General features: G+C 47.1%; 7 protein-coding genes, 1 non-coding gene and 1 pseudogene across 8 annotated transcripts; 6 read left to right on the top strand and 3 right to left on the bottom strand.

The window, feature by feature from the left end:
- Nucleotides 1-18,340: 18,340 nt before the first annotated feature.
- LOC135272297 (protein S100-A7-like) lies at nt 18,341-21,472 on the bottom strand. The gene is made up of 3 exons (XM_064370683.1): nt 21,297-21,472; nt 19,486-19,642; nt 18,341-18,566 (listed from the first exon to the last, which is right to left on the bottom strand). Exons 1-3 carry the CDS (start codon nt 21,317-21,319, stop codon nt 18,402-18,404), a joined length of 345 nt encoding a protein of 114 aa, XP_064226753.1. The 5' UTR covers nt 21,320-21,472; the 3' UTR covers nt 18,341-18,401.
- A 9,081-nt stretch (nt 21,473-30,553) lies between these two features.
- Nucleotides 30,554-33,232, top strand: LOC105707342 (protein S100-A15A). Its single transcript, XM_012438292.2, has 2 exons — nt 30,554-30,703; nt 33,056-33,232. Exons 1-2 carry the CDS (start codon nt 30,554-30,556, stop codon nt 33,230-33,232), a joined length of 327 nt encoding a protein of 108 aa, XP_012293715.1.
- A 5,938-nt stretch (nt 33,233-39,170) lies between these two features.
- On the top strand, nt 39,171-40,265 carry S100A8 (S100 calcium binding protein A8). Its single transcript, XM_012438309.2, has 3 exons — nt 39,171-39,277; nt 39,752-39,914; nt 40,066-40,265. The coding sequence occupies exons 2-3, from the start codon at nt 39,774-39,776 to the stop codon at nt 40,192-40,194; spliced, it is 270 nt and encodes an 89-aa protein (XP_012293732.1). The 5' UTR covers nt 39,171-39,277; nt 39,752-39,773; the 3' UTR covers nt 40,195-40,265.
- Nucleotides 40,266-42,445: 2,180 nt separating this feature from the next.
- On the top strand, nt 42,446-55,978 carry S100A12 (S100 calcium binding protein A12). The gene is given in 5 exon segments (XM_012438294.3): nt 42,446-42,767; nt 43,122-43,276; nt 55,135-55,292; nt 55,768-55,805; nt 55,807-55,978. Coding segments are annotated over 3 exon segments (276 nt in total). The 5' UTR covers nt 42,446-42,767; nt 43,122-43,276; nt 55,135-55,154; the 3' UTR covers nt 55,907-55,978.
- LOC105707341 (lysosomal-associated transmembrane protein 4B-like) lies at nt 46,634-50,198 on the top strand (annotated as a pseudogene).
- Nucleotides 55,979-68,511: 12,533 nt separating the features above from the next.
- Nucleotides 68,512-71,660, bottom strand: S100A9 (S100 calcium binding protein A9). The gene is made up of 3 exons (XM_012438310.2): nt 71,561-71,660; nt 71,018-71,179; nt 68,512-68,848 (listed from the first exon to the last, which is right to left on the bottom strand). Exons 2-3 carry the CDS (start codon nt 71,153-71,155, stop codon nt 68,627-68,629), a joined length of 360 nt encoding a protein of 119 aa, XP_012293733.2. The 5' UTR covers nt 71,156-71,179; nt 71,561-71,660; the 3' UTR covers nt 68,512-68,626.
- Nucleotides 71,661-81,683: 10,023 nt separating this feature from the next.
- PGLYRP4 (peptidoglycan recognition protein 4) lies at nt 81,684-99,352 on the top strand. The gene is made up of 8 exons (XM_012438298.2): nt 81,684-81,732; nt 83,135-83,227; nt 83,946-84,156; nt 86,134-86,252; nt 87,556-87,708; nt 88,738-88,936; nt 92,190-92,308; nt 99,174-99,352. Exons 1-8 carry the CDS (start codon nt 81,684-81,686, stop codon nt 99,350-99,352), a joined length of 1,122 nt encoding a protein of 373 aa, XP_012293721.1.
- Nucleotides 98,395-98,498, bottom strand: LOC135272350 (U6 spliceosomal RNA). The gene has a single exon (XR_010340511.1). It is a non-coding gene; the product is annotated as a U6 spliceosomal RNA (small nuclear RNA).
- A 3,293-nt stretch (nt 99,353-102,645) lies between the features above and the next one.
- On the top strand, nt 102,646-128,973 carry PGLYRP3 (peptidoglycan recognition protein 3). Its single transcript, XM_012438297.2, has 8 exons — nt 102,646-102,736; nt 115,738-115,833; nt 119,080-119,281; nt 121,536-121,654; nt 122,568-122,720; nt 123,960-124,158; nt 128,016-128,134; nt 128,795-128,973. Exons 1-8 carry the CDS (start codon nt 102,646-102,648, stop codon nt 128,971-128,973), a joined length of 1,158 nt encoding a protein of 385 aa, XP_012293720.2.
- Nucleotides 128,974-140,756: the final 11,783 nt, after the last annotated feature.

Below are 140,756 nucleotides of genomic sequence, written 5' to 3'. Positions count from 1 at the left end.
AGAGCAGTGCAAAATCTAAAAACTTCCAGTCCTGCAGGCAGGCTGTGCAGCTTAGGAGAGAACCCCAGAATCTGGACCCCAGAATCTGGAACTAGGCCAAAAAGAATAATGCAAATGACCGCATAGCTTGCTGGGGTTGCTGGACTTTCAAGTCTATCACTAGAGTTCAGAAGGCAACTGACCACCCCTGATGAAGGCCTGCCCCCCTTTATTTGTCCAGTTCATATTTCACCTTACAGTATTCCCCCCAGTTGACAATGGCGCATAAAGATTAGGATGGAGTTTGTGGACAAATACTTCTTCATCCTCTTGTCTAGGATTAGAAATCACCTTCTCAAGGAAGCCTTGTCTAATGTGCCTGAGAATATTTCACACTCTCCATGCTGATGCCAATGCAGGACTCACCGTATCTATTAGGATATTCTGTTTACATGCCCATGTCATCCCAGAGAAGTGATCACAGGGCAGGGACCACATGTCGGCCATACAGTTCCTAGTTAAGATCCAAAATCCTGAGATATTGCTGATGTGCTGTGGCAGATTGTCAAGAGAACTGTGTCATTCCAAACGCACCAGAGTGGCTTATACAACAGAAGCAGCTGGATATAAAGAGGAGAGGGGGCCAGGCCATCTCCACAACCACAGCCCAGAGCTTCAGTCACCAGATAGAAAGTGGATTTCATTTCATCCAGTATTCCTTCAAAAGAGTTTCAAAGAATAGGGTGGAGGCAATGTGTCATTCTGTTTTGGAAGGAAGTCATTTTAGAGCCAGGCCTAAGGGCACAGGTGCTAGTGTCATATTGATCAGAATTCAACCTTTGTTCTAACACACACTACAACAAGAATTTGTTTGATTTATAGTGATTTGTAGCTACTGTACGTTATGTGAGTATTAAAGAGAAAGAATAATTGACAACTCTATGCCCACACTCACATGACAGCTGATGTGAAAGAGATTCTGGAATTCCAAACGGTCCCAATAATTTCTGATATCAAAAGACTCCAATAACTTCTTTTTTTTTTTTTTTTTCAGACCAAGTCTCACTCTACCACCCAGGCTAGAGGGCAGCGGAGCGATTTTGGCTGTCTGCAACTTTTGCCTCCAGGGTTTAAGCCATTCTCTTGCCTCAGACTCTCGAGTAGCTGGGATTACAGACATGTGCCACCATGCCCAGCTAATTTTTGTATTTTTAGTAGAGACGGCGTTTCATCATGTTGGCTAGGCTGGTCCAATAACTTGAGCGTATTTCATAAACATACCCGGAATGCTGTGAGCTGTTCGTGGTGCTGAATTCAGTGCGACGTCACTCCTGGCTCCCTTTGCTTTCTTCTAACCGACATTTCTTCAACCTTCTCTACAGGAATCTCTTATTTTCCCCCACATGCAGGTGGTTTTTGAGTAGCCTCCTGAAGGGTGATCTCAACTTTCCAGGAAGTAAATAGGGCAAAAGGAACAATGTGAAGAGGAGCAAAAACTCATAAAAAAGCATGTGCTTGACAATCAGTTTGTTTCCAGATTGTCACTATAACCACGCCTTGATAGCTGACTCATACCTGTCCCCTTATGGATCTGTGACATAGTTTCTTTGGTATTTCTGCCCAGGAAAGGGGTTGATGTATCATAGAGAATATATATATTTAACTAAGTGTGAGATAATATCTTATTGTTTTTATATGTTGCATTTTACAAGAGTTCTGACCAGCACCAGATAAGCTTCGGTGCCCTCCTTTATTTGGCTTCAATATTATTGGATTAAAGAATTACTGCTTCTCACTAGGAGCATCAATTATTTACCACTTTTTAAATTTCATATTAAAACTCAATTTCTAGTAGAGTCTGGTTTCTTAGGTTCATCTATCTATTTAAGTATCTTTTATCTTTATTTTTCTTTAACATGTTTTAAACTAAATTAAAGCAGTTTATTTGAACAAACTAGCTTCTTAGGAAATTACATAGAAGAGCATGAATGCCTTTGTTTCATGCAATCCAACAATAACTTTAAAGAAATTCACAGTGTAACTCCCACTAATATATTGCTCTCTGTACAGTTAGCATTAAAACATCTGAGCTGCACTTACTCTGTAATGTGCTGCCATGGTATTTCACCTATCCACTCTGCCATGGATACCTTCCCCACCCGCTTAATGCCTCCCACTTCTTACCACCACAAACAATACTATGAGGAACATCATTATATATATTTACTTATGTATCTCTGTGAATTTTTTTGGAATATACATATATATATTTACACACTCCAAAAAAAATACTATATATATATATACACTCCAAAGTGTATATATATACTCCAAAGTGTGTGTGTGTGTGTATATATATATATATACACACACACACACTTTGGAGTATATATATACACTTTGGAGTGTATATATATAGTATATATATATATTTTATATATATATATACACAAAATATATATATATAAGTAATATATATTTATAAATAGATTCTATTTTTTGGAAGTATATATAGTTATATATAGTTATATATATAGTTATATATATATTCTTTAAAAAATTTTTGCATTTTTGCTGTAAATGGAAGCAGAGAATTGAGAAGATCACAGAAGAGAGTGAAGTCAAAATAATTCTTTTTTTTTTAATTTATTGTTTTCACATTAAAAAAAGCCTTGAAGTCAAAATAATTCTTTAAGATCAGAGAAATAACAGTATATTTGCATAGAATGAAAAGACCAGTTAAGAGAAAAAATGATGGTGCATAAGTAAAAGGGGAGAATTTCTGTAGTGGGTGTTTGAAAAAAGCAAGGAGAATGGGACGTAGTGAAAGAGAACGGATGGACCTCTGCTGGGAGCATAAAATGTTCATGGTAGCGGGGGTAAGGCAAAGTGTATGGCCACTGATTTTGATAAGAGGGTAGATGGGGTAATCAAAATGCACAAATACTCTCTTATTTGTATCGAATGTGCAGTTGGATTAGTGGTCATGAATTTGAAGTGCGACCAGTCAACAAGGTAAGCATATTTTTCTCCAGACTTGTTTATCTGCAGAGCTGTAGGCGGAGTTGAATTTACCCAGTGTTAGCAATGACCATTCACGTCTGATAAATAAGAAAAAGACACCCAGACATACACTTTTGATAGTAGACAACCCCACATATGAAGCAATCTGCTTTAAAAAACCTGAACCCCGAATATGCTTAAGGCTCTAGATCTCCCGAGTTACAAAGGGAAGAGAGAGGCTGAGGAGTCTGTTAATTGACACCACATGGATGCAATCAGGAAATCCAGACTGTAGGAAATTTTACAGGACAAATGACACTGTTTCTATAACAATAATAACAAAATGAAAGGAGAAAAAGAAGAAATTGAGAGTGAAGCTGTACATTTAAAAAGTCTTGGCTGGGTGCAGTGGTTCACGCCTGTAATTCAGCACTTTGGGAGGCCAAAGTGGGCAGATCACTGGAGGCCAGGAGTTTGAGACCAGCCTGGGCAACATGATGAAAATTCATTTCTACTAAAAATACAAAAATTAGCCAGGTGTGGTGGTGCATCCCTGTAATCTCAGCTAGCAGGAGGCCGAGTCATGAGAATTACTTGAACTTGGGAGGTGGAGGTTATAGTGAACTGAGATTGTGCCACTGCATTCCAGCCTGGATGACAGAGCAAGACTCCATCTTACAAAGAAAAAAAAATAGTCTTCAGAGCAGTATCAATCAGATATACTGTATGTAACTTATTTTGTCTCTGGTCAAGTAAACTTAAAAAAAATCCATCACAACTGGAAAAATGTGAAAACTGACTGGACATTTGATTAAATAGTATTAATTATTTTTAGATATGATAGTAATATTGTGATTATGAGTTTCTTAGGTTGCCCTTGTCTTTTAGAAATACAATTTGAAATGAAATTATATGAAGTTTGGAATTTTCCCAACAAAAATGAAGGATAGGAGTTGGTGGTACTCTAAGTGGAACAAGACTGGTCATGTATTGACCATCATCAAAGTGGGTAATGAATACATAAGAGGTTATCACACTGTTTTCTCTATTGTTAATGTGTCTGAAAAATTACTTCATAATTTTAACAGTTTTAAAAGGACGAAATAAAGACATTTTCAGATATACAAAACCTGAGATGACTTACCCCCCACCATACTCTTACTAAAGAAACCTCAAAAGCAAGTACAATACTACAAGAAAAAAGGAAAACTACCCCAAGGCACAAAGAAAGATAAATAATGGAAATGACAAACAAGTAAGTATCCTAATTAAATATTTGTGTACATCAAAAATAATAATTCCTCACTCTGCACATTGGCTCACACCTCTAATCCTAGCGCTTTGGGGGGCCAAGATGGAAGGATCCTTTGAACCCAGAACTTCGAGACTAACCAGGGCAACATAGTGAGATGCTCATCTCTACAAAAAATGAAACATTAGCCAGGCATGGTAACACACACCTGGAATCCCAGCTATTTAAGAGGCTGGGTTAGAAGGATTATTTGAGCTAGGGTGCTAGATGATGCAGTGAGTCATGACCCTGCCATGGCACTCCAGCCTGAGCAACAGAACTAGACCCTGTCTCAAATAATAATAATCATTCCTAAACAAGGGACATAATTTTTAAAGAGAGTTAAAAGGCTGAAAAAAATGGCATATAAGCAGGAAGGGAAGTCTCTGAATTTAAAGTGAATTATTTACATTGTTCGGGTGGAGAGTAGACATAATGATTAACTCTATTGTAGTTTATATTGCAACCAAGTTAAAATTTCAAAAGTAGTCACAAAAATTGTGCGTTTGTGTGTGTGTGTGTGTGTGTGTATGTCCAAATCTATAAAAGAGGGGGGGAAAAAACCACATAAAAAAGGAAAAGTATGGCTCACCCTTGTAATCTCAGCACTTTGGGAGGCTGAGGTGAGTGGGTCACTTGAGATCAGGAGTTCAAGACCAGCCTGGCCAATATGGTGAAACCTTGCCTCTACTAAAAATATAAAAATTAGCCGGGTATGGTGGCAGGAACCTGTAATTCTAGCTACTCGGGAGGCTGAGGCAGGAGAATCTCTTGAACCCAGGAAGGGGAGGTTACAGTGAGCTGAGATCATGCCACTGCACTCCAGCCTGGGTGACAGAGTAAGACTGTCTCAAAAACACAACACAACACATCACAACAAAACAAAAATGAAGAAGCTAATCAAGAATCAACTGTGTTGCCAACATGCATGACCAAAGAGAAAGAGGAAAATAACACAACAACCAGAGCAAGGGACCAGTTTATTGACTTTTGGTGTCTGCTAAGCTGGGGCCTGGGTGGAGACCCATGGGGCTGGGCTGGGCTGAGAGGGGACTGGGTCATCCATACTCCTCAGTACAGGGCTTCTGGCCGTGACTGATGGTGTAATTCCATAGCAACTACAGCAACATTGGAGAGAAACCCAGAAAAATCGATCTTCTCATCATGATTCCTGTCCTCCTTAAGCAACTTTTCTAGGAAATCCAGGCTCTTTTTTTCCTGTGAGGAGAGGACATCACACAAAAGGAAGGTTACAACCTGGGGCTGGACTGGAGGGTGAGAAGGGGATGGCAGAGGCTAAGATGGGATATGTAGGGGGTGAGGTAGGGATCGTAAAAGCCAGTGGGGTTGGGACAGCAGTGATGAATGGGATGGGGAGCACTGACCCTGGGCTTCTTAACTGGTGACTCTGGGCTCAAATGAGAGCATGCAAAGGAGATCCAAAAATTCTGAGGCCGGGTCTGCCTGTGCCCCCTTGAAATGCCTGCTATTCATTCTACCCGGGCCAAAATCCTTTGGACCCCAGTCTCAAAACTACCTCCACTCCTCGTCATTCCATCAAAATACACCAATTCTGAATCCCCTCCTTGTCGGAGCTCACTCTCTGTGATTTGATCTGTTGTGTTCTTTGTGCCAGTGAGTTCAGCATGTGCAAATGGTTTAATGGGGAAGTTAGATGTTACAGTGAGTGGGAATCAAAAACTCTCCAGGGTTTTAGGGCTGCCTCGTTTCACTTGGCATTTTGATTCTGTGGTGTCACTGCTGCTCCCAGGGGTACATGAAAAGAAGCTTCCAGAAAGAGCAACTGTACCCAAAGAGTTGAATCCAAAGGGGGAAATTTTTTTTGCAGACAGAAGAGAGATACTTTAAGCCAGGAGACCTCCTCCTGACCCACGGGTCACATAGCCTGCTGACTAATAACAATTGCTAACATCGCTATCCCTCTTCCCATCTCACAAAGCGTCGCATATGTTTTACCTCATCTAAACGTGGGTTACAAACCCTGGGAAATAAGTGAAATTGTCCCCATTTTTATATCTGAGGTAACTAAGGCTCTGTGAGTTGGTGTTTATATATTTGTAACAATGAGATGAGTAAACAGCAGAGGTTGTGCAGGAAATCAGGTCTTCTCACCCCATCCTGGACTCTGTCTACTACACCCCTTCCATTCAGGGGTAGAGGTAGAGGCGCAGGTGGCTGGAGAGAGGTGGGAGATGCTTGCCAGCCTGCCACGTCGGTGCCTGTCCATGAGCTGGGTTCTCAGGCCAGTCAGGGCCATGGGTGCCATTCACTCCTGCTCCCACTCCCACCCAGCCGCTGGGTCCCTGCTCACACAGGCCGACAGGAAGGTGGGGAAATGCATGAACTTTGACAGCCAGATCTGCCCATGGCATCTGAATCTTGGGTGTATTTGGACATAGCAAGCCCATAAGCGTCTCCCGCTTCCGTGTCCAGCAAGCTGCAGAAAAGGGCGCTGGTCGCCAGTGCGTGAGACTGTGGGGAACAGGGGCAAGAAAACAGGACAGGCAGGGAACGGAGTGAGGGCTGAGGCTGCAGGGAAGGTGAGAGGAAGCACTGAGATGGAGCAGAAGGAATCTGGCATTCCTTCAGTCCAGGTGAAATCCAGAGGAGGGAATACATGTTTGAGGAGAGTGAGGGGATGTCGTGGAAACTGTAAGGCCCAGGGTGGGATGTATGGGCAGAGGGAGGAGGGGTCGGGCATGAGGAGTGGAAGAATGAAGTGGTAGCACCTGAGAGGCCCTGAATTTGAGGTGCTGGGGAAAGTAGGAGTTCACCTATGGAACTATTGCCTCTGAAATCAGCAGTGAGACAACCCCAGCAAAACATTGCCATGAAGAAAGGCACTATCACACCCTCGCTTTCCTAGAGCTCGGGGTTCTCAGATAAAATATAAATAACCTGGATGGTGCCCCATCCATGTGGAGCTGCTGACAGGTCAGCAATCAATAGCCCAGGGGAGGCCTGAGCCACCCCCCACCATGTGTCTTCTGGACCTCTGGGCTCAAGTCCTCTCATGATGCTCCAGCAGGCACTGGAGGGCTCTGCTAATCCTTCTGTGTTTGTACCATCCCTGTGCTCCCAACCCTGGGCCCAGCGCTGGGAGCAAGGGGAAATTAAGGGACTGGTACAAACATGCAGGGATTCACTTTGGGCCTCTCTGGTGCCCCAGAGCATCTTGAAGAGACCTGAGCCCAGGAAGCCAGGAAATGGACAAACCACTCAGTAGAATGAAGGACTGCAGCAGACAGAGGCAGCATTGAGAATCCTGGACTTGGCTCTGGCCTCAGTGGTCTACAGAGACATTCTTTGCAGTAGCTTGTTTGTGAAGCTCCCTGGTATCACGAGGCCACCAAAAGTCAGAACACAAAGGATATAGATTATCTAGTCCAGCCCCTTACTGCCCAAAAGAAGATGCTGAGGCCTGGAGGGAGAGAAGGAATGACTTCCCCGCAGGCTGCACAGGCCATTCGGGGACAAGCTGGAACTTGAACCCAGGCATCCTGACTCCCAGCCCAGGGGCTTCCTCCTGACATGAGCAGGAAGCAAGCAGGCTGGGGCACTGTGCCTTAAACCTAGAAGAAGCACAGGGCACACAGGGACTCAGCAGACCCCGCAGAGGAGGCCCAGAGGAAGGTAAATGGGAGGAGTGTTGGGTGGAGGGCAGTGCCTTTGATGGCGCTCAGATCTGGGCTGGGACCAGGACTGGGTGCCTGGGGCTTATTCTATCAGCTGCCTGGACATGACGCTGGTCCTGGTGGGGACTCATATCTGACACTGCCCTGGGGCTCAGTTGTGCCCGCCCAGTGAGGCCCCAGCAGAATCCTCTTGCCTTTCTAAGTCCTGTGGGGCTGGAATAGCAGGTGATGACAGAGGGCAGGTGAGAGGGCTGCTGTGCCCCCAGGGCATAGAGCATTTGGGGATTTGCAGGTGGAATCCACGTCCCTGATTATGAATCCAGTGAGTCATTCGAGGAGCTTTCATTACCTGTCAGGAATGTAAAAGTGGCTGTCTTTAGTGACAGGTTACCACATGCCATGCATTCTGCTAAGAGCTCTGCATGAATTTTCTCATTTCTCAGGAGAATCCTATGTGATGGATATTTTTATCTCTTTACAGATGTGAACAGAGAGCTTAGCCAGATTTGCCAAGAGTACACTCCTAGAAAGTGGCAAAGCCAGGATTTGAACCCAAGTCCTACTGACTTGGAAGCCCAGCTTTTAGCTGTCTGTGGAAATCCAGGGTCTGTGCTGTGTCAGTCTTGGCTGAGCGTGGGGTTACCTGACCTGCAGGAGCCACTGTACAGTGCAGTGCACAGCAGAGGAACCAGGGCTCTGACCTGGACATGGCCCAGGGACTTTCCCCAGGCTGTTCTGTGAGCTCCAGGCCCCAAGTGACAGGTAGGAAGTCTCTGTGTTCCCCAGAGCACACTCCTGCTGGCCACAGTGGCCTCCAGGTCACTCCAGAAGGGACAGTTGCTGAGGAAGCCCCTGTGCTTTCTGAGGAAAACCACTTTTATTAGAGACATCTTGCTGATCCTCCCAGGGCTCCCAGGACACCCAGGGAGACAGCTGAGCTTTTTATCTCATTTTACAGTTGAGAAAAAAGGGTCATTGGCAGGTGGCTTGCACAAAGTCACAGAGCTGGGAAGGGCAGACCTGGGGCCATGTCACGGAACTCTCACTCCAGTGAGCACCCGTGCTGCATGACCTCAGAGCCACACCAGGTCCCCAGACACACTAAGACAGCCCATTCCCCACAGAAACCTCAGGGGCAGGGACAAGTCATGCCAACTCACTGGGCTTACCGTTGGCTTACTATGTCATGCAATTGATTCCCCACTGGGAGAAGGGAGCCTGGATTACTCAGTGGGCACCGACCCGGTACTCTGGTGCTCCTCGCAGCTGCTTCTCATGCCTTCCTTGAATACGACCTGCTCGTGGAGCCTTTCATATTGCCCCTGCACTGCTCCTCATGCTCCCAGGGTCTGTCAGGAGTACCAGTGGCCTTGCTGACGTCAGGGCTCCCTGTCTCTGCTGCTCTCTCGATTGCCCCTCAACACATGCATGCAGACACACACACACACACACACACACACACACACACACAGGAACATCTGCATCTGCACAAACACACGCACGGGCACTGCACACATGTGCACCTGAGCCTTGCCATTGTATCCGCCGCATGACTTCCCATCCACCCTCCTCCAGCTGGGCCCTCTTTCTACAGAGTCTTCAAATGACTTTATTCCAAGATTTTTTTTTTTTTTTTTGAGACAGAGTCTCACTCTGTTGCTTAGACTGGCGTGCAGTGGTGCTCCCTCGGCTCACTGCAACCTCCGCCTCCTGGGTTCAAGCAATTCTCCTGCCTCAGCCTCCTGAGTAGCTGGGATTACAGGTGCATGCCACCATGTCCGGCCTGGCTAATTTTTGTATTTTAGTAGAGATGGGGTTTTACCATGGCCAGGATGATCTCGATCTCCTAACCTCATAATCCGCCCGCCTCAGCCTCCCAAAGTGCTGGGATTACAGGCATGAGCCTCCGCACCCGGTATGTTATTCAAAGATATTTTCTACAGACAACATTATCTGCAGGAGTCAGAGAAGCTTGGGGAAGGGGCGACGGTGAGGCCATGGCTCTGAATCACCTCCGAAGCCCTCCGGTTAAAAGCATGGATTCCGGACACCTGTGTCGTACAACTTATTATCTCCGTGTGTCAGTGTCCTCATCAGTAAAAGGGGTGACAAGGATAGTAGATTCTTCCTAGGTTGTTGTGAAAATTGAAGGACTTGGGAGGGGAACCAGCAAGTGGTGTTTGCTAAATATGCTTAGTATTATTATCCTGTCTATGTTCAAGCAGGGCAGGTGCGGGAGGGAGTACCTGGAAGATGGTTCCATCCCGAGCAGAAAGGGCAGAACCCCCTTGCCTGTCTCAGAAATGCTGTGTTTTCTACCATCACCTGAAGGTCCCACAATGAAACTGTGTGCAGAAGACAGATCTAAGGATTAGCCAGCCTCGCGAGTGCTACCTACCCAGGTGTGGCTCCCTTCAGTTAGTACAGAGAGCTGAGCCCTTACCTGAGTCATGAGCACAAATGCTTGCCCCACTGGTGGGGTTGGTTCCAGCCTGACCTCTGCAGGGAGTCTGTCTAAGACGGTGGTTTGCAAAGTGTGCCGTGAGGACCCGCTTGGAAGAACATGTGATGAGACAGAGCAACTGGGGCTCAGGCACCGGCCCAGGAGTTAGGAGCACTGAATTCTAGTCTGGGTGGCCACGGGCGAGGCCTTTACCGCCTTCTGTAGAGTTGTCTCATCTACTGAAGGATGAAAAGAACTCACTGCACAGAATTCTTTTACGATTCACAAGAGACAATGGGGACAATGGTAATATGTAAATATAAAGAGATGGCAGTTTTGTTTTTGTTGGGTTTTTTGTAAGCAACAGTGATTTTCTTTTATTTTTAAATTTAATTTTATTTTCTTTTTAAGTTCCAGGATACATGTGTAGGATGTGCAGGTTTGCTATACAGGTAAACATGTGCCATGGTGGTTTGCTGCACCTATCAACCCTTCACCTAGGTATTAAGCCCCATGTGCATTAACTATGTATCCTGATGCTCTTCCTCCCCTGGCCCCAGGGACGGGTCCCAGTGTGCGGTGTTCCCCTCCCTGTGCCCATGTGTCCAGCTCCCACTTATAAGTGAGAACATGCATGGTGTTTGGGTTTCTCTTCCTGTGTTAGTTTGCTGGTGATAATGGCTTCTGGAGATGGCAGTTTTGAGAGATTTAGGGGTGATGGGGTTAACTGGAGCCAGGTCAGGTGGGGCACTGAGTTAAAACTAGCAAGAGAGAGCCGGACAAGGAGGTGGCAGGTGCATAGAAATGAGAATCGGGCAACTTGCTCCTAACAAACCATGTGATCAGGAGCAGGCACACCCCAGGGCTCTCTTTCTTCATCCATAAAATCATGTGAAATCCTGCGTCATGAGGGAGTGTTCCCGTATCAGCTGCGAGCCCCCCGCTACCATAATATTGCACTCCCCTTGATCCAGCACCCTCAGGGTCCCTTCTGAGACATACTCTCCTGGTTCCTCCTGTGTCCTCTAAGGGCAGGGGTTGGCCATAGGAGATGCTGATACTGAATTAAGTACCCTGGCTTAAATGAGGGTGACAGGGTCCTACTGCAGTAGAGGCAGGTGACAGCACTTAACCGGTAGAAGCAAGGTGGTGTCACAACATACCGAAGATTAGGCTGGCTCTGGGGAAGTGTGCCCCACAGGGATCTCTGGGGTTGGTTAAAGAGCATGGTGCTTCTAGAAACAAGATATATGGGCATCTGCATCACAAGGAATTCAGCCTTGCCCACAGAGAGGTCTGGCCTCTGCCCTGGGCTTCTGGAGGTCATCTCTGAGCCCTGGGAATATCGTGCCTGAGAAGAGTGTCCTTGTTTTCCTGGAGATTAGAACCACTCCAGAAAGCCTAACAATGTGATTGATGGTGGAGGCTTTGAGTCACGTGTTATCAGCTCAACTTCTGGAGGGCTGGAGACTGAGGTCAGTCACACGGACAGTGCACCAAACGGTCCTCATAAAAACTCTGCTCACCAAAACTCAGATAAGCTTCCCTGGTTGGCAAAGTCACAGGCTGTTGCCAGGAGCAGCGCTGCCCTGACTCCAGGAGAAGAGGATGACTGGATGCTCCTGCTTGGAGCTTTCCTGGGCTCTGTCCCATGTGTCTCTTTCTTCTATGTCACATTCTATATCCTCTCCCTGTAATCAACCACAACCACGAGTATAACCACGTTCAGTGAGTGCTGCAAGTTCTTCTGGGAAATTATCAAAGCACAGCGTACTGCTAGAGACCCCTGAACTTGTAATTGGTGTCAACAGTGAGGGCTGTCTTGTGGACTGTGCTTCCTCTAACTCTAAAACAGCCAACAGGGTACAGCTTAATATGATCAATAAAAATAAACCAAGAATGGATGAGCAGAAGGCTGAGATCAGCCACCAGATAGAAAAGTTCTATCCCCCGTCCACTCTCTACACCTGAGCCAGTTCTCAGACCCTGAACCCATCAATGGAAAGAGAAGCCGGGTCCCCATAAAGACAGACCTTGTCATACCACAGCAAGTGCATATAATGCAATTTCCTCAGCCATTTCCTCTGCTTGATCGTTTAGGCTCCTTTTGCAAGGACTGCAATTGTCCCCAAAAAGGCATAACTTCACAGGAAGGGTAACTGATTCTGATTACCATGTAGGACTGCTTTTACATAATAGGGTAGGGAGAATATTTCTGGACTCAGGTAGTCCCCTGGGTATCAATTGTTATTCCTACACACAGTTTTAACTGTAAATGGGTAAGTACAACAACCAAGGCCTGATAAGGGAATAGGAACCAGGAGCACGCATCCCTCAGGGATGAGAGTCTGCATCACTCCACCAGGCTACCTAGACTAGCGGAGGTGCCAGCCACCGGGAGGGAAATCTATAATAAATGGCAAAGCAGGGGGAGGATGTGCATCAGTTGTGACCTTAAAAACAACTGCAGCAGTAAGGCCTATAGTAGCCCCCAACTCTTCTCTTGTAAAATTATCCAGAAATCAAAACCAGCTGGAATTGGAGAAGCAATAACTGGAGGGCATGAATTTGATGTGAGAACCATATGGATCTGAGTGGGCACAAGGTGTGGACAGCAGCAGATGCTGTGATGCGCCGCCCACATTCCTGATGCTGTGATGCCCACCCACATTCCTGTTATCTGATCCATGTGGCCGTCACCAGCTTCTGTCCGTGTTGGCCACTCTAACAGGGCATGACGGTACCCTTCACCTAAGAGCAGCCCCTGCTCCAGAGGAGCCTCCAGGCCCGGAAATACCTAAAAGGCTCTGCCTCTCCCTGGCGGTGGCCTGTAGCCAGTGCCAAATGGTGCAGGGGTGGCGGGGCGTGGTGGCTCACGCCTGTAATCCCAGCACTATGGAAGGCCGAGGCGGGGGGATCACAAGGTCAGGAGTTCAAGACCGGCCTGGCCAAGGTGAAACTCGGTCTCTACTAATAATACAAAAATTAGCTGGGCGTGGTAGTGGGCACCTATAATCCTAGCTGCTTGGGAGGCTGAGGCAGAGAACTGCTTGAACGTGGGAGGCGGAGGTTGCAGTGAGCTGAGATCGCTGTGAGATTCTGACTTACAGTCAGAGCTGTTCCTGTTACAGTTGACTTCAGTCAGAAATCCAGGCCAGAAACTGGCCCTGAGCACAGAGAATTGGTTTTCTGTTTTCCAAACTTCCACACGGTGGCGCCACCGAGCACCCACTTCGTCGTCCTGGTTGAGGGAGAAGGTTCCACGTGCTGGGCCGTCCTTGCCGGTTCCCGCCCTTCTTTAGGCTGTGTGTCCCACGTCGGGCAGAAATCTTGCAGCTTTTTGAAAAAGAAACCTTCACCAAAAGCTTCTGAAGGCCAGAGGCCTTTTCTTATTTCATTTGCGTTCTCTCTCTCCATAGGTCTACCAGAGAGCGCTGCACACAATTGTATATTGGGGATGAAATTGTTATTGGAATTGGTAGAAATAGGAACAAATTAAAACAATTAAATTTTAGTAATGGGGAATTAAGTAAATCTTGATTCACATATACATGGAATCCCCGTGATGATACGAAATGGACATTTGGTCTTTGTCCCCATTCCTGACACTGAGAGTCTGAAACCCTTGGAATTTCCTGAATGACAGGGGTGAGGGAGCTCTTTTGCTATTCATAACAAGCTCCTCCAGCCACACTGAGTTTGTGCTAATGAGGTGACTCTTGGTGGACCCCTAGATAGCTGCAGGATGGGGCTGGTTGCCAGAGGAACCAACCATGTGATTAGAGGGCTGGAGCTCTCAGGCCCACGCTGGGCCTCCAGAAACGGCTGCAGCTGAGGGAGGCCTTCACTCACCAGTGGCCAATTATTTAATCAGCCACGCCCAAATAACGTGACTGCCACAGAAACCACAAACGAAGGGCTCAGAGAGCTGTTGGGCGGGTGAGCTCATGGGGTGCAGGGAGGGTGGGCACCTGGAGTGGGCCTGGGAGCTCCATGCTGCCCCCATATGTGGCCCTGTGTGTCTCTTCCACGTGGCTTTCCCTGAGTTGTATTATTTGTAATAAACCAGTAATCATGAGTAAAGTGCCTTCTTGACTCCTGTGAACTACTGTAGCAGATTATGTAACCTGAAGAGGAGGTTTGTGGGAACCTCCAGTTTATAGCCAATCAGTCAGAGTATGGGAGGGCAGGTGCTGAGACTGGCATCGGAAGTGGGCACAGTGTTGTGGGGCTGAGCCTTCACCTTGTGGGGTCTGTGCTAACTCTGGGTAGTCAGGCTCAGAACTGAATTGTAGGATACGCTGTCTCTACCGAAAATACAAAAATTAGCTGGGTGTGGTGGCACATGTCTGTAATCCCAGCTACTCGGGAGGCTGAGGCAAGAGAATGGCTTGAACCCTGGAGGCAAAAGTTGTAGTCAGCCAAAATCGCTTCGCTGCCCTCTAGCCTGGGTGGTAGAGTGACACTTGGTCTGAAAAAAAAAGTTACTGGAATCTTTTGATATCAGAAATTCTTGGGACCATTTGGAATTCCAGAATCCCTTTCACATCAGCTGTCACGTGAGTGTGGGCATAGAGTTGTCAATTATTCTTTCTCTTTAATACCCACATAATATACAGTAGCTACAAATCACTCTAAATCAAACAAATTCTTGCTCTAGTGTGTGTTAGAACAAAGGTTGAATTCTGATCAATATGACACTAGCACCTGTGCCCTTAGGCCTTGCTCTAAAATGACCTCCTTCCAAAACAGAATGACACATTGCCTCCACCCTATTCTTTGAAACTCTTTTGAAGGAATACTGGATGAAGTGAAATCCACTTTCTATCTGGTGACTGAAGCTCTGGGCTGTGGTTGTGGAGATGGCCTGGCCCCCTATCCTCTTTATATCCAGCTGCTTCTGTTGTATAAGCCACCCTGGTGGGTTTGGAATGACACAGTTCTCTTAACAATCTGCCACAGCACATCAGCAATATCTCAGGATTTTGGATCTTAACTAGGAACTGTATGGCCGACATGTGGTCCCTGCCCTGTGATCACTTCTCTGGGATGACACGGGCATGTAAACAGAATATCCTCATAGATGTGGTGAGTCCTGCATTGGCATCAGCATGGAGAGTGTGAAATATTCTCAGGCACATTAGACAAGGCTTCCTTGAGAAGGTGATTTCTAATCCTAGACAAGAAGATGAAGAAGTATTTGTCCACAAACTCCATCCTAATCTTTATGCGCCATTGTCAACTGGAGGGAATACTGTAAGGTGAAATATGAACTGGACAAATAAAGGGGGGCAGGCCTTCCTCAGGGGTGGTCAGTTGCCTTCTGGACTCTAGCCATAGACTTGAAAGTCCAGCAACCCCACCACGGGAGACTCTTCTTTTGGGAGATCAGCATGTGAGGCCTGAAGCAAGCTACTCAGTCATCTGCATTATTCTTTTTGGCCTAGTTCCAGATTCTGGGGTCCTCTCTTATGCTGCACAGCCTGCCTCCAGGACTGGAAGTTTTTAGATTTTGCACTGCTGTAGCCGGGCGCAGTGGCTCACCCCTGTAATCCCAGCACTTTGGGAGGCCGAGGCGGGCGGATCACGAGGTCAAGAGATCAAGACAATCCTGGTCAACTTGGTGAAACCCCGTCTCTACTAAAAACATTAGCTGGGCATGGTGGCGCGTGCCTGTAATCCCAGCTACTCAGGAGGCTGAGGCAGGAGAATTGCCTGAACCCAGGAGGCGGAGGTTGCGATGAGCCGAGATCGCGCCATTGCACTCCAGCCTGGGTAACAAGAGCGAAACTCCGTCTCAAAAAAAAAAAAAAATTTGTACTGCTGTTTACATGAGGTACTATTGACCAGAATTTGCACAAATGCATTTTATAATAAAAAATGATATAGAGCACAATTATGAGCTGAGATCCAGTACTGCTATGTGCTGGGAAACCAGGAGATCTGAAGTAACAGTGTTTTCCCTCCACGATTCCAATTCTGGATGGAAAGACATCAGGGAATCTGAGGTGATGTAGCCACTGTGGCAGGAGTGGGGTCAGGGTGAAGGAGGTGCAAATGAGGCAGAGATCATTTCTTTGGGGTGAAGGGATGGTGGTTCACCCTCTAAATGTCTAAGAGGAGTTGACATTAAAGCTCAGCCTTGAAATGTAATGTAATGAGACAGATGAAGTATTCAAAGGCATTTCAGGCAGAGGCAGCAGTTTGCAAGGTTGGTACTGAGGCGTGAGATACTGAGTTATATTGATGGGGGTGTGTTGTGCGTATTTGGAATAACAGCAGCTGGTGAACAGGAGGGATTGAGAGAGTGCTGGGCACAGAGGACGTCAGGCACCGGCCCTTGGGACTCTGGCATGATGATTCCTAGGAGTGACCAGCAGTCCTGATGTAGGAGAGAGGAGGAAAATGGGGGAACATGGTTCTGGGCTGGAGATCGACAGGGAAGGTGTGGCCCAAGGAAAGTGAGCAACAGAACTAAGAGAGGAAAGAGAGCGATTCTGGGGTGGATGACGGGGCAGGCTGCACGGAGAAGGCAGCAGGGGGCTGGGAAGAGAAAATGAAAGCCCAGGGACTGCAGGTCTCTGTGAGTTCCCAGAACAGGTGGAATGAAAATGAGAAAGGGAGAGAAGGAGAGAGAAGAAAACTCACGATCTGACATTGGGATTTGGGGGTGAAAACTGCAGATAAGCCCTGAATGCTGACGAGGTGCAGAATATGCTCAGGAAGGAATGTTCCTGATGAGGAGAGGAGATGGTGGTCTGTGAATAGAGGTGTGAGTGTGGACAGGACCAGTCATTCACAAGAACAGATAGCTCATCCTACACACTTGTGCTGGTGGGATGGAAAGAGAATTTTTGAGATAGTTGCCTGATTCCTTTAAGAAGAATGTTTTCCTGACTGGGAGGTTAATAGGAGACTGACCAGGGGGTACGAGTGATATGGACAGATGATGTGAGCCTCAAGGAGGAATAGTAACAGCAGCTGCACAGGTCGTGGCCTGGAAGTGACACTGGGGACAGGTGAACGTTGGCCCTGTGTTGCGGCCTGCATGGAGAGACCCACCAGGGCTCTGCTAGGACAGCCCTGTGTCCTGCTCGTTTCTGCATCCTCAGTCCGTAGCATAGTGCCTGACCTGGAGTAGACGACCAGTAACAAACTGCTCCATCACCGCAGATAGAGATGCTGCGATTTCTCATCACAGCCAGCATGAGCTCTGTGTATCAGTCCTTAGGGCATTTCCATGGTGCTGCCTTATTCAGGCCAGATTGCTTACCTGGACTCCTGGACTACCTTGAGCTCCTCAAAACCTGAAATGTTCAATCATTCCCAGGAGTCAGATCCTGGCATTTAACCAAACAACATTGAGGACAGCTTAGGAGCAGGGTGACTCCCTCTCACTTCCACAGGGTCACCCACATAGGCACACACACAAGCACACAGCAAAGGGACAAGGACACAGCCCCAGGAGCCCAGGCCACAGGACAAGGGGGCCCATCCTCAGGGCACTGCTGAGCCTCCCATTCACAACCACAGTGGCCCTCAGCCTGATACCCTCCAGGAGACCCTATGTGAGTGGTTTCTGTTTCCCCAGGCCCTGGAGAACAGCTAGGGTAGGAGCGGGCGGGCAGGAGCACACTGAGAGATGCCAGCTCCTTCTCACTGCAGTATCTGAACACATCTGAATGACCCTGGTCCTTGCCTTGACAAGGAGGAGCATTGCTGTGACCTGGCGGAGGCTTTCCTCTGACTTCCACCTGGAACCTGCCGTGGTGGCTGCATCTAGGGAGAGGGGCGGAGGCGGACAGCAGGACCTGTGTGAGAGGCAGCTCAGCTCTGCTGGAAGCCACTGGAGGGACATGACTCCTGGGTGACCCACTGGGCAGGAGTGGGGGGATTCTCCAATAAACCTGACCTGGAATTGGTAGTTTTGACAATGTCATCACCAAAGAGAAGGAAATCAGGCAAATGTTGGTGGCGGGACACACTTTATTGTTTCTGGGGTCTCTGGAGGCCCCTGACTGGGGCTGGATCAGTGGCTTCCCCCGGAACAGGGCTCCGCTCCGTGGCTCTGCTTGTGGTAGTCAACGGCTATGTCTCCCAGAAGGGACAGATACTCAGAAAAATCAATCTTCTTGTCCCCATTCTTGTCCTTTTTCTCAAAGGCATTGGCCAGGTAATTTGTGCCCTTTTTGTCCTGTGGAGAAAAAAACATACAAACAAGAAAAATTCAATCACAGACAAGTTTTGGGGCTGGGAGGGGAGAGGAGGAGGCAGAGACAGAGACACGTGCCTAGATCTGCACAGGCGGGGTGGTGGGGCTGATAGCACAGGGCAAGTGGCTGAGGTTGGGATGAGGATGTGAGTGTTATCACTAGAGTTCCCTAGGGAGACTTCTTGACACAAACCTCAGGGTGGGAGGCAAGTCCTGTCCCGACGCGCTCTGTTAAGTGATCTTGGCAAGGGGAGTCTCCTGCCTCAGCCTCACTCTCACCTGTCCCCAGCCTTTAAGGGCACTGCGTACCTTAGGTCTACCCCAGGCGCTCAGAATAGGCCCTCACACTTTGTTCTCTTTCTCTGATCTCCTCTCCTTTCTTCTCTTTTTCCACCCAAACTCATCTTTGTGGGTTTCCTGTTCTTGGTCATCTAGACCCTTAGGTACCTAGTAGCCCACAGTATTTTTCAGATTTGCTAATGAGTTTTGTTTATTGCAAAAAGAGGTATTGATTTCAGCTAGCAATGCAACTTCTAGTGCTTTCCTGTCAATGGCAGGGATGTTGACGTGGGGCCTTCGGGAAGCAGGACCTGAGCATGTGAGTTTCAGTCTCACAGAGAGAGGGTCAGTGAGCGCTGGGAGGGGACCGTGCACTGCCCGCAAGATGCACTTAGCCGACTGTCTAATAACATCCTTTACATCTGTATAACCCTTGACCATTGTCATACTTGTTCGCCTATCATCCTTAGATCCCCATGTGATCCAAGCAATAAAGCCCTATTTGCAAACGAGAAATTTTTGAATCAGAGGATGAGGGTGACCTGTCCAAGGTCACACAGCAGAATGTATCCTCGGCCATGCCAGGGCCCAACCAGCATTCAGAAGCTAGACCCCGACTCACACAGGCACTGAGGAAGTTGGGGAAGTTCTCCTTCATCATCGTCAGCAGGCTCGGCTTGTCAATCTTGTCGTCACGCCCGGTGTATTTGTGAAACATGTTGATCATGCCCACTATGGACTTCTCAGCTGGAGTGCTGCTCATCTTTGCTTTCAAAAGGCTTCAGAAAACAGAGACAATCATTTCTTTCCCTTCATTAGAATTAAGGTCTCTATGTGAAGGTGTTGAAAGGACGGCTGAGGAGTGAGTAAAATAGGGCTAGGCGGGAGCAGAAGGAACTCGACTTTTTTAATGCGATGAGGTAATTTGCTCAAACATGAGAGGGTGGAGCCAAGTCTGAGACCTGCCCCATCGTGGCCGGGGCCAAGAGGAGATGTCGCTGGACGGCAGAAGTCCAGCTGTGGGCAGTGCTTTGGAGAGCGAGAAGCAGGAAGAGACGGGGGCCAACAACACGTGGAAGAACTGAACCCTGAGCTGGGACCCCCAGCCACAGCCGGCACATGGCAGACCCCACTCCTCAAACAGCACCAAATCCATCTCCTCCAGCTTCACAGTCGGGGTGAGCGTCATAGGGGCAGGACAAAGGCCTTTGAACTGGTCTCTGACCCTCCTGGGCTGCTTCAGGAACAAGACACTGTGGGCCCCACCTTGACTCAAGTGCGAGCCCTGCCTGACACGGTGTGTGTGGGCTCCAGGTGCACATGTGAGCATGGACGTGAGTGTGAGCCAGAAACACAGCCCTGTCCTGAGCACAGGGGCCCTTCCTGCATTCCCTTGGGAGTGAGAAACAGGCATGGCCTCTGTTACATGGAACAGAAATAACTTCCTGGTTCTTAAGCTGCCGAATGGGATGGGAGTGAGGTGGGGGTCCCTTCATGTCTGCTCTTGGGAATTATCTGCACCCTCCGAATCACCAAGGCTTGACTCTTTAAATAAAAAGGTCTGACTTCCCAAAGCAGATAGTCTGGGCTGTCCTGCACCCCAAGCCTGAAACATAGGACAGTGCAGCTCTCACTTCCCACACTTTCCAAAGAAGCAGAAAATGACCTTGGCTAACGCGTGTAGCATCTGACAATAAACCCCCATCACCTCCCAACACAGGAGAAAGCTCTGTGCTGGCGATTTACTAAAAGGAGCCGCCCAAAGCTTTTTGAATCTGAGGCCAAGGCAAGGGGCCGTAGGAGCAATGGGCAGGGCTGGTCCAGCCACCTGGTTCTACAGAGGAGCGCTCTCGGGCTCCAGTGAAGGTCACACATCCCGGCTGGTGGCAGAGCTGGCCTAGACCCTGGATCCTGAGTCTTCATCCACACCCTTCCCCCTCCTGCAGGCAGCACAGCAGGCCAAACACTGGGCTCTGCTAGAAAAGGCAAAGGGGTAGGTGACACTTACCAGAGCTGGGACGTGACACCAGGGGAAAGATGAGTGAGATGTGTGCGTGTGGACGAAGAGCAGTCCCTTTATAAGGCTCAGCCTGGCTCTTCCCAGGGGCTGGCAGGCCCGGGGCCACCTCTGTCATCTGTTTCTTGCCCCACATCAGGTGGGTGGGACACACCCAGCAGGCTGTGCTCAGGATTTCTGGCCAGAGTCCCAGGTCACCAGGTCCCACACCACCCCAGAGACCTCACCTTGATTTGGGGGTAAGGCGGCCGGTGCATGTGTGGTAGCGGGACAGCAGGTGGAGGAAAAGAGCACTGGGACTCTGGACCCAAAGAGGATGGAGTTTCAGACTCCAGAGCAGCGTGGTCTGTTTGCTCCGTCTCCTGGTCCTTCCACACAATTGCTGTGACAGCCTGTTCTACGACCCCTTCACTTACTGCGCGGTTTCATGTCCAGACATCAGGATCCCTGCTGCGCCTGCATCCTCCTCAGTCCTCTTAGTCCTATGAGGCAGGCGCTGCAATCCCTATTTTTGGAAAGAAGTTGAGATGTTTCCAAGTTTACTCAGCTAGTGAACACAGCAAATCACCACAGGAGCACAGAAAAGCCTGAATCAAATCCTTACTCTTATCCCCTCTACTCTGTCGTGGGTCGCATCAGGGCCTGCCCTGTGGGAACTCAAAGTCCAGGGAGGGAAGCAGGGTCACCTCATTGTCAATCATTGGTCAGCCCCTCATTGATCATCGAAGCCCTGGATCCAGGTGCGGGGACTGGGGTCAGGGGTCTCCCTCTCTAGGCTGAGTGGTGGAGTGACCCCAGTGGAATAAGCCTGGAGGCAGGGAGTGGGAAAATTTCCTTCCTGCCCCAAGGCGGTAACTTCCCAGAAAGTCTTCAATGTTTTTCTTCCCCTATGCAAAACAGCCTGTGTAGGAGTTGGGAGTTGTGCCCTTGGCCATGATGTGCCCTAACCTGCTGTGGAAACGCTGACCCAGGTAGGGGCTACAAGGTTGGGAAGGCACGGCAGTCCCCGGGGCATGGTGAGGAAAGGGAGAAGATGAATCACTGAAATGGACTCTTTTTCTGCTACCCCCTTCCAGTGTTCCTTGTAGGCTGCAATAGAGTTCCGCGTTCATTTAGTGCCAACCCCTTAAGCACTCTGGGGCTCCATGGAGCTGATGTGATATCTTCCTCGGTGGGGCTTATTTTCTCCACCCGTCATATCCCTTCAACTTCCTTCTCCATCAGTCCTCATGTAACCAGGGGCACCTGTTTCTCCCTCTCCCACTTCTCCATATAATGCTGATATTATGTTAGTGGAAAAAGATACACACACACACACACACACACGGAATACTCAACCATAAAAAGGAATGAAATGACGCGTTTGCAGCAACATGGATGGAACTGGAAGCCATGATCTTAAGTGAAATTACTCAGAAACACAAAGTCTAATACTACGGCCCTCACTTATAAGTGGGAGCTACATCATATGTACAGATGGAGGTAGAGAGTAGAATCACAGCCACTGGAGACTGTGAAGGGCGGGCAGTCAGGAGGTGGGTGAAGGATGAGACATTTTTCGTGGTATAATGCACGCTATTTAGGATGGGCTGCATTAAAAGCTCGGACTTCACCACCGTGCAATCTATTTATGTACATTTGTTTGCGGGTTTTTGTGTAGACATAAGTTTTCAATTCCTTTGGGTAAATCCTGAGGAGCGTGATTTCTGGATCCTATGGTAAGAGTATGTTTGGTTTTTTAAGAAAGCACCAAAGTGTCTTCCAAAGTGGCTGTACTGTTCTGTGTCCCCGCAGGTAATGAATGGGAGTTCCTGCTGCTCCACGTCCCTCTTCAGCATTTTGCGTTGTCAGTGTTCCGCGTTTTGGCCATTCTCATGAGTGTGCACCGGCATCGCACTGTTGTTTTAACCTGCGTTTCCTTGAGGACACTGACGTGGAGCATCTTCTGATATGCTGATTTGCCACCTGCCGTATCGTCTCTGATGAGAGGTCTGTTAAGTTCTTTGGCCCGTTTTCTCATTGGTTGGTTTGTGTCTTATTGTGAAGTTTAAAGAGTCCTTTGTATGTTTTGGATAACACTCCTTTGTCTGATATGTCTTTTGTAAGCATTTTCTCCCAGTCTGTGGCTTGTCTTTTCATTCTCTTGACGATATTTTTCACGAAGCAGAAATTTTTAGTTTTAAAGAAGTCCAGCATACGAATTCTTTCTTTCATGGACTATGCCTTGGTGTTGCATCTAAAAAGTCATCACCAAAACCAAGATGATCAAGTTTCCTCTTATGCTACCATCGAGGCGTTTTGTAACACTGTGTTTTGCATTTAGGTCTGTGATTCATTCTGAGTTATGTATCATCACCACATAGGGAAAAAAAAGGAACAGAAGTAAAGCAATACAAGAAAACAAAGAATTCTAAGAAAAGGAATTAAACGGAAAAGAAGAATAGTTCTTATTGATTAGTGTGCCAGTCCCCAAGATGCAACAGTCTTATCCTTTTTTTCTATTTTCTTTCTTTGTTTCTTTTTTTTGAGACAGTGTTTTGCTCTTGTTGCCCAGGCTAGAGTGCAATGGTGTCATCTCAGCTCACTGCAACCTCCTCGTGAGTTCAAGCTATTCTTCTCCCTCAGCCTCTCGAGTAGCTGGGATTACAGGCACATGCCACCTGTTTTTTGTATTTTTAGTAGAGATGGGGTTTCATCGTGTTGGCCAGGCTGGTCTTGATCTCCTGATCTCTGGTGATACACCTACCTTGGCCTCCCAAAGTGCTGGGATTACAGGTGTGAACCACCGCACTGGCAATAGTCTTATCCTTATACACACAAGAACATACTTTTGAATTATATAAAGCAAACATTGAGAGAAATACATGGAAACTGACAAGCTTATAATCACTTGTCAGGTTTTGGCAGAGTCTGCCCAGGACTCAATAGGATAGTCAGATAACAAAACACCAGGAATGGTGCAGAGCAGGGCGGGCAGTTGCTGCCACAGCCCAGAAGCAGCCCCAGACATAAGGGCACGTGGATGACGATGGCTGTGTCCAATAAACATTTATCTGCAGAGATGGGTGGCCAGCTGGATTTGGCTTGAAGACCATAATTTGCTGATTCTTGATATAAAATATTTGAAGGACACACTTAAGTTTCTTTATACATGCATGCATTCATAAATTTGTGCCCGACCACAGAGAATATACATGAATTTCAAACGTATTTGAGACATCCAAAAAACTGATCATTTGTTCTTGCCAAAAAAATCTTAGCAAATTTGCTTTAACAGGGGTCTTATCTTTTGCACCTGCTGATCACGGTGAACCCTGTGAGCCCTTCCCCTGTGTCATGTCTGGAACAAACACTCCATAAACCCACCCCGCCCCATCACACATCCAGCCTCCCAGCAGCTGCTGATCCCGGGGAGAGCTCACAACAGGCTGGCCGTGAACAGGAATCTGCCTGGTTGATATGTTCATCTCCTCCATGTTTTGGGGGAGCTCCCCTCTCCCCAGTCTGAGGTAGAGGCAACTCACTCCTGGGTCTCTAGAAAATCTCAAGTTGCTGGGGAAGAGAACAGAAAGCCATTTGTTCTCTTTGCTGTATTTTATCCGTTCATTTGTGTTTTGAGTGCCGACTGTGCTCCTGATGAGCAGATGTGGGGGTGTCAGGGAGATGGAGTGGATGTGGACGGTGCTTTGAGCCATGCTCCGGCCCCAGGAGAGAGCTCCACTAAGCCACTGTGTGGTGAGAGAGTGGGGTGGACAGAGCCCGGGAGCCCCCAGCTCCCCAGGCAGTTCAGTGGTCACTTTCTCTGTGAAGCCTTCTCCAGGCAGAGCCACCACCCCCACATCCCTGCACATCTTGGTGACAGCCCTGGTCGCACATGTGCTAAGTTTGTTGCCACCTGCCCTTGGCCGTGTGCCCCCAGCCTCCAGTGCAGAGAACTCTGTAAACGTTGGCTGAACTAGCAAGTGAGGCAGGTGTCTTCGGAAAGGTTCAGATAAAGTGTGTGGGAATTTGGAAGAGGAGAAATCACTTTTCAGGTGGGGGAAGCAGGGGAAGCTTTGACAGGGCGTCCTTTTAATAGGAGGTGGAGCACTGCCAGGAGCAGAGGGGAGGACAGAGAGAGACACAGGAATGTTCCAAGATAGTCAGCTCTTCTGTTTGGGGCCCTTCTGGGTGGTGTTGGCCGGCTGCATTCCTGGACTCAAGTGGCAGTTGGGAGAGGGGGATAGAGAGACAGAGAGAGAGAGTTCCACAGCATTCACAAGAGATTATTAGGACTCAGTTCTGCTGTCAGCCATCCACATTGGAGGATGAGAACACCCAGCTGCAGTCTAGAGCCTGTGGTCCAAGGGAAGGCAAGGGTTAAAGAAAGATGCAGAGAGAATCGGAGGCTCTACAGCAACGCAGGTGTTATGTCTGGCACAAGACCTGAGGAGGTGGGGGACCAGCTTGATGCCAGAGCCCCCTGCCGCTTACAGGCTGGGGTAATTTCTAGGCCTGGGTGGGGGTCTGGGTGGGATGGCTTGCTGCCTGGGAGGATATTGATAAGCTGTTTATGTGATCAGGTGGTTTGGACCTTTTTATGGTGGGACGTGATAGGCTGTTTCTTGGACCTTTGCCTGGCAGGTATGGTAAGGATGTTCCTGTGCCTTGCAGTCAGGAGGTTAGGGACATTTCTCACGGCCAGATTTTCCATGGAATGTTTTGCCGTGACCAAGGTCTGTGAAGTGGCAGGGGGCTTATAAAATGATGGGCTAACACCCACCATCCTGTCTAGAATGGGTTTGCTGGAAGGATTGACTGTCAATTCTGTTATTCTGATAAAGGGGGTTGCTTTCTCAGAGGCCACATACACAGACAGTGCTGGGAAGTGACCCATGAATATCCTGAGAAATGTACCTGTTCAGCCAGATTTCAAGTTGGCAGTGATCATTCAGTCAGAAACTCAGGTGAAAACTGGCCCTGAGAGGAGAGAATTGTTTTTCTGTTTCCCAAACGTCCACACGGTGGCGCCACCGCGCACACACCTCGCCGTTGACAGGCGGGAGATGGTTCCACGTGCTGGGCCGTCCTGCCGGTTCCCGCCCTTCTTTGGGCTGTGTGTCCCACGTCGGGCAGAAATCTTGCAGCTTTTTGAAAATAAGATCTTCACCAAAAGCTTCTGAAGGGCAGAGTCTTTTCTTACTTCATTTGCATTCTTCTCTCTCTTCAAGGCCTACCAGAGAGCGCTGCACAAAATCATATATTGGGGATGAAATTGTTAATGGAGTTGGTAGAAACAGGAAAAAAATTAAAACAATTAAATTTTAGTAATGAGGAATTAAGTAAATCTTGATTCACATATACATGGAATCCCCGTGATGATACGAAATGGACATTTGGTCTTTGTCCCTGTTCCTGACACTGAGAGTCTGAAACCCTTGAAATTTCCTGAATGACAAGGGTGAGAAGGCGTCTTTTGCTATTCATAACAAGCTCCTCCAGCCACACTGAGTTTGTGCTAATGAGGTGACTCTTGGTGGACTCCTAGATAGCTGCAGGATGGGGCTGGTTTTCAGAGGAACCAACCATGTGATTAGAGGGCTGGAGCCTTCAACCCCATGCTGGGACCCCAGAGAGCAGCTGCAGGAGGCCTTCACTCACCAGTGGCCAATTATTTAATCAGCCATGCCTAAATAACGTGACTGCCACAGAAACCACAAAGGATGCGACTCAGAGCGCTGTCGGGTGGGTGAGCGTGGGGTGCAGGGAGGGTGGGCACCTGGAGTGGGCCTGGGAGCTCCATGCTGCCCCACTGCTCTCTTAGTCAGAAATTGAGTATTATCCTTCTTGAGGTCTTTCCAATCCTTGAGGCGTCTAAAATCCTGGGTACGGGCAGCAGCGTGGGTGGGAGTGCTTCAGGGCCAATTTCGGGTAACCTCCTTTCTCAATTTCACCAGAAAGCGCTACTCTGCCGCTGTAGTGGCTTCTGTATGTCACAGGGCATTGCTTTCAGTAACTGGTCTGCACACCGGAAAGACATGAAGGCCATGTTTGTCACGATCACAGTCTTGCCCTGGCCACGGGTGGTGGGGTTGTGACATAGGAGACGCATGTTTGGCACCATATTGGTGGTTCTTTTCTAAGTATAGTACCTGAAGTTTTGGCTAGATGTCTGTCTCCACCTACAGACTGTGAGTTGCTGGAAGGCAGAATGTTATTCAATTCATGTCTGTCCCCTTTCTCCACAGCACCCAGCACAGGTGCACCTAGTACCTAACCCATGGCAAAATTCTGATAAACATTAAGGAAGAGTTGACATTAAAGTGTATAAATGAAAGTAATTTAATGTTTAAGAGTAATGGATTCATAAGACAAAATTTTATACATGCAGACAGATGATCGCTATGTACTCACTAAAAATCAGGCTAGCATTCATGAAGCATGTGAGCTGTCCACAGCGTAACATTGAGTGAAACGTGCAGCTACAGCACAGCTGTGCACCCCTGGGTATTGGCATGGTGTAGGGGGGTGAACAAAAGCTAGGGTGAAGAGGAGCGCAGTCTGCCCCACCATCCCCAGCCATAGGTCAGAAATGAAGTTTATTCTCAACAACAAGCTATTAACCAGCAATTGTCCAAGGGTGAACCATATGGGTATACCAAGTTTGTTCATTAGATGGCTTTAAGGTTTTGCTTTTATGTTTGTTTCTTGGTTATAGATACTGCAGTGGTGGACATTTTCCTGATGATTTTTTTTTCTAACATCTGCTTAGTTAATTGTTTTAGGATAAATTGCCAGGGGAACGATGGCTGAACCAAATAATTCAATACAGTTGTTTTGTGGCTCTAGCTTGGCAAGGCTGATAAATTCAAGCCATGTTTTTAGTTTAGAAACATAAAAGTGTACCGATAAACCACTTGTTTGCTGGGGAAGTCACTATGTTAAGTCAATGAAGGCTCACCCAGCAAACTGGAAAAGGTGTTGGCTTCAGTATCTATCTATGATTTTCTTTCTAACCTTCAAACCTTCAGGGATGCATAGATGGGAGTCTCTGGTTTAATGACCTATCGTTTGGCGCCCCCTTCTGGAAGACTCAGTCATCAGCCCATGCGGGCCCTCCCAAGGGAGCTGTGTGGGGTGAAATGGGGCCAAGGAGAAGGGGCTGGCTGGGAGAAGTCTTGTGTTGGGGTGAGATGGCAGACGGGACCCCACCTGTCACTCAAGGGCCCAGGTACCATCTGTAGGGATGTGGAGCCTACAGGCCTGGCCCCCTCAGAGTAGGGTCACTTTTACATTGCAGTCGGTGATTTGCTGATAAACAGTTTGGTTCTACCACTGTTCTTTCACCTCCATCCATCACCCAAATGATTTAAAAAATCCTCTATTAGCTTCCTTCCTTGTTCGTGTGTGGCATCTTGCCCTGGCCCCGGTGGTAGGGGTTGTGAGGTGGGCGATGCATGTTTGGCACCAAGTTTCTGGTGCTTTTCTAAGTACAGTAGCTTGGAGTTTTGGCTAGGTGTCTGTCTCCACCTGCAGACTATAAGCTGGATGGGACAAAGTCACAACTGTAGCTTGGCATGGGGTCTTCAGATCTTGTCTCCCTCCTGCCTCTCCAGCCTTGCTCCTTCTAACTTCTCATGGTGCACCCTGGGGACTCCATCCCCTGAGCAGGTCGTGCTGTTCCCACCCCCAGGCCTTTGCCTGTGCCATGTCCTCTGTCTGGACCTCCTGGCCCTCCAGTCCTCCTTGCAACTCAAAATGTCTCTTCAAGTCCCAGCTGAACTATCACCTCCCTACGGAAGTCTCCCTCAACTCCCCAGGTGGAAGGAGTTCCTTCCTGCGTGCCCGGAGCACCCATCTGTGTCACTCAGTTGGCTTGCATGTGCCTCGTGACAGTGTGTGACTGTCCCCTCGCACGTCCCCACCCTGTGAGCTGGCCCTGCGTCTCATGCGTATTGCCTAGCAGAAGGCCTGGCACACTGTAGGTACTCAGGAGTATTTATTGAATGAATGAAGGAATGAATGTGCTTCATGACAGTGGAATTTGGGGGTTCGCTAATTGAGGGAGGACATCCCAGGGAGATGTAGTTAAGTGTGTGTCTGACCCCACCCAAGCCCTGGAGCTGGGAGGACAAGCTCTGAGGGAAGGAGACAGATAATGGGACCTTTTGTGATTCTTAGATGCTTCAGATCCTGATCTGAGGGAAGTGGGCCCCTAAAACATTAATCTTAGGAAGTTAAGTGTTGTGATGTCATCTCAGGAATGCAATTATAAGGCTCCGTCCTGCTGCAGAAGGACATGTGGAGCGACAAACACTGGCTGCCAGAATTGGAGGTGCTGAGGATGGGTGGGGTGTGGGGCTTGGTGGTGGGTTCCCAGCTCCCACAGCTGCCTCTTGCCTGAGCGCTGGGGTATCTCTGGGATCAACTACAGGCTGGATCTGCGGATTCGGAACCTCACCCCAACAGTGACAGGTCAGTGCCTCTTCCAAGAGAGTTGTGGGAGTGGGTGTCTGTGTTGGGTCTGTGCAGGTTCTGAAGAGCAGAGGTGGACAGCTTCCCTGTTTTGGAGAACATGCACAGTGTGGATGGGCATCTCAACAGCACAACCGTGACCCAAGAGGGGGTTAGGACCGGAGCCGAAAGCACGCCTTTGGGCTTGTTACCAAAGACGCGGGTTTGAACGCAGCCTCAGGTGGAGCAGTTGTGTGATCTTGGGGAAATTATTTATCCTCTCTGAGTTTCAATTCCCCCTTAGGAAAATGGGAGTGACAGTGCCTGCCTCCTATGACCCTTGTGGGGGTTACGTGGGATATGGGATAATTTGCATAAAGTGCTCACTGGGTTCCTGGCTGGCTCCATGAGCCGTGGAAGCAGCATTGTCCCGACTCCTATCTGGAGAGTCCAGGGAGCACAGGTGACCTAACAGGGTGATCTCCTCAGGATCTCCATAGGAGGTGAGGAGTGGGGGGTCACAGGCATCAGAGCACTCAGAGAGGCTGCACAGAGGCTCCAGGAGGGCCACGGGATGTGAGGGCTGAAGGATGGTGCTGATGGCATGGGGACTTCCTCTGGAGAGGCTGGCACAGTGCGGTGTTGGCAGGAGCAAAGGCAGGATCCATGCGCTGTCTATAGATTTGACTGGGAAGGAGGACAGCGGCTCAAGAGCAGGGCGGGGTTTTCTGCGTAGGGCGGTTGTTCTGTTTGTTGCACAAGACAGTTTATGATAGTGCGGATTCTGCCTTTTCAAGGGTCTAAAAGTGTTTCTATTGGAAAACAGCCCAAACCCTGTCTTGCCTGAGTCTTTAGTTTCTCCTCATTCTTGACTGCAGGCAACTGCTGAACTGGGGTAGGCTGGAGGGAGGAGGAGGCAGCTCCTGTGCCCAGGAGGCCCTCAGTCCCAGAGGATGGACAGAGCCCTGTCCTGAGACTTTCCAGGAAAGCTTCCTGCAGGCAGTGACTTTGAGTCACGTTTTCAAGGGGTCACATGGAGTATACGGACCCCGGGGGCCTGAGACTGGGTGCGGGAATGTGGGCAGATACAAGAGGGCGGAAGGTTCTTGGAGGAGGCACCATTTGCTGTGGACCGGCTGACAAGGCGCTGCTCTCTCTTCCCAGACTCTCCACTGTCCCCGGCGGCTGCACCCCTGCACCTCCAGTTCTGCCCCCTGCCTGGGGCCAGTGCCCAGCCGTCATGACAGACACCCCAGTGGAGGAATCTCTCTTCCAGATCATCCACTGCTTCCACCAGTATGCGGCCCGGCAAGGCGATGTGGAGACCCTGTCCCTGCAGGAGCTGCAGGCCCTGCTCACGGACAATGTGCCCCGCTTCATGGACAGCTTGGTGCGCGGGGTCTGGGATCAGGGTGGGGGTTCAAGCAGGGCCAGGGCACCGGTACAAGGTGGGTTCTGGGGTGGCAAGTGAGTGTCGAAAGCGAATAGTGAGGGTATTACAGAGGGCACTGTCTCCTATGAGAATTTTTTTTTTTTTTGAGATGGAATCTGACTCTGTCTCCCAGGCTGGAGTGCAGTGGTGCGATCTCCATTCACTGCAACCTCCGCTTCCCAAGTTCAAGTGATTCTCCTGCCTCAGCCTCCCGAGTAGCTGGGATTACAGATGCCCACCATCACGCCCGGCTAATTTCTGTATTTTTAGTAGAGATGGGGTTTTACCATGTTGACCAGGCTGGTTTCCAACTCCTGGCCCCAAGCAGTCCACTTCGGCCTCCCAAAGTGCTGGGATTACAGGTGTGGGCCACTGCGCCTGGCCCTGAGAATCTTTAATTCAGGAGACGGCGGGATCTGCGGCCACAGAGGGGTGTTCCCAGCACAGCTGTGTTTCTTGTCCTTCCCTGTCCCCGAACTCTCTGCCTGGCCTCTCTCCAGCCCAAACTTAGCAGATTCCTGAAACTCAGTCCTAACCACAAACCTGTGGATGCCTCTGCCCCTCACCCGTGCCACCCAGCCAGCCCTTTGAGCTCAGCCCCTTCTCCTGGGCTGCACAAGCCTGGCCCTCCTGCCCCCATGCCTGGAGGGAGGATGGCGGGGGCTGCTGTGGCCCCCCTAACCAGGGTGGAATAGGGTGGGGTGGGGGTAGGAAACATGACCTCCCCTTCTACCTCCTGTCCCCAGAGCCTCTCAGACCTGGACAGGCCCAGGACCCAAATCCAGGCTTAGACAGCTCCTCAGGCCCTGCCCATCTTCTTTTGTCATCAGACCCAGACCCATGATTACTGGGCTCCTTGGGGACTACAAGGCCTGCAGAGGTGTCTGTGGGGTGCTGCTCTTTATCCATGCCCCGGGGTCTCGGGACTGTCATCTCCAGAGGACTTCTGGTCCATCCTGACTCAAGGCCACTCCATCCGGGAAGACTCTCCTTCGGTCACTTCCCATCTCCCCTGCCTAATGTTGGGAAGCGCCAGAGGAGACAGCCTCGCCTCTAGAGAGGGACGGAGCGAGGGGGCAGTGATTGTGGGTGGTCCTGTTTCCAGGAAGCCTAGTCATTTCTAGGGCAAACTGTGCCGGGACGGCCTGGACCCTGCACTCATGGGGCTCACAGCCCCACCGGGGGCACGGAACCCTTGGAGACAGAACCTGGGCACAGAGGGCAGCCCTGGGGAAGGTGGGCTGAGGTGAGAGAATCCCGGAGAGCCTGCCCCAGGCGGGAACCCTCCAGCTCCTCTCTGGGTAACCAGCTTTGTGGAGCAGTTAAGATCACAGGAACAGGTGGCAGGGGTGTGCCCTGAGGGGAGAGAGGCTGCAAAGCTGCCCACAGCTGCTTTCCCCAAGTGCTTTCTAAGGTTTCACACTGGGCTCCTCATGCCCACCAGCCAAATCTTGCTGAAAGCTGCCTCACCCGCCCCGCCCAGTGCTCACGATGCCCGCCTTGTCTCTCCCCGCTCTGTCCCCGTGCTGTGCTCTGGCCCTGACTTTCTTCCTGCTCTTCCTTCTGCCTCAAATGCCTCTTTCCCCTCCTCTACCGTCCCCACTTCTCAGCCCTCAGGGCCATCGCTGGGCCACCTGCCTCGGAACAATCTGGACAACTCCCAGGCTCCCGGCTTTGTCCTTTCCCTCGTTCTGCGCTCTATGGGGGCCCAGCGCCCAGGCGGTCAGAGGTTTGCGTGCTGGGCATCTGCCTGGGAATTGCTTCTGATGCGGGCGGATGCACAGGCATGCAAACCTCTGACCCCCTGGGCACAGCCCTGCAGCAGTGCTGGGGATGCGGACTCGAGGGCCAGGTCGACTCTGCTCTTGGAGAGCTCCTGGTGTGGAGGAAGGCACTGCCCTGCCTTGAGGAAGCCCTGGCTGGGTTGTTCCTCCAGAGGAGTCTGCAGACCAGCGCAGTGAAGAGAGGTGTGAACAGCGGCTGGCGGTGGATGCGAAGTGCGTCTGGGGTGCCAGTGCTGCCTGGGGACTGCAGGCAGTTAACCATCAACGGTACCCAGTTTACCGCCTTTGTCTGCACGCATGCAGCTAGCTCCAGGCTCGGTTACGGGGACACCCGCTGTGCCCCTGTCTCTTGAGCCTAACTTTGCAGCATTTGGTGTCCTAGTCACTGACTATTGGAGTGAGGAGTCATTTCCTGTAAACCCCTGCAGGCGGGGCCACAGTGACATCCCCTCCCAGTGGACGGTGGGGAGCCTGGCAGGTGGGCTGCGTGCCGGGGTGGGTGGTTGACCCTCTGCTCACTCCTCAGGGCCGGAAGGAGCCGTACTACGTCACAGAGCTGTTCCGGGCGGCAGACAAGAACAAGGACGACCAGCTCTGCTTCGACGAGTTCCTCTATGTCTTGGGCAAGCTGGTAAAGGACTACCAGCTGCAGTACCGCCGGCGGCTGTGCGCCCGCCACTGCGCCCAGCGCGGCCTCTACTAGAGGGCTCAGGCAGCCTCCTGCCCACCGGAGCCCGACCCGGGAGGAGGCGTGACCTGGCTATCGGCAGCCGAATGGGCGACCCAGCTCTGTGTGTCTGTGTGCGTCTCTTTGTGTGTGCACATGTGGGTACGTGTCTGTGGAAAGGACACAGTGTGAGAGAGAATAAACAATTTCATACATATTTCCAAGGACGTGTCAGCACTTGGTTCTAGGCTTCACCTGCAGTTCGGAAAAAGAAGGTTTGGCCCCAACCTGGGAAAGATCTGTTTTAGGTGGATGAAACAGCCCTTGTCTCCAGGGAGCCCCTGTCTGAGGGGGAGACACAGCTCCTATCTCCACAAAGCCCATCTGAGGTGGGAGACACAACTCCTAGCTCCATGGAGCCCCTGTCTGACGGGGGAGACACAGCTCCTATCTCCAGGCAACCCCTGTCTAAGGGGGAGACACAGCTCCTATCTTCAGGGAGCCCCTGTCTAAGGGGGGAGACACAGGTCCCATCTCCAGGGAGCCCCTGTCTGAGGGGGAGACACAGCTCCTATCTCCAGGCAACCCCTGTCTAAGGGGGAGACACAGCTCCTATCTTCAGGGAGCCCCTGTCTAAGGGGGGAGACACAGGTCCCATCTCCAGGGAGCCCCTGTCTGAGGGGGAGACACAGCTCCTATCTCCAGGCAACCCCTGTCTAAGGGGGAGACACAGCTCCTATCTTCAGGGAGCCCCTGTCTAAGGGGGGAGACACAGCTCCTATCTCCAGGCAACCCCTGTCTAAGGGGGAGACACAGCTCCTATCTCCAAGCAACCCCTGTCTAAGGGGGAGACACAGCTCCTATCTTCAGGGAGCCCCTGTCTAAGGGGGGAGACACAGCTCCTATCTCCAGGGAGCCCCTGTCTGAAGGGGGAGACACAGCTCCTATCTCCAAGCAACCCCTGTCTAAGGGGGAGACACAGCTCCTATCTTCAGGGAGCCCCTGTCTAAGGGGGGAGACACAGCTCCTATCTCCAGGGAGCCCCTGTCTGAAGGGGGAGACACAGGTCCCATCTCCAGGGAACTCCTGTCTGAAGGGGGAGACACAGCTTCTATCTCCAGGGAGCCTCTGTCTGAGGGGGGAGACACAGCTCCTATCTCCAGGGAGCCCCTGTCTGAAGGGGGAGACACAGGTCCCATCTCCAGGGAACTCCTGTCTGAAGGGGGAGACACAGCTCCTATCTCCAGGGAAGACCTGTCTGAGGTGGGAGACACAGCTCCTATCTTCAGGGAGCCCCTGTCTGAGCAGGGAGACACAACTCCTAGCTCCATGGAGCCCCTGTCTGATGGGGGAGACACAGCTCCTATCTCCACAAAGCCCCTGTCTGAGGGTGGAGGCACAGCTTGTATCTCCAGGGAGCCCCTGTCTGAGGGGGGAGACACAGCTTATTCCTCTAGGGAGTTTATATCTGATAGGGGAGGCAGTCCCCACCTGCAGTGCTCCGTCTGAGAAGGAAGTGTCTCCTCTCTTGCGGAGATAGGGAGGCCTCGCCCGTGGTCACTCACTCACCCACCACACAGTGGTAGCATTGGGGGTAGGAGTGAACTAACATGCCCCTCCCAATGGCATCCCTGCTCTAAAAGAAAGCCTCAAGAATCAGTGAGCAAGGCAGGGGCTGAGCCTGGGAAGAGATCAGGATCAGGAGGCAGGTGCATTTCTAGCAGAGGGAACAACAGTAGAAATTTATAAGGTATATCTGGGAGCAACAGAAAGTTTGCTTGGAAATTAGCGTTCATGGAGAAAACAGTAGGAAGTCAGCTTGAATGGGTGGGTCAGGACCAGAGTCTGGAAGTCCCTGAGAACTGAGCACTGGAATTTGGACTTTATCCTTTTGGTAAGGGATCCTGAGTGGTTAAGTGTGGGGAAGGGGCGAGGGCCCTGGGACCAGCTCTGTGTTTTAGGAAACTGGTGCTGGGGGCTTGGGGTGGAGGGAGACAGTCAGACCTGCGCAGCCTGGCCGGAGGCTCTGAAGAGCAGGTTAAACAGCTGCGTGGGGACGGAAGGGAGGGAGCAGGCGTCAGAACAGGCAGAAGGTGAAAGGCCAGACCTGGGTGCAGACTGCGGGAGAGGAGCATCCGGAATGAGGTGGAGGTTTCAGGCGCTGGTGACCGGCATGGGACCTCGATGTTGGGGTGGGAGTCAGTCTGCAGGGAAGGCTGTGTGCTGGGTTTGCGCATGCTGAGTCAGACGCTGACAGGAGCTGAGCTAACAATCCAGCCTGGAAGAACCACAGACACCTGTCACGGGAAGAACAATGAGTGGAGCGTTGGTGACAGTCAACCAGGAAGACTTTCTGGAGGAGAGAAGGGTTGGGTCTGTTTTTTTCCTACAACACGATGATGGATGTGAGAGTTACTCTGACTCAGGGCTACTCATGACCCCTTGATCTGAGTCCCCCGTGTCCCTGATCCCACCCACCTGAGAGCTGCCCCGCCCTTGCTCTGTTTCTTTTTCCTCCTCCTCTCCCTGGGACCCCAGGAATCTAATGCAGAAGCCCTTGGGGAGGGTCTCCTCTGCCTTCAGGATCTGCCAGAGCCCACTTCAGTGGGCTGTGTTTTCTCAGGGTTGGTCTGGGAACCAGTGTCCTGAGCTTACTGAGACAGAAGCCATGGATTTTGAAAGAGTGATGGGAGGTGACCCATCACCTGTGCACGGGACTGCAGGGTAACTTAAGAAACTCCGTCTGTTTCTCTCCCCACCTGGGCCTTTGCGCCAAACATGGTGGGTGGTCCCTGGAGCTGAGCTGGAGACCTTTTTATCATCAGTCCGGCTCTGGGGCAGGATTCTCCCCCACTGCTCCTGGCCTGGCCTGCTGTCCCTCCCACACTTGCCATCAGCTTAGTTTGCCTTTCCAGACCCAGCTGGGCCCTCCCCTCCTCTGGAGACGTCTGCATCCCATTCTGTGACAGCCTGCTTTTTGCCAGCTAAAACTAACTCTCTCCTTCTCAGACTAAAAGCTGTTCAGGCTTCATGTTAGCTTCTTGAGCCAGACAGACTCCATCTTAGCTTCTTCATATTAGTTATTTTCCCACCATTCAGTATGTAACTGTAGTAGGTAGCTGGGGCGGGCTGACACTGGGCACCTGCAGGAACGCATTTGTTAAGAGGCCGAGTTAAGTGATACCAGCAGAGCCTGGGAACGCAGGTGCTGTCGAGCGCCCAGAGCCCCCATACCTGTAAGTTGTATGTCTTTCATGACAGCTTTACCCCTGGCACCTGGCATTGTTTTATTTCCCATGTACCAGTTTATCTTTTAACTCTTTGCTTACTCTGCTTTTGTGAAAAATTTGCTTCAGCTAAGTTCCCCCTCCCCTTCAAAACTAGGGTATAAAAGACCACCTAACTTTTTCTTAGGGGCCGAGAGAATTTTGGGCGTTGGCCACCTCTCGGTCTCCGGCATAATAAAGGGCTCATAATTCAATCTCAGTGTGGCGCGTTCCTTGACTCCCTCGGATACAACAGTTCCCCTCTGCATTCTCTCCTGCGGAGGGGCAGCTTCTGCAGCGCTGCGTTTGTTTTGCCCTCTCCACTGAGACAGGACCTCAGTGTCCCCATAAACGCTCAGCAGGTGTTTGGGGAAGAAACGAATTCAGGACTGGGGCCTGTGGGGCTGGAACGGACAACCTAGATCTGTGCTCCTTCCCGCAGGGCGGTGACTATGTCTAGAGGCATGAAGACCATCGCCTAGGTTACTCAGGCCACTTCCTCCAGGCCCAGGGGAGGAACGCCTGTCTCAGCTGAGAAGGGCTGCGCTCCACAGGCATCGAGCATGAAGCAGGGGCACCCAGCCAGAGCCCTCCCTGCCCCTCTCCTGCCCCCTTCTGGGGGTTTCTTCACCAGCTCTGCCTGCTCTGTCCTCATTTCCTTGGCCTCAGGGATGGGCCTGTCAGGTCTGTTGGGACACATGTAGGGAATGAGCCCTTTCCTGTAAACACGAGCTGGTTCCGTTCCCTCTGGGTTGCCCCACGTCCGCCAGGCTGCTCACAGCCTCTGCCTTTCCCCCGCTGTGCTTACTCAAGTCCTGAGACCTTTTTGCTGCAAGGTCTGCCTCCTGCTGTCCCCAAAACACCCAACACTGTCTGTCCAGGGGTGCTGTTTCTGGGGAGGGGGTGACATTTCACGATCTTGCGGTCAGCCTGCACACGGTGTGGGGAGAAGGTCACCACTCAGGACTTTCTCACTGGACCTGGGGAAGGACCTGGAGTCACTCCCTGCACCTCAGTTTTCCCCTCTGTCAAATAAGGATAATTATTCTTGTATTGTTCACATCACAAGGTTGCTGGGAATATCAAATGAGTCAGTGGATGCAAAATACTTTGCAAATATGATGTGCTGCTTTGAGGCAGGTGCTGCTATGCCAGGTCACCCAGGATAGTACATGGTGAATGACAGGTACTAACTAAGGGCGGATCCTTGGTTGAAAACTTGTCATGTCAGAAATGGCATTGTTTTCCTAGACAGAGTTTGATTCACCTTTTGTCAAGGAAGTTAGGCTGCATTTGGTTAATGAATTTACACTCTGCCTTCTTCTAGAAATGATTTAAGTTGGCTGAGTAAGATAAAGAGAATTTCTGCCTCGGATAAGGGAAAGGCCAAACTGAATTTTGTATTCATTTATCCCCTCCATAAGTATTAATTGAACACTTACTAGGTGCCAGGTCCTAGGGTTGTGAAAAGAAATAGGATTTCTTTTCTAAATTGTCTCCTAGTCCCAAAGAAAAGAAAGACAATAAACAAATGAATCGTAACATAGCAGGGCCAATGCCGTGATGGGTTAAGGATTTGGCTAGCACGGAGGAGAAAAGAATGAACTCCGCATTGATGGCGTAAGGTCAGGGGGATCAGGGATGGACTTGGAGCAGATGGTGGTCCTGAGCTGGATGAGGAAGGATCAGGGGGACATTATGGGGACTAAAGGCATTACAGGCAGGAACAGGAAGTAAATGCTGTCACATCACATCATGAGTCACTCAATCATTTAATGCGTGGAATTACTATGTCTCTCTGTGAGGCTCAGTTTCCTCATCTGTACAATGGGCATTATAATAGTACATACATCATTGGATTAGTGTGATAATTAAATGGAGCAATGCAAATAAAGCACTTAGAGTAGTTCCCGGCACATGGGAAATGCCCAGTGAGTGTTAACTAGTATTTTGTCATGATTTGTTCTGATCGGTGATTGTGGCTGCTGTTATTGTGTGTCCTGGGCGCTGTGCTGGGTCCCCAAGGGTTCACATCCAGAGAGAGCTGCATTCATTTTGGAGGGCGAAAGGCTCCCTGCTGTGTTTATGCAATGGCTCAGGCCCTTGTGCGGTGTGGGGGGACCCCAAGCAGCTTCCACCTCCCAGGGCACGGTGCATCCCCAGCTTCACAGAACAGGAGAGCTGTGGAGGAGTGTGGGCAGCAGGGTAGGAATGGATATATAGCCCTTGGCAACAACACAGGTCCCCACAAAGCATCCACCCCCTCACCCAAAACAACAACAACAACAGTTTTGGTTTTTAATAATGAGAACAATAGTTTTCAGTACTAAAAACCAGCAACCAGGGCAAGTGTTCTCAACCCTTTTGCTGTTTTGGACCCTTTCAAATTCTGATGGAAGCCATGGAGGAATGTTCTCATTGAGCGCATGCACTCAAAATGATGCATTCAATTTCAATTCAATTTCAGGGATGTATAGCCTGACCATCAATGCAGGGGATTGGTGATCCCAAGAGTGGAGAGAGCATAGGAGCTGCCCAGAAAAAGAGCCCCCCTTCCTGCTTTTTCCTTCGGGGCACAATTGCCCAGCAAATGCCTTCCTCTTTCCACTTCTCCTACCTCCCCACCCTAAATTTTCATTCTGCACAGTGATTGCCACATTCACCTGGTTGAGAAACCAGAGACTGTAGCAACGCCGGCAGGGAGCAGCTGTCTCTGATGGCCTGAAGCTGTGGGCGCTGGCCGGCCTCACCCCTATAAAAGGAAGCTGCCGCTCAGCCCTGCATGTCTGTTGTAAGCTGTCTTTCAGAAGACCTGGTAAGTGGGGCTGTCTGGGTTGGCCCTGCACTTTGGGCTTCTCTTGGGGAGGGTCAGGGAAGTGGAGCAGCCTTCCTGAGAGAGGAGAGAGAAAGCTCAGGGAGGTCTGGAGCAAAGATACTCCTGGCGGTGGGGAGTGAGGCAAGGATAAGGAAGAAGAGCGTCCTCCAGCACCTTCCAGTGGTCAAGGGCACATGTCTCCTAGGCTGGACCTTTGTTGGGCAGAGGGTGGGGTGGTAAGGAAAGGCCCGTGTGTGTGCACATGGCTCTGTGTGGACAGACCCTTCCCCCTTCCACACCTGCATGCCTGTTATCCACCCTTCCCATCACAGCCATAGCCATCTGCCAGTTGGGTTATTTGGAGAGTGCAGGCCCAGGACAAGGCCATCGCTTGGGGCATGAACCCTCTGAGTTCTGCTCTGGGCAGATGCATACTCCCTGCCACAGGATTCCCCAGAGGGTTCTGTCTTTCAGGTGAGGCAAGTCTGTGGGCACCATGCTGACCGATCTGGAGAAAGCCTTGAACTCCCTCATCGACGTCTACCACAAGTACTCCCTGATAAAGGGGAATTACCATGCCATCTACAGGGATGACCTGAAGAAATTGCTAGAGACCGAGTGTCCTCAGTATATAAAAGTGAGGAGGGGCTGGGTGTGGTGGGGGCTCTCTGCCTGGTCCTGGGGGTGCCCTGGGCCAGTGGTCCTCCCTGCTGCCCTTGGTAGATGGCCCTGCCTTGGCTCTTTCTGAGATCTTTAAACTCTGGCTTCTTCCTCCTCAATCTTGACAGAAAAAGAGTGCAGAAGCCTGGTTCAAAGAGTTGGACGTCAACAGCGATAATGCCATTAACTTCCAGGAGTTCCTCATACTGGTGATAAAGGTGGGCGTGCAAGCCCACAAAGAAAGCCACAAAGAGTAGCTGAGTTACTGGGCCCAGGGGCTGGGCCCCTGACATGTACCTGCAGAATAATAAAGTCATCAATACCTCAAGCCTCTCTTGCTCATGCTTTTGTGGGATGAGGTTTCTCAGGGTGGAGGGAGGGTTGGAAAACTCAAAGGAAGAAAAATAAACCTATGTTATCTGCTCCCCCCAATAACAAGCCTTTCCTGCTTTACCCCTCATCTGGCTTCTGTCCCACACTCCCTTCCGGCCCCACTCTCTTGAGCCATGGATTTGAGGCTTAAGGATTCTAAAAAGTCCGTGACACTGTAGCTGATGATTTTATTAGTAGTTCTGAAATGGGTTGGGGATTTAGAAACAGGGTGGTATAAGAAAAACTCATACTGTTCTCTAAGCTAAATTTTAGTTTCCAGCTAAATGTCTTAGATGTGGCTCTTGGAAAATTAGGGTGATAGCTACATAGAAGTGTGTGTGTGTGTGTGTGTGTGTGTGTGAGAGAGAGAGAGAGAGAGAGAGAGGGAGAGGCCGATTCTGTGTGTGGTGTGATGTAGGTGGACAACGTTTAGAGTCTACATTAATATGATAGTTCCCACACCTGGCCCCACCCCTATAGTTTGTCCTTGGGGATTTTGAAAATTTTTCCTCCTTCTCTACTCCCAACCTCCCAACTCAATTAAATAATAAAGGAATGGGCAAATAGGAAAATAAATTAGTAAAACTTAAGTCAAAGAATAGGTTATTCAAATGTTGCCCTGTGGGATTCTATGCTTTGGTGACCAGAGAATTATCTTAAAAAAAACTTCCCAAGGGCCTGGTAGAAGGGGAAGGCCAGAAGATGAATGGTTCTTCTCTGAGATGGGGATTAAAAGGAAGAAGAAAACGAAGGGGCACCTTTTGACAAGAACATAACCCCAAACTGGATGTACATGCTGTGCTGTGGGGAATTTTCTGCTGTCCTCGCTTAGGTGCTGGGGCAATGGTGTTAGTGATGCCTAAAAGGGTAGGAAGCTGTCACCGGAATCACTAAACCAGAGTTCTTAACTTGTCTGTCTATACATCTCTGAAATTGGATTGAAGTTGATTGCGTCATTTTGAGGGCACGCACTAAGTGAGAACATTCCTTCACAGCTTCTATCAGAATCTCAAAAAGGCCCAAACACCTCAAAAAGGTTAAGAACACTTGTCCTGTTTACTGGTTTTTAGTAACAAAGGGCTAAGTATTTCTGTCTCTCTCTCTCTTTTGACACAGGGTCTTGCTCTGTTACCTGGACTAGAGTACCATGGCATGGTCATGGCTCACTGCAGCCTCGAATACCTGGACTCAAGCAGTCCTCCCACCTCAGCCTCTTTAGTAGCTGAGACTACAGGCATAAGACACTGCACTTGGCTAATTTTTATTTTTATTTTTTTGGTAGAGATTGGGACATGCTATGTTACCCAGGCTAGTCTCAAACTCCCGGACTCAAGCGATCCTCCTACCTTGGTCTCCTAAAGTGCTGAGATTACAGCTGTGATCCCCACCACATCTGGCCAAAAGGTGGAGTATTTTTATGGCTATTGTTGTTTTGGGTGGGTGGGTGGATGCTTTGTGGGGACATATGTTGTTGCCAAGGGCTAAATCAATTCCTATCCTGCTGCCCACACTCCTCCACAGCCCTCTTGCTCTGTGAAGCTGGGGATACGCCCTGGCATGGAGGATAGAGGCTGCTTGGTGTCCCTCTGCACTGCACAAGGGTCCCAGCCATCGCCTAAACACAGTCTACAGTGGCTGAACAAAAGACCATTTTTCAATGGAAAAGATTTTCCTGTTTATTTCACCACTTCGGAACTAGAACAATTTGGTTGGGTACAGAACCCAGCCCATTTTCTGCCCTCCTGCCTGGAGAATTCAGTGTAAATACAAATGGGCTGTAGAGGTGAGAAAAGACTACCAACACGTATGGTGGTGTATGGTGGGTTGTGCATGTGTGTGCATGTGTGAGTGTGTGTGTGTGCACGTGTCAGGGTGGGAGTGCAACCTATTACAGCGCTTTTGATTCCCCTTGAAAGTGCACTGTTGGAGTTGCTGTCAATTGCTTCTTTGTGAGGAGAGTTACTCAACACAGCAGGGAGACTTCCACCCTCGCTGGGATAATTATTGTGCCTGGAACCCCAGGATCATGGGCTGAGAGAGGAAGCTAACTCTGGGGTAGTGGAGGGGAGGGGTTATTTGGAGAAGCTAGACATGCTTTATGCCTAAGAGAAGAGGAGGTGACCAATTTCCTAGGATTTCAGGAGGAGCGAACCCTTTTCCCACCCTCTAGCAAAATGCCACTCGATTAACTGGCTTCCAGTGCCAAAGATTACATACTTCAGGTCACTGGACTTTTTCCTGTAGTAGACCTTAATCATATAAAGTGCAGATGAACAGGAAAAGGTAACAGTTTAAGCCCTTATTCACCAATGTTTTAAATACCGACCAATTTTATTTGTTATCAGCTAACATATTAGTGAAAATGTTTGGCAGCCAGCTGAACATTACCTGGAAACCATCATTCTCAGCAAACTGACACAAGAACAGAAAATCAAACACCACATGTTTTCACTCATAGGTGGGTATTGAACAATGAGAACACATGGACACAGGGAGGGGAGCACTATACACTGGGGTCTGCTGGGGGGGAGTGGGGGAGACAGAGGGGGGTGGGGAGTTGGGGAGGGATAGCATGGGGAGAAATGCCAGATATAGGTGAAGGGGAGGAAGGCAGCAAATCACACTGCCACGTATGCACCTATGCAACAACCTTGCATGATTTTCACATGTACCCCAAAACCTAAAATGCAATTAAAAAAAAAAAAAAGACTGGGATCTAAGATGGGTTGGGAAAATCTAGTCAGCAGAATATGGCGATGGGCTTCTGTGGGGCAAGGAGGAAGACCTAGGCATTAAATTGCTTTCTTTTCAGTTTTGCTGAAGGATATCTATCCATCCCTCCAAGCCAGTGCTTCTACTCAAGTTAGGAGTGTGGAACACACTCCGCATTGCAGAAACGGAGATTATGCAGCTCTGAGAGGCACTGCAGTGATGTTGCTGTAATTTTCTCCAACACGTAGTCCAAAGGTGAGCAGCTGGACCAAATGTGGCCTAGGCAAAAAAGGTGGGAAACGTTCCAGGGTTTACCAAGCCACATTTCAGATCAACTTAATATTTAGGGGATCTCATGGGAGAAAAGACAGTAACAGGAGTATGCAAAAGGAGTGAGCACCCCGATTCTGCCTCTCGGCTATCCACATTGGTGATGGTGGTGGTGATATGTGTGTGTGTGTGTGTGTCAAGGTGGTGGGGGGCAACCTATCCCAGTGCCTTTGATTCCCCTTGAAAGTGCACTGTTGGACTTGCTGTCAATGCATTCTTTTGGGGACAGTTACTATTCTCAGTTGTCTGCCTTTACTTGGGAGTCCAATAAGTCTGCTTTTTTGAGCCCACCAGAAGTGGGAGGTGGCTCAGCCCTTTGGAGTTTCTCCGTAAGTGATGGGCACTGGTTGTGAAGAATTGGGTCAACAGTTGATTCTTGAGTGCACAGCTGGGCAGGGTAGGTGGCCCAGCTGGCACTGGCCATCTGGAGAAGAGGAAAAGTGAGAGAGGCAGGCCTTGGAAGCTTCGCAGATGACGCAGGCTTGGAGACGATGATTTACAAACAAGACTGTGCCCATTACTGAAACCACTGACTGGGCAGAATCAGACAGGACCTGTGGCCCAGAGCAAGGGGATTTTGTTTCTTGTTTCCCCAGCTACAAAAGAAGAACAAGGGAGTGGGAAGTTTAGAAATAAGTAGTTTAGCAGGAAATCTCATGCAACATTTGAGCCCACAAAGGAGAGCTTGGCTCACCAATTGAAGCAGATCCGGCCACTAAGATTTCTGGGTCCTGTAAGGATGACCTGTCTGAAATCTTGCTTCTCCTTCCAAGTTCTTCGCCCAAGGGTCCTGTGTTCCTAGTGGTTGTGACAAAAGTCTTGAAGGGCACGGAGAGGATCTGGACTTGGGCAATCAGTCTACAGTGGCTGAGAAAAAGAGCTTATTCCAATGGGAAAGATTTTTCTGTTGATCCCTCCACTTGGGAACCAGAACAATTTTGACTGAGTCCAGAACCCAGCCCATTTTATGCCCTCCTGCCTGCGGGAATTCAGTCTAAATTCAAGTGGGCTTAAGAGGGGAGGGAAAGCTGCCAACACTTACTGGGCTCCAGCTGTGTGTCAGTGTGAAAGAAAAAAAAAATCATCTAAAACCTGGAAAAAGGCAAAATGGTGATTGCTTATATTTTGACCTCACGCTAGAGTCTGTTGAATAAAAGCAGGTCCTCACTATTAGTCCTCATCTGACACTTAGGAGAAAAGTGTCAGCAAAGTAAGTTTAATAGCAATTCATAACAGATGAAGGACAGTTTGCCTCTGCTAGATAGGTCAATATGGCTTTAGACGCTGGTCAAAATGCTAAACCCAAAACTGTTCGGGTTTTTGTCACCCTATGAAAGGTCAAAAGACTTGTATCTAGTCTTGTGTCTAAATTAAGAATCTTAGGCATTACTTTATAACAGTCTTTTATATTCTTAATATCCTTCAAACCAGTTCAAAAGTGGAGTTTCACTGTAAGTGATGGGCACTGGTTGTGAAGACACAGGCCCATAATTTTTTGTTAATGATTTTGCTTTTTAGCTCAAGACATGGTGGTAACTTATTCCCCATAACAACCCTATGAGAGAGGTAATTACTATTTCCATTTTGTAGCTGAGTAGACTCAGAAACTTGACAAAGCTTATGAATCTGGCAAGTGGCAGAGGTAGAATCAGATCTCTGCTGTCTCCAGGCAAGAGACCCTGATTAAAACATGAAGGTGGCCGGGCGCGGTGGCTCACGCCTGTAATCCCAGCACTTTGGGATGCCGAGGCGGGTGGATCACGAGGTCAAGAGATCGAGACCATCCCGGTCAACATGGTGAAACCCCGTCCCTACTAAAAATACAAAAAAATTAGCTGGGCATGGTGGCACGTGCCTGTAATCCCAGCTACTCAGGAGGCTGAGGCAGGAGAATTGCCTGAACCCAGGAGGCGGAGGTTGTGGTGAGCCGAGATCTCGCCATTGCACTCCAGCCTGGGTAACAAGAGCAAAACTCCGTCTCAAAAAAAAAAAAACCATGAAGGTGCTTCTTTTAGCCATTTTCCACCCTGGGTGTGGATGGGCCAGCCCTTCCTTGTCTGCCTGCCTGGGCTCTTTCTCCTCAGCCCCTGTAGGGTCTCTGCTGTCCAGAGGGAGAAGTAAGGAGAGCAGGTACCAGATGAGCTTTCCTCTGGGGCCACTCTCCCCTGCCCAGGACTGTACCTGGCACGCCTCAGGGCCTGAAGGACTGGTAGTTCTTTCCTGGTGTGAGCAATCATCTGGGAAGGATAATTTCCCGACATAGAGAGGAAGAGGATTGACGTTTTGATTGTCCTAAGCTCTTAGGGGCTGTCCCAGTAACAATTCCGTCCTCTTCACGGGGTGGAGGAGCTTTCCTTCCAGTCTTAGGAGATTTGTAAATTCCCCTGTGATCTAAAACGTTGCTGAATCAGCCACCCATGTACTCAGAGCATTTCCACGCTGAAATAGTTCATCTGTGGCCTATCTCCAGTTTGACTGGGGTCCCAACAACCATTGGTAGTTCTGATTGGAGAGTGATGGCCTCGGTGCAGGTTACCTAGAAAATAGACATACAATCAGACAGATTTTAAACATCATCAGTGGTGTGGGAAGGTAGGCACATCATGCAATTTACTTTGCCACCTAACTCATAGCTAAATCAGACATGGGCTTCGTACCTTTGAACTAGAGACTTTCACAATGACAGCTCCCTGACTGAAGTTACATGTGCTCCCCTGGCTAATATATTTCTTTGGGGGGTATACTGTAGAATACCTGTTATCATCAGATAGAGCATGCTGTTTTGGAATTTGGGGTCCTCAAGTGTTTGTGCAAAATGACACTCTGAGCTGGAAGGGCTTCTGACATTGCAGGGTTGCCTGAGATACTCTGCCAGGAAGGCATTCTGACAGCTGATTCCATCTTGCTGCCTGTGTCCTCCTACCTGGCATAGGTGTACACGCCCTGGGAAAAATGGTACCCAACTTGTCATTGACTATGTCAGTGATAAGTAATGCTACCACCTGGGCTATTTAGGACCAATGAGACCCACTGAACTTGTTAGCCGAGCTGGTGATGAACACCTGAACAGCCCCTGATCATCTGTTGGCAGAGCAGAGTGGCCTTTGGTTGTTGCCAGCACCTCCTGCTGTGCCCAAGTAAACACCTCAGGTATTGTACAGACACAGGGGAAGGGATCCAGAGGCAGACCCAGCACATTGGTTTCAAACAGTGAGACCATCTGAAGAATCCTTCTTTGGCCTCTTTGTAAAAAAATTTTTTAATTTTAGATTCAGGGTATACATGTGCAGGTTTGTTATATGGGTACATTGCATGATGACGAGGCTTGGGCTCCTAATGATCTCATTGGCCAAATAGTGAGCATAGAACCTGTTAGGTAGCTTTTCAACCCTGGTGCCCTTCCTGCGCTCCCTCCTTTTGGAATCCCCAGTGTCTACCGCTCCCATCTTTATGTCTGTGTCTACTCAGGGTTTAGCTGTCATTTATAAGTGAGAACTTCTGGTATTTGGTTTTCTGTTTCTACTTAATTCACTTAGCATAACGGCCTCCAGCTGCATCAATGTTGCTGCAGAGGACATAATTGTGTTCTTTTTTATAGCTGTGTAGTATTGACATATATGACATATATGTATTACATTTTTCTTTATCCAATCCACCATTGATAGGTACCTGGGTGGATTCCATGTCTTTGCTATTGTGAATAGTGCTTTGATAAACACATGAGTGCAGATGTCTTTTCCTTTGTGTATATACTCAGTAATGGGATTGATGGGTTGAATGGCAATTCTATTTTTAGTTCTTTGAGAAATCTCCAAACTGCTAAACTAATTTGCATTTCTACAAACAGTGTATAATCATTCCCTTTTCTCTACAACCTTGCCAACATCTGTTATTTTTTGACTTTTAAATAATAGTCATCCTGACTGGTGTGAGATGATATTTGATTGTGGTTTTGATTCACATCTCTCTGATGATTAGTTTTTTCATATGTTTGTTGGCTACTTGTGTTTCTTTTTTGGAGAAATGTCTGTTCATGTCCTTTGCCCTCTTTCTAACGGGGTTATTTGTTTTCTTTTTGTTAAGTTGTTGGCATTTCCTGTAGATTCTGGATATTAGCCCTTTGTCAAATGCATAGTTTGTGAATATTTTCTCCCATTCTGTAGATCGTCTGTTAACTCTGTTATTAGTTCCTTTCACTGTGTGGAAGCTTTTTAGTTTAATTAGGTCCTATATCGACTTTCATTTGTGTTGTATTGCTTTTGAGGACTTAATCATAAATTTTTTGCCTAGAACATGTCTAGAAGAGTAGTTCCAAGGTTTTTCCCAAGATTTTAGTAGTTTAAAGTCTTACATTTAAGTCTTTAACCCATCTTGAGTTAATTGTTGTATATGGTGAGAAGTGGGGGTCCAGTTTTTTCATTCTTCTGCATATGGTTAGTCAGTTTCCCCAGCACCATTAATTGAATAGGGTTTCCTTTCCCTGTTGTTTATTTTTGCCAACTTTGTTCAAGGTCAGTTGGTTGTAGGTATGTGGCTTTATTTCAGTGGTTTCTATAGTTTTGTAGTTCTCCTTGTAGAGGTCTTTCACCTCGCTGGTTAGATGTTTTCTTAGGTTTTTAATTTTTTTTTTGTGGCTATCGTGAATGGAATTGCATCTTTGATTTGGTTCTCAGCTTGAATATTATTGGTATATAGAAATGCTACTGATTTTTGTATGTTTATTTTGCTTTCTGAGACTTTGCTAAAGTTGTTTATCAGGTCTAGGAGTCTTTTGGCAGAATCCTTAGAGTTTTCTGGACATAGAATCATATTGTCAGTGAAGAGAGGTCATTCGACTTCCTCTTTTCCAATTTGGGTGCATTTTGTCTCTTTCTCATGCCTAATTGCTCTGGCCAGGACTTTTAGAACTATGTTGAATAGGAATAGTGAGAGTAGATATCCTTGTTTTGTTCCAGTTCTTAGGCAGAATGCACTCAACTTATGCTTATTCAGCATGATGTCAACTGTGGGTTTGTCATAGATGGCTCTTATTATTTTGAGGTATATTCCTTTGATGCCTAGTTTATTGAGAGCTTTTATCATGAAGAAAAGTTCAATTTTTATGGAATGCCTTTTTTTGCATCAATTGAGATGATCGTATAGTTTTTGTTTTTAATTCTGTTTATGGGGTGAATCACATGTATTTATTTGCATATGTTGAACCATCCTTGCATCCCAGGAATGAAGCCCACTTAATTGGGAAATTAACTTTTTGACATGCTGCTGTATTTGATTTTCTAGTATTTTGTTGAAGATTTTTATGTCTGTGTCCATCAGGGATATTGGTCTGTAGTTTTCTTTTTTTTGTTGGGCCTTTGCCAGATTTTGGTGTCATGATGATGCTGGTTTCACAGAATGAGTTAGGGAGGAGTTCCTTCTCAATTTTTTGCAATAATTTCTTTAGGATTGCTACCAGCTCTTCTTTGTAGATCTAGTAGAATTTGGCTGTGGATCCATCTGATACGGGGTTTTTTTTTTGTTGATGTTGTCGTTAGGTGTTTGATTACTGATTCAATTTCATTACTTGTTATTGGTCTGTTCAGAAATTCTATTTCTTCTTGACTCAATCTTGGGAGGTTGTGTGTTTTCAGGAATGTATTCATTTCCTCTAGATTTGCTAGTTTGTATGCATACAGATGTTCATATCTCTGAGGATCTCTTGTAATTCTGTGGAATCAGTGGTAACGTCACCGTTGTCATTTCTGATTGTGCTTATTTTGATCTCTTAATCTAGCTAAATGGTCTATCAATCTCGTTTATCCTTTCAAAAGAGCAAGTTTTCCTTTCACTGATCCTTTGTATGGCTTTTTGGGTCTCAATTCATTTAGTTACACTCTTATTTTAGTTACTTCATTTCTTCTGCTACCTTTGGGTTTAGTTTGTTCTTTTTTTTCTAATTCCTTTAGCTGTGAGGCTAGGTTGTTAATTTGAGATCTTTCTATTAATATCTTCTTGATATAGGCATTTGGCGTTATAAAATTCCCTCTTGGGGGAATCAGAGAGCGAGTCCTGCGGGCGCACTGGCGGGCGGGCCTGGAGCCGCAGAGGCCCAGGACACCGCAGCAGCGGCGCAGCGGGCGGGGCGAGGCGGTCGGCGCTCCTGGAAACGGGCGCGCACTCGCGCCACCGCGCCCAGAGTGACGATGGTCGCGCCCTGGACGCGGTTCTACCCCAAAAGCTGCTGCCTGTGCTGCCGTGTCTGCGTTGGCACCATCCTGCTCGGTGTCTGGTACCTGATCATCAATACTGTGGCACTGTTGCTTTTACTGAGTGCCCTGATCAGTATCACTTTCCAAGTTCTGAAGTGGGAGGTGACTTTGAGCTCACGGATGATGCCACCATGTGCATTGCCATTGCGATTTCTCTTCTCATGATCCTGATATGTGCTATGACTAATTACGGAGCATACAAGCAACACACGGCCTGGATCATGCCATTCTTCTGTTACAAGATCTTTGATTTTGCTCTGAACACCTTGGTTGCAATCACTGTGCTTGTTTATCCAAACTCCATCCAGGAATACATAGGACAATTGCCTCCTAACTTTCCCTGCAGAGATGATGTCATGTCAGTGAATCCTACCTGTTTGGTCCTTATTATTATTCTACTTATTAGCATCATCCTGACTTTTAAGGTTTACTTGGTTAGCTGTGTTTGGAACTGCTACCTTTACATCAATGGCAGGAACTCCTCCGACGTCCTGGTTTATGTTACCAGCAATGACACTACAGTGCTGCTACCCCCGTATGATGATGCTGCTGTGAATGGTGCTACCAAGGAACCTCCGCCACCCTACGCGTCTGCCTAAGACTTCGAGTGGGTGGAGCTGAGAGCAGCAGCTTGACTTTTCAGACATCTGAGCAATAGTTTTGTTATTTCACTTTTGAGGTGAGCTCTCTGAGCTTGTTTGTTGCTGAAATGCTACATTTTAAAATTTAGATGTTAGGTTGAAACCTGTAGTTTTCAACATATGCTTTGCTAGAACACTGTGATAGATTTGCCGTAGAATTCTTTCTGTACGATTGAGGGTGTAATGGACTTCACTAACCTTCCCTAGGCATTGAAACTTCCCCCAGATCCAGATGGGCCTAGAGTCAGAGACGTCTGCCTTCGTACTTGCAGGGGCCCAAAGTTGGGCAGTCAGTCACACGTTTTCTCTCTGTTCCCTCTCTTTTGAAAGTATAATATAAAACCAAAAACAGACTACGTTTTCTTAAACCATTCCAACATAGAGAACAAAACCTTATGAAAACAGGAATGTCAATTGTATGATCATCGTTCTAATTAAGTACATAGAAGTCCTTATATATGTGTTACAAGAATTTCCACCATAACGTCCTCTATGACTTAAGTTCCGTGACAGTTTGCGTTTGGTGGTAAAGGATTTTCTCCATGGCCTGAATTAAGACCATTAGAGAGCACCAGGCACTGGGAGCAGTAACCATCTGATGACTGTTCTTGTGCATCCCATGTCCAGGGGCAGGGGGCGCCATGCCTTGTCTGTGTGAGAGGGTGGGACAGATGTGTTTGGCACTGCATGGGATCTGGTGTTCCTCTTCTAGATCCACATCCCCACCCAGGGCCCACTTTTACTAAGTGTTCTGCCCTAGCCTGGTTCAAGGGGGTCGTCCCACTGGCTTTATCAAGTGGAATTGGGATATATTTGTGATATATTTGCCTAACAACATGGAAAAGGGTTTTCCTCCTTCTTTCCCTGCAAGGCACATCCTGCTGCTTTGCACTTCCGAGTATGCCTAGTCACCTTTTAAAATGTAGAAGTTTTCAGAAAAATGAGGATTGCTGTCCTTTCTGCACGTATTCTCTTGACTACCTGGATTGCAAAGGATTTTTATATATTCGTATGTTCAAAAGATAGCAACTCTCCTGGTGGTTCATTATTGAATGTGCTGTAAATGAAGTCTTTTGCAATTAAAATGAGATTTGCCTACATCCAAAATGAAAAAAAAATTCTCTCCTAACACCTCTTTCGGTACATTCCAGATGTTTTATATGTTGTATCTCTATTTTTGCTTGTTTCAAAGAATTTTTTGACTTCTGCCTTAATTTTGTTGTTTATCCAAAAAGTCAGGAGCAAGTTGTTTGGTTTCCATTTACTTGTATGGTTTTGAGATTTCCTCTTGGTATTGCTTTCTATTTTTATTCCACTGTGGTCCAAGATTTTTGGTATGATTTTGATTTTTTTGAATTTATTGAGATTTGCCTTATGACTGGGCCTGTGGTTGATCTTAGAGTATGTTCCGTGTGCAGATGAAAACAATATATATTCTGTGGTAGTTGGGTGCATTGTTCTATAGATGTCTATTAGGTTTAATTGGTCAAATGTCAAATTTAAGTCCATCAGTCTACTGATGTCAGCGGGGTGTTGTCCCCTGCTATTATTGTGTGGCTGTCAAAATCTTTTCTTAGATCCAGAAGTGCTTGTTTTATAAACCTGGGTGCACCAATGTTGGGTGTGTATTCACTGAGGATAAATTTCCTGTTAAATTGAACCCTTTAACACTATGTAATGCCCTTCTTTATCCTTTTTACTTATTGGCTTAAAGTCTATTGGATCTGATTCAAGAATAGCCACCTCTGTTCCCTTTTGTTTTCCATTTGTGTGATAGCTCTTTCTCCATCCCTTTACTTTGAACCTACAGGTGTCACTACATGTGAGACAGGTGTCTTGAAGACAGTAGAAGGATGGCTCTTGTTTTTAACATTCAATTTGCCACTGTAGGTGTTTTAAGTGCAGTGTTTAGGCCATTTACATTGGAGGTTAATGTTTGTATGTGAGGCTGTGTTCCTGCTTCTTTAATTTCTTTAGTAACCTCTTGCCTGGATGGCTGGGATCCTGGGCTAGTCTCTTCTCCAGGCAGATGTGAAAAAAAAAAAAATCTGAGGACCCCAAACTTACTAAGCCAGAGGGAAAAGTCAAGCTGGGAACTGGGATGTGCAAACCTGCCCCTCAGGTTGGTTTCTAAATAAGATAGCTGCAAAGATAAAAAGCCATATGCCATCCCCACAATTTGCCCACAAGGAAATTCCTTGTGAGTCTCAAGACCCTTACCCTAAAACAGTTCTATTGAATTTCACCCTGGCAGTGTAACTGATAGCTTGTCTTTACAGGTGTGGAACAAAGGACAGAACATAAAGTCATCCCTCTGCTTACCCGAGACAAATCCATATCTGCTTGCTTCCTCTGTCCAGTTTTGTTTTCTTAAGTAAAAATGCAGATTCACTGAGCCAGACGAAGGCATAAGTGACTATTTTCTCTACTCCCCTCCTACATGAAAATTGTGTATTCAGTGAAAGATTGATCAAAGACTCAAAAGGATGCAATCACTTGTCTCTTATCTACTGACACATTTAAAAAAATATTTCTTCCTCTTCCCCCAATATCCACCCTTTCTCCTTCAAATATTGAAGCCCTCAAAAATCATCCTTGGAGAAGGGTATATACCTACCTCATGGGCACGTATCCTTAACTATGCCCAAATAAACCTCCTAAAATGATTGAGACTCGCCTTGGTCATTTTCATTGATTTACACAGGCCTGATCATCCTGCTGTGGTGGTGTCCTACTGGGCCTAGTGAAACACATACTGTCAATGGCTCAACAATGTTGATCTGGAGACAAACTTTACCTCCAGATCCAGGGAGGTCACTGGGCACATGAAATAAACTAGCTTTGCTAAGGGGGATCTGGGTTGTGGGGTGGATGGCAGTACAGGTCCCCAGCTTTGGTGTGACATGGGGAATGTACAGATGAGACTTCATCTGTCCTGGGCAGGTCTCTGAGTCTTGAAGGACCACCTATCCATGAATCCTGGGCAGCTGTTGCCCCTTGCTGCCTCTCTGAATAATAAAGTTGCTTTGCCAAAACTTGTGTGAGTGTTCTGTCTTACCCAACTCAAGAAATTGGTAAAGTAACCTGGGCGCAGTGAACTTGCTTCACACACAGTGATTATCCTACTCCAGTTTTCTAGGTCTTTGTTAACGGCCAAGTTACAAAATGTGATGGGAAAGAGAAGGGAAGGCAGAGCAGTGCTGCTCTCTTCTTTTTTGAAAGCCTTGGAATCATTTTTGAAAATGTACCCTCTGCTCCAGTGATGAGCTTTGCATCCCGGGATGACTTAGGAGGGGGTCTCCCTTTCTGTCTCCTTAGCTGCATAAAGATCTTTAAGTTGATATTCCATTTGCCAAAACTGGGGAGCCTCATCTGTTAAAACAAGACACCTCCCAGCACTTTGGGAGGCCGAGGTGGGTGGATCACGAGGTCAAGAGATCGAGACCATCCTGGTCAACATGGTGAAACCCCGTCTCTACTAAAAATACAAAAAATTAGCTGGGCATGGTGGCGCGTGCCTGTAATCCCGGCTACTCAGGAGGCTGAGGCAGGAGAATTGCCTGAACCCAGGAGGCGGAGGTTGCGGTGAGCCGAGATCGCGCCATTGCACTCCAGTCTGGGTAACAAGAGTGAAACTCTGTCTCAAAAAAAAAAAAAAAAAAAAAGACACCCAGGAAGTAAAAGTTGTTCTCCTAGTTTTTTATTAGGTAGAAGAGAAGTAGAGCAAAACCTGAAGGCTGGGCCCTGGCTCAGAGCTAAAACATGTGCAGGGCACCCATGTATGGGTGGGTGGGGTGAGGGGATTTTATTTGAGGCTGGGCAGGAGGGTAAGATTTGGGCTGGATACAGTCTGAGCTGCTTTTGTGGCAGCCAAAGCCACAGGTTTGAAGCTTCTCTTGAGCAACAGAGTACTTTACATAAATTGCCTCAAGATGAATCAGAGTAATTTCTTCACCCAAGGGTGAAGATGAAGGCTGGACTGATTATAAAAGCTTCCTTTGCGAGAACACATGGACACAGGGAGGGGAGCACTATACACAGGGATCTGTTGAGGGGGAGGGGAGGACAGCGGGGGGGTGGGGAGTTGGGCAGGGATAGCATGTGGAGAAATGCCAGATATATGTGAAGGGGAGGAAGGCAGCAAATCACACTGCCACGTATGCACCTATGCAACAACCTTGCATGTTTTTCACATGTACCCCAAAACCTAAAATGCAATAAAAAAAAAAAGCTTCCTTTGCTCAGTACCCTTCACTACTGCCAGCTTCTTGCTGTAGCTCTACATTCCTGTGCGCTGAGGGTTAAGTGCCCTTTTCTCAGATGGGTTCTTAGGTGCTCCACAGGGTAGTGACTGCAGGTGGCCACTTTGAAATCACAAGGTGTTGGAAGCCGCAGCCCTCCACTTGCGTGAGCACCTCTGCGGTGACATTGCATTTTGGACCCAATTAGGCCAGCTGTTGTTGTGCTAGGTACACTCAGCCCCATGACTTAAGAATGGCTAAGCATGGGTGGGCTATGGACCATTTGTAAGGGACATGTGGCCATAGTGCCATCGCCTGAGGGAAGCAAACAGCCTGGCCAATCACAGAACCCTTCCCAAGGGAGCTTGAGTTAGCAATACCCTCCAAGTTATGCTCCCTGGTGGATGAGGTGGTATGCAACATGGGCAACTGAGGCTGATTCTTTTAGACGTTAGACAGTATTATATGTTTTCTCTTCCTCATCCTATCTACAAATGAGAAGTTCACCATGGATCAAACAGAGCAGAGAGACCACAAAATAGATATGGAGGTTATTATGCTTTTTTTAGGCCCTTGATCCAGAAAGAGAGGGGAGAGTGGATCTTGAGGGGTCGGGGAGAAACTGCTGCTAGACCTCCCTTGTTTCCTTGAAGGTTAATGTGAGGCTGGGAAGATGACTAAACTTGAGGAGCACCTGGAGGGAATCGTCAATATCTTCCACCAATACTCAGTTCGGATGGGGAATTTTGACACCCTCTCTAAGCGTGAGCTGAAGCAGCTGATGGCAAAGGAGCTTGTAAACCTCATCAAGGTAGGTGATGCCCCTCTCATTTTAAACTTTCTCACCCCTCTGCACTGAGGGGAGTGGCAAGGCCTGGTGGGACAAGGACTAGGGTGGGGTTGGCCCAGGTTTGAGTGCCCAAGGATGCTCTCCCTGCTGCTGTGAGAGAGGGCCTTTCGCTCTCTCAATAACTCACTTAAGGCTCTACTCAGTTTTCCCGCTCTCTGGGTTTGTTTCCTCATATGTAAAATGGAGAGAGGCAGGGCATGGGAAGGGCTGAATGAGTGAGCTGAAGAGTACCTTCCAGGTCAAGCCTTGTTAAATCCAGGGTAATTCATGACCATTGTATCTTCTGTTTTGTTACATTGGATTCTCCAACACAGTGTTGGCTAATGAGTTAATGTGCCTGGGTCTCCCTAACCTGAGCTCTGAGGGGTAAGAGGCCTAAGAAAGGATCTTGTGTGGCGGTTCTGAGCTCAAGGTCTCTGTTATCCTTTCCTCCTAGAATGCCAAAGATAAAGATACCGTTGACAAAATTCTAAGTCCTGGATGTTAATCAAGATGATGAGGTCGACTTCCAGGAATTCGTATCACCGTTGGCCGTTGTGCTGAAGGCTTCCCACGAAAATATCCACAAGGAGTAGGAAGCTCTCTGAAGGCCTTTTACCCAGCAGTGTCCCCAGCAAGGGTCTTTCCTTTCCCTCACCAAAACCCAGCCTTGTCTGAGGGGAGCGAGAGTTAATAAATGCACTCATGAAGAGTTCTGACTAGTGTCTGTGCACTGTTTTCTTTCCATGCCTGTGGTTCCCAAACTTGATCACACCTTACCCCTGCTCTTCTGGCAGCCTAATTTAGATCCCTTAGAACTCTTGCTCCATTTGTTCCTTTGATCAACAATTATTTCATGTTTGAATGCCCACTATTAATTCATGTGTTCATTCATTCAACAAATGTTCACCAAGCATCAGAGACTGAAGACACAAAATTTTTGTCCTCTTAGAGCTTGCATATTATTGGGGAGGGGAGAGAAAATAAGTGAATAGACAAACAAATAAAAATATTCATGGCTTGTGCCTGTAGCTCCAATACTCAGGAGGCTGGGGCAAGAGGATTGCCGGAGTCCAAGAGTTTGAGGCTATCGTGTGCTATGATTGCACTTGTGAATAGCAACTGCGTTTCAGCATGGGATATAGCAAGATCCTGTCCTTAAACATAGATATATGATATGATATGATCAGATTATATGATACAATAGTAGTTAATGATAAGTTACAGGAAGAAAACTAAAGTAGAGAAGTGGAGTTGGGGTGGAAGGGGAAGGAAGGTGATGTTGGTTTAGATGGGATGGTCAGGGTATAGATTTGAGTGGAAATCGGAAGGAAATGAAGAGGAGTGACTTGCAGATATCTAGGGGCCAAGAGTTCCTGGCAGTGAGTAGCCAAGGCTCTTGGTGGGCGCATGCCTGACCTGCTCAAAGAGCAGCACAGAAGCCAGCGTACCTGGAGTAAAGTGACTGAAGCGGGGAGTGGTGGGGAATATGGGCCTATACGTATCAGGAAGCAGATAACAGCAGCTTGTAGACCGTGGGGAGGACCTTGGACTTTCTTCTAAATGTGCTAAGGAGCCACTGGGGGGCTTTGAGCAGGGGAGCGAGACGATTCCGTTTATGCTTTGAAGGATGACTTTGGCTGCTTTTGTGGAGAACAGATTTTAGGGCTCAGGCAAGCATGGAAGCCAAGAGATCAGCTAAGAAGAAATTCCCCAGGGCAACCCTATTCAAGAGAAATATAGTATGTGTAACTTAAACTTTACTGGTAACCATATTTTAAAAAGTAAAAATAAAGGGAAAATAAATTTTAATAACATATTTTGTTGGCCTAATAGAACCAAAATATGATCACTTCAGCTATATAAAATTATTATTGAGATAGTTTATATTCTTTTATTTCATTGTATGCTTTTGAAATCCATGTATTACAGTTCTAGTACACCTCATACATATGGCCATGCTTCAAATGCTCAGTGGTCATGTATAGCTCATGGCAACCATATTGGAACCTGAAGCCCTATATCATTTCAGAGATGGAGTGGGGCTGGACTAGGGTGGTGGTAATGGTGATGACGAGGGGTGGTCAGATTATGGATACATTTTGAAGGTGGAAATGGAAAAATCAAGGATTGCTCCAAAGGTGTTCCCCTAAGACACTGAGGTGAATGCTAGGGATACAGAGGTGAAAGAACAAGTCCTTGCCTTAGATGCTCATCTCTGGTGGGGGAAGACCTGAATCAGGAGGAATCCCCATGCCATGTCATATATGTGTTGGCAGAAGTAAGCATAGGATGTTGTGGGAGAATAGAGAGCGACTCAGCTTTGGGGGTGGACTGGGGCCAGTTAGGCTACCTGAAAGAGTGGACACATGGTCATAAAATTTGGGGCAGAACTTTGAAAGGAGGGAAATGATGGAGAATTTGCATGTCTGTGGGCATGGGATAGTAAAGAACACTCTCTTTGGTTTTCTTAAAGAAGGAAAGGGCCGGAAATGAGTTGGGAAGAACAAGGAGGAAGGGACCAGGGAGAAGAGTATTATGCTCTGTCCAACAGAGTCAGGGAAGATTTCCCCGACCAGACTCTCCACGCTGGTCCAGGCCAGGTTCTGTGTTCAACACTCCCCTGGGATCATGCTGCTCTCCTTTGGTGCTCTTGTCTTCTTTTGTGATTCTGGATCTGTGGCCATGACTATTTGTTTACCATCCATCTTCTCTGGTGGACTTGGTTGTTAAAAAGCAGGTGCTGAATCACCGTGCGTCACTAGCATGAGCACAGTGCCTGGCAAGAGGTGGGTGTTTACTGTAGATTGAATGTTTGTATCCCCTCTGAGATTCATGTTGAAACTTAATCCCCAGTGCAAGTATTATGAGGTTGGGGTTTAGGAGGTAATTAGGCAATGAGGGTTCCACCCTTTTGAATGGGTTGCTGCCTTTTGAAAGGGCTTGAGGGGGCAAGTTTGCCCCTTCTAAACCTTCCACCATATGAAGACACAGCGTTCCTCCCTCCAGAGGAAGCAGCAACAAGGCGCCATCTTGGAAGCAGAGAGCAGCCTCATCAGGCACCTGCCAGTGCTTTGATCTTGGACTTCCCAGCCTCCAGAACTGTGAGAAATAAATTTTTATTGTTTATAAATTATCCATTCTGTGGTAGTTTGTTATAGTGGCATGACCACGTTAAGAACGTTTGATAAACATTTCTTAAATGAATAAATGTGTGGAAAGTAATAAGTCTGTAGGCTTGACTCTCTGTAACTGGCCCAGGGAAAATAAGAAGAATCATGGCCTCAGGGACAGGTGTACGGGCCCTGATAAGAAATGAAATTCAATCTGATTAGTGGAAGTCACTGGGAATCTTCCTGTCCTCCAACCCCGACTCCTCCAACCAACCACTAAGTCAGGTCTGGCACTGATGGGAGCATGAAATCAGAAGTCAGCCCCAGGCCCTGTTTAGTGGGACTGTCAAGATACCCACAGAAGCAGCAGCAGGGGCACAGCCTTGGGCTCTGGTAGATCCTCCCATGGCTGCTCCCTCTGGATTTTCTTCAGTAGCAGGGGCAGGCCAGGCAGCAGAATTCAAGAAATAATTTTAGAAAGATTAGATACCCTGCTGGAGGTCAGGCATGACAGATGTGAGGAAAAGTGGGAAGGGGAGCCTTTTACTGCAGGGAGGGTGGGTTTGGATTTTGTCTTATTTACCACAAAGCTATGCAGAGACAGTGTATGGGAAGCTGGGATTCAGGACAAGTGAGAAATGATGAGTCCTGGTCACACAGGCCTGGGGTGGAGGTTTGCTGACCACCACCTGCCACCAGAGGGAAGAACTGCATCTGCATCCCTGAGACGTGGGTCTGAGCTGAGAAAAGCTAAGGCAGGAAGGAACCGTGGAAAGGGCACGAGAAAGTAGGAGCCTATGGATGGGGTTGAACGGAGAGGCTGAAGATGGCAGTGAAGTAGGGTTGGCAGAAGAGGAAGGAGTGTGGGACTCGGGGAAGGGAGTCCTGGAATGGCCCAAGCCTGGAAGGCCTCCATCACCAAATGCGGATGAGAATGGGGGAGCATTTGGGGAAAGCCCTTCCTCACTGCTTGACCTTGGGCAAATCACTTTGTCTTTCTGGGTCTTTGTTTTCTTTATTTTTGAAGAATTCAAAGGAATTTAAAAAATTTATTTTGGAAAGTTTTAGACTAGGCGAATACTCAGGTGTCACCTGGTGTTAGTGCTCTGAGATACTTCAGTTGGATAGAGGGGAACTTTGTGTGGGGTCTAGAGGGAGAACATCACTTAGTGAGGGGGTAGGAAGGAGGATGTCCCTCGGTGCTGAAGACTAACAGTCGAGAGTATGAGGCCAGAAGTTATGCTTCTGTGTTCAAATCCTAGCATTGCCACTTACTAATTGTGAGACCTTGAACAAGTTACTTAGAGTCTTTAAACCTCAATTTCCCCATCAGTAAAATGGAGATAAACACATTACCCCTCTCCCGAAGTTAGTGAGAGGATTAGATCATCTCGTAGCACATGGAAAGCACTTGGTACAGCATCTGATGCAGAGTGAGCACTCAACAAACATTTGCACAACAGTAAGATAATAATTTAGACAGGAGATAACAGCTGTAGCTGATCCACCCTCTGCCACAGCACAATAGGAATAGATTATTTGAAACCAAAGCAAAGATTGAGGTTTATATTTAGGGGTGGTTTGGTTGCTTAAAATTGACCAGCGTAAGATAAGGAACCAAGGGAAGTTATGCAATGTGACGTTGGTCGCGTCTGGGTCACTACCCTGTGGGGGTCTGTCCTGCAGACCCTGGCTCAGCGATGGATGAGCAAATACACTTATGAAGTTCCAGTGCACCAGTGGGCTAGAGGGTCATGAGCTGCTCACAGAGAAAGCGATCGCAGCTACACAACGCCTACTAGTTGTCCTTCCTTGCTTTTATTCAGTATAGATTTAATAACAAATGCTTTGAGTAAACACACTCATGGATAACTAACATGGTTAAGAGAGTAATTCTACAAATGATTAAAGCTCAGGTACTGATACCCAGAGCAAACACCATTAAGGGGTAATCTCCCTGGTTGACCTCCCGGAGAAGCCCAACAGCTCAAAGGTTAATGGGTAAACAAACTAGTTAGTATAGAGACAAAAGAATGTGGGGTAAACAGACTTAACTGGGGAAGCTTCGGTTGTCCCTAATATTTACCCTGTGACTTAATGCTCTAAGGTAAGAACCAGCCACCTTCAGCCTGTTCCATCATTACAAGTTATGAAAACCTTTTGGCCTTCCAAAAGGTTTAAAACTATCCCCTATAACTTTTCCTAATATTTCCCTAATATATCTGCCTTAATATTTCTGCCACCACCCTGAGTGAATCCCAACATAGCAATATCTTTCTCTAAAGGCCTTTGAACTAGACAAAGCTGTTCTGCAAGCTGGGCCACTCCCTTGATGCACTCACCCTGCTTTGGGACCACTTCTGATAAATACAGCAGTACCAGAATCTTAAAAATAACCAACAACTAACCAACGAGAACAAAAGCCCAGCATATTTGCTGTTGTGGAAACATTTACCAGCTTCAAAATAGCCCACTGAACCACATATTGAACTTAAATCATGGCTAGGAAAATTTTAAGGGCTGCTAACCTTGGTCAAACTCCATCAGTCGGTGGCGCCTAAGGGCAATGACTAGGGCCCTTGATTCGGAATCAAATGAGCTTGGTTAGACTCCCAGCTCAACTGCTTGGCTCTGTGTTTGGGCGAGTGGATTCCCTTCTCTGAGCCTCAGTTTCTTCATCCATTAAAGTGTGCTGTTTGCACAAATGATCTCCACTCCCTTCATGAAGACAGAGACTGGACCCTGTGACTATGGCTGGTGTCGTTGAACAAGCAAATGAACACAAGAGCTGTCAGATCACAGAGCCGAGATTGGCCCTGCTGTTTCTGGAGGCCCTGTCTCACTGTCACCCTCTGTCCATGCCCAGAAGCCCTGTTCTCCAGCCACGCCAGAGCAGTCTCCAGTTTATCCATGGCATTCAAGCTTTTGGGTTTTGCTCCTGCAGTCCTCTTGTTCTCTTTGTCTGAAACGCCTTTTCTTCCCTTCATTCACAGACTTTTTTTTGTGTCTGCTCTGTTGCAGGCGCTAGGCTATCTGGGCCCTTCTCTGGCTCTAGAACACCTGGTTATACACTATGGCCTGATTCAACTGTCACATCCTCCAGGGAGCTCACCCATTCATATCTTCCTCATGTGTTTCCATAGAGAGTAGAAGTTAGGTCCCTTCCGATTTGGGGCTGACCTCCCTCTTCTGCTCTCAGGCTCCTGCTGGAATGATGAGTCTGACAGAGCTGTCTGGGCTAAGGCATTACCGAGTGATAAAGCACACCAGTGCCATTCTTTTAGGTGTTACATGTGCAACTCTTTGCCCTCAGGAGGACATTTTGGGCAGGCTTCCGGTGCACCACAAGCCAAGCCATGCCAGCTTGTGCATCAGGCCCTTGGAGCTCAGGAGAAGGATCTGGGCTCAACAAAATGGCTATCAGAAGCCCCTGATGTGAGAATGACGAGGTTCCGTCATTTTGACTTGGCCAAAAAAGGAAGGCTTTCAAGTTAAGATAAAGCAAACTAAAAATCTGGAGGGCAAGAGCCCCTACTTCCTGTGTTTCTCTGATTTCTCTCATTGCCTAACATAGCACTGGGGACATGGAAGTGTAACTCTTGCCCTTTCAAAACTCAGCTTGGGCATTAGTCCAAGCAAGTTATCCTTCTCCCTCCTCCCCCCTGCCCCTGCCCCACCCTGAGCCAAGAAGACAGGCAAAAAGTGCCTCCTCTCTCCTCTCAGGGCATCTGTGCTTCTCATCTGCCTCTGCTCGTCTTTTGCCCACAACGTTACATTGTACAGAAAAGACCTGTTTGGTACTTGTGCCCCCGCTGGACTGAGGGCTCCATGAGGGCAGGAAATCTAGCACAATATTTGACCTAAAACCAGGCTCAGCAGCCTCCTAACCAGTCCTCATTTTTCTACTCTGGGGTTTCCCAGTCTACCACACACCCACCTGAGTGATCTCCTCCAGACACATCATATAACATCACCTGCCTCATTAAACTCCTCCAAAGGCTCCCCGACGTGTTTGGGGTGAAACCTTTGTGGAGATGGCTTCTCGTCATCCAGGCTTCCTTTCCAGGGTTGCTTCCTTGCCCGGCTGCTGGCTCACAGAGCAGTCCGGCTAGCACGTGTCTTTTATTTTCTCTGCGGAACTCATAACTGTCTGAAATGATCTGGGCTATCTATTTCTTGACTTGCCTCTTGTCTGACTCTCCCCTAGATGCAGTTTTGTTGACCCAGCACCTATAACAGTGCTCTGCATTTAGCTGCTACTCAATGAAGATTTGCAGACTGGATAAGTAACTGATGAGTGTTGGTTTCTTTGCATGGAGCTGTTTTCTACCGGAGGGAATGAACACCCCAAGTAGAATACGAGGGTAATGCTTGAGGCGGTGCTGGGAGAGGGGGAGGGCCTGGCAGCAAATGACCCATGCCACAGCGGGCTTCGGAGGCCTTGCCTGGGGTGCGCTCCTCTCTCTGGACCTTGGCGATATTTGAAGGTAGTTATCGTGGCTCCCTTGCTTACCTTTCCAGATTCAATTCCCCAAGACCTTCACCAACTGTCCCCTGTGATTGTCTCCTTTTGTTATTAGGAGTAGACTGGAAAGTGGGACATCGTATGTTTTGAAGGAGCCATTCCTGGTTAGATATGATCCCTAGTTCCTTCACAAAGGGATTCCCCTCCCTGAAAGCACCCAGCCACGTAGAACTGCATCTTACCACAGAGAACAGGAGGGCAGAAGGCAGCAAGTGAGAAAAAGCTCGGAGAGAAGATGTAGAAAAGGTAGAGAGAGGAAGAGGGGGAAAATCAAGAGGGAAAAGGTAGAGGGAGAGGCAGAGGAGAGGAGGGAGGAACAGACTCCAAGCCAAGGTGGAGTCTGCTGCAGGCACAGGCTGCATGCTGGAACCCTGCCGCCCCTGCTGCACACACCGGGGGCTACCCTCCTCTTCCCTCTTCATCTCAGTCTTGGCAACAAACCCCTTCCTCACCGTACAGTCTGCCTGCGGCAATTTTGGGTATGAGGGCAAGAGTGGGAGAACTCATGGAGAAAAGGAAAACCTAGATGTAGTTGTTTTGACCCGGCACCAATGGCAGTGCTCCGCGATTAGTTGGGACTCTGCATTCTGTAGACACTCAGGAAGGAGGCCAGCTGGCTCTCCCACGTGGGCTCCCCTTCCCTGTCTCCTGTGTCTGGGGACGGCTCTCTGAAGACAGGGAGTGGGGGTCCAATCATCCAGGGACTGATTGTTGTCCTGGGAGAGAAAAGTGGTTTCAGGCCAGAGCCCCAGGAGGCAATAGGACTTGAGTAACCAGTTGTTTCAGTCCTGCTGTCACTTTGGTAATTGGAGTGTCAAAATCCATGACACCAGGCTTTCTAAAATATACATTTTAAGCAACTGCTGGAAGGGGGCAGCGTGTTGGGGTTGGATTATGAGCTTGCTTCAGAGCAGGGCTGCATCAGGGTTGTGTAAGCTTGCCTCACTGGCCTGGTGAAAGCTGAGATCTTCCTTCCTGGAAGGGTCTTGGCAAACAGCATGAAATAATATTTATCATGTTGCAGTCACACCTTGCCTAACTAAGGTGAAGCTTGGGGTAGTTTGAGGCTCTGACTAACTTTACTGCTTCTGAGAAGCACCCTTGGGCTCTCCTGAGTGCTCACCCGTGCTATTGCGGCAGACTCCCCACAGGCCGTGTGCCTGGGGTCTCACTCCTATCCCAAATCCATCCCATGAAACACAGATAGAGAAACTTCTATGAAATGCAAATGTGATTACATCGTTGCCCTCCCTGAAGCCTTCAGGGCTCTGCCCCCATTCTGCTGGATGGAGCGTGAGCTCCTTGGCCTGGTACCTACCCTGTTCTCTGCTGTGTCTCTCACCTGTCCCCGTCACGCCCCCAGTGCTCCTCATTCCCACTCAAACCCCACACCTGCCCATTTCGGGCCTTTGCACATGTGGCCTCTGGAAGCACCTTCACGTTTATCCTGGGATGACTACAGGTGCCAGCCTTGATGTCACACTGATACTCGTCCCTCCATGGAGATGGCTCCAGGGAAGGGCATCCTTCCCACCTCAAAGATCCACTGAACTTTGCACCTTCCTGGCCTCTCATTTCCCACATGAGAATCACTGGAAGAGCTGTCTCGTCTCCCCACAGGCCTGAGAGCCCCTTGACAACATGGACAAGCCTTATTTATCACGAAGGCCCCTTAGAGCATGATACCGTGCCTGACACACAGTAAGTCTGCAGTTAATGTCTGTTGAGTGAATGAGGGAACACACAAGTGAATGGATAAGTGAATTCATTTCTCCCCCAAGTTCTGGAGCCACGCCACCACCACCCAGGCCCTGGACCACATTCAGAGCACTGTCAAGTATCTGGGCAGAGTTCAGCAGCCAGACCACTACTGATCCTTCCTCATGCCTCCCAGAAAGGCATCCAGCAGTTCAGGTTCCACTGCTAACCCCAGACTGGAGGGAAACTCATTGTTGCAGGAATTGTTGACAATCTGATGACAGGTTTTCTCTGGTTCTTTAGTCACCACAATGCTGGGAAAGTCCTCAAAGGTCATGTTTCCCCAAAAGACTCATTAATCACAGAAATAGCTACTGATTCTCACTTGGATTGGGAATCTTAACCTTGACATGGACATTCTTGCTCTCTCTCTCTTTTTTTTTTTCTTTTTTGAGACGGAGTCTCTCTCTGTTGCCAGGCTGGAGTGCAGTGGTACAATCTTGGCTCACTGCAACCTCCAACTCCCTGGTTCAAGCGATTCTTCTGCCTCAGCCTCCCGAGTAGCTGGGATTACAGGCACACACCATCATGCCCAGCTAATTTTTGTATTTTTAGTAGAGACGGGGTTTCACCATGTTGGCCAGGATGGCCTCCATCCCCTGACCTCGTGATCCATCCACCTTGGCCTCTCAAAGTGTTGGGATTACAGGTGTGAGCCACCGCTCCCAGCCTGCTTGCTCTCTCTATCTGATCAAAGAAGCCCACTCCACTCTACTCAACCAAACTAGGTTTTTTTTTTTTTTTTTGAAATGAGATAGGCTAATGGGAAGGAAGAGGTTAAGTTACCTTGATGAGCTCTGTTCAACTGTGTTTAAAGAAAACTTCACAGGGTGAAAATAGCTTGCTGTCAGATCTTCCCCCAGGGTCTGAAACAGTCACCTACATGCAGACTGAATTACTAGAGACAAGGCAAATGGAAGAACCCTTGGTGCCTGAGGAGGCCTCAAGTCATCCTCCTGCTCAGCTGCTCTGCTCTCTGCCAGTCTCAGGTCTCCAGACAGCTGGCACCCCCCAACCCCACCTCACACCCACATTCAAGCAAAGCACCCAGTTCTGCTCTAGAACCATCCTATCTTCACTTGTTCATCCACAAATGCTCACTGAGAGCTTGGTCCGTGCTGGGATCTGGAATGTGAGGAAAATCAGCCATAGTCCCTGATTTCAGGGGCTCATAGTCTTGGCAAATGAGAGGTTACAACTCAGTATTTGAAGTGCAATGGTGGAATTATCAGAGAGTTCTGTGGGCCTGGAGGAGGAAGCCCCTATATTCTTGAGAAGAGTGGATGGCAAGGAGGCAGTAGCACAGGCTCTGAGGCTTGATGGACCCTAAGACTTATAAGAAACACCAGGATGGAGCATAGTGTTTCTGGTGCAAAGGTGAAGAGGCTGGAGAAAGCATGGATGTAATTTAGGTAGGGTGTTTTGAAGAAGTGGCGGAATGTACACATGGATGGGAGGACAGATGATAAGGGGTTAGATATATTCTGTGTCCTCAAAGGAGGAAAAATAGGACTAATGCTGGGTGGGCATGAGGAGATGGATTTTGTCTCAGTGTAATGAGGGACATTCCAAGTATCACTACCAAAGGAGGACACTCTCCTTTCCTGGAGGAATTCAGGCAAGGTTGGTTCAACCACTTGGCAGGGATGTTGGCGAGAATCACTCTAGGGTGTGGGGTGGGACAGATTGGATTAAATCAATAGTTTTCATGTTTTTTTTCAAGAAAAATCTCTTTCTTCACATTGAATTGGTCTGATTGAACAGAGGGGTGGAGGCGCCTTCAGATTCCCTCAACTTGCTTCTCCTTACCTTCAGGTTTGAGATTCTATAATGCTAATGCAGAAGCCTTCCATTTGCAAGTTTTGATCTCCTCTTGCTTTTTTTTTTTTTTTCTTTTTCTGATACCATCCCTTGAGAAGAGAGCATGGAACACATGAGAAATTTTAGAACATTATACAGGCAATATTTATTGAGAACCTTCTATGTAGCAGCCACTACTGTAGGTGCTGGGAATAAAGCAGAAAAAAAGACAGATTCCATGGACATTTCTCTCTTGGAGTTATCAGTTTAGAGGGATAGGCAGAGTCATAAACATATGTAGGCACATTGTGATAAGTAATGGTGGGCAGAGGGCCTAGGGGGAACACTTACCCCTCTACTGGAAGCATCTGGTCTCAGGCCCTCCAATCCCCAGGATGCTTCTCTCTCCCCAGTACCAAGCTGTGTTCAGATGGGAATGAAGACAGTGACTCCTCCCTGGATGTGAGCATGGAAGCAGAAGGCTGTCAGAAGATGAGTGTCCCCAGCTGTCAGTTCCTCAAGTCAGACACAGACGGGACTGGTGGGGGCTTCTAGACTCTGATGCCTAAGCTCTCAGCCAGAGACAGTTCCTGGAAACATCCTCATACCCTTGATTGGGAGCCCTTAAAAGCCTGCACCCAGAGCAGAGCCCCGAGGGTCTTAGAGCAGGAATCTGCAACAGGCAGGTTGGGGGCAAACCATAGCCAGGCTGTGAGGAGAGGGCTGAAATCCACCCCTGGCAGCTCTGTATCTTCCTGCTCTGCCCTGGGGAAGGAGCTGGGGAGGTGCAGCCCGCGGAGCAGTTGTGACTCAAGCGAGTTTTCGTACTGAACTGTTTCAAACAACTCTGTCACTTGCATGACTTTGGACTAGTCTCTCTCCATGTTACAGCTTGGTTCTTTTCACTTATGAAAAAGGAGAGTAGACGACCGCTGGTCATCTTCCAGCTCCCCAGATCCTAATTCTGCGAACCTTCTTTCTGCTGAGGGACAGGGGTCAGAGGACCTTGATCTGGACTATGGTTTTTGGAAGGCCCACCCCCACTGGTTACAACGTAGGAAAGGGACTTTAGAGCCAAAGCGCAGGAAGATGGCAGAAGAGTCCCTGAAGTGAGCACTTGGTCTGGGGCAGTGTGAAGGAGAGCAGCAGCAGCAGCCCTGCACAGCTAGAGCCAGTCCTGGTAGTAAGATTCGCAGAGAGAAGCGGATACCTGTGCTGGCCCCAGCTCTCAGCTACCCCCCAGATAGGACAGCTGGCCCTCAAAGCTTCAAATCAGAGTCTTCAGATCCCCAGGCTCTCCGGACCCAAAGCATAGACTCGTTATGGTAGGCACTGAGTCTTTTAGCTGCAGAGCCAGGACTGAAACTCGTTTCTTTACTCTGTCATCCTGTTGAGACCAGGGTGGGCCTAGGGCTAAGCTCCCAGATTCCCACTTGTGTGAGCACCCTGTCAATTAGGGTGGCAGCTCTGTTAAGAGAGACACAGTTGCTCTCTTGGATCCAGAGAGTCTGAGGGTAAACACACCAGATCTGTCCTTGTTTCCACTACCTGAGTGCCAGTATTCCTCCCCCGACCTGGCACCGGCTAGGTCCATTTCTGGAATACTTTGAGAAGAACAGAATTCTATTAGGAGAGAGAGGGCTGTGTAGACTGCAATGGGTGAAGACAGGGTTGTCTGACTGGGGAGGTAACTGGTACATCAAGGGGTAGGGACATGCCCTTTTGCTTCCTACAGTGTACAGTGACAAGGGCCATTTGACGAGCTGGATGGGGTGTCTGAGATGGGGCAGGGTGCCTGGGATCTGAGCAGTGGGGCCTGAAGTCAGCGGTGAGGACATGCTCAGGGAGGTGAGCCCATGGGCTCAGCACAGACCCACGTTTTGCTGCTTCTCATTTTGTTTTACTGAATGAGGGGGCTGAGCCACAGATAAGGACAGGGCCATCGAATGCCCAGAGCCCTAGGAAGGAAGGGTTGGAGAGGACATGGAAGAAGCACGCAGAGCACTGACTTGGAGGAAGACTTTATTTGCCCTTAGCCCCTAGCCTCACAGCTGAGACAGTTTGGCATAACAGCCCCCGGGGCCCAGGTTGGGCAGTGGCAGGGTGGCCTGGCCTCCTGGTTAGTGGCCGTGGCCGTGGCCGTGGCCGTGGCCTGGTGCCTCCCCAAGGCCTGGCCCATGGTGGTGGCCGGGGCCGTGGTCATCCTTGTGCATATGCTCGTGGGAGGCCCAGGTTAGTCTTCCCATGAGCATGATGAACTCCTCGAAGCTCAGCTGCTTGTCTGTGTTTGTGTCCAGGTCCTCCAGGATGTGGTTTATGTCCTGCTCATTCCTCTCCTTGCTCTGTGGGTGGGGAGAGAAGGCTGTGAGGGCTGGGTGTGGCCGGGGTGGGGGACCAGGAGCAAATGGCCAGCTGACAAATATACAGGGAAGCCTCGCCCTGGGGCTCAATTCAAAAATTAAGAATGACCATGGGCTGAGTGCCCACAATGGAGCGGACACTGAGCACGCACCAAATACCCTCCAGTTTATTCCTTGCACAGGGCTGCGACTCGGGTGCTGGTTTTCTTTTCTTTCTTTTTTTTTTTTAGACAGAGTTTCGCTCTTGTTGCCCACGCTGGAGTGCAATGGCGTGATCTCGGCTCACCGCAACCTCCGCCTCCCGGGTTCAAGCAATTCTCCTGTCTCAGCCTCCAAGTAGCTGGGACTACTGGTGCGCACCACCACACCCAGCTAATTTTTGTATTTTTAGTAGAGATGGGGTTTCACCATGATGACCGGGATGGTCTCGATCTCCTGACCTCGTGATCCACCTGCCTTGGCCTCCCAAAGTGCTGACATTGCAGGCGTGAGCCACCGCACCCGGCCTGGTTTTCTATTTATAGAAGAGGAAGCTGAGTTCCAGGGACTTGCCCAGGTCATGGCATGAGTAAGCCTGGAAATGTCACCTCATTTGGTCCTCATAACAACTTTAACAGCTAGGAGTGATAGCTTCCTGGAGGAAGACTTGAAACCGGTCCTAGAGAGGGCCATTAGTTTTCCAGCTTGACTGCTCAGGGCATGCAAATTCAGATCTGACTTAAGAGGCCAGTTCCACTCCCATCCCTCCACTGCCCTTCCTTCCCTTCCCTCTGGAGGTTAACAATTAGTGAAACTCATTTCAAGCAACACAGCGGGGGGAAGCACCTAGAAAAACTAGGTGTGGGTAGGGGACATGGAGGGAGAGAGAGCAGAGTATGTGCTCCGTTGACCTTCAAGGGTGTGATAAAGTATAGAAGGGGAGACATCAGGGGAGGTGGAAGACCTAGGTGGGGCACGAGAGAGCATGGGCTGGTTCCAGCTCTGCCACCCTCTGTCTGGGTCGCCTCACTAAGTCCCCTCCCAGGGCCTGTGGGGCAGCCAGCCAATGCGAGCACTCTCCTGCGCAGCCCTTCCACTAGGCCCTGCTTCCTTTCCCACAGCATCACTTTGCTTCTGGAGGGGGAAGTCAGGTGTGGGGTGGAGCGGGCATGGGGGTCACACGGAGGAGAACTTCGCCATGCAGCCTCTCCACTGGGCACTCTCATGTCTACCCCACCCAGCATCCTGCCTGCCTGAGGTCCCCACCTATGGGGAACTGTCAGGGTCCCTAATACCTCCGAAGGCAGCAATTCTCCACCTTACCAAGGTGCGGGGAGGGACCCTGGGAGGACTGAGGACCTACTCCAGGATGTCTGGCTCGGGGAATGGAACTGAGACTGAGACCCATGTGTTCCACCCTTTTTGATGCAGGCCTCTGTTTCCCCACATTCCCCAAATTTGGAAACAAAAAGCCTGTTGGAAGTGCTCAGCCTTTTTCTTAGAACCGCCTCATCGTTTTTGGAACAGGAGAAAAACCTCCCAGCTCCCTGAGTGCTGTGCCAGGTACTCTCCACGTGCTGTTTATGCATTCGCTTTCCACCACAGACCCTCAGGACTAGAAAAGCCTTCCAAGTCTTCCACCCCAAGTTCCCGCCTGAGGCTTAGGGTCTCCTCAGCTTTGTGCCAAGGGTCGTCCTTAGGGGTTTCCCTTGCCAACATTAAGGGCTCAGCTCAAATGTCAACTCCTCAAAGTGGCCTTTCTCACGTATCCTAACAGGTCACCTCCCTCCCACCCAGCCCACATTGCCCACAGCACTCTCTCTCATTTTCTTCCAGCCACTTATTGGCATTTGGCTTTATCTGTGCTCTTTACTGGTCAACAACTTTATTGCGTGTCCCCTCCACCAGAATAGTGAGCCTCCCATTCATCACTACATCCCTCTGCCCAGAACAGGACCCCACACAGCAGGTGTTCAACTGAGCAGTTTCTTGACCCTGTGGTCCTGTGTAACGGGGAGCACCTGCCCTGTGTAATAGGACACCTGCTAAGTCTGGGGGCTGAGTCCAAGGAGCTCAGATCTTCCCCTTGATTGCTGTAGACCACAGCCCCATCTTCCCTCTCAACCCAAACTGCCGTGAGGCTGGCTCAGACCTGCCAGAGTCCAGCCCTACCTTGAGAAAGTTTTGCAGCTCTTCTTGCACCAGCTGTTTGAATTCCCTCTGGTTCAGGGTGTCTGGGTGCCCCAGCTTCACAGAGTAGTGGTGGAACGTGTCGATGATGGTACCTATGCTGCGTTCCAGCTGAGACATTTCGAAAGCCGTCTTGCACTCTGTCTGCATAATGAAGAAGCAAGAGTTGGGGCGCTTAGAAGAAAAGGCTGTCAAGCTTCTTTGGCACTTCCTACTAAGCACTCACAGAAACAGTGGGGGAAGCGCAAAATAGAAGCACAGATTGCAACTTAACTGGGAGATCACCCGTTACACACACATACAAAATGATTTTTAGAATATCTAGAGAGTGCCAAAAAGCAAAGCATTTGAGGGCAGGAGGCCCTAGCGGAACACGACCTAAGAAAATGTGAAAGAAGCTTTAAAGTGGGCAGGGCCAACCAAGGAGGGCTTCCAGGAGGAGGATTTGGAAGGAAGTTGGGTTAGGGAAGGAAAGAAGGAATTGGCAGGCAGGCTCCTGCCTGGGGAAGCTGACAGCTCACTTACCAAAGCCGAGGAGTCACACAGAGCGTTTGCCAGAGCTGTGCAGGCTCCGCATTTATAGCAGCTCCTGGCTGGGACGCTTGGCCCTCTGGCCCTGTCTCCGGAAGATTGCCTCACAAGTGAGCCGTGTGGCAATGCTGCCAGGAAGGGGGCTGGGGCGGAGCAGGAAGTGTTCACAGAGCGCCTTTTGCCTTTTTGTGAAATTCCCAGCCCTGGCCTGGAACTGCTTTTGGAGGAAGCTGGTTGTTTAGTTCATTTCCTTCTATCCTAATCCCCTGTTCCCCCTGAGTGAGCCTGCTGCTTCTCTGGCACCCCTCAGCACCCCGTCCCCCTTGAGGTTGCAGTGGGCTGAGGACCTATGGGGGCCTGACCCTCTCGGCCGCCCCCCGTGGGCAGTCTGCCCCTTCCTTTCAGTGTAACAAGGATGACCCGAGCCCTCCCCCATGCTTGCCTGGCTCTGTGGTACTTAGGAGGATGAGGGGTGGGTGTGGGATTCTTAGATTCACAGGGTGGGAGTTGGGGTTAGAAGGGTTCTCAGAGGTGGACAACTCTCTTGCATTGTAGATGAGAAAACTGACACCCAGAGACGGACCTGAGCAAGGTCACATAGCTGGTTGCTGACTCGGCAGGAACTGGACCCAGCTATTCTGGTTCCTGGTTAAGGGTGATTTTGATGACACCTCCCTTTTGCAGTCTGAGTGAGAGAGCCTCAGGGAGAATGTTTCTAGCATCTCTCAGCATCATTTTCCTAAATCCTTGCTCCCAGCAAGGGTTTCAGGAACTTATAACTTGGGAGACAACTGTTTTTCCGTAGCCTCTTGGTGGGCAAGACATGTCATTCCCCTGCTGCAAACCTCCAGTGGCTCCCCACTGCCTATGGCTTAGCCCTGCACACAGAGCCCTCTGGGAATGGCCCTGCCTGTCTGGCCAGCTTCCCCTTCACTACTTCCCTGCCCACTGTGGGCACGCAGGGCCCACCTCCCACCTCCCACCTTGCCACCGCAGGAGTGCCCTTCCCCCACTCCACAGTGATATTCTGCCCACCCCCACGGCTCAGTTCCAATGTGCTCTCTTTCAAGGAGATTGCTCTGTGCTTCCCATTTGGAAACAGTCTCTGTTTTCCTGACAATGATTCTCTTATCACGTCTGGCCCTCAAAACTTGCTTTCCTGGAGTAAAACTGTTTACATATTTTGCCTCTGTCCAACAGCTGGCTGTAGATCCTCAAAGGTAGGTTCTCATTCGTGTTCGTGTTCTCCTAGGCACACAGCGCAGGGCTTGGCACCAGGGACACCCTTGGATTTGCTGAGTGATCCTTGCCGATGTCCTTGCCGTCATCCTTTCCCCTCACCCCTGGAAGGCAGTATGGAGGGCCCGCCCTGGGCCTCCCTCTTGCTTGCTGCCCCCCCATCAGGAAAGATGGTTCTCTTCTGCCTCCACTGGTCCTTTTGTTCTGTCTCCGTGGAGCCTTCCTTTATTGCCCCGGCTCCTCCTGACTGCTTTGTCCTCTGATGGCCTGATGCAGTCTTTGTGTGTGCTAAGCATTGGCCCTGAGTGTGGCCCGCCTTGCACTGCTGAGACATACATGGAGTTCAGACTGGCTGTGTGACCTTAGGTGATTTACTTAACTTCTCTGTGCCCTACTTTTCTTATCAATAAAATAGGATAATAACGGGACCTATCTTGAGGATTGCGACAATACGTGGAAAGTTGGGAAGAGGTCAGTAAATAAGAGGTATTGTTACTAATAATCTTTTCATTCATTTGTGCAACAAGTGTTTGTTGAGCACCTGCTGAGTGGCAGATACTAATGCTAGACGCTGGGAGAACTTGATGAATGAATCGCCATACACAGGGGAGACATAGTCCTATATCCTGTCTTCCAAATCACGCTTTAAACTCTTGGTGGCTAAGGACAGGGCCTGGCACAGTGCCAAGCACACAGCAAGTAGTTAATAAATAAATGAAAGAGTGCTTGAATGCCTGAGTCACCGAGGAGTGAATAAACGGTGCACACACAGCTCAGGAATGCATGAGGTAGATTCCCTATCCAAGCCCGCCTTCCATTGTTTAAGCTAATGGAGGAAGCCCAGCCAGCAGCCAGCAGCTGCGTGTGCCCACGAAGCCTGTTCTGCAGTCCCTGCAGTGCCCCGGTGCCCTTCCTGTGTGTTCCCATAGCGCCCTCTGCTGCCTCTGTCACAGCACTTTTCACCCTGGACCAAAGATCTCCGACTCAGCCTTGCAGGAACCAGACTTAAGGTGAAGCTGGCGGGGCGTGAGAACATCAACGGCAGCAGTAGGGCAACTTGTGGCCACTCATATGGGGCCTCAGGGTTGGGGACACTGGGCAGCGGTGGCGACCATGGGGAACGAGAACATTCCTAACCTGAAGCGACAGCCAGTCTCAGGCCAGGGCTGCCGCGTGGGAAAGTGGACCGGATGTTCTTGGACCTCCTGAAGGCCCCGGACATCTGAATCTTTATGTGAAAGCTCCTGTTTAATACCATTTGTCCATGAATTTAAAATAAAAACAAAAAAAGCATGGCAATGAAGCAGGGTGTGTGCTGAGCAACCCTGACTGCTGGAGTGCGGCCATCAGGAACCTCTGCTTTGGCACGGAGCTCTTGACTTCAGGTCGACTTTCTGACTCCTCCACGCCCCTGTGGCTCCTCTGAGCAGCGATGCTGCTGCTCACCTCTGGAGTCTTAGCAGTGGGCAAGGGCTGGCTCGGAAGGCACTGGATGAATGCTGGTTGATTGAATAAATGCAGGAGTGCATGAATCAATGATGAAGTGAGTGAATGTGACATGAACATTGGTCTGTCGCCCTCTGCTCTGTGACTTTCTGCAGAGCCACTGAGTAGTCATTTAGGGATGGTTCAGAGTGAAAGTAAAATAGGGGGAGGGGAGAGAGAAGGCTCAGCAGTGGGTGGGACTGAGCAGCCAGCCAGGGTTTCAAAACAGACGGGAGTCTGCCCTTGGGGGGTCCGATGCTAACAGTGTGCCCTCATCTTAGAAGGCCACTGCAGGCCCCCAGGTTCCAGGCTAGCCCGGGCCCAGGTAAGGCCAGGGCTGAGTCATTCTGGTTGCGACCAAAGCAGAAAGTCCTGGTGTGATCAGTAGGTGCTTGACCCCCACCTGTCTCCTCACTGCCAGGCGAGGCCAGAGGTTGGACTGAGGGATGGTGGGATGGGGGTCTTCCCCTCTGGGTACGCATTTTGCAGGGAGATTCAGAGCCTCCTGCTAGGGTGTGAAGTGGGTGGGCCAATTTTCCTGGCTCTGTACAACGGCTTGAGGTTCTCACTGGGAGAAAAGGGCATTTTTTTGGGTTAAAAAACAAATAAGCGTCTGGGCGCAGTGGCTCATGCTTGTAACCCTAGCACTTTGGGAGGCTGAAGAGGGTGGATCAAGAGGTCAGGAGTTCGAGACCATTCTGGCCAACATGGTGAAAACCCGTCTCTACTAAAGATACAAAAAATTAGCCAGGCGTGGTGGCGTGTGCCTGTAATCCCAGCTACTCAGGAGGCGGAGGCAGGAGAATTACTTGAACCCGGGAAACGAAGGCTGCGGTGAGCTGAGATCGCGCCATTGCACTCCAGCCTGGGGGACAGGGAGAGCCTCCTTCTCAAAAACAAACAAACAAACAAAACAAACAAAAAACAAAAAAGCAAACAAGCAGGCAGAGGGTCCTGCAGCTACCATCAAATCAGTGTGCTCTTTCCCTGATGCCTGGGACCGGACCCACTGTGGGTCTGTCTTTCCCTTTCCTGCAGCCCCCGCCACCCCGCCGTGGCCTCTCAGGGAGCCTTGCCCCTCCTGTGTTGTAATGGGGGTGTTACAGCAGGTACACAGTGGGACTGAGCTGGGTTCCAGTCCTAGCTTTCCTAGACTTGCTGGTGTTCTTTAGAAGTCATTTTCCACGTGTGGGCCTCCATTTTCTTGTCCATTACATGAGGAGATTGGGACAGCTAGCCCTTTGGTCATTTCTAGCACAGATTCCAGGTTTTGATGGACTCTTGGTGGGCTCCCTGATCACCATGAACCTCGTGGCTCCCGGACACTCTCTCCTGGCTTACTTGCTCCACCTACAGGTGAAGTCAGGTCCTTCTCCTTACTGGGACTGATGCCTGAGGCCCAGCCCCTCCCAGGCTGTGCACAGCCTGCTGCCTGTTCCTCCACTCCCTCCCTTCCTTCTTGCTGGAGTCCCAGGTACTCTTCCATGGAGATCTCTGGATATGGGTCTCCCAACCACAAGCCCCCGACCTCCTCCTTTTCCCCAGTGCTTATTCTAGATTCTAGTGCATTAGGATGACTTAGAGAAGTTATCCACAGGTAGCTTCAGACCATTGTCCTACCACGTTTGGACTCAGTCCACTCCAAGTTTTGGCCACCCCTGGCATCCTCGAGGCCTCCATTGACTGGCCGTCCCGAGGTCTCTGAGGCCCCCTGCTGACGGCAGCCCCACTCCTGCCCCCATGTGGGGCTGCTCCAGCATCCACGGTGAGGCCCCTCCAGTGATCTGGCTTCTTAGACCCTCAACCTAAGCTTCCCCAAGGCTGAATCCTTCCCCCATCTTCACCTTGGCTGCCTCTGCTCATCATCCTTCTAATTTCTCAGACATGCCACCTTCAAAATTGAGAAAGCTGTCATTCCCTTTTCTGTCCCCTGGCTTCTGTTGTTTCAGTCCTTTCTCCTCCCTGATCTCTTGGGAACCTGGCTTTTGGCCTCGCTATGTCCCTAGGTTCCAGATCCCTGCGGGAGTTCTTGGCGGGTATCTCAGCATCTGGCTGTTGGCATCCTCCGCTCTCAGGACTCCCTTTGAAGTCCACAGTGCTTTGTAAAGAATAAAGGGTTTTCCATTACTGGGCATATATCCAAAGGATTATAAATCGTTCTACTATAAGGACACATGCACACGAATGTTCATTGCAGCACAGTTTACAATAGCAAAGACCTGGAACCAGCCCAAATGCCCATCGATGATAGACTGGACAGGAAACATGTGGCACATATACACCATGGAGTATTATGCAGCCATTAAAAACGGGGAGTTCACATCCTTCGTAGGGACATGGATGAACCTGGAAAACATCATTCTCAGCAAACTGACACAAGAACACAAAATCAAACACCACATGTTCTCACTCATAGGTGGGTGTTGAACAAGGAGAACATATGGACACAGGGAGAGAAGCACTATACACGGGGGTCTGTTGAGGGGAGGGGGGGACAGTGGGGGGGTGGGGAGTTGGGGAGGGATAGCATGGGGAGAAATGCCAGATATAGGTGAAGGCGAGGGAGGCAGCAAATCACACTGCCACGTATGCACCTATGCAACAACCTTGCATGTTTTTGACATGTACCCCAAAACCTAAAATGCAATAAAAAAAAAAAAAGAATAAAGGGTTTTCACACTCAGCAGCCTTTATAATCGCTGGCCTTTGGATCTGTCTCCCTCACTAGATTATCAACTACTTGAGAGCAGTGTTCTCAATTTACTCATCCTGGATGATAAGCTTTGCATATGAGTGACACCTGACAAATGTTTGCAGACTGAAATGAATGCCTGGCTTGGTTTGGCCAGAACTTATGCTTAGGAGATTGCTATTTCCTGTAATTAAGAAGCTGTTGGTGGATAAAGCTAGTTAGTTAAAAAAAAAAAAAAGATGTGCAACACAGAGGCAGGAAGGTAAGAAAGGAAGTGGAGGGGAGTTACGGAGAAAGAAGTTGCTCAGAGACTCCTAGTGAGTGAAACCCGGCTCCGGAGTTATCAGAGGGCGCATGCTGCCACCTTGTGGTCTACATGCATAAGAACAGGCTGTGGGATTCTGGTTTTCAATCTTTCTGCTCTCTGGAACCTTTTATATGTACTCATAGAAGTTATTGAGTATCCCAAAGAGCTTTTGTGGATTATATGCATCAACATTTGCTACATTAAAAGTTTAAAAAATTAAAAATTATTTATTAACTCACCCAAAGTACCATTAATAAACACATTACATATTACCACATTTTTAAAAATTAAAAATAATTATATATATATTTAAAAGCTAGTGAGAAGAGTGTTATTATTTTTTTAAAACATTTTTGAAGACCTATTTACTGTATGTCTTCAAAGAAGACAGCTGGATTCTCACATCTACTTCTGTGTACAAGGTGTTGCTGTATGTTGCTTTGATTGAAGATTTGAAGAAAATCCAATCTCCCACAGATAAGTAGTTGCAAAGGGGATGAATACATTAATAGCCTTTAAATACATAATTGTGGATATTCTTCTTTGATATGACATCAAAACCCAACATGTGGTGGTTTCTCAAAGGATAGTTGCAATGTGGAGTCCGAGACCATATCAATGAATTCTTTGTTCTCTGTTACATTAGAATCAATTGGTCTGTCTTAAAATTTAATGGATCTTTTGTCCAAACATGACTTTGTGACTTTATATTTTGGTCATTTGGAAAATATTGGTTAACTGAGTTATGTACTTCATCTAAATGCTGACATCGTTTATTACCCAATATATATACATATTTGTATGTATCACACACACATATGAATAAACCACATTTGTTAATATCGCCACTGATCTCATCAGTAAAGTCTTCAAGTACTGGGAAGCTGTCAAACTCGTGGTGGCAGACACAAATTTTCCAAAATTTGAATTTTTGCCTGAAAACTCCAATTTTATGATGCTAACAAATTCTAGTTGTTTTCTTAGAAGTGAAAGGCTCACTTTGTTAATTTTCAAGAAAATGTATGCCACATACCCATACATGAGTATCCATAGTTTGGCTATCACTTGTTTTATGTTATTTGTTTGTGGCGTTCCATGAAATAAGCGGTTGGTTCAGTTCCCAAGTCGAGCACACAAATGCTATTCCTTGAGAGAATCAGGTTGAGATCTAATAAAATGAGAAATTCTCATTGCTTCGTCAAGAACATTCTTAAGTGAGCCTCCTTTTCTGGAAGGAGTACACTGTGAAGAATATGATGACCGCTGGTGCAGTCTGACGCCACACCTAGGTTCACGTCTCCAACAGTTTTACCTGCTATTGTTTTTGTGTCATCAGTGCAAATATCAGCACGGCGAGGAAAGTGAGGAGCTGGGAGTCTTGGTTTGTGGGCAGCTTCCTGTGGTGGGCAGTTCAGGGAATACTGTTCTGGAATTGGTTTTGATCTCATGAACCCCCCGAGGGGTCTTCGGGTCTCCCAGGCTTCCCTGGGCCACTCTTTGAGAACCACTGGCTTAGCTACTTCAAGGTATGCATTATTTGAAGCAGGTCTGTGTGCCGGCCTGCTTTTCCTTTTTGTTTTTTTCTGATACCTTTTAAAAGTGTGTCCTGTTTAAGTCTGTCTGTCTGTCTTTCTTTCTTTCTTCTTGTTTCTTTCTTTTTCTTTCTTTCCTTCTTTCTTTTGTTTCTTCTTTCTTTCCTTCATTTCTTTTCTTTTCTTTTCTCTCTCTTCCCTCCCTCCCTCCCTCCCTCCCTCCCTCCCTTCTTCTGGCAAATATTTATTGAGTTTCTAACATGTGTCAGCACTATACCAGACACTACGCTAAACCCCAAGACTACAGAATAAAGTATAATTTCCCCCTCTGTGAAGTTCACAGCTGGGTGGGGGGGACGTTTAAGACAGAAGACAAAAAAAATCTAAATATAAATAATGACACTTATTAAAGGCAGGTAAAGAGACAGACTAGGGGACTGACCCTGAGGAGATTGTAGTTACAATTCATCATGGGTGCTAGAATGGAGAAGAGAGACTCTGAAGCTCTACCAGCCCCGACTAGTCATGGAGCCCTTTCCAAAGATGCCAGGCTGAAGTGCAGCCTCCGGTCACAGGTGGGGAGTGAGGCTGGGCACTGGGGAAGGTCCTGGGATGGTGGGAGCGAAGGCAGAGAGCGCTGGGAGCCTGCCATAGTAGTGTGGAGTGAGATGGGGCTGGGGGCCGGATCACTCAGGACTGGGAGGTCCTCTTGGGATTCTGAGTTCACAGAACCAGAGAGGGACAACCCACCCTGCTCTTCCTCCCTCCTGATGCCCTTGCCCAGAATGCCCTCGGCCTGTTAGTCTTCAAGACTCTGGATGGGACAGAGAATCTGTGGTCCCCTTAGGCATCCACCACCCAATCTCTCCTTAGGCTTCCCATCCCCAAGCCCCTCCAAAAAGGGGAACCGAATCTTCTCAAGTCCTTGGTGCCCCAGACCCAGGCCCGGAAACCTTCTCATTTTGAGAGCCGTTCTACTCAGTCAGGACGGGTGGCCAGCTGGAGGCATGGAGAAACAGCACACCGCCAGGCTGGGGAACTGCCAGGGTCCCTGCAGTGCTGGTCCTGGGCTCCAGTTCTTGGTCTCCTTCACCTCTGTCTCCGGCTCTGTCCCACGTTCACCCTCCACCCAGGACAGAGCTCAGCAGCCCCTGCTCATCACACAGTTCCAGCCTGGGCCTGGGTGCATGACTGGGGTGAATGACAGGTAGACCTGGCACACGCTCAAGGGGCCCCTCCCAGAGAGCATTCTTGGGGCGCCCGGGCTGACAGTGGGGCTGCAGTTCACTGAGAGCAACTGTCCTGGGTTCAGGGCACTTCCTCAGTGTCTAGGGAGGCTGCCCCACCCCCTGGGACATGAGAGGCTCTGCAGGTCCCCGTGGAGACTGCACCCTTCCGCGTTCTTGGAAAAGAAGTGTCACGCGGAGTTTCCTCTGTGAAGACTCACGGGCTGGAAGCCCAGGTTGCAGAATGTGGAATGAAATTAGGTGACAACTGAACATGGCGAGGAGCTGGAGATTCTCGGTCTGTGGGAGGCTTTCTCTGGTGGGTGGCAGCTTGATGCCAACAGTGGGGCGTGGCAGGCGGGAGGATGATGGACAGACATGTAGGCTACGGGGTGGAATTAGGCATCGTGAGCTGCTTCCTGAGACTGTACCCCTCAATTTCTCTCTGGCCACCCTGACCCTGCTGGTGACCCTGGTAAAAGGGAGTGTTGGCGAGTGACTTAAATCCAGTCTTCAGACTCCTGGACTAGATCTTCTCAGGCAGGAAGTTTCTAGATGTTGCAGACACAACCCTCAGGCCCTTCAGGCTTTCCCAGGTTGGGGCCGAGGATGAAGTCTCCGGAGTGTTGGGCAATCTTGCCCTTTCCCAGGGAGGAGCTGCCTGGACTTATTCACAGGGCGGGTCCCCAGGTGCTCTCAGTGTGTTCCCACTTTAGTTTCTCCAGGTGCTGTAAACGGAGCTGGCTTGGAGCCTCAGCCCTCTGCCTTCCTCTTCTCTTCCATCTTTTGTTAGGGATCCTGGGCTCTCCTCTTCTCTCTCAGAAGTCAGAGCCCAAGTGCCCCATTCCTAGGGAGGGAGTGCCCTTAGGGCCAGGGAGAGTGAAGGCCAGAGGAGGCATCAGCTGGAGAAGGAGGGCAGGGCCTGGAGGTCAAGTCTGGAAGGGAAGGAGCTGCTGGCCAATCAGGGGTGAGCCGACTGCCCCCTGACCTGCTGGGCTGGGACAGCACAGGACCCACAGGTATCTGTGAGTTGAGTGTGTGTTTCCTCTTCAGAAGCCCTCTTCCAGCAAGGGGACTGGAATCCACCAGAGAGAGTGTTAGGACTGGATTTCCTCTGCCCTAGAACTAGGAACCCCTCCTGCTCCTGTATCCCTTCACCTGGCATATTCCCAACAGAGAAGGAATTCTCTGCGTCAGACCCATCCATATGAGTCTGGATTTCTTGCTTGTACTATTCTTGGATCTTACTTCCTCTGTCTATAAAAATGGGGGTTAACAGTCTTACATACAGTGTGAGGACTAATTAAGTAAGACTGCATGTGCAAGTGTGTACCCAGGCCTTGCACACTGTGGGCACGTGATGAAGTTGAGTTGCCTGGGTAACAATAGGACAGGCATGCTGAGCGCCTGCTCTGTGCCGAGGGCCCTGAGAGGCCTGAGCCAGCTGCTGGCCCTCAGGAGGTCACAGGATGGTGGAGGAGGCAGACGGCGCCCACTGCAGTCAGGGTGGGGGATGCTTTGCAGATTGAGCGTGGTCGTGTTAACAACTGTCAGCGTCTCTCTCTCAGGCTGCTGTCCACACTCTCTCAGGCCGCTGTCCACACTCTCTGGCTTGATGTCCTGGGACCACATGGGGATGATGCCGTGGCTTCTTGTCTTCTCTGCTCTGGGTCTCCAGGCCTGGGGTAAGTTTTCTTTCCCTGGACCAAAGAGCTACTGGGAAGGATCATCCTAAAGTCTCATAAGAGAATTTAAAAAGTAGCTACTCTCCATCTGAGCCTGAGGAGTTCAAGGCTGCAGTGAGCCGAGATCACGCCACTGCCCTCCAGACTGGGCGACAGATTGAGAACTCGTCTTCAAAAAACAAAACAAAACTAAAACAAAAATCTACTCTCTCTTGTTCCGGTGCGGTGGCTCGTGCCTGTGATCCCAGCACTTTGGGAGGCCAGGGTGGGCGGATCACAAGGTCAGGAGATTGAGACCATCCTGGCCAACGTGGTGAAACCCTGTCTCTACTAAAAATACAAAAATTAGGCACGGTGGCGCACGCCTGTAATCCCAGCTACTCAGGAGGCTGAGGCAGGCGAATTGCTTGAACCCGGGAGGTGGAGGTTGCAATGAGCCGAGATTGCGTCACTGCACTCCAGCCTGGTGACAGAGCCAGACTCTGTCTCAAAAATGAAACAAACAAACAAAAACAAAACAAAAACCAAAAAATAAAGAACAAACAAAAAACGTACAACCTACTCTGTCTTAAGTAGAAAGAATAGATTGTACATAGAGCAAAGAACGTGGAGCCTATAGACCTGGATTCAGGTTCTTTCTCTGCCTCTAGGAATGATTTTAAACAAGCGATTCAGCTCTACAAGCCTTTATTTTCCCACCTGGAAACGGAGATAGTGATGACTTCCTAAACTCACTGTGAGGGCTAAATGAGATAATGCACCTGAAAATAGAGCAATTGGGCAGGAAAAGCAAATAAACAGGAGCAAGGATTACATGTATATTATCATGATGTCAATCAGAGTCCAGCCTACGGCTTGGGTTTGTGCTTGTCAATAAGAGAAAGCTCCTTGTGGGCAAGGGTCTCAATCAACAGACCCTGCCCCTCCCCCATGGGCCTTCACACAGGAGAGTGGGCATAGCACATGGCCCCAAAATCAATCCTGGGGGAACTGGTCTGAGCCATGCAGGTAATTCTAACGCTTTCTCCACATACGCTTCCCCGTTGCTTTGGTAAAATGCACACAGGAGAGGACTTTGTGGTTTTGAAGTGTCTGAATACGTTTCCAGTTTGTTTTTTTGCCAATTGTGTGTGTAGATACAGCTCAGGAGAAAAGGATAACATTTCTGACTCCCTGCCCGTCCCAGGGAATTGCCCAGAGTTGGTGTGGGAGGAAACTATGCCACCTGCTGCTATTAGAGGTGGTCCTCTGGTCAGTCCAGAGGGATTTCTCAGAGGGGGCTCTTGGATTTGAGGAGGCAGAGGGGCAGTGGAGAGGGGATGGCTGTTTCTGTCCAGAGTTGGTGCCACCATGATGGCTGGTATTGGAGCTCTCTGATGTAAAATGGGCTATTCCTTTGTAGGTGATTCCTCCTGGAACAAAACACAAGCTAAACAGCTATCAGAGGGGCTTCAGTACCTATTTGGCAACATCTCCCAGCTCACTGAAAAAGGTAAACTGAATCTGGATAGTAAGGGGCTTTGGGGACCAGCTGGGGTTTTTCATGTGACTGGAAATGTTTCTGAGGTCTGCAGAGCCACGTGCGACTGGGAGGGGCAAACGGGGTTGAGGTGCAGAGGGCAGAACCAGTAAACCACCTGCACGAATTACCCTAGGTCCTTGGGATGGAAGGGTGGTACTGGAGGGCTAGAAACCCAGGAAGCGGGGAAACAGCCTCTGCAGACAGGGACCCCCTGTGGAGGAAGACCCAAACCTTGCCCTCAGGGAGTCCTCAGACTGAGTGGGAGACACAGCTCCTGCTTGGAGGAGAAGATGCAGTCCCCTCAGGGAGCACTCAGAGCCCGGAGAGCACACACTGAGTGCTGAGGTGACACCAAGCCAGGCTGCTCAGGGCTTTCCCCAGGGATAAGCAGGTGATGCTTCCTGAAGTGCAGGGCCTGGACCATCGCAGGGGAGGAGTTGAGTAGGGGATGTTCTGAGATGGGGGAGCAAAGCATTAGGCTCCCTGGCCAGGTGCAGAGTCTGTGTTGGGGGTGAGTGTTGGAGAGATGAGGATGCAGAGGTGAGCAGAGCAGGGTGCACCTGCCTGCTGAAGGCTTCCTCCTCCAGCTCTTCCACTCCCATGGGGCCGACACAGCTGATGCCTGCATGTGCAGCTTGGCCGGCTAATGCGGCAGTGTTGGGGCAGGTGCACTGCGTGATGTCCCATGGCTTCCCCACAGATGTGTCCACCACGGTCTCTCGCAAGGCATGGGGGGCGGAAGCTGTTGGCTGTAGTACTCAGCTGACCACACCAGTGAATGTCCTAGTTATACACCACGTCCCTGGACTGGAGTGTCACGACCAGAGAGTCTGCAGCCAGAGACTGCGGGAACTGCAGGCCCATCATGTCCACAATAACAGCGGGTGCGACGTGGCTTACAAGTAAGAGGCTGGACCTGGGTCCCAAGGCACGTGGTCAGTGCTGCTTCCCTGAGATGCTTCTCCTGTCCCTCATCATCCCTTTTTCTCATTTTCTGGGTTGTGGTCTTGTATGTTTTATAATGAATAAAACGTTTAAGAGCCCCATGAAACTCCAACTCTTTTGCAATTTTCTGTGACGCTCCTGTCTCTGAGATCTCCCAGAAGGAAGTGAGGAAGGTTAAGTAATAACTGTATTCTCCACCCTCCTCCAATGCTGGCTTGTACAGCACATCACAGATTACAAAAGACTTCCTCATACATGAGGGCTTTTGCTCCCCCAACTGGTAGGCAGGTGTCACCATCTCTTTGCTCTGGGAGAGGGGCCCAAGGGAGGGAGGCTGATTAATTTAGGTCACATAGCTGTGGACTCATGGAGCCTAAACTGGCTCTCTTCATCCCTGGTGTGCTCTTCCACATCACACGCATGGGTTCCAGCCTCAGTGAGGCAACTGTCCATCTGTTACTGTAATGATCACTCTAGTAGGTGCTATTGTTGCCCACACCACATGCCCTTGGCCCACCTCTGACTTTGGCTAGCTGTGGACAATTCCTGAGTGTGGTGATGGCTTCCTGCCTCAAGTGCCCAGTGCCTCTCTCTGCTTTCCTGCTTCATGCATTTCCCTAGCCCCTGATGACAAAAGGGAGTGAATGCCTTCCTGGGGGACAGGGCTTGGGGTGTAGCCTCCTCAACCCCAGCCATTCTGAGGGGCAGTTCTAAAGTGCATGTATATAGCTCCTGGGAAGGCCACAGGGTGGGATGTAGCCCCAGGTGGCCACTGTGAGCCAGTCCAATTTCACAGACTTTGTTGGGTTTCTTCCTTCTGTCTCAGTCTCCTGGCTCCTCACTCTGGCTTCTGGGATCCTGTAAGAATTAAAGAAAGAGGAAAGAAACATGAAACATGGCTTGACAGTCGAAGACAAGTTTGCTTTAGAGAAAACAAACCTGAGAGAGGCTTCTGGCCAAGTTAGGTCAGAGCCCACTCTCTTACAGACTAAGAGTTTTTAAGGATTTAGGGTGGGAGAGTTTATCAGAGGCTTGGATTGCTTCTGTGTGTCTTTGTTGTGCTTATCTGGGAGGGAGAGTTGTATGTCTGTTTCCACACATCTTTCTGCAGCTGCAGGCATATTCCCTGAGTCTGCTTTTAGCTTCCTTAACTTAGTGCACCTGAAGGGAAAGGAATGTGCTTATTAAGGCCCACTGTTTTACTAGGGCCCATTGTATGGGGGTGAAATTTGGCAGTTACCCAAGAGACTTTCCCCCACCTCCCTCTGTGCCCAAGCTGTCTTATCTGTGTCTTACTTCTGCTCTTTCTGGCTGCTTGTTGTTAGAAGTGATTTCCTTGAAATGCATGAGGCTAGAAAGGGAGCCAGAACTTAAAGTGGTGTTTGTCTGAGATGACGGTGCTCCTGCTCTGTCAGATCCCTTTGCAAATAAATTGCCCGCATCCTCATCCTAGTCTCAGGAGCTACTTCTTGGGAAGTCTATGTAGTAACTGTCCTATAACTCCCTACTTAACAGGGAGAAATCAAATGAACAGCTCTGCAGGGATCAGACAGGCAGCACACACTTTGGAGGAGGCGGGAGAGCCATGTTTAAGGAAGTGTGGAAGACAGAAGAGCCTTCCACTGTGTGGTCAGGTCAGTGTTAGTTACTGTGGAACCTCTAGGACCTCTTCTCCTGAGCATGTAGAATGATTTATGGTAAAACTGCAGCCTCTGAAAAGGGAAGGAGGTAGGGAGTGTGAGAGTGGGTCCTTCTGAATTCTAAGGACTAGTATAAATGACTTGTTCTTTCCTATGTCTGGGAAGAGTCTGTGCAAATTCCTTTTAGTGAACATGGCTTCAGCTCTTTTCCGTTTTGGGCCCAGGTAAGTGGTGTCCTCTCTTAGGAATGTCCTACAGTGCCAGCCATGTAACCTGTGTTATCTTGCTCCACAGCTTCCTGGTTGGGGATGATGGCAGCGTGTATGAAGGTGTTGGCTGGAACATCCAAGGTGTGCACACCCAGGGCTACAACAACATCTCCCTGGGCTTTGCCTTCTTCGGCACTAAGAAAGGTAACGGTTATCTTAGCTGACCTTCTCCAAAGAGTTCTCTAATCCTTTGCCTCAGGTGCCACTTCATGGGAAGTAGCTGTCTGCTTCTCTGCTGTCTTCTCATCCTTCTCTGAAGATGCACTCTCTCTTGGAATTCTCTTCTTTGATTTCCAGGAAACAACATTGCGAAGGGTCTCCTCCTACTGCCCTGGCTTCCTTCTCAACCCCTGTAAACAGGCTTGTCTTCCTCTAGCCATCTCTTCAGTGGCGATGCTAACCAGTTGTCTCTCTGCAAGCCTGTCTGGGCTTCAGCTCTCACCTCTACGTCAATGACTATCACATCTTCCTCTCGAGCTCTGACCATTCTGTGGCTGTGGGCCGTGCTTTCCAATTTCCTGCCACGCACCTCCTCCTTCCATCTCTCACTTCTAGATTTTCTATATATTTCTAAAAAAAAAAAAAAATTCTGAGTCCCCTAACTCTCTTCCACTTCTTTCTGGACTATTGCTTCAAGGCCCCTTGCCATATGCATCCTAACATGTGTGCTCCAGGACCATTCCTTTCAATCTGTGCACCCTTTCCTGTTAACAGAGATCTTGCATACCTAGTTTCTCATTTTCCTCTCCCAGTATCCTTTGAGATAGTCCAGGTAGATTTCATGACCCCTGTTGTACAGAGTTGCAGCCTGGGATTCAGAGAGTTCAGTGATCCCAAGTGACACAGCTAGAAGGAGAGGAATCAGAACATGGTCCATATCTTCTATCTCCAGCCCTGGGTGGTTTTCCCAGCATTCCAGAGGACTCTGTGTTTATCTTGTTTTTGCTTTTGTTTTCATGATTACTCGTTTCCATTTCTTGTTAGCTTGGGATCTTGGGCATGTTACTTCTTGGAGCCTCAAGTTCCTCTTCGTGAATAATGCAGCTAATAATAGCATCTCTCAGAGGTTTGTGCTGAGGATGAAATGAGTTATTGTAGGCAAAGAGCCTGGCACATGCCTGGAGGGGCCCCTTCTGATGGGAAACCCTGGCCATGGAGGGGCCCCTTCTGATGGGTGCTGCTGAACTTGGTGCTGCTGCTGAGCTCCTTCATGGAGAGAGGGGGCAAAGCCTTGGCAGGTATTTGGGAAAGGACTTCATCATGAGCCACTGAGAGATCTTTCCAGGCACATCCTTAATTCTCGGGCTCTTCAACTGGGGGCATAACCTGTTCCCTTTTCTTCCTCTCCATCAGCTGTGCAGGGGCTGACAGGGCACCTCCTCCTCCCACAAAAGATCCCCTGAAACTCAGGCCAGGTGCAGGTTTCCCATAGATTTCTCTCTTCCAGGCTACAGTCCCAGCCCTGCTGCCCTGTCGGCCATGGAAAATCTAATCTCCTCCGCTGTCCAGAAGGGCCACCTGTCATCCAGGTACGTTCAGCCACTTCTTGTGAAAGGCGAGAACTGCCTGGCCCCTCGACAGAAGGAGAGCCTGAAGAAAGGTAAGACCTTCAACCCTACTAGCCCCCACTGGGCTCACCCCCACTAACTCCCAGACACCACCGGGAACCACCTTTTCAGCAGGGCTCTTTCAATTCCTTCCGGTAGGCAACTGGTCACCCAACTCTCTGAAATCTTGGGGCTGGCAAATCATGAGAGGAAAGCTCCAGGCCACCTCTTTATCTCCCAGATTGCTCATATGAAAGAGCCATAGCATTATGCCTGGTGCCATATATACACACTCCTTTCTTCCATCGCTTGACAAGCATTTACTGAGCACCTGCTAGACCCTGAGGATACACCAAGGAAAGAAATGCAAAGTCCCTGGCCTCATGAAGTTTCAATCTAGAGGACAGAGAAAGACGATGAGCAAATAAATAACATATTTGGTATATAATATGGAGAAAAGTGCAAGAGAGGAAAAAATGGAAAGAGACTGGATACATTTATACACATATTTATACATTCATATGTTTACACATGAACACACACACACTAACACACATTTCTGAATACAAAAACCAGAGCAACACGAATGGACTGACGTGCTGCAGAAAACTTAGACCACCACTTACACTGACTTTAAAGAAAGAGTTTAATATCATTCAGATAATAAAAAGTAGATACTATTTTGGGTTTAACAAGCAGCAACATCAAAAACAGTAAATTTAATAAGCACATTTAGCCTTTTCTTGGACTTAATCAAGAGAGAAAGAAATTTCATCTCTATTATATTAAAGCCTTGAGTAAATGTGATCTCCGGGGCCATCTGTCAATATAAATGATCACCTACATCGACAGAGAGTTTCGTGGATTACAAATGACTCAAAGAGACATATTCTTAGAATAAAATGTCCATGTCCCGTTGTGGGACACCATCTGCTCTCAAGTCCCACTGTGGGGGTCAGGGTGGGGGACCCAGGGGGGGTTTGAGACACTGAGGGTCCTGAGCATTGTGTCAGCCTACAGTGGGGAAATGGCTGGCATGGATGGGGGAGATGAACCCTCTGTGGTTTCTTGCCCCATCTCAGCTTGCCCCAGCATTGTCCCACGGTCTGCATGGGGGGCCAGGGAGACCCACTGTCCCAGGATGACCCTCCCAGCGAAGTATGGCATCATTATCCACACTGCCGGCAGGACCTGCAACATTTCTGAAGAGTGCCGCCTGCTGGTCCGGGACATCCAGTCTTTCTACATAGACAGGCTCAAGTCATGCGACATTGGGTATAAGTAAGTGGGTCTGGGTACTGTGGGCTTCTCTTCCCTTGGGGGCAGATACTGAACCTTTGAAAGGAAGGGGAAAAGGAACTAATATTTGCTGGGTATTCACCATAGGAGAGGTGCTGTATGGATAACCAAATGGATTCATCACACGACCCTGCATGGGTCTTTCTTAGGAGACAGTCACAGGGGTAGTCATTTGCCCAAACATGTTCTCAAGATGTACCCATTAAAGGTAGTAAACTGGCATGATGGATGCTAAAAAAGTTGCTGGAGGAAGCAGTATGCATGTAAGATTGTGGCATCTGCAGAAAAGGTAATCAAACGATGTGCTTTGTTTGTGTAACCACTGCCTACTACTTAGAGGCTGGGGCTCTGCTGCTCACTTTGGCCACAGCCTGGAGCAGTTCCCTCTCATGTTAGACTCATATTGCTTCTCTGCCTCTAGAAACCACCAACCTCCTTGGGAAGAATATACTTCCTGTCTGAAGGCAGGGGAGAGACCAGATACTATCTTTTGATTTATCTAATGCTAAGGTCTGTGATTTTTTTTTTTTTTTGATATGGAGTCTTTCTCTGTCACCCAGGCTGGAGTTCAGTGGTGTGATTTCAGCTCACTGCAAACTCCGCCTCCTGGATTTAGGCGATTCTCCTGCCTCAGCCTCCCAAGTAGCTGGGACTACAGGGTCTGTGATTCTTTAATAAGAAACACACTGACCTAAGTGGAAGAATAAACATTTCATTTTTTTCCTCATTAAGAATTATTTTGAAGGGTCTCAAAATTCTGACATGTTTTTGATCAAAAAGACATATTTTTGATCAAGATGCTTCCATTAAAAAGTACGGATTTTAAAAACTGCCACACAAACACACAAAACGCGTAGAAGTTTCTTGAAGGATATTTTCAGAGCTTGCAGATAAGACATCTGGGGTTAGACCCCATAAAATGTCCCATCAGGAGCAATTACACTAAATTTTAAGTCTCAGGAAAAGCGACTCCAGCCCATCTGGCATATTCATACACATTAACAGAAGGAGCCCCTAACTCTAGGGGTGTTTATGGCTTAGTGAGTAGAGCTGAATTTCAGTTTCCACTGTTCCTATGCCAGACACCTTTGTGCAGAATGCAATCTGCACAGCAGTATGCAGTGGTCCCATCTTAGATGAATTTACCATCGCTTGGTACATGATTCTGGGCTGAGTGTCTCTCCCGTCTCTGTCCCCATTTTAGTAGCCCCCTTTACAAGATAGAAGAAAACTTTTCCTCCAACATCTATGATGTATCAGAACCTACCAGTGCTTTGCTAAGTCCTGCCATACAGGATTATTTGCAGCATTGCTGTCTTTAATGAGAGTAGATACCTGAAAATTGACTGTAATTTTAGAAAGCCAAAACCGGAAAGAGGTGGAGGCTGAGGGGAGGTCCTTTCGCATCTCAGAGGGTAGTTGCCTGTCCCTTGACTTGGACCTTTTATTGTATCCTCTTCTATTATAGCATCATGACGGTGTCATTTTTTTTCCTTGAAGTGGTCTGTAGTCAGGATGACACAATCCCTGCCTCACAGATTATAATTCACTGAACATGTGACTGAATGTGTACTCTGTGTGGCTCAAGGCTATCCTCTGGGGATGCCATCAGATGCCTCAGATGTGGTTCTTGCCTGCATGGAACCAGTGCTTTAAATTCAAACAAATAAGTTCCAGCAGGGTAGCTTAAACATTATGATAGGGGACACATGGAGAGTAGACAGGAGGCTGAGGATGCCAGGAAATGGGAGTGAAAGAAGCACTCCCTGTGGGGGCCCCAGATTAGCTGGGGCCTCACAGGTGAGTGGGAGGAAGAAGCAGGAAGAGTGATGCAGGAAGAGGGAAAGGACCTCTGTGGAAAGGACTGAATTCCAGCCTGAAAAAGGTGCCTTTGGGGAGCTGAGAGAAGTTCATCAGGATAAATGTAAATGCCAAAGAGGGGTGTGGGAGAGCTGAGGCCAGCGAGGCAGACAGGGTCCGTGTCTGAAGGATCCTGTAACTTAAGCTGGCGTGTACATACTCAGTGCTCAGGGACTGAAAACAGGGTTTGACGTAGTAAGTTCCGTATTTTAGGAAGACCAGTCTGGCTAACCTTAGGAATGGATTGGATGGGAAAGGGTGGAACTGGAGGCAGTGAGATCTGAGGACTGTGCAGTGATCCAGGCGAGATGGAGTGGTGACATCCCTACGGTGGTAGTAGAGGCCACAGAAAGAGGTGGACGAATTTGAGAGGTCAGTGGAGGTTAACGGTTATTGACCAGGTTGCAGGGCAGATCAGGGAGTGTAGTTGGCAGACATTGTTGACAAACTGGGTTAATGAGTGGATGAAGTGGGTGGGCTGATGCTTGTATTTCTGGCTGGGGCCAGTGGGTGACCATGTTTTTCACCAGGATGGGGATCCCAGAAAGGGGAACAGGTGAGGAAGAAGATGGGTCCAGTGGTGAACATGCAGACTTTCATGGATGGCAACTGAAGCCAAGGAAGTGGATGGGTTAGTCCTGTGTCGAGTAAGGGGAGAAAAGGGCTTGCTTAGGATAGCAACCTGAGGAACACCACATTTAAGGAAAGGGTGCAGGAAGATGAGGTGTGGAGGGAGAGCAGCTAGAGAAGAAATCCAAGAGAAGGTGGTGTGATGGAAGCTAAGGGAAGAGAATGTTTGGAGAAGTCAAGAGGGGTGGCAGAGTCAAATGTACAGAGATCAAGTCAGGAAAGATTGGGGAAGTTAACGTTGTACTTGATGGTAAGGAAATCTTGGGTCGCCCTGCGGGAAACCATTTTTTTAGTGAGGAGGAGAAAAGGCCTAGGGATTGAAAGCTGTCATTCTCCTTTTTCTTCATTGACTGTGAGCGACTTGGGGGCAGCAGTGGTATGCTGGAGCCGAACAGGCTTGTGCTGGCTCATGAGAGCTGACTGTTAGAGATTCTGGAATTTTGAGAGCTGGTTGTTAAATTGTTGGTCACCTGAAATTTGCTATAGTGAAAGGTTTACACCATAGAAATCAGCAAATGCTATAAATTGGGATTCTCTCTCCTCACCCTGTCTCCCTCATTCCCCCTGAGTTAGTTTACCGACACTCCACTGGCAAGGACTCTGTCTTGTTTCTGTAACCCAGTGCTTAGAATCCAATAGATTATCAAAATCTGAAGGAGTAAAGACATGAATAAATTAATACATGAAAGAGAGAAACAATTCCAGAGTTTCACGCTGGTTTCCATCTCCCCTTGCGGTCCTCTAGCTTCCTTGTGGGCCAGGATGGTGCCATTTATGAAGGGGTGGGCTGGAATGTCCAAGGCTTCTCCACCCCTGGCTATGATGACATCGCCCTGGGCGTCACCTTCATGGGCACATTCACAGGTAAGTGGATGCTTTGGGCAGTAGGGTCACTGCATGGTATTTGAAAGAGAGCATCTGACATGGAAGACAAAGTCTCAGTCTCAAGTGTCATTTTAGTGCCTGCATATGCTTGATTGATCCAGCTTCCAATCCAACATTTGACTCAGCTGAGCTTGATCAGAGGTGACCCCCAGACATAATACTCACATTTACCTCCTTTACATCCAGCCAAATATCTCTTTCTTCCAATGTGTAAGGAACATGCCAAGTAAGGGGAAAAGATCTTTGTGTGTATTTTTAGCTCATCTTGGTCAGCAGATGCAGCCTCTCTTGGTTACCATGACAACAATGTAGAGACACTTTGCCTTATGTGCCAAAACCACAATAAGCCCCAGTCTTTGCCTTGAGAATTGTCATGACTCAGAGCTCTATTTTATTTTTTATTTTTATTTTTAATTTTTACATATTTAGGGGCTACAAATGCATTGGGTTACATGGGTATATTATATAGTGGTGAAGTCTGGGCTTTCAGTATACCCGTCACCTGAATAGTGTACATGGTACCCGTTAAATTGATGTCTTGTCCCTAATCCTGCTCTCACTCTCCCACCTTTTGAAGTCTCTGATGTCTATTATTGTACTCTCTGTACCAATGTGTACCCATTGTTTAGCTTTCACTTATAATTGAGAATGTGTAGTTTTTCATTTTCTGTTTCTGAGTCATTTCACTTAGGGTAATGGCCTCTATTTCCACTCATATTGCTGTAAAAGACATGATTTCATTTTTTAAATTGTTTGAGATGGAGTCTTGCTCTGTTGCCCAGGCTAGAATGCAATGGCGTGGTTTCAGCTCACTGCAACCTCCGCCTCCTGGGTTCAAGCCATTCTACTGCCTTAGCCTCCCAAGTAGCTAGGACTACAGGGGTGTGCCACCACACATGGCTAATTTTTGTATTTGTAGAGACAGGGTTTTGTATTATTTTGTATTAGTAGAGACGGGGTTTCACTATGTTGGCCAGGCTGGTCTTGAATTCCTGACCTCATGATCTACCTGCCTTGGCCTCCCCAAGTGCTGGATTACAGGTATGAGCCACCACGCCTAGCCATGATTTCATTTTTAATGGCTGAATAGTATTCCACAATGTGTATACACACACACACACACACACACACACACAGATCACTCCCCTCTACATTTTCTTTATTCAGTCATCCATTGATGGATATTGAGGATGATTCCATGTTTTTGTTATTGTGAATAGTGCTGAGATAAACATATGAGTGCAAATGTCTTTTTGATATAATGATTTCTTCTTCTTTGGGGAGATACTCAGTATTTGGATTGCTGGATCAAATGGCTATTTTATTTTTAGTTCTTTGGTAAATCTCCATAGAGGTTGTACTAATTTACATTCTCATCAGTAGTGTGTAAGCATTCTCTTTTCTCTGCATCCTCAGCAACATCTGTTACTTTTTGACTTTTTAATAATAGTCAATCTGACTGAAGTAAGATAGCATCTCACTGTGATTTTAATTTGCATTTCTCTGATGATTAGTAATGTTGAGCATTTTTTCACGGCCTTTGGCTGCTAGTATTTCTTCTTTTGAAAAATGTCTGTTCATGTCCTTTGCTCACTTTTTAATGAGCTGATTTTTTTCCTTAAGTTGTTTGAGTTCCTTGTAGAGTCTGGATATTAACTCTTTGTCAGATGCATAGTTTGCAAACATTTTCTTCCGTTCTGTAGGCTGTTTACTTTGTTGATCATTTCTTTTGATGTGCAGGAACATTTTAGTTTAATTAAGTCCCATTTGTCTATTTTTGTTTTTGTTGCATTTGCTTTTGAGGACTTAGTCATAAATCCTTTGCCTAGGCCAATTTCCAGGAGAGTTTTTTCCTAGATTGTCTTCTAAGATTTTTATAGTTTGAGACCTTACATTTAAGTCTTTAGTCCATCTTGAGTTAATGTTTGCATACAGTGAGATATGCGGGTCTAGTTTCATTCTTCCGCATGTGACCATCCAATTTTCTCAGCACCATTTACTCAATAGGGTGACCTTTCCCTGGTGTATGTATTTGTCAGCTTCGTCAAAGATCAGTTGATTGTAGCTATGTGACTGTATTTCTGGGTTCTCTATTCTGTTCCATTGATCTATGTGTCTGTTTTTGTACCAGAACCATGCTAATTTGGTTACTATAGTCTTGTAGTATAATTTGAAGTCAGGTAATATAATACCTCCAGCTTTATTCTTTTCACCTAGAATTGCTTTGGCTATTTGGGTTCTTTCTTAGTTCTATATGAATTATAGAATAGTTTTTGAAAATGCTGTGAAAAATGATGTTGGTAATTTGACAAGAATTGTGTTGAATCCGTAGATTGCTTTGGGCAGTATGGTCATTTTAATGACATTGATCCTTCAAATCCATGAGCATGGGATGTCTTTTCATTTGTTTGTGTCATCTACAATTTCTTTTCATCAGTGTTTTTTAGTTCTTCTTGTAGAACTCTTTCACCTCCTTGGTTAAATGTATTCCTAAAATATATCTATATATCTATATCTATATCTACACACACACGTATACACATCTATATATAACATATATGTGTATATATATGCACACACACATATATACACACCTATATATAACCTATATATAGGTTATATATAACATATATTTTTAGGAATACATTTAACCTATATATATATATGTTATATATAGGTGTGTGTATGTATATAACTTCTCCTCTATCTCACTTGATTGCACATGGAGAATAAGGAATACCCTGCAATGTGTATGTTACAGAATACAATGGACAGATTTTGGCAAAAGGACCAAAGAGAGCAGTAGGGTGGTCAAGTCTCCCTGATGGTATCATAAATCAGAAAAGGGAGCCTCTGGGAGGCACGGGGGATTCTGGGGGGAAAAAGGACCACAGTAGACCTAGGATAGTGAGAAGGGTTGCAGATAGCATAAACCAACCAAAGAAAACAGATCCAGAGAAAGAGAGAGGGAAGAGAAAAAAGAAGGAACAAGAGAAAAAAAGGAAGATGAGAGAGAGGTTAGAATGAAGCTATTGTTTTTTAATGAGCTGAACTCTCCAATTTCATTACAGATGCTTACACAGTAGATCATTGTTTGGAACAAACTCTAGTATACCATATATATATATAAAACATATATATATAGGTGTGTATATCTATAGGTGTACATATCTATGTCTATCTATCGCTATGGTATATGGGATTGAGTTCCTGATTTTGTTCTTAGCTCGATTGTTATCGGTGTATAGAAATGCTACTGATTTTTGTATGTTGATTTTGTATCCTGAAACTTTACTGAAGTTGTTTATTAAACCTAGGAGGCTTTTGGAAGAATTTTGAGGGTTTTCTATGCATAAGATTATATCATCAATGAACAGAGATGATTTGACTTCCTTTTTTCGAGTTGGGATGCCTTTTATTTATCTCTCTTGCCTGATTGTTTTATTCAATACTATGTTGCATAGGAGTGGTGAAAGTGGGCATCCTTGCCTTTTTCCAGTTCTTAGGGGGAATGTTTTCAACTTTTCCCCGTTCAGTGTGATGTTGGTTGTGATTTTGTCATATATGGCTTTATTATTCTGAGGTGTGTTCTTTTGATACCTAGTTTGTTGAGGGTTTTTTTTTTAATCATGAAGTAATGTTGGATTTAATTGAATGCTTTTTCTGCATTGAAAGTATTATAATATAGCTTTTGTTTTAATTCTGTTTATGTGGTGAGTCACATTTACTTATTTGCATATGTTGAACCATCTCTGCTTCCCAGGAATAAAGCCCACTTGATTGTGTGAATTAACTTTTTGATGTGCTGTTGAATTTAGTTTGCTAGTTTTTTGTTGTGAATTTTACATCTATGTTCATCAGGGATATTAGTCTGTAGTTTTTGTTGTTGTTGTTATGTCCTTACCTGGCTTTGGTATCAGTGTGGCTTTGTAGATGAGTTAGGGAGGATTCCCTCCTCCTCAATTTTTGGGAACAATTTTAGTAGGATTGGTATTCTTCCTTTTACATCTCATAGAATTGGGCTGTGAATCCATTTGGTCCTGGGCTTTTTGTTGTTGGGAGATTCTTTTTTAAATTACTGATTCAGTTATTTGTTATTGGTCTATTTATGATTTCTATTTCTTCCTGGTTCAATCATGGTATGTTGTATGTTTCCAGGAATTTATGCATTTTTTTTAGGTTTTTTAGTTTGTGTGCATAGAGAGCTCATAGTAATCTCTGACAATCTTTTGTTATTTCTGTGGTATCAACTGTAATGCTACCTTTATCATTTCTGATTGTGGGTATTCTAAACTTATGTCTTTTTTTCTTAGTTAATGTAGCTGGTGGACTGTGAGTTCTGTTTATTTTTTTCAAATAACTAACTTTTTATTTCATTGATCCTTTTCATTTTTTATATTTGGTCTCAATACCATTTAGCTCTGCTGTGATCTTTGTTATTTCTTCTGCTAGCTTTGGGTTTTGTTGGTGCTTGCTTTTCTATTTTTTTGAGGTATGATGTTACGTTGTTAATTTGAGAACTTTCTATCTTTCTGAAAGAGGCATTTGATGCTATAACATTCCATCTTATCACTGTTTTCCTGGTTGTATCCCAGAGGTTTTGGTATGTTGTGTCTCTATTTTCATTCATTTAAAAAATCTTTAATTTTGGCCTTAATTTTGTCATTGACCCAACGATCATTCAGGAGCAGGTTGTTTAATTTCCATGTATTTGTATAGTTTTGAGAGTTCCACTTGATATTGATTTCTAGTTTTCTTCCACTGTGGTCCAACAAGATACTTGATATGATTTTAATTAAAAAAAAATGTAAGGTCCAGGCACAGTGGCTCACACCTGTAATCCCAGCACTTTGGGAGGCCAAGGCAGGCAGATCATGAGTTTAAGAGTTCAAGACCATCCTGGCCAACGTGGTGAAACCCCGTCTCTACTAAAAATACAAAAAAATTAGCTGGTCGTGGTGGTGTGTGCCTGTAATCCCAGCTACTCGGGAGGCTGAGGCAGAAGAATCACTTGAACCTGGGAGGCAGAGGTTGTAGTGAGCCGAGATTGTGTCACTGCACTCCAGCCTGACAACAGAGTGAGACTCCGTCTCAAAAAAAAAAAAAAAAGAAAAGAAAGAAAAAGAGTATATGAGACAATGTTTATGGGGCACTTTTTCTTATCTCCTCTAGAGAAGAAAGAAAAAAAAGAAAAGAAAAAAGAATTTACTAAGCCTTGCTTTGTGGCCTAGCATATGGTCTATTTTTGAGAATGTTCTGTGTGCAGAAGAGATGAATATATATTCTGCCATTGTTGGGTAGAAAGTTCTGTAAATGTCTGCTAGGCCTATTTTGTCTAGAGTCTGATTTAAGTCTAGAGTTTCTTTGTTGATTTTCTGCCTTGCTGATCTGTTAGTGCTGTCAGTGGGGTGTTGAAGCTCCCCACTATTATTGTATTGCTGTTCATCTCTTTTCTTGGGTCTAGCACTATTTGTTTTATGAATGTGGGTGCTCTGGTGTTGGATGAATATATATTTAGGATTGTTATATCTTCTTATTGAATTGGTCCTTTTATCATTACATAATGAACTTCCCTATCTTTTTTCTTTAACTGTCTTGACTTAAAGTCTGTTTTACTTGATATAGTGTAGCAGCTCCTGCTCCTTTTTGGTTTCCATTTGCGTGCAATGTCTTTCTCCCCTCCTTGATTTTGAGCCTGTAAATGTTTTTACTGGTTAAGGGGTTTCTTGTAAATAGCATATGGTTGGATTTTGTGTTTTTATTCATTTAGTCAGCCCATATTTTTTAAGTGAAGCATTTAGCCCATTTGTGTTTAAGGTTAATATTGATATGTGAGGCATTATTCCTGTTCTAATGTTAATGGTTACCCAGTTGCTTTGCAGTTTCGATTGAGTAATTGCTTTGTAAGTCCTGTGAGTTTTATACTTTCATATGTTTTTGTGATAGTGTGTATTGCCCTTTAGTTTCCATGTGTAGAACTTTTTAAAGCATTTCTTATAGGACCGGCCTAGTGGTGCCAAATTCCCTTAGCATTTGCTTATTTAATAAATACTTTATTTCTCTTTAAATATATGGAATGCTTCACAAGTTTGCATGTCGTCCTACTTCAGGGGCCACGCTAATTACTGTATCATTCCAATTTTAATGTATGTCCTGCCAAAGTGAGAACAACTCAAAGCTCTTAGTTTATTTAGACTCAAGGGCCTTTCACTGAACCTCTGAAAAGATGAGGCCATGTCACTGGGGCTGATTCAGTGACATGGCCCATACTAAAATGGGTATTGGGTAAGGGGATGGGGTGAACCAGGGCTGTGACTGGATATTGGGCTGAGCATTGAGTTGGAGCTGGACATGTAAAGGGTACAGGCAGCACATGAGTGATTAAATCATGTTTCTCAACCTCAGTACAATTGACATTTTGACTCAGATAATTAATCGTTGCGGGGCTGTCCTGTCCTAGGATGTTTAGCAGTATCCCTGGCTTCTACCAACTAGCATTCCCCTGCCTCCTAGTTTTCACAACCAAAAATGTTTCATGACATTGCTAAATGACCCCTGGAGGGCTAAATTGCACCCTCATAGACAACTATCAGGCCAAACTTTTGCAGTGGATAAAGCTTTATACATCCCAAGAAGAATATATTATCCCAGGCTTGGCTCTTTTGATTCAGGAAAACTTTGGCACTAAGGAATTTTAAGTCTTGACCTCGTTCTTTTATCTGTCCCTAGGGAGGCTGCCAACAGTGGAATATACTAGCTTGGTGATGAGAGTGGGTTCTGGGAATATGTTCTACCTTGCAGGGTACCCTGTAATCTGTGGGCGATGGGCTGCTGTGTTTTGCAGGTGCACCACCAAATGCTGCAGCACTAGAGGCAGCCCAAGACCTGATCCAGTGTGCCATGCTCAAGGGGTACCTGACTCCCAACTACCTGCTGGTGGCCCACAGTGATGTAGCCAGAACCTTGTCTCCTGGACAGGCTTTGTACAACATCATCAGCACCTGGCCTCATTTCAAACACTGAAGAAGCCCCAGGTCCTTCTGAGACGGCTCCCCTTCCCCTGTCAGGTCTCTCCTGTCCTCACCATCCACCTTGGCTCAACACCTTGTGTCCTCCTCCCCTGCCACCCCATTCTGTGCCTCCTTTTTCAGATTTGAATGATCATGTTCTCTCCTGCCAACACCCTCCAAGGGCCCCCAGACCTCATAGCTGGACATTCACAGTCCTCTGACTCTGAGTCAGACTTCCTCTCTCCTTATCTTCTTCTCCCTGGGAACCCAACTCCTGAGCCAGGTGAGGCAATGGGCTGTTTCTTGTTGCATTTCTCTCTCTCTCTCTTTCTCTCTCTGTCTCTAACTGTTCTCTCTCGCTTTTGCTCTCCATGACCCTCTGCCTTGCGAGCCTTCCCCTGGTATCTGCCTGGCGGCCCCCATTCTCCACCCCTCACCCCTCATCCATAATTCAGGTCAATGTGACCACCCTTCTTTGCTTACACATAAACTTGTATATATTTGGATGCAGCCCTTATTTAAGGGCTGTCATTGTTTATAGATATGTCTATTCTTGCTCCTGGGTTGTGAGTTTCTCCAGGGGAGGACCTGTCTTTTATTCATCTCTATGTCCTCAGTTTCTCAGCAGTGTCTGAAATTTAATAGGTTCTACTGATGTTTATTAGATAAATGGATGAATAGATGAATGAAGATATCCAAATTTATGTTCACCTTGCCAATTTGCTACATCATCCCTATTTGAAGGAGCCTCTCTGGACAGTGCCCCCATCCCACCAGCATTTTCTGTGTTTCTGTTCCCTCCCAGTCCAAGAGCCATAAGATCTATATGGTACCACCATCTGTGTAAGAGGAAGCAAAGAGAAACAACAGGGTGTCCGATTGATGTGAGAACCTCAAATAACCAAGATATTTTACCCCAATTTTTTCATCGCTTAGCATCCAAAATCAAGATACCTTTTTGCATACTCCAGTGGTGTACAAACACAAAGGATTCTGTGATAAGAGCTGCAGGAACTGGAACAGTCTGGGTCCTATGCCTCTCAAAACTAGCCAGCCGAAGTTCCCTTCTAGAACCAAGCCCCACAGGGAAGAACTGCTGGAAACAGAATCTAGTTCAGTCCAGTCATAAAAGATTAAAAAAAAAAAAGAAAAAAGAAAAAAGAAAAAGCTAAGATGAAAGTGTGGAAAGGCAGTGGAGCAAGAAGTTCTCTGAGTATAAGGCACCATGTTGTTGAACACTTACTCAAAAAAAATAATAGAAGAAGGCATCCAGAGTGATTGAATTAAAAAAAGATATTCAAAACCATGTATCTTTAAAGTTGAGGAAAGCTAATATCATATAAAATAAACAAAAGATAATAATTAAGGTTCAAATCCACATAAAGTTGTTATAAGATAAAAATAGAATCAGGAGCAGAATCAGGAAAATGAAAGCATTACATAAAGACATGCTTATGGGTGATAGCTATAAACTACAATTGCAAACTGAGTTAAAATAATTAGAAAAATCTTACAAGATATGAAAGAACAATTAATGGAAAGTACAAAAACTCAGAAATGAGGTAATGAACTCAGAAGAGAATAATAAAGGAAACATCCGTTTCAGAAATAACTAGTTTTAAAAAAAAGATGTTAAAAGTGGATATACATAATGGATAATACCTTTAAAGAAAAATAAGATAAAATAAAGGAAAATTCTAAAAATAAAAAAGAAATTAAAAAGATGAAAAGAATTAGAGAGAAAGTGATAAATATAGGCAAAGAAGATACATATCATTGGAGTCCCTAAAGAACAAAACTAAAGTAAAGGAATGGAACAAATTTTAAAAACTGCTATTCTAGAAACACCTCCTGAAATAAAAAAAAGTTTTGAAATTTTGTTTTTTAAGGGGCACACTTCATACAAGAAAAGATGGACTCAAAATGATGAATGCAAACATATGGCCTACTTGAACTATGGATTTTAAAGAACTGTTTCTTTAGTGGGAAATATCTTTTGGGCATTCAGGAAAAAAACAAAAACAAATTACTAATAAGAGAGAAAAATATCATTAGACTCATTGACAACATTTTGGGCTAGGAGAAAATATAATAACACATTTTAAAAATAAGATAAAATGTGATAATGTGATCCAAGGATTTTATGTTCAACTAAATTGATTTTTATGTACAAAGGTCACAGATAAACTCTCATGAACATGGAAGAACTCTATGAATATTGTTCCTATGAGCCCCTTTGTAGGAATCTATAAGAGAATGTCCTTAAAAATGACCAAAATAACTGGAGAGACACTGGCATTATGACTGGTGGTAAGCATTTAATATGTATTTATTTGTAGAATTAAGACTAAATGAAGGTTATTAGAAAGATAGTATTTTCCGGGAACAGTGGCTCATGCCTGTAATCTCAGCACTTTGGGAGGCTGAGGTGGATGGATCACCGGGGGTCAGGAGTTTGAGACCAACCTGACCAAAGTGGTGAAACGCTGTCTCTACTAAAAATACAAAAAATTGGGTTTGGTGGCGTGTGCCTGTAATTTCAACTACTTGAGAGGCTGAGGCAGGAGAATCCCCTGAACCCGGGAGATGGAAGTTGCAGTGAGTGGAGGTCGCGCCATTGCACTACAGCCTGGGCAACAAGAGTGAAACTTCATCTCAAAGAAAGATAAAAAAAGAAAGTTAGTATTGTGTGTAAAGGTTATGAGCTCTGACAATGTAGTATAAGGTAAAACTGTAAAACAGTGGGGAGAGAATAAGGAGAGCATCTGCAAATTAATTTTTAAAACCATTTTAGTAATCATATTATATGCTAATATTGATATTGTTATTGGAAGAAAGTTTAGTGTGAGATGTCGAATCAAACAAATGAGTAATTATGTGATATTCTAATTCTATCATCCCAGTGTTTTTGAAAGTAGGATTCTCAGTGTGGGAAAAGGAGATACAGATTAACACAGCAGAGGCTAAGTACAACACTGTGTCCCTGGATGTGAATGTAAAAATTTATGAACATATGAGGTGTTTAATCTTAAATAATCTTATCTTTGAGTCTGGGACGCGCCGCCGCCATGATCATTCCCGTGCGTTGCTTCACCTGTGGCAAGATCATCAGCAACAAGTGGGAGGCCTACCTGGGGCTCCTGCAGGCCGAATACGCCCAGGGGGATGCCCTGGACGCCCTGGGCCTGAAGCGCTACTGCTGCCAGCGGATGTTGCTGGCCCACGTGGACCTGATTGAGAAGCTGCTCACTTATGCGCCCCTAGAGAAGTGACCATGCCGGAGCCCGCCCGCCTGCCATGCCAACCATGGGCTGTGAGATGAGACTGAGGCATCTGGGGATGCCTGGCTGCAGCGTGTGGACTGTGTCCTGTCCCCCACTCTGGAAGGAACCATCCAGTAAAGGTCTTTCAGATCCAAAAATAATAATAATAATAACAATAATAATAATAATTTTATCTTTGCTCACTGAAAGGGCCTGGAATCCCGATCAATATGGTAGCAATAAGCATCCATAACCCCCAATGTGATCTTAAAGTACAATTTCCCAGTAAAAGAAATCAGCAGTTCTTAGAGAAAATGGCTGATTTCAGGTTGGGATGGGAAACATGTAAGTTAAAGCATTTCATCTTATCAAATAGCAATGAAGCTATCAAATATTTCTCATATTGGGTCAAAAGGACTTGGGAAATTTCTACTGTCTAATGGGAAACTTCTAATGTCTAATGTCTAATGAGACAATACGAGCATCAATAGCAGCAGTAACTGCAATGGGTCTGAGCTTGTTAAGTTTAAATCAACACATTCATAATAATACAAAAAAAGAAAACCTCAATTGTTACTGCTAATCCAATTTTTCCACATCCACTGAATCCAATTTTTTATTTTAAAACTTGTAAAAAAAAAAAAAGGGGGAAAGAGGATGTACCTATGCTGCCTTTCCTGTACAAAGAATACAATTGAATAACCAAATAGTAGAGAACTTCTCCTAATAGATATACTCTAATAAATAAATGAAAAAGTAATGGTAGAAATGGAATATCACCACCTTGCAAGCCCTAATAAAAAATCTAGATATTAATGACTGTTAACATCACACACACAGCTCCCAAATGATAAAAGGTCTGTGGATTCAGGAACCATGCTTGTCTTTTTCACCACTGTTTATCTAGCTGCTGTATGTAGTAGTTGCTCACTAAATATAAGCTAAGTGGATGAACGTTGAATCCCAAGAGTCAAGGGAATATACTCCTTAATTTCTGATATTGTTTTCATAGCTGATCCAAAGTGGTGTTGGCTTGATGAGATCTGTGTCTTCTAAAATCCCACATCCTCATCACGGGAATTGGTGTTGGCTGAGGGCTAGGAAGTCGGGAGTGAGAGGATGGAAGAGTCAAAAGGAAACATATCCAGGATTGAACCCAATTAGAGCAGACACACAGAGTCAACATGTAGCCCATGAGAGGGAGCTTAACGACGTTTATTGAGTCTTTTCTGTGTGCACAGAGTCTACAAGGATTCATGAACCTTCATAACAATTCTGTGGACTAGGTATTGTCATTTCTGCTTGACAGCTGAGGAAGCAGGTTCAGAGAGGTTAAGAAGTTTGTCTAATGTCATGTAACTTATGGGTGTCAGTGCCAAGATGGGCTTGCATCTAGGTATATCTGACTTCAAAATCTTTTGGGAATTATACCATGGCAAGCTTTCTTTGGATTTCAAGTTCCTTCTTAAATGCCATGACCAGAAGTAAACACAATACTCCAAGGGTTCCCAGACTCAGGCAGAGCTCAGGGGAGTCATTATTTCTCTCACTACAGTATATACTAAGTATATATGGTGATACATATGAAAATGCTTTGTGAATGACATAGTTCTCAGTTGATAGTTGTAATAATTATAAGGCTTAAGAGCGCATTACCTATTTTGATTTCTGTGTCCTCCTTATCACTCTCATTGATTTGGCAGATGGGGAAAACTATCAGGCCTTCTAGAAATAAGTTATATAAATCCACATTTCAACCATTGTGCCTAATCAAACCCAGTTTTTAAAAGAGTGTAGTTTGTCCTGATTTAGTGGCATCATGGTTTTTCAGCAATGAAATATTTCAAAATCTCCATTTTGTCATCTGCTTTGAGCTCACTGTGCACTCGATGCTTTGTGTCATCTGAAAATATGAGTGGCGTGTCTTCTCTGCCTTCTTGTATCCTTCATCAACACTCTTCCCGTAGGGAATTCAGACCATACTTGTTAGATGATGTGTACCAGGTATTTCTGCATAATTGCCCCACCTAACATTTATAAAACTCCTGAAGTAGGTACTATATGGTCTGTTTGCAGATGAAGGCACCAAGAGGTGCCCAAGAATTAACCTGGCAGACAGAGTACAGGCTGGCTTGGAACCAGGCCCCCATCTCTGGGTTCGCGTCAACTTTCCTTCATCATAGCTCCCAGCAATTTCATTATAGCTTGTGCGATTTCACCAGTGACCTCCTCCAGGGGCACCTGGTTCATCAAGCACACACCTTTCCTTTCATTTATCAGTTACAAACATAATGACACAATGAGAAGTACTTCCATGTAGCCCATTTGGTTTTATAATGCTGTAGAGAGAAGGAATAATGGCTGAAATGTGTGTGTGTGTGTGTGTGTGTGTGTGTGTGTGTATACATATTGCCACTAGTATCCAACATTTTCAGTCAGCCCATATGGTTTATTCAATCCATTTTTTTTTTTTTTTACTTAAGCAAGTGTTTCATTTAATTCTGTCCTTAATTTTTCCTTTATCTGTTTGAGTAAAAAAAAAAAAAAATATATATATATATATATATATGGAGCACTAGTTCACATTTCAAGTGTGAAGTTTCTGGCATTTCATGACCTATAAGGCCCTCCAGTTAATGTCAGATGCCAGCCAGTTATTGAACCATGTGCCTCAGCATTATGTTTAAGGGGCATGTGGAAGGGACACTGCTGGGTGGTGGTTGACTTGTCTTTTGCTCTCCGCTGTATCCCCAGTTCCTACCACGGTGGGAGGAGCACTGGAACATACTGTTAGCTCAATAAATATTTGTTGTATGAATCAATGAATGAGTGTCTTTGATTTCTGGATTGTGGGCTATGTTTTGGGATCTCCTGATGTTCCATTTGCTATAGACGGACTTGTGTCCCCCTCAGGTCATATGTTGAAGCTCTTACTCCCAGTGTGATGGTACTTGGAAATGGGGCTTTTGGAAGGTAATTAGGAGTAGATGAAGTCATGAGGGTAAGATCTTCATGGTGGGATTAGTGCCCTCATCAGACACCAGGAGGTCTACATGTGTGTGCACGCACATGTGTATGCACAAACACACACACACACGCCCTCCCCCAAGGAAAAGGCCATGAACACATGGTGAGAAGGCAGCCATCTGCAAGCCAGGAAGACGCCCCTCACCAGAACATGACCATGAAACAACCTGAACTCGGGCTTTCAGTTTCCAGAACTGTCAAGAAATAAATGTTTAAGCCATCCAGTCTATGGTATTTTGTTGAGGCACCCAAAGAGTAAAATATCAATAATCTCAATTTTTTATTTTAAATTTCCAGATTTTAAAAGAACACTGATTTAATTGAAATATAAAATTAAAAATAATATGCAGGGCCAATACAATGTATCTCAAAGCAGTCGGGTTGTAACCTCTGCTCTGCAGGGCTGTGAGTGCACAGGTCTAGTTTCCCTCTTTTGGCAGTGAGCTCCTTGAAGTTGGTGGCCTTGTGTTGTTTGTCTCTTTATTTTAAGCACCAGGCACAAGGTAGCTCATTAAATGGTTGTAATTTCCGGAGCCCATTTCAGATTTTTCCTTCTCCGAGAAGATTTCACTTCTGATGGCCTCCTGTTCACCTGCGTAACCCCTGGACCTGGATTATCAACGGAAGACCCTTGGAGTTCCTTTGACACTGTGCATGTCCTTCTATTAAATCAAACTGCCCAGCGCCCTGCTTTACCACTGCATGTCTCTGTGTCTTCCCTAGATTATGATCTCACTGAGGCCAGGCTCTTATTTGTAGCTCTACCCTCAGTGCTTAGCACAGTGCTGGGGAGTGCCTGGCCCATAGTTTATGCTGAATAAATACATGTTGAATAAAAAGGCATGCATGGGCGGATGAACAAATAAATAAAACACTGGGTCTGTTTACATTTGCCCTGTAATTTTGATCAGAGCCACTGGCTGTGATTATATATAATCACATGATAAATATTACATGTTAATTCATAATTATATGTAATATTACATGTAATTTCATATAATCACATATTGTATATTATTATATATTATATGTGCCATATATATAATATATCTGGTTCAGGTGGAAAATAAAATAAGGACAAGAGAAGAGAAGAAAGCAGGACCAGGAGAAGTTTGGCAGGGGCGGGTGGACTGACAGCCAAGAGCCCCCATTCATTGCAGGCCACCCAGAGAGGAGTCTTCACTGAAGAATTGGACTTCATCCACATAGCAGGCAGATGATTGTTCCAACCTCTGCAGGGCCCAGGGGCTCAAGGCTCTGACTTTTACTTAATACATAGGAGCTCTCACCCCCAACTTGCCTCCTCACTGTAACCAAGGCTCACAGTTAAGAATGAGGTGATGTGGTAGGTAAATTCCTCTCTTCAGGTGTCTTATTTGTCAATAAGGGAGGCAACTCTGCTAGTGCATGAAATGAGGCGACTGCCCTCACAGTTTTTGGTGTGGTATTTTAGTCACTGGGTGGGAGCCACTGAAGTTTCTTCAAATGGGTTATTTAAACACAAAATGAAACAATGCAAAACAGAGGTTTATATACATGCAATCAAACCAGCATTCCCTCCCATCCCCAGGACAGCCAGTGAGCCAATGCCTCTTTCCATCTCCACATCCTGATGTGCCTCTGGGAACTTTACTCCTTCTAGATAGTAATCAGTGGCCTTTGCCAGTCAAAGGGGTGTGATAGGGCGCTGTCACATCAGACACACAGAGTTGTTGTCCTGGGTTTTCTTCTTTTAGCTCTGAAGCTTCAAAGTCCTGGCTGAAAGTGCCCACTAGACCATAGGCACCAGAGCTGAGTTCCAGATTTGGCATTTTTGCCTGACTTGCTTTGTGGTCTTGAGAAAGTCTTTCCCTCTCTGGATATTAGTATTTTTTTTTTTCTTTAAAATGAGGAATCTGGACCATTTCTAGAGCCCACTGGAGTTTTCAGTTGCTGTAGATTCAACAAGACCACAGGGTGCTCTTCTAAATCCAGGTTTCCCTGCTGCCCTACCAGCAGAAAAGCTCCTGTTCTGTCCATGCACACTGACCCCTCACAGAGGGATCTGAGGTCTGGGAAGGAATTACAGACTCTCAGAGGTGACCTTTGAGCCTAGCCACTGCAAGAATATATTCCAACCCACTGCCTCCTCACCCCCTACTTTTATTCCAGGTCATCTTCCAAGATACTTTCTGCAACCATAATATTATCTGGCACTATTATCTGCAAACTTGCTGACACTTTCTAATACTTTCTCTGTCCGCCCACTCCCCTGGTGTCTCCCGTGCATTACAAGGTCGCAGCAAACTCCTCAGGGCCCAAAGCTATCTTCAGATCATAGCCCTGCCCTCTGGGCTCAATCCAGACCAAGACCTGATCACCTGTTTGGTCTCCAGGCTGCTTCAGCATTGATACAAAGAACTTCCATTATCTTTGTTCCTTCAACCTTCACAACTCCCAATGCTCCCCACTGACTTCATCTCGGAGGTCCCTAGTCACAGAGCTCAAGCTTATCATCACTGAGAACTATATCACCTCCCAAACTAAGAATGCTGGAATTTTTTTTTTATATTTCCAATCTCTTATACTTTGAAGATTTTCACCATTTTACTCCTTGCTGAACCCAAGTATGAAGCCACAGGGTGATCACTTAACAGACTGTTAAATACCCTCAATTCCCACCTTAATAACCCATTCCTAGCTTCCACATTCTTCCTTATAATTCCTTTTACTTAGATGTATCTTTACAGAAAGCACACAGGTTATTATATTTGACCTTGTTGTCATAAGGATTATTGGTGTTTGAGCCTGTGTCCTACAACATCCTATGTAAACTCTTTGAAAGTAAACTAATCATTGCATCACTTATTTTTGGATGATGATAAACTTCACATAGAGTAAACAATAGTTGTGTGCAGAATAATGGTTCTGATACGCAGGTAAGAGAAAAGTTGAAACAGTTGGGAGACTTGGGAAATTCCTAGTGATGGGAATGTGAACTCTAAGGTCACCAAGGAGTCTATACTGCCTTCTCCTGGCCTTATCCAGTCAAGACAGACTTTGGCTTTTGGGCTGATTGTTTACATGAAGACTTTATTCATATATTCTGTTATTCTTTCAAAATACTTTTTATAATGTGCTTTGCTAGGAAAGGTGATAATACCAGGGATAAAAAGTTAATGAAAGACTCATAGCCTTCTGAAGTTTAAAGTCTACCAGAGTGATAGACAGAAAGTAAATTATCAAATTAATTGTGAGATGATATACTGAGGAGTATGATTATATTGCTTCTAAGTGCTTTCATGTAAAAACACATACATTAGAGAACATAGCTCTTTTGTGAGACTAATCGCAAATATTTTTCCCAGGCTTGTTATCTGCTTATTGCCTTTGCTTATGATATATATTTAAGGTTTTGGAGTATGCAAGAGTTTTTTATTTTAAGCTGCAAATGTATCATCTTTTATGATTTCTGAGTCATATTTAGAAAGGCCTACCACTCCCACATTATAGTAAAATTCATTCATATTTTCTCAAGTAATTCAATGTTTTAATTTTTGTATTTTTTAAAATTCATTTAGAGTTTATTTTGGTGTTATGTATGGTATAGACCAAAATTTTATGTCTTTCCTTATGGCCGTCTAGTTGTTTCAGTAATATTTTTTTTAAATGCCCATTCATTTGTTGGATCTACTTTTATGTCCTTCAGACATGTTTTAGCCCTAGTTCTACAGTTAAACATATTCACTGCTCACTGCAAGTTTTTAGTTTTCTTATTTGCCAAAATTTCTCCAATAACCTGTCGACTGGATAAAGATTATTCTCTAGTAAATTACTGAGTGAAGAGTTTGCCTTAGTCCATTTTGTGCTGCTATAAGAGTATACCTGACACTGGGTCATTTATAATAAACAGGAATTTATTGGCACAAAGTTCCGGAGGCTGGGAAGTCTGAGACTATGGCACAAGCAACCGGTGAGGGTCTTTTTGCTACATCCTTACGTAGTGGAAGGCAGGTAGGCATGAACTCTCATTACCTAAACACCTCCCATTAGGCCCCACCTTTCAGAACTGTCACATTGGGAATTATATTTCCAACACATAGATTCTGAGGGTCGCCTTCAAACCATAGAAGGGCTCATGAAGCAACAATATTTACCTAGTTACTACATATTCAAAAGTTTTATTTTCTGTAGCCTTTATACTTTGAATAACAGATTGGCTGGACATAAAATCCTTGGCTCATGCTCTCTGTTCTTTGATGGGCGTCTTGTAGGCTCTTCTCTGTAATCTGCATGTGAATGTTGCTGTTGAGAAGCCTGATGAGAATCTAATTTTTTCTCTTATGAATGACTTGGTCTCTTCGCATGACTGACTGAAAAGTTTATTTCTTCATATTTTAAGTACCATAATATGGTTTAGTGATTACTATTGCAGGTAATTCTCTCAGGTAAAAGTGTGACCCTTCGATATGTAGAGTCATATCTTTGATTTCAAAACATTTTTTTCTTTATTATTTTAAGTATTTACTTCTTTATATTTGTTTTTTCTTCCTTTGGTATGTGAATTATATATATGTTGGATCGCCTTTGCCTGTCTTCCACATTGATCATTTTTGCTTTAATTATTTTTTTCACAAAATTTTTTATTGTGGTGAAATACACATACAATTTACCATCTTAACTATTATTAAATGTACAGTTCTGAGATAATAAGTACATCATATTGTGTACAAACTCTCTCGAATTTTTTTATCTGTCTTTTTTTCATTTCAGTTTCCATGGACTTTTAAAATTTCTTTTCTCTAGGACACTGACATGTGTTTTCTGGGGTACATGCTCCCCTTTGCACTCCTTGTATTTTAGTCTTAATTCGTGAGATGATTATGTCGCTTCTCTTTCATATCCTCCTATTGTGTAGTTAAATTCTTCTTTGAGGTCTTTTACTTCTATTTTGTGAATTTTTTTATTGTTAGACAATTAGGAAAATTATGTTGAAATATTTTTTCCCCTCTGCCTATTGTAATCTTTTTTAATGATGAGTTTTTTTGTTAATAAAATACAATTTTATGTCATATTTGAAATTGGAGGCTTTGTTTGGATGTGAAGCTTTGCCTTTTTATTATTCATATTTGAATGAGTTGTATTTTTCTGGCCCAGTTGCTACAGGAGTATCCAGTGGCAGTTGTGTTTGGAGGTGGGAAAGAATTAATGTAACCTCGCCTGTTTCTCAGCTCATTGGCTCCTCCATCTGTTGCACTTAATGGGTAGTTTATTGGATATATTGTGATACTATCTTTGTTCTCCTTGCACTCCCAGTCATTTCTGTCTATTTCCACCAGTTCTTATGCAATACCCTTTTCATTCATAGAGCTGTCCACAGCAGTGCCCTACTAGGTGGTCCCTCACATTCTGGTGATGAATATCTGCTGCTGATTCCAGGTTCTGCTGATAACAGTCTCTTTTTCTCATAGCACTGACCACTCCACCACCTCTCCAGTCATCATTACGGCTTCTCTGATTTGCTCTCCCCGACTCCATACTTACTTTCATATACCTAAAAATCCGTGTACATTTTTGTCTTCTTAAATTATATATATTTACAGCATACTACATGATGTTTTGGAACATGTATACATTGTGAAGTGATTAAATCAAGCTAATTAACATATCTATCACCATACATACTTTTTTTTGTGGTGAGAAGATTTAAGGTTTACTCTCTTAGCAATTTTTTTAAGTATACAATATATTAGTATTAACTATAATCACCCTATGGTACTATGGATCTCCCAGACACATTTTTCCTTTGTAACTAAAACTGGATTTTTTTCATCTTCTAATTTTGCTGAAGGTGTAGGATTTTAAGATATTAATTATCCTTGTATCTTTGTATGGTTATGAGAAAGATACATTGAAGATTCCATTCTAAGCTGCTGACATGCTCCTATATGGCCAGGAGACTACCTGATTATCTTAGATACTGTTATTTGTTTTCTATTGCTGCATAACAAATGGCCACAAACTTAGTGGCTTAAAATAACATTTATTATTTTATAGTTTCCATGTGTCAGAAATCTGGACATGACTTATGTGCATCCTCTGCCTAAAGTCCTTACAGGGCTAAGTTAAGGTCTGTAGGGCTGCATTCTCATCTGGAGGCTTGACTGGGGAAAAATCTGCTCCCAAGCTCATTCAGTTTGTTGGCATCATTCATTTCTTTATGGCTGTGTAACTGAGGCCCCCTGTTACCTTGTTAGATGCTGTCCTGGAATCACTCTTAGCTCCCAGAGGCCTCTCTCAGATCCACTCTGGGGCCTGCTTCATAGGCCTTCTCACAACATGACAGATTATTCTTTCAAGCAGGATCATTTCTCTTTAGGAAGTAAGGCAACTAGGCAGGCATGTGGCTCACACCTGTAATCCCAGCACTTTGGGAGGCCAAGGCAGGTGGACTGCTTGAGGTCAGCTTGGGCAACATGACAAAATCCCCTCTCTACAAAAATACAAAAATTAGCCAGGCATAGTGGCACACTTGTAATCTCAGCTGTTTGGGAAGCTGAGGTGGGAGCACACACGCCTGAAAGGTTGAGGCTTCAGTGAGCCAAGATTGCACCACTGCACTCCAGCCTGGTAACAGAGCAAGACCCTATCTCAACAACAACAACAACAAAAATAAATTAAAAAGGAAGAAAAAAGAAAGAAAAGAAAGTAAGGCAACTACATAACATATTATATCTGAGTGACTTTGAGTTTCTAATTATTGTGATTAAAAATTTAAAGGGTTATTTTGTTTAATAATTCAATTTACATAACTTACACTAAGTAGCTGTTTATTCTAATTGTTTTCATTAGCATTAACATATTAGCTATAACTTTTACCTGTGGAAGGAACACTTTCTCTAATTTTAATAAAAATACCATATGGGATAACAGCGGTCTTGCTTCAGACTTTCTGCCAGCGAATCCCTGGGTGTCCTCCGATCTCTAGTTGGGGACCGCAGTGTCCTACACATTTTCCTTTCCCTTTGTGGGCTGCCACTGCCCCTTTATCACCTGAGTTTCTTCTCTTCCATGTCTGGTCTTCAGAGTGAGACATTCTCTTCTAAAGATGAGCTTACAAACCATTTTCATTTTAAGGACTTAGTCATGATGGCAAAACATCCAAAGTCATAAATAAAAATTTCAGACTCATAAGGTGGTGTCTGTCGTTGTTACCAACTGTAATTTCCGGTCCCCTTGCTAGATCTCTGGGGCCCTCACCCAAGATTCCTCACCCTATGGGAAATGGAGCTCACTCAGCATGTCTCCCTCAGATGCTGGCAGCCATGTGAGGCTGTGGGGTCTAGGAGAGGTCTCCCAAGCTTTTGTTCCTGAAGTGTGCTTTGGGCTCATCAGTGTATAGAACAGAGTGGATATACACATATCTTCTCAAGAGTGTATGATACTTTCCAAGACCTCTGGCCTGAGCATTCCCCCTCCAAGGGGCTGCGGCTCTGGTATTCCTGGTAGAGCCTGACTGAAAAGTCTTATCCATCAACCTCTTCAGAGAAGGGATAGGGATTCTTGGAGATCAGAGTTGAGAATTGAGGTCAACTGTCAGGAATGGGTGAGGAGGGGAGAAACTTGGTTTGTTTCAGGGGAAGAGTTTGAAGTTGAGGTGGGGGGGTGGATAAGTAGGCATGGTAGCTACAGGGTCAGAATAAGTTATGGTGATGACACATTGCTAGCTGCCTCCTGGGAAAGTGCCTTTCAATTTCCGTCCCTTCATCTTGCCCTGGCTGGTGACTCCAGTGGAACCTGGAGCAGATAGATCTTTATTGGTAGGAAGCTCCCAGATGTCAGGGACAGAACCCCCAGCACCCCAGGTCTACCAGGCATAAGGGCTGGGGATGAAGAAGGAACTCAGGAAGTGTTGGGCAATCTTGCCCTTTCCCAGGGAGGAGCTGCCTGGGCTTATTCACAGGGCGGGTCCCCAGGTGCTCTCAGTGTATTCCCACTTTAGTTTCTCCAGGTGCTGTAAACGGAGCTGGCTTGGAGCCTCAGCCCTCTGCCTTCCTCTTCTCTTCCATCTTTTGTTAGGGATCCTGGGCTCTCCTCTTCTCTCTGAGAAGTCAGAGTCCAAGTGCCCCATTCCTAGGGAGGGAGTGCCCTTAGGGCCAGGGAGAGTGAAGGTCGGAGGAGGCATCAGCTGGAGAAGGAGGGCAGGGCCTGGATGCCAAGTCTGGAAGGGAAGGAGCTGCTGGCCAATCAGGGGTGAGCCGACTGCCCCCTGACCTGCTGGGCTGGGACAGCACAGGACCCACGGTATCTGTGAGTTTGAGTGTAAGTGTGTTTCTTCAGAAGCCCTCTTCCAGCAATGGGACTGAAGTCTATCAAGTTAAAATGTGTACATGGTAGGGAAAGTTCCCCTGATCTCCCTTTTGGAACCCTTTTTCCAAAGAAGAAAACTTTCTTTATAATTCTTCTAAGTGAGTTTGGTTTCACCCTTCCTGGATGTTTCTTGAAAAGGCTGTGGGTTCTGGGGTTACCTCTATCTAATTTCTTCCCTTTCTGTAGAGTCCTGAATTCTTATCTACTGTGTCTCACTTGTCTCCTGCCCTAATATTTCTTTAAGTACACAGGATGCACAGCAATGTGAACCAAGCTGGTAAAACCTTGGCTCCAGCTTATCCTGCCAGTTTAGTGTTTGCTATTCATGGTGCAGATGGGAGACACTATCAGTCCTGTCGCTGGCAAGGTCAGGGACTGGGCTCAAGGCTTCGTATTTTGGATGTATGATACGACAAGCTTGGGGCAGGAATTGCCACACTGATGTTTCATGGTTGTGGAAGCACCATGATTAATTGACCAGGGTCCAAACCAGAGTTGATAGTGGATTCCAGTAGCTTTGCAGGAGGCCAGCTCCTAACAGGGTTTCAGTCTTGGGAAAGTGAATCCTCACCTCTCATTTAACTAACGAGGGAGGCTGAACATTTTCCCTCATATTTATTAGGTGCTGGCCTCATTTGTAATCAGCTCATTTTGTCTTTACTGCAGTTTTCCTGAATCAATGGACTTGTGGGTGTTATCTGCTAGGTGGTTGCTTGTCCTGACCCAGGAAGCTTCTACAAGTTCTACTCTTAAGATGTGGTTTTAAAAATTTCCCATCTGGGGAGTACTGATTGCCGTTTAAAAACCCTGGAGGGGAATGATCTATCCCATTTGGTTTCAAACTCTGTAGTTTCTCACTAGGAAAACTGGGGGGGAAAGTTGATGTTTTGGTTGGTAGCTCATAGAGTTGAAGTTTTGGTCTGACTGAGCATGAGTAAGCAATTCACTTCTGCCTGGAAGAGCAGGAAAGATTCCTGGAGATGGAAAAGATGATAGTGAATCTACAGTTCAATGTTCATCATCAGAAACTCAAGCAGGTTGTGAAGTTTCAGGCAGAGGCTCCGGAGTCAGACAGACCTGAGTATGAATCTGGCTCTGACCCTAGTAGCTGGGAAACTTAGGACAAGTGACTCAAACTCTCTGAGGCCCAGTGTTCTGATGATAAGCGTGGGTCTCATAGGTCATTGTGAGACTAGTGAATATCCGTGGAGTCCTCAGCAAATACCTTGGAACACAGAATGCAGTCAGTAAGTGGCAGCTGTTGTTATTATAATTCCCACTCAAGAAGAGGTTAGTTGAGCATCCATCAGGGGTCTTTGCAGAGTAGAGGACTGGATTGAATGACTTTACATACCTGGGATTCTCAAATGGTGCAGGGGGTAAAGCCATGCGTGCTCCTGTTTGTAATTCACTCCATCTGAGCCTCAGTGTTTTTTATCTATAAAAATGGGGTTAAGAATACTTATCTTACAGGACTTTCGTAAGAATTAAATATGAAATTGGACCACTAGATATGAAAATACATACACAGGGTTTTTTTTTCATAACAGCAACCTAGAGGATTTTAGAAATTGTTATTTTCTATCCCAAAGGCTTAAGATCAGGCACTGGGCTTCTATGAGGGACCAGGAGCCAGCCAGGTGCTGACCCTCAGGAAGCCACAGGATGGTAGGGGAGGCAGACAGTGGTGCCACATAATAGACGGGTGCTCCGCTTGCAGAGTTAGCACGGCTGTGTTAACTGTCAGCGTCTCTTCCAGGGCCACCGTCCACACTCTCGCGGTCACGGTCCTGGGACCACGTGGGGATGCTGCCGTGGCTTCTTGCTTTCTCCATTCTGGGTCTCCAGGCCTGGGGTAAGTTTTCTTTCATTGCAGAAGTGCTGTTGATGAGTAAGAGAAGACCCGTTCTCAAGTTTAATAACAGAAACCCATCCAAGTGCTTTCCCTTTGCTAGCGGGTAGGATAGCTTTGCAATTTGGAGCCCCGATCTAGAGTTGACAGATCTTCATTCAAATCCTTGCCTGCCCTTTGCTACGGTGGTCAACAGGTCGTTCAATTTCTTTGAATCTTATTTGCTCCCATGATAAAAGGATAATATTGCTCATTTCTTAGGGTTGTTTCTGAGGATTAAATTAGATCACAAGTGTGTGCCATTTGGCACAATACTCAAGTAGTAAGTCCTGGGTGATTTATAGCTATGATTTAATTATTATCAGCATCGTTATTATACCAATCACAGTGAAACCCAGCCCTTGGGTCTACACTTGTAAATAAGAGCAAATTCCCAAAGAGTAGTAATGCCCTTTCTCTAGATTAAGAAGATTTCTTGTCGTTTTATACATAAGAGTAGACACATAGAAATGTTCAATAAACAAATGCTGTTGAATTAAAATGAAAGTGGGCTTGGCGATTCTTAAGTATGACCTGTTTTCAGTTTGTCTGACGTACGCAGACCCTGTTCTGAAGGAATAATGTAATTTAGCTTTCTCTCTGTCCTCTGCTACTCTGACAGCAAATTCGATGGGATTACCTGGAGTTAGTGTTGGAGAAACTCATAGGCCAGGGAATACACAGTTCAGCCCTTCATTGTATGAATGGAGAAGTGGAGGCCCTGATGGGGAAGGCTGCTCTTTGAGAGTTCTGTGGGTTTCGTTTGCAAAGTGTCCTCTCCAGGCTCCTCCCTCCCCCTCCCCAGTCCTCTGTGTTCCCTTCACAACCCAGCTCAGGCCCTCTCTCTGCTGAGGTGGGCTCCTGTCCTCAGCAGTCTATCCAGCACACCTTGGCCTTGGTGTCCTGGTCATGTATTTGCTCTTGATTTCACAGAAGAACAGAATCCCAGAACCATGGTGGAGAACCTCAGCGACTTTGTCTTGTAGGAAGAGAGACAGGTCACATTGTGGCAGTGACTAACCCAACTTCATCTGACAACTCTGGGGAGGCTGCAGGGTGTAGTTGTTATGAACAGGGGCTTCGGGGTCAGAGATTCCCACTGGAATCTAAATCTACGCTTAAACCTCTGTTATGTTAGACAAGTAACTTAACTTCCCTAAGACTTGGTTTCCCTTCTGTATTGAGAGCATAGTTGCTTCGCTTAACTCATGAAGTTGTTTCAAGCCACAATTCTGAGAGCGTCCTTGGATGTGCTTTGTAACCACAGGGCTGGCCTGTGGGAGGTGGGGCTGGTGACAATGTCACTGCTGCCACTGGCGACTGCTCCCAGGACTCCTGGTACTGAATAGGAGTAGCAGGGATAAGGACAGGCTGGCGGTGTCTAATCCACAATAAAGCATCTCTAAAAGAGATGGCAGTCACAATGATCTATATATTTCTGTTCCAAGAACCTTGTCTGGCACCAATAGGTGCTTAAGACGTGTGTGTTAGCTCAACATGTTATGACTGTCTTGGTATGTGACACCCTGCTGGGTACCCATGGATTGATTAGTAAGTCTGCAGGTGAGCCGGGAAAGGTGGCACAGCCCAGATAAGACAGCAGGTGAGACTGCAGTGCTCCTGGAATGGAGGGAGGCTGGGGGAGGTGGGAAGACGAAGGCCTCTCTGGGTAGATGTGGGAGGCAGAGGCAGGCCAAGGCCAGAGACGTCTGCGGTTCTCCTCTGTGTGCTTCCTAGAGGACGTTAGGTGACCTGGGGAGGCTGAGAGGCTGTGCACTGTGGACTGGGATGTCTGGCACAGCCTCTGCGCATGCTGGCCACATGCACTCTGAGGACCAGCCCCAAAGCTGTCTTGCAGGGGATTTTCCACAGTTCTCCTGGAATGAGACCGAAGCCAGAGGCTTGTCGCAGAGGTTTATGAACCTGTTTGTCAGCATCTCACAGCTCATTCACAAGAGTCGCAATGGTGAGGAGGCTTGGAAATTGGCTGGGGTTTCTTAAGTGGTCAGAAATGTTTCTCAGGACTTGACGATGTCTGGGCTGAGAGTGAATGGGGTGGGGAGGAATCTCAAGAGGTTCATCTCCAACCACTCCCATGGATCGTCCTGAGTCCTTAGGCAAAGGGGGGTTCCTGGGTCTAATGAGAGAAAAATAAGAGAAACCCAGATGAAGAAAGAAAGAAGGAGGCCAGATGCAACGGCTCACACCTGTAATCCCAGCACTTTGGGAGGCTGAGGTGGATGGATCATGAGGTCAGGAGATGGAGACCATCCCGGCTAACACGGTGAAACCCTATCTCTACTAAAAATAGAAAAAATTAGCCAGGTGTGATGGCACCTGCCTGTAGTCCCAGCTACTCGAGAGGCTAAAGCAGGAGAATTGCTTTAACCAGAGAGGCAGAGGCTGCAGTGAGCTGAGATGGTGCCACTGCACTCCAGCCTGGGCAATAGAGTAAGACTCTGTCTCAAAAAAAGAGACAGAGAGAGGAGAAAAAGAAGGAGAAAAAACCCATAGAGAAAAGACGTGTTCTCCACTCCCCAGCTCCAGCATGACAGTGTCTCCACTGTCCCTCAGAGCACTCTTGGGGCTCCCACAGTGAGGATGGAGAAAGGGAGCCTTCAGGCAGCCTGCAGCCGCAGGTGGGATCTCACAGCCCTGCCACTAGGCAGTTTTTGCCTGGAAGAGAGAGGCACAGACCCGGTGTTCATGGAGCCTCCTGTGGGCTCTGGAGCCCCTAGTTGAGGAGACTGACAGGACTTCCTTCAGAGAGTCATGGTTCTTAGGGGAGGGCAACACAAGAGACACATTTGAGACCGGGGCAAATGGCAGTGAGGGAAACGCATCCTCAGGCTTCCAGCTCAGAGCCCCAGGGAGGGCGGCGGGGTCAGCTGGGGTGCTTTCTCAAGGAGGAAAGTGTGAAGTAGGCCAGGGGGCAGTAGGGGATGGGATTTGCCCTTCAGGGAAAGACAAGGAGAGACAGTCCGGGAACAAGGTGGCATGACTTCCCAGGCTGAGTGCAGCGTGTGTCTGGGCAGTGGTTCAGCTACAGTGGAGAGGAGGAGGGGGCTGTGAGGGTACAGGGCTCCCCCAGGGCGTCTCCCACCCATGGGGCAGGGAGGGCCTGAGCGTGAGAGGTCAGGGCACATAGACGGCCTGTTGGGGGAAGAAGGGCGGGGCCTGCTGTGTGCCATCCTGTGGTCTTCCCTACAGATACTCCCACCATTATCCCCCGCAAGGAATGGGGGGCAAGACCGCTTGGCTGCAGTGCCCGGCTGACCCTGCCTGTGGCCTACGTCATCACAGACCAGCTCCCCGGGATGGAGTGCCAGGAGCAGAGCATTTGCAGCCAGATGCTGCGGGGGCTGCAGTCCCATTCTGTCTACACCACAGGCTGGTGCGATGTGGCATACAAGTAAGAGGCTGGCCAAGTCCCCGAGGGCTGCATCCAACGTCACCCCTCTCAGGGTGCTTCCACTTCCCCTTCTCTGTGTGTCTTTATTTTCTGGCCTTCATTTACACTGTTTGTATAATGAATAAAAATGGTAAAAGGGAAATGAAATAAAATCCAAATCCTCCGGGGACTGTAAAAGGGATGACTCTAAGCCACTTATTTAAGTGGCTTTCGATTCTGGCGCTCCTGTGAAAAAGCGAGGAAGGTTATGTGATAACTGCGGTTCCAACTGAGCTCTTGGAACTCATGAAGACTTAGAGTTTACAGAGGTCTTCACAAATATCACCCGATTCGGCCCTCCCAGCTACTCTGAGGAAGGGGTTGGAGAAATATTCCCATCTTTATTTCACAAGTGGGAAAGCCACGGTTCAGGGGGATTAAGAACTCTGCCAGAGCGAGGAAGTGTGTACCCAGAGCTGTGTCAGGGTGCCTGCCACTGCAGCCCTTGCTCCTCCCACCTCACAGGGACTCATACCTGGGAAGCAGTGTCCCACTCATTATCCTGAAGGGCCACCCTGACAGCGAGGCCAGGGACCCCACGGGGGAGAGTGGGCGTTGGGAATGGTGGGGAGCAGAGCCCCATGCGAAAACAAGGGAGAGCATGACGCAGCTGTGCATTTTGCATTGAGTATCTGCTCTGGGGATCATCGTGGAGGCCCAGAACATTTTCCCCCTTAGCCTCAAGAATGAGGAGACAGATGTAGAAGGAGAGGGAAAGAGAGAGTGGGAATGGGGCTATCCCCCCCACGGAACTCTAAAGGCAAACATAAATGATTTCTGAATTATCCATTTTGGAAAGGAAAACCTATGTCTTCTTATTTATTTATTTTTAAACACAAATAAATAAAAGCACCTGCAGGCCCTGGTTGTGGCCCGCAGCACCCCTGGGATGGCTGGGTCTTCCCTGTCTGCCCACCGTGTGTGCCGTGTCAACTGCGACTCACCTGCCGCCCCTGCCACCAGCTCCTCCACCATCCTGCTGTTGTCACTGCCGTGTTGCCTGGTTTGGTCACTGTATTCCCAAGTTTTTTCAGCCATTGCGTCTCTAAGTCAGGTTTCTGCAGTGACACTCTTGACAATCTTCAGTCTTTGCAATGCAGCTGACAGTAGCTGTAAGGGACTGTTCACAGTGGACTAACCACAGGCTGCTGCAGGAATGAGCAAGGGACCTGTGAAAGAACAGGCAGCAAAACCAGGGAAGGGGTCAACACACCAGGGCTCCCCACCCACTCCTCAGGCCGACATCGGTGTAGGGTCTTTCCTTGACCTCAGGGAGGTGTTCTCTCTGTGTTCAGTTTACTGTGGAAACTCATGATCTATTAAAAGCTGGACATGGCAAAGTTGTGAAAACATCAATTCTGAAGACTGATTGGAAAGTGGAGGAGAGAAATTATAAAAGGGCAGGAATAAAAGAAGTAGAATAAACAATATATATTTGATTTTAAAAATGAATGTTAAAAATGAATGTAAAAAAATGTTTTTTTTCTTCTGAATGTACTTTTAAAAAACTTTTAAAAAAATTTATTTATTCTTTAAGTTCTGGGGTACATGTGCAGAACGTGCAGGATTGTTACATAGGTACGCAGCAGGATTGCTGCATCCATCACCCCGTCATCTACATTAGGTATTTCTCCTAATGCTATCCCTCCCCAATCCCCCCACCCGCTGCTATCCCTACCCTAGTCCCCCACCCCCCAACAGGCCCCCATGTGTGATGTTCCCCTCCCTGAAAAAGGAACATTCTAAACAAATTTCTATGATAAAGAAGAGCTTAAGAAAATTCCTAAAAAGAAACTGAAGAAAAGCATCAATAAAAAAGAAACTATTGAATATGGCATAAGTGTTTTAGAAAATGTTCAAGTGCTTGGTCCTATAATTTAAAAGCACGATATATTAATTCTTAAGCTCTTGAAAACTACTGGACTAATGTTTTCAGGTCCTTGAGTGTCACACATTCAAATTCCACTTTGAACCAAGTGAGTATTTTTAAAGTGACGTTCTGGAAAACACACATAAGCTAAGTCACAACAAAAATTAAAACATATTCCCATGTCTCTTGAAGGTTTAAAACTGGTTATTCTGCCCTCCCATTGTTATGTTGTTGGAACATAGTACTTATTGATGAGCCTCCAGAACCCCTTTCCCTTTTGAGGATCAGTGAGAGGTTTTCATTGATGGGGATTTGCCAGTAAAGCCATTATTTCCTTCTTGGCAGCTTCCTGGTTGGGGATGATGGCAGGGTGTACGAAGGTGTTGGCTGGAACATCCAAGGCTTGCACACCCAGGGCTACGACAACGTCTCCCTGGGCATCGCCTTCTTTGGCAGTAAGAGAGGTAAGGGTCACTCCCCGCGGACCCTGTGCTGGGGAGTTGCGTACACTCTCCTCCTCCACTCCCCAGGCTCCACACTCATCTTTTCACCCTGCGTCATACTTACCTTCTCTGATGAAGTTCCTTCTCTTGAAGTTCTTTTCTGCTTTGGATTCTGTGACATGCATACTTCTTGTCCTCTTCCTCTTTATGGGTCTGCACTCCTGTGATATTGCTGACGCCAGCACGGACATTGCTTGAGCTCACAGTTATTGTCATCACTTCTAAAGTCTGAGGTTGTCTGACATAGATGCTGTGACTGCCAGAGGCAGAGAAGCCTGGCTCATCTCTTCTTCCAGTTTCTTCCATTGGTAGAAACGGACCAGAAGGCAGGAGCTATAACTTGCAGGCTTCTAGCCCCCAGAAAAACAGAGGAAAGCACAGAACAGGGATGGAGTTGAGAAATAATACATATGGAACCAGCACCTGCCAGCATCCTCATTTGACAGCTGGTGCTAGGTAACAGTGTTTCTCTCAGAGGTTTTCTGTGAGAATTATGAGTTAACAGATACACAGAGTCTACTGCATACCTGACCAGGGGAGATATGAGTAAATCCCGGTTGCCTTTTCTCCTGTGCTAGTGCATACCTAACTCAGTCAGTTGGGCCTTCCTCTGCATGTATTTTCACTGCCTTCCAGCTCTTTTGCCTAGAGAGGGAGTGGATAAAGTCTTACTTAGGCTCTTGGAAGAAGTTGTCAACTTTGGCTGCCGAGAGATCTAGGTAATTTCTTGCCTCTCAGGCCCTCTGTTCTGGCAACTGGGCCAGTTTCCTCTCTTTCAGTCCAGTTATTCAGGCTCAAGTGGTCATATCATCCTCCCTTCAGCTGTCTAGTCCAGGTGGAGTTTCTTACTGACAGTTCTGTGCTCCTCCTTAAGGCAGCAGTCCCAGCCCCGCTGCCTTCTCAGCTGCAGAGGGTCTGATCTCCTATGCCATCCAGAAGGGTCACTTGTCACCCAGGTATATTCAGCCGCTTCTTCTGAAAGAAGAGATCTGCCTGGACCCTCAACAACCAGTGATGCCCAGGAAAGGTAAGACCCTCCATGCCACCTCACCCTCCTTGTTGCCATCCAGCCATGTTTGAGAGTGCTTTTTCCCTGTTAAACTCCATGGGATTCTGGGACCAAGAACATCTCATACCTACTTTGAGAGCTGGAAAATTCTGAGAGGGCATCTTCCGGGCATCCTCTCCATCCCATCAGAATGAGATAGCCATGGTCTTTTTCTTAAAACAAATACATATGTACACAGATTTTCACTCAATCAACAAACATTTGCTGCATAGCAGGCACTGTTCTAAATACTGAGCATACAGCTGTGAACAAAACAGATGAAACTCTCCACCTTCAGGAAGCTTGCACTTCAATGAGAAAAGACAGAAAATGAACAAAACAGCAAGTGAATACATATGATGTTAGTTGGCATAAAGGTTATGGAAAAAAACAGAGTGGGAATGGAGTGGGGTAAACTTGTATACATATTTGTGTCTATTATGTGGGGACATGAAAACGTGCATAAACACACATACCTTTCTAGACACAAAAACCAGCCAAACTCCAGCACAGCCACAGCTCAGAGAAGAACTTGCGTTCACAGATGATGCTGACATCAGAGTGCATATGACAAAAAGCTGAGTAAGAAAAATGATGCACTATTTTGAAGCAAATAAGCAGCATCCTAAAACTAGTCAAATTAATAAGCACGTTCACTACTGTGGACCTTTACTTTGGATCAATGATATTTTTTAAATTAGCTTTTTAAAATTGCAAATCTCTGAATAAAATGTTTCTTGCTTTTGGACAGCCACTATCTTCAATAGTGATAATTCCTTAATATTCATACAGTTCTTTCTAGATTTCAAGTTGTTTCCACAAATACATGTGATCAGTTCAGAGAGTCCACTGACTTCTGCATAGTGGCCCTGTTACATAAGCACACACACCTGCACATGTGTTTGCAATGCATGGTCTTTTGAAGACAATGACCATGCCTATATATATCCCACAGTCCTTCCCCTTCTGCTTGTACACTGATTTCTATAGGTATCGGGCCTGTAGATTTTTGCCCCAGCCCCTTGGTTCCAGCCATCTGACACAGAAAATCTCCATCTGGACTTCCCCAGAATCCCACAGACGATCTCACATTAGGATGTGCCTGTGGGTGCTGGAGGCCTGGGAGAAGCTGAGGAATAATCCAGCCTGTAGTTAAGTGATTGCTCACAGGGAAGCAAAAGCAAATTCCTATTTCCTTGGCTTTTCATCTTACCACAGTTTGTCCCAACATCATCAAACGATCTGCTTGGGAAGCCAGAGAGACACACTGCCCTAAAATGAACCTCCCAGCCAAATACGTCATCATCATCCACACCGCTGGCACAAGCTGCACTGTACCCACAGACTGCCAGACTGTCGTCCGAAATACACAGTCCTTTCACATGGACACACGGAACTTTTGTGACATTGGCTATCAGTAAGTGGGATCAACGCAAAGACAACCTTCTTTTTCTTCAGGATTGTAGGAAGGAAGGCTGTGAGGGGGAACCGATGTTTCCTGAACTCCTCCTTTGGGCTGGGTGCTTTCCATAAGGCAACACATTTTATGTTTGCAAGACTGGGCTGAAGATCATTCAGAGCATAGCTAATGGCTAGTTACCTCGCTTGGGCATATCTCTACAAGTGTTTGGGAAGATTCTGAAGAGAAGGCATTAGGAGCCTAGTGATAAAGTAAGACTGTGATAGACGGTATCTATCTATCTGTTTAGTCTGTTGAAAAAAAATTTCAACAGAAAAAAAAAAAGGCACAACCCTTCATGCCCTTTCCTGAGGAGGAAAGGATATGAAGGGTTGTGCCTTTTTTTTTCTGTTGAAATTTTTTTTTAAATATATATGTTTTATTGCATTTTAGGTTTTGGGGTACATGTGAAGAACATGCAAGATTGTTGCATAGGTACATACACAGCAATGTGGTTTGCTGCCTTCCTCCCCATCACCTATATCTGGCATTTCTCCCCATGTTATCCCTCCCCAACCCCCAACCCCACTGTCCCTCCCCTAGTTCTGCTGACACAAGAACAGAAAATCATACACTGCATATTCTCACTGATAAGCGGGTGTTGAACAATGAGAACACATGGACACAGGGAGGGGAGCATCACACACTGGGGTTGTGCCTTTTTTATGCAATCCCTTCTAACCTGTCAGAGACAAAGGCCTTGCTTACCCCTACCTCGGTCTGCCCAGCTCCAAACTTGCTCTCTCCGATGTCAGAATCCTGCTATTCCTCTGGTGTTACTTATCACATTCTATGGATGTAGAAACTTGTAACCTCTCTGGGCCTCTTTTGTCTCATCTCTACAATAGGGAAAATACGTTATCTGTTTGAAGATATGGAGTGAGATCAAAATATTCTCTTTTGATACCTTTAATGACAGGTCTGTAATAAAGAAACACATTAAACTAATGGAGTAGAAAAGCTACTTGGAAGATGTCTTGGAATTTTCATAGGAAGGATTTAGGTCTAGAGTATAATATATTTCAATTATTCATCTGTGACTTAATCACAACATGTCTTACAAAGTCTCAGGTAAATGTGCTTTTGCAAATGTGTTGTTCTGGGTCTACTGTCTCTCTCTCCTTTTTAACTCCTGTTTTTTTTTTTTTTTGAGACAGAGTCTTGCTCTGTTGCCAGGTGCCAGGCTAGAGTGCAGGGGCGCGATCTCGGCTCACTGCAACCTCCGTCTCCCGGGTTCAAGCAACTCTCCTGCCTCAGCCTCCCGAGTACCTGGGATCACAGGTGCGCGCCACCACGCCCAGCTAATTTTTGTATTTTTTAGTAGAGATGGGGTTTCACCGTGGTCTCGATCTTTTGACCTCGTGATCTGCCTGCCTCGGCCTCCCAAAGTGCTGGGATTACAGGCGTGAGCCTCTGTGCCCGGCCTTAACTCCTGTTTTAAAAGCAGCCTTTGCAAACAGGTGGGAACTCTTGCTTCACTTTTCAGGATTTTCCATAGGGGTGCTATGGTTATTTAGCACAGGTAACAGGAAATGGACTATAAATCTGGAAATTCCACATGGAGAATGCTGCAAGTTGAGGGAATGTTCATTTTCCTCTTTCATTCAGTCTTTATAGACGTGATCCCTGTTCCTTGACTTTTCAAAATCTGTTGCGATATCTTTCTCCTGCTCTAGTCTCATGACATGTCATCTGTAACTCTGATGTGGACTGTAATCAGGACAAAGCACCCACTCACACGTTATTTTCTAGCTTTTTAATCGATAGTTATTGGATAGCTACTATGTGCCTGGTGCTAGACAAGATATGTCAATCTAACAACAAACAGAGAGAGATTCTCCAAAGATAATGATTTTGGCCAGGCACGGTAGCTCATGTCTATAATCCTAGCACTTTAGGAGGCTGAGGCTGACGGATTGCTTCAGGTCAGGAGTTTGAGACCAGCCTGGGAAACATAGGGAGACCCTGTCTGTATAGAAAAACAGAATAATTAGCCGGGTGTGGTGGCATGCATCTGGAGTCATTCCCAGCTACTTGGAAGGCTGAAGCGGGAGGACCTCTTGAGCCTAGTAGTTTGAGGCTGCAGTGAGCCATGGTGCGCCACTGCCCTTCAGCCTGAGCAGCAGAGTGAGACTCTGTCTGAAAAAACAAAAACGAAAGCAAGAAAACAAAGATAATTAGTTTATTTGGGAGTGTGCAGGAAATTTGCAAATCTGGGATATGCATGCTATGGGAACCACAGGCATATCCAAGGAGGTTGAGGCTAGGGGAAGCTTTTAAAGGCAAAGGGAAAAGGATAATTTGTTTTGAAATAAAGGAACACTGGAGAACATTGGTGCTTATCACAGGCAGGAAGTGACACCACTTTGTTCGTGGAGACAGCGTGTCGGGCAAGTGTTCCCCATTGGCCAGATGTCCTTGTGACTAGTAACAAGTTGCAGTTTCGAAAGTTTTTGGCAAAAGTTCTTGTTACAGGGATGAGTGCCTAAGAGTCCTTCAGAGAGTCTTTGTGCTAGTTCTTATTGTAGGCTTGTGTGCATGAGGGTCCTCCCTTCTCAACCTCCCAGCTTTATTTATTTTTATTAGAATTTGACACAAGTGACTCCATTTTGATTCTGAGAAATTTCAATGATAGACACGAGAGAGGGAAGGATGACAAGTAACTACAATTCAAAGTGTTGAGCACTGTGATGGATGCAGAACAGAATAATGTGTAGGATGAGCCTCTAATCAAAACTTTGCAGGAGGTGATTGGGGTCTGAGAAGGGCTTCTAGAGGGAGGAGTATCCTCATTGGGACATGGATGAGGAGGGAGAGTGGAGGTTATTCAGGCAAAGAAGGAGGAAGAGTGTCTGGGTGAGGAGGAACAGCATTTGCCAGTGCCTGGGGTACAGACAGAGCACTACAAATAGATTTGAAAGAGAGGAGTGGTGAGCAGTACGGGTGGGAGGGCCTGTGGGGGCCACATTGTGGAGGGCTTCATAGTGGGCTCAGAGAGACTGGCTCTATTTGAAAGGCAGCTGCAGACTATTTAGGAGGTCATGCCCTATGGTAGGATTTGTATCTTAGAAAAGTCACTCTGGGTGCTACTTTAAGAATGGACTGGAAGAAGGCAAAACTCTGGCAAGAAGCTATTGCAGTGATCCGGTGACTTGGATCAGTCGGTCTAGAGATAAGTGAAGGAATTTAGAAGCTGTGTAGGAGATACAACTGACAAGCTCTGACTAGTGACCAGGTGGGCTGAGTGAGGGGCGGAAGGCACTCGGGGTGTTGCCCAATTTTCTAGCTGGAGAAATTTTAGAAGAAGGTGGGTTTGCCTGGACATGTTTTTAAAGTAGTACTTGAATCTGTGGGAATGATTGTCCAGGGCGAATACATTGAGAGAGAAAAGGACCAGAGCGCAGAGGAGCACCGCGTTTGAGGAAGGGAAGGCCGGTGGCAGAGGGGCCTGAGGGAGCAGCAGGGGGAGGAGACCCAGGAGGGTTGTGCTTGTGGAAGCCCTGGGAAGGGAACACTTTAAGAGAGTGGCCAACACGGTCGGTATAGTACAGAAGTAAAATAAGTGTCCATTGTACTTCGTGCCAGGAAGCCACTGCTCACCTGAGAGGGGTCAGATTCAGTGGCGTGGTGGGAACTAAGGCCAGGTTGAAGCGGATTGCGGTGTTTTTTGTTTTTTCCTTGTCCACATTGGCACATAAGAGACGTCCACCAATATTGGATAAATGGATGAAAGAAGGAATGAATGGTTGAGGGAGTGAAGTATTTAAATTCTGCTTCCCAGAGTGATTTTCTCCATTTTCTTTTCCCGATCCAAGCTTCCTGGTGGGCCAGGATGGCGGCGTGTATGAAGGGGTTGGATGGCACATCCAAGGCTCCCACACTTACGGATTCAACGATATTGCCCTAGGAATTGCCTTCATCGGCTACTTTGTAGGTAAGGGGTGAGCGTGGGGTTAGAGGGGTGCTGGGGGTGGAGGGACCACGCGGCATGTCTGGGAAGCATGGGGGAAAAGGCAGCCCTGTGGTGTCTGGCAGTGTGAGTGGAACATTTTAGCTTTAAAGTGGACTCTCAATAGAGGATGTCACCAGGATCCCCTTTCACACAGAGCATTTACCCCTAAATCCACCCATGCCCATGCCCAGCTCCACCTCACTTTACATCCAAGGCAAACATGGAGCAAGGGGGGAAAAAGTCTTTCTCAAACTTCAGTGCTTTTATCGCTCAGTTCGCAAATGTGTCCGTCTCTTGGTAGCCATGGCAACAATTTGGGGAGCACCACTGCCTGTTTGGAAAACTAGCGGGCGGCCCAGTGGTGCTGTATCTGCTTTGTACCTGCTCAGAAGTGTGCGGTCCCCCTCCAGAGCAGTTTTTAAACTTTTTGGAAGAAACTTTGGCACGGAGGCATCAGAGAAAGCAATGACCTTGTTTTCTGTTTGTGCCTGGTTGCCACAGTTTACGTGGAAGTGTTGGCTATGGTGATGGTGGGATGGGGCAGGGTGGGGGCAGAGGGAAATTGGAATCTAGCTGCTTGTCCCTTCCCTGATCAAGAAACTTTGAGACCCTAATGACTGATGGGGAAAATGTGTTTTGCAGAAAAGCCTCCAAACGCTGCATCGCTGGAGGCGGCCCAGGACCTGATCCAGTGTGCCGTGGTCGAGGGGTACTTGACTCCCAACTACCTGCTGATGGGCCACAGTGACGTGGTCAACATTCTGTCCCCTGGGCAGGCTTTGTACAACATCATCAGCACCTGGCCTCATTTCAAGCACTGAAGGAGGCCCTGGTCCCTCTGAGACTGCCCTCCCTCCCCTGCTGGGCCTCTCCCATCCTCACCAGCCACCTTGGTTCAGCACCTTGTGTTCCCCTCCCCTGCCAGCCCATCCTGTCCCTCCTTTCTCAGTTTAGGATAGTCACATCCTCTCCTGCCAGCATCCTCCAGGAGCCCCCAGACCTTGCAGCTGCGCATTCACAGCCCTCTTGGTCTGAGTTCAGACTTCCTGTCTCCTTACCTTCCTCTCCCCCAGGGCACCTACTTCCTCAGCCAGGCGAGACAATGAGCTGGTCCTTGTGGTATTTCTCTCTCTCTCTCTCCCTGTGCCCCTCTGCCTGGTGAGCCTTCCCTGTTGTCTACCTGGAAGTCCCCGCCTTTTACCCCTTACTCATGACCAGGTCAGCGTGCCCATACCTCCTCTCTGCTCACACATGGACTGGTACATATTTGGATGCAGGCCTTACCTTTCTTAAGGGCTGTATGTTTATAGATGTGTCTGTCCTCTCCTCTGGGTTGTCAGTTTCTCCAAGGGAGGAATTGTATTTTATTCACATCTGTCCTCAGTACCTCAGCGGTGTTTGGCGTTTAGTAGGTTCTACAAATGTTTGTTAAAGAATGAATAAATGAATGAGCGGACCCAGGTCCCTGTTCGCCTTGCCAATTTTCTTTGGCACTTCCTCCCTGGGGCAGCCTTCCTGGATAGTGTCCCTATCCCACCAGCATTCTCTTCGTTCCTGTTCCCTCCCAGTCCAAGGCTCAGAGCTGACTCTGGTCACCTGTCCGTAATGGTGACTGTATCACTAAAGTCCCGAGTCCATGTTCCCCAAGAGAACCCTGAAGGCAGGGGGCATGTGCTTTTCTAGGGTCAGGCCAGGACTGTGTCCACACAAGATGCCCAGTACCTGCCACTTGCCCTTGCCTGGCCAGGTCCCACTGGGTGCTGGGCTGAGAGAGAGCCCAGAGCCCTGGTGCTCTGTATCCCTCCCTGCTTGAGTTCTTCTTGCCCAGAAGGAAGCTCCCTCTTTCAGACAGGGGCGTGAGGACTGTACTACAGTTTACTGGAAGCACGTGAGGTGGCTCTTGTTTTCACAGGTTTTAATCTGGAAACAAGGGAAGGTGTTGATGAAAAGAGTCAAACTAAAATATTTGAAGAGATTTATTCTAAGCCAAATATGAGTGAATATGGCCTGTGACACAGCCCCAGTAGATCCTAAGAACATGTGCCCAAGGTGGTCAGGCTACAGTTTGGTCTTATATCTTTTAGGGAGACATGAGACATCAATTGATACATGTAAGATGTGTATTGGTTTGGCTGGAAACCAAGCAGGTGGGCAGGTGGTAGGGAGGGATTCCAAGTCATAGGTGGGTTCAAAGATTTTCTGTTTAGCAATTGGTTGAAAGAGTTTTTATCTAAAGACCTTGAAACAATAGAAAGGAATGTCTGGGTGAAGTGGGATGGTGGTAGGGGAGGAAGTTGGGGAGAAGGTGGGAGGTGGTGTGGAGATCACTCCTGGATCAGGGAAAAGACCTGGAGAGGGAAGGGAATTCTCTACAGAATGGGAATTTTCCCACAAGAGACAGCATTACAGGGCCATTTCAAAATATGTCAAACAAATATAGTTTGGGGTAAAATACTTGCATTTCTTTCAGGGCCTCCCACCTGTCATGTTGGTATCTTATTGCGACAGTCTGTTGGTCAGTCTTAAGATCTCTGTTTTAATGTTAATGCTGATTGGTTGTGCTTGAATTCCAGAGGGAGGAGGGTATAATGAGCCATGTCCAACCCTCACTTCCCAACATGGCCTGGAATAGATTTTCAGGTTTACTTTGGAAAACCCTTGGCCGAGATGGGGGTCTGTCAGTCAGTTGGGGGGATTCAAATTTTATTTTTGGTTTACAGAGGGAAGGAGGAAGAAGGGGAGGTGTAAATAAAAGGAGCTAGAAACATGGGCTTTCTTCCCCTGTACATGTTTTGAGTATTGATACTATGTCTTTGCCTCCAGAGTATTTCACATCTTTCAAGGTGGGCTTTAACAGCCTCATCTGCATACGGCTCTATGCTTTCAAAACTGTCCCTCTGATCTCATTAGATTGATTCCGTCCCTTTGTTATTTGCTCTATGGCATCCTGGGTATGTAAGCAGGGGAAGAATGGTTTGTCTAGAGGTCACATAAGCCCAGGGAGACCCAGAACCCTTGCCCCATTTATACAACCAGAGGAAGATGGCTCCAGGGGAGCTCCTGTAGTGAGCGGTCTTCCTCCTGCAGTAAAAAGTGACACTCCTGCCAGCCCCCTTCTTCTTGTGGAGGGGTGGGGGGCTGTAGGCACAGGCTTCCTAGAGGAACCTTCCCCAGCAGGGGTGAGTTTAACACCCCTGCTTGCAGGAAGCAGCCGAAGGGGTAGACTGAGATGCTGAGAAATAATTTCATGAAAAAGGTGTCCTTACAATTTCTTGGCCTTCCTCATGATCCTCCAAAGTAGAGGGTCTTCTCCCTTTGATTTAAACACCATTCCCAGGCCTCAGGAACTCATTGGACTCCCTCCCCAACTCTCATCCCTTATGGACTTTGGAATGGACTGTAGACTCCCCATCTCTATCAGCACTCATGAAGGCCTCAAAACAACAATATTGGCTAGGCGCAGTGGCTCACGCCTGTAATCCCAGCACTTTGAAGGCCAAGGTGGGTGGATCACCTGAGGTCAGGAGTTCAAGACCAGCCCGACCAACAAGGGGAATCCTCATCTCTACTAAAAATACAAACATTAGCCAGGTGTGGTGACAGGAGCCTGTAGTCCCAGCTACTCAGGAGGCTGAGACAGGAGAATTGCTTGGACTCAGGAGGCGGGTTGCAGTGAGCTGAGATTGCGCCACTGCACTCCAGCCTGGACAACGGAGTGAAACTCCCTCTCAAAAACAAGCAAACAAAAACAAACAAACAAATATTGCATGGTCTGGATTATTGTTTTTCCCAAATAATCCACTTTTATTGATCTTAAACATGCTAAGTAAAATCAGAGCACTCAACTGGCAATTGCTCTTTCAAGGCAAATTCAAGGCAGCTTATTCCAGGCAGTTTGCTGCTTCTGTGTCCTTTTATAGAGAAATTCTTCCCAGCTCCCCCTTAATCATTTAGAGAGAGGGCAATACTAACACCCGCCTCAGAGGATTCTGGCTAGGATTAAATGAATGATCAGGTGTAAGGGTCTGAGAACCTGTGCTGAGCATTGAACAACTGTTTCACTGGCGTCACCTGAGGCATGTGATTGCTGCTGTCTGTTACTCCTGTTTGACTGTGGCAGGAAAGATGTGTCTTTGTGGGCACCAATCGCAGCTGCGTGGGGAAATTTGAGCAGATTGTATTCAGACCTTATGATGAGCAGGGAGGAGCCAGACAGGCCTGCAAGTAGGGGGACAGGTTTGAAGGAGACCACAGTGAAGGAGGGGGCACAGCCCTTTCATGAACCCCTGCGTTGTGAGGGTGGGAGTGGCCCAGAGCTCACTGACTCAGTGGTATCCATGATTATAAGCTGGGAAAAAAAGACTCCCAAGTTTTCTTTGGTTTCAGCATAGTGAATATCAATCTGGTTAAAGCCTCCTATTTCACGGAAAACTGAACTGGAGGGAGGTAGATGAGCTGTTCAAGTTCACCCAGTGAGTTAAGTAGAGGAAGGAGCACCCAGATTCTGAGGCTGAGGCTTGGCATGATTCCTGCCACCCCTCTGCTAAAATCATGGTATGGCCTCTCTATTCCCACTGAGTCGGCTAACAACACCGAGCATGATGGTTAGAGGCGCCACAAGGTCATTCCCACAGAACAAGCCCGTGCAGGGGTCACTTGCAGCCTCGCACGCTGGACTTCCCCATGTTCCTGTCGTTGTCTGCACGGCTCCCCCTCTCTTGACCCTTGACCTCTCCAGTACCACCTGTTTTTTTAGCTGCTTTTCAAAGGCTCACTCTTCCAGAACCTGCTTCTCCAAATCAGAAATGGCCTCTCTCACCCCCAAGCGCCCGTGGACTTTGCCCCGGCCTTGCAGTGTCTCTGTGCTGCCCGTGTGCCTTCTCTCTGCTGGCCTGGACTCCCCGAGTGATGCACCTGCTCCCCTGGCTCCGTCTCCTGGACAAGCACAGGGCCTGGCATGCTGCTGGGGCCACCTAAGCGTCTGTGGGAGGAAAGGCAGGGTGCTGTGGGCAGAGGCAGTGTCTCCTTCAGCTGGTCTCTGATGCTTGTCGCAGAGTGGAAAATCCTGGTGTCTCAACTGCTGAGCCTCGGCAGATTTCTCACAGGGAACTCCTCTTAATGCCAGGCCATCCTTCGCCCTTACCCTCTGGCGGCTTCCCCTCCGCTGGTGAGATTAGGGGGAGACATCCTGTCTTCTCCAGCACCAATGCCCTCCGCCCCACCCCTGTGGAGTTCCTGGGACCCGTCGCTGTATTCTCCGCAGCCTGTGGGTAGGGGGAGGGGGCAGGGTTGGGAGGGGCGTGGGCTGCAGCTGCTCACTGGCTGCGGCTCGCTTAGGAACACCTTTCTTCCTGAGCTTCCTGCCACCCTTCCTCATGCTTCCTGGGCTCTTCCTCTCAGCCCGTGTTGTGGGCCTTCTCCTTTCTACCATTGCGTCTTGTGTCTGTCTGTGCCTCTCTCTGCTCCCTCTCGGCCTCTCCTTTTCTCTCATGCTGCCTCCATGCCTGTCTCTTCATGCTCCTCATTTTCTGTCTGTCTGCCCTTCTGCTCCTGTCCGTCCCTGTCTTTATTCTTTCTCTTCTCTTTCACCAACATCTAGAACACGGCAGTGTGAAAGGATTGGGGGGAAGCGGGTCTGAGACTCAGTACAGTAGACACCACAAATCATCTCCACGCTGTGCCCTGAAAAATCATCCCCACACCCTGCCCCAGGGCTGCGGGGGTGCTGGGAGTGGGAGGAGAGGGTCAGAAGGCCAGGGGCAGGGTGGCTCTGGGGAAGGTATGCATTTGGGAGCCAGACCGAGCACATCCAGTATGTTTCTGGCCCAGCAGGTTCCGCCAGGCGGGCGTTAATTAGAGCCTGGCCCTGGAAGAGGGGAAGGTGTTATTAGGTGGAAGGACTGGTGGGCAGGGGTGGAGCTCCCAGGAGCTGTGACAGTGATCTTTTGGGAATTTTCCATAGTAGGCTAGAGTAAGAAGTGTCACCCCATGGGTGGGGAGCTGGGGCTCCCTCTCAGAGTGGCTGAGAGCCCTCTGGTACCCAAAAGGGAAGCAGCTGCCTTCCTGGGAGGGGAGCTGGGGAGTTTCCTCCTCCCTCTCCAGTGCTCAGCTCCTGTGTCACTTCTAAGAGTCTAGCTCTTCAGGTCCCCAAATTAGGATTTTCTTCTACTCTGTTCTTGGGTACTATGTTCATTTGTAAACACTTACTTACGTATTCTTTTCTCTCTGTGGGTATACATATTTTAATCATCTGAGTTTCCACTAGATTATAAGCTCTGTGAAAGCAGGAACCATGTTTAGCACACTCATACTACATACCTGGTCCTGGTGTGTAGCAGGTGCTCTGTCAGCATCTTGGAGAGGCTGGGCCTCAGGTCTGGGAAACATGTGCCGTGATGGTCCATTGGCATGTCTCGGGGAAGGGGCCAAGAGCAGTGGCTTTGTCTGGGTCTGTCCCCACTCAGCTCCAACTGGGGTGAGGATGGGGGAAGCACCCAGTGTGTAATGATGAAGGGGTGAGAAGGAAACTGACTTGAGATGAAACCAGATTCTAGCAGACTTACAGAGCAGATACCCATAAGTGGATAATTGAGAGGGGTGAGGGCCTAATGACAATTGATCGTCCTTTCTGCTTGCAGACTCTGTGCTAGGCACATGGTATATGGAATTTCATCTAATCCTCAAGACAGCTCTCTAGGGCAGATACTGCTATTCCTATTTGACAGGTGAAGAAACGGAGGCTCAGCTTGGAGAGATTAAGTCAGTTCCTTAAGGTCGCATAGCTGGTGCCTGTCAATGCTGAGCTGGGTTTCTGTTCCTTTGCCCATACCACACTGGCTGTTTGGTTACTTACATTCCTTTTACTGTTGGTGACCGGCAGAAGACAAAATTCTAGGGATTTCCTGACTCAGAGTTCATTGGAGTAATCACTTCCCTTGATCTAACAACATTCTTCAATTAATAGGTGGTACATGTAAAACCCTCTGTAAATGCTGTAGCTCTGAATTCATGTGATAATAACAACCCTGGCCATTGCAATGCAGCCCAAGATTGCTTTACCTGCGTGGCCACCGCATCATGCTATCAGCCTCTACTTCCTCATGACTGCTCTTACCCCACCTCTCACGCCTTCCTGCCCTTACCAGGCCTGTTTTTCAACCTAACTGCAAGACTCTGGTTTGTCTTGATTTAGTGTCATATTAGTGGTGTTCCTTGAGTTCACATCTGTTGAAATCTTTTTAAATTTTGATGTTGTCATCCTCTATGAGTCACTGCTCACTTCTTTATCTTCAGCTTTTTTTTTTTTTTTTTTTTTTTTTTTTTTAAAGACAGGGTCTCACTCTGTTACCCAGGCTGGAGTGCAGTGGCACGGTCTCAGCTCACTGCAGCCTTAACCTCCTGGGCTGAAGCCATTCTCCCACCTCAGCCCCCTGATTAGCTGGAATTACAGGTGTGCACCACTATGCCTGGCTAATTTTTGTATTTTTTTGTCAAGACAAAGTTTCACCATATTGCCCAGGCTGGTCTTGAAGGGCTCCTTGGTCTCCTGGGCTCAAGGGATCTGCCCACCTTGGCCTTCCAAAGTGTTGGGATTACCCCTGGCCCAGCATTTTTATTCAAATCCTTCATTATCACCCATGCCCCAAACATCTACATCTATTGGGCCATAAGTATCAGGAACTATTGCATAGATCGCCCTATTTGACCTTCACAAGAACTCTGTGAGGAGGCCACTATTATCCCCCCACTTCACACATGAATAACAGACTCCGGTAGTCTCTGGTTCCCTGCACCACCATAGCCTTGTGTAGATTTTGCAGAGATCTACCTCCAGGCCGGTGGTAATCCATTAGCCACAAGTCTCTGCTTCTGTTCATTGCACCACCCACAGAGCACTAACAGGTACTATCTATCATCCAATCCCGGTAATTCTGTGACTGCTGAGGGAAAGAGGGATCATGGCTGATGTGTGTGTGTGTGTGTGTGTGTGTGTGTGTGTTACCAACACCACTGCTCATTATTATTAATTAGTCCATTTTCCTTATTGAATGCCCATAATCATTTCATTTATCACCAATATTCTCATGGATCCCAAACCTGGAATTTTTATTATTGACTTTCACTGAAAGGCAAGAATATCCCTTAACTCCATTCTTACTTGTCTTTCTTCTCTTAGTCTCCTTACGCACATGTGATGAGGTTCATGTTTCAGAGGTGCCTGTTCTGGTATTATGGCCAACTTACCCTGAACCGGCCCCTAGCCCTCCAAGTGAACTTTGGGCACACCACCCTAATACTGAGCCAGGCATGTGGGTGACAGTATGGTGTTCATATAGTAAGACAAGGGTGACACGGAAGGACTCTTATGCTTGATTCATGCTGTGGAGCCTGCATGGAGCTTCATGATCTGTAGCCTTTGGGTGTTTAAGGAAGTTAAAGGTGTGTTGCTGTTTAAAAGCACATAGAGTCTTGGTTCAGATGCTAGTTTCAGTGAAGCCAAAGATACTTGTTCAAGCCTCTTGCTTTGCTATTCTGTCAAATTTGGGCAACAATGAAATTCTGGGTTGCTATCTAAAGGAAAGAGAGGAAGAACTCACAATATTGTAAGTTGAAGGATAAAATACATATGTTCAAACCAAGCAAATTAAGAGCAAGCAATATTGCTTGCTTCCCTTAGGGGGGCTTTCATTTAGAGATGAGGGGGATGAGGGAGGGAGGGGCCTGCTGGGGACCGGAATTGTGCCTACGGGGTCTTCTCCCCATGAGGTGACACAGAGCCCCGGAGCCCTGTCGTTGACAGGGCCCTCTGTTCATAGGTTGCGGACATCAGGGCCTTCTCATATACTGTTTCCTCTGTCTGGAATGTTCCGCCCATCCTCATTTCTTTTTCTGGCCAATTTATATTCAACTTTCAGTTTCCAGTCTTAAGGTCATGTCTTCAGATAGGAGCTCTCCTTCCTACCAGCCATAAATTCATTCATGAACTGGCCCATTTCCAACGTTGCGTCATTTAGAGCTGTATCTTTAATCCTGTGGCTCCTTATTTTATGTCTGTCTTCCTCACTGGCCTGTTCCATTTGTGAGGGCAGGACCTCTCCAGTGCTTCCCTAGCTCCTGAATGATGCCAGATACACCAGCACGTAATGCTAGCTCCATAAATATTTGTGGAATGAACGAATGGCTTCAGCATCTTCTTTTGTAAAACAATGGGGTTGCAACTGGTGATCTGGGCATTTTCCAGGTGTGAAATGCTTTGGAGTCTAAGAGTCCTAGTGTGACCCCTAAGTTCCAGCAGCTGTTGGTGTGGAAGGTGGGTTAGGGAATAGCTGCCAAAGGGCACTGGAGTCCTGCCCTGCCTCACCAGTAGATGGTGCAGGTGAGCTGGCTCTGTGGTCAGGGCTGGGGCTGGGCCAGCCCTGGTGGGTGTGGAGTTGAAGTGCCCTTAGCTGAGCCACTGCCCAGACCTGTCTGGTGAGGAGGCGGGGCACCCAGCAGGTACAGGCATAGTAAGGAAGGGAGAATGGCTGCAGATGCAAACCTGCTGGGACAGTTGCTTGCTACACAGGTGGGTGGGGGTGGGGGGTTGGCATCCTGGTACTTCTGGCCACAAAAACTGCTCTTGGCACATAGGCTGTCTGTCCCGAGTTGGAGGTCAGAGACGCCAAGCCTCCCCTGCCTCCGGGCAGGGGCCCCAGCACTGCCTTTCCACAAGTCTCCTACCTGTCTAGGCTCCTGCTAGCACTGCTCTCATGTAGATTCATGCCCACGTTTCACCTCTTTCCCAAGCTTCCTTCCCAACCCCTTACTGCTGAGCAGAGAAGATTGAGGCCATCTGGCAGGATCTCTCTCCACTTCCTGCAGCCTTGCAAATGTTCTTGCAACCACCTTCCCACAGCTTCCTTGACATCAGCTTCAGAAGGCCAACTTTTCACTCCTTCCCTTGATCCCATCCTGTTCAGGTTTCTTGAGCTCTGTTTTTAAACTTAGCACTTATAATTCCTAAATTTATATTTACGGTGGACACATTTTTCTTTTTCTTTTTTCTTTCTTTGAGATAGAGTCTCGCTTTGTCTCCCAGGCTGGAGTGCAGTGGTGCGATCTCAGCTCACTGCAACCTGGGTTCAAGAGATTCTCCTGCCTCAGCCTCCTGAACAGCTGGGATTACAGGCATGTGCCACCATACCCCACTAATTTTTGCATTTTTAGTAGTGTTGGGGTTTCACCATGTTGGCCAGGCTGGTCTCGAACTCCAGATTCAGTTGATCTGCCTGCCTCGGCCTCTCAAAGTTCTGGGATTACAGGCATGAGCCACCACGCTCGGCCACATTTTTCTTTAGTAAGGTTCAAATTCTGCCATGTATTTATCTCTCCACCTGTCTGCATCATAGAAGGCCTAAAACATGCCCCAAACCAAACTCCTGATTTGCCTCCAAAACTGCTCCGACCAGTCTTCCTCAGCTCAGTAAGCGGCACTTCCACTCTCAGGTGCTCAAGACAAAACCTTGGGTTACCGCTGACTCCTTCCTTTCTCCCATTCCCCTTATCTGGCTTGTTCTGCCTTAAAAATATGTTATTTCAGCCATTTCTCAGCCCCTTCCTTGCTGCTACTCTGGCTCAGGTCACCATCATCTTTCAGCCTCCTATTCGGTCCCTCTGATCCTGATGTCCTTCAGCTCTTAAGTCTATTCCTAACACAGAAGCCAGAGAGATCTGGGTAAAATCCACGTTAGATCCTGTCTCTCCTCGCTTAAGACCCTCTGATGGCTCTCCATGTCACTCACAGTAAGAGCCAAAGAGAATGGCATCTGCAGCCATTCTCCCTTCCTTACTGTGCCTGTACCTGTTGGGTGCCCCGCCTCCTCACCAGACAGGTCTGGGCAATGACTTAAAAGGTCCTACAGGATCCAGCTTCTCGTTCTTGCCTCTGACTACACCTTCTACTCTTTCCTCTCTCACTGTTTCAGGCTCGCTGTCCTCCTTGGCGTTCCTTGACCGTTCCAGGCAGGCTTCTGCCTCAGGGTCTTCGCTTTGCTGTTTCCTCTGCCCGTGGGGCTTTCCCTCAGACACTCACACAGCCCTCTCTCGCATATTCTTTAGGCTTTTACTCAAATGCCACTTTCTCAATGATACTTTCCTTGGTCACCCCACCCACAACTGCAACATCCTTCCTGCCAGCACTGTCTCCATTCTCTGCTTTATTGCACACTCTTTCAAAAAATTTACCCATTTATCTTGTTTATCTCCCCCAACTAGAATGTCAGCTCTGTGGAGGGTAGGGATTTTCAGCTTGTTTTGTTTTCTGCTGAACATCAGCGTCTCAAAAAATGTTCTTGTACATAGTAAGAGTCCAAAAAATATTTGGAGAATGGATTTATTGAATGCATCTTCACATACTCTCTTCTCTGTCTTCATAATCACAGTTTATAAAGGTACTCTTTCATCCTGAAACAATTTGAACAAAACGACAAAAATAAACCTGTTTTAACTCCACTGCTCTCTCTAGTTATTTTCTAATCTCTTTTTTATTCTTTTCACTCACATCTCTAGAAAGATTATTCTCTTTCTCACATCTGATTTAGTCTGCAATACAGCTCTGCCCTTACCCCCACCTGGCGCTGCTCCACTGGAATTGCTCTTACTTGGTTTCCTAGGGACATTGTAAAAGCCAAGTCCAAGGGGCAGTTGTCACTCACTCCCCCTCTAACAGTCTTTGCTGTATCTGACACATCTGAAGATTTTCTTGCATATTTTTGAAATCTTTCATTGTCTGTAGCTCTGGTGACAATACACCCTCCGGATTTCTTTCTTCTTGTCTTTTCATTGTTTTTCTTAAGGGCTCCTTTCCCTCCGTCATGATTAGGATCCTCTCCAACTGCTTTCCCTGAGTGACGTCACCAGGCATCTAGTCATCATGTCTTCTTAGGCTCTCCGGGCTGTGACGGCTTCTGGGACATCCTTTGTTTTTGATGACTTTGACAATGTTGAGGATTACTGGTCAGGCATTTTGTAAAATATCCCTCAACTGGGATTTATGTAATCTTTCTCATGATGAGAAAGAGTGCAGAGATAGCTATGAGCACCTCTAGTGGCCAGATCTTGATTTTTAATACCATTTTCTAAAAAATAAACCAGAGCTTCTTAGAGAAATGGCTGACTCTAGAATTGGGAAGAAATATACAATATAAGCTTGGAACCTCTTATAGTACCTGTGAGTAAGGCACTACTCAAAGATAGCAATAGTAAAATGGTGGGATATAGTAAAAAAATACAGGGACCAACAGAAAGAGTTCCTAATGGCCAAAATGAAACAATTTGAACAAGAACATAAATGAATTAGTATTGGATTATAACTAATACTAATGTGGTAGTTACTTAATAGTTTGTGTCAGTTGCTTAACAGCTTGAGAAAATGAGAGATGAATTTCATCATGGATAAGGGAAAGAGGATACACTCAGGTGAAAACTGCTTGGAGGATCATTCTGGGGGCTGGCAGGGGGCAGGGTGGGACCCCAGAAGCTCCCTGAAGCAGAATTACCTTTTTCTGTGGAAAATGACTTCTCAGTTTCGCCCTCCACCCCTTCTCTCTGCATCTCCCCATTCTTC

Source organism: Aotus nancymaae, unplaced genomic scaffold (assembly GCF_030222135.1).
Source record: "Aotus nancymaae isolate 86718 unplaced genomic scaffold, 86718_ANA_hifiasm-v0.15.2.pri h1tg000108l, whole genome shotgun sequence".
NCBI lineage: Eukaryota > Metazoa > Chordata > Mammalia > Primates > Aotidae > Aotus > Aotus nancymaae.
This window is presented reverse-complemented; position numbering and strand designations above follow the sequence as displayed.

Coding starts and splice junctions, on each gene's coding strand:
- S100A8 (XM_012438309.2), top strand. CDS start 39,774: ATGCTGACCGATCTGGAGAAAGCCTTGAACTCCCTCATCGACGTCTAC. Junction 39,915..40,065: donor AGTGTCCTCAGTATATAAAA/GTGAGGAGGGGC, acceptor CAATCTTGACAG/AAAAAGAGTGCAGAAGCCTG.
- S100A9 (XM_012438310.2), bottom strand. CDS start 71,155: ATGTCTCAGCTGGAACGCAGCATAGGTACCATCATCGACACGTTCCAC. Junction 68,849..71,017: donor AGCTGCAAAACTTTCTCAAG/GTAGGGCTGGAC, acceptor CCCCACCCACAG/AGCAAGGAGAGGAATGAGCA.
- LOC135272297 (XM_064370683.1), bottom strand. CDS start 21,319: ATGTCTGGACATGAAACCGCGCA. Junction 19,643..21,296: donor TCTGGACATGAAACCGCGCA/GTAAGTGAAGGG, acceptor TGTTTTCTGAAG/CCTTTTGAAAGCAAAGATGA. Junction 18,567..19,485: donor CCAACTTCCTCAGTGCCTGT/GTGAGTCGGGGT, acceptor TTTTCTCCACAG/GACAAAAAGGGCACAAATTA.
- PGLYRP4 (XM_012438298.2), top strand. CDS start 81,684: ATGATGCCGTGGCTTCTTGTCTTCTCTGCTCTGGGTCTCCAGGCCTGG. Junction 83,228..83,945: donor CCAGCTCACTGAAAAAGGTA/AACTGAATCTGG, acceptor TGTCCCATGGCT/TCCCCACAGATGTGTCCACC. Junction 84,157..86,133: donor GGGTGCGACGTGGCTTACAA/GTAAGAGGCTGG, acceptor CTTGCTCCACAG/CTTCCTGGTTGGGGATGATG.
- PGLYRP3 (XM_012438297.2), top strand. CDS start 102,646: ATGGGCTGTGAGATGAGACTGAGGCATCTGGGGATGCCTGGCTGCAGC. Junction 119,282..121,535: donor TGGTGCGATGTGGCATACAA/GTAAGAGGCTGG, acceptor CCTTCTTGGCAG/CTTCCTGGTTGGGGATGATG. Junction 128,135..128,794: donor CTTCATCGGCTACTTTGTAG/GTAAGGGGTGAG, acceptor TGTGTTTTGCAG/AAAAGCCTCCAAACGCTGCA.
- LOC105707342 (XM_012438292.2), top strand. CDS start 30,554: ATGACAGACACCCCAGTGGAGGAATCTCTCTTCCAGATCATCCACTGC. Junction 30,704..33,055: donor CCCGCTTCATGGACAGCTTG/GTGCGCGGGGTC, acceptor CTCACTCCTCAG/GGCCGGAAGGAGCCGTACTA.